The following is a 125,172-nucleotide window of genomic DNA, read 5'->3' on the forward strand; positions in this document are numbered from 1 at the left end:
TCTTTGTTCCTTGGAGACTCTTCCATGTCCTCAGAGATGGGGCTCTGGCTCAACTCTTTACCAGGTACATCATACTCAACACCATCACCTACAAAAATGTCATCCTCTTCTGCCCTAGCAACAGCTGGGCCTTGTTTATCCCTTGAATTAAGAAGATTTTTCTTTAAGGGAGGTGGAGGTGGTGGGATGAATTCTCTTTCTGTTTGATTCTTTGGACCACCGCCTTCAACCTTTTGTGGCTTATCCTCTTTGTCATATCCATTACCAACAGCCGAAGTCTTCCCTGTGTATATAAAGGAGAGTGCCCGGAACCCACTAAGCATTAATTCCCAACAAAATTATCAAAAAAAAAAATGCATATAATAAAGGATACTGAATGCTATCATTCATCTCTTCCTGGTTATTTCTTTAACATTGAGAATAAAGGGAGGAAAATTGTCCACACCATTGTCGTAGGCTCCTCAACCTCATGAAGAAACTTAAGAGTTTCGCCCTATTTTTTTTTTTTTTTTAAATAGCTCACCACAAACTGTGCTTGTGAACAGAACCATCATGATCTTTTACATAAATGCATCTAACTTACATGGCAGCATATTTTTTTTTTCACGCAAGGAAAAACAGAAGAACCCAAGGTCTTGAAAGTATACAACAGAAGACAGAAGACAAGCAGTTGGGTTAGTTGGTTAGTTACTTCAGTCCGTTAGGCAGTTAGAAGGGTTATTGAGTAAGGGGCTTGACAGTTAGACAATTCAGCCTCATTTTTGCATATAAGGGGGGTAACCCTCTATTAGGAATATCTTTGGACAGAATTTGGAGTTAGGCCGAGAGTGCTTAGTTGAAGGGGAGAGCCCCTTGTGAACAGATTTCATCTCTTGTATGTTTGTTTGCTTTCCATCAATAAAATTCATTCTTTCCTACCCTTTTCTCTATTATCTCTACTCCGTTACTAAACATTCAGCCTTCTAGATATCCATAGTTGTATCAGTTTTGGAATAAAATTGCTTGAACTCACATAAACATGCATATAGAAGATTATAACCTAAACTCCAAAATGAACTGCTCAGTGTAGTATTACCTTTTGCATCTTTTTCCTTCTTTTTCTTCTTTAGGACCTTCCCAGAAGAACCAAGACGAAGATATGACATTATTTTAGCAATTCTATCTAGAACAGATCCATCAACATTGACTGTAACCATTTCCTGTGCAAAATAAGAGCAAAGTATATCAGGCAATATATATTAGACAAGCTGTCCAATGTAAATGAGCAACTGTCAAAAAGGAATCAGCAAGATCATAAACCTCTGGCACTGGACAGTCAGCTTTACTTCGGTGTAAGGTCGTTGGAATATCATGATGGTATCCACCCTCCTACCAGATTAACAACGAGAATTACTGTCAGAAACCTGATTTCAGAGAATAAAAAAAAACTCTAAAAGGATTCGATCAACCAGTCCATTTCCATAAGCTTTAAACAAGAAGTTACCAAAATAACCACCCTATTCTCAGTATATCTATTCTATCAAGATAACTGGATAACTCTTTCTTCCCACCGTTATTTGGACTATTATTATTTTCAGGTATCACATAATTTGTGCATATCCAAATCAAAATAAAGAAGAATGCAAGATGGAGTACTAGCCACAGCCCAGACGTTGCATGACTTATGTTCAAGATGATGATTTTGCATTGGATAACCTGCAGTACTGGCAAAGCACTGGCACTTGACCATTAGATTCGTAAGAATGGTCAAGCTTAAAACATCGAGTCATATGACTCTCATATGATATTTTTAATGAACTTGCATGACTTGATGTTTTAGTTTGAGCCTTGACTGTTCATATAAATCTAACAGTTAAGATTTACTCCTCGCATGTCATCTCTCACATAAGGTAACAGATTAGTTTTATAAATACACACATAAAACAAGAGCAGATGACGACATCTGTAGATAGTGTCATAGTGGACTGCCAAAGCTTATTTCTTGGGACACAAGTATACACACACATACATGCTGGTAGACATACCAATTCTATGAAAGTATAAGAGTATAAGTAAATAATATCACAAATAAAATGAGCTTTCAAAAGAAGCTAAATGCTAAGTAAGAATTATTGAAAATGAGAAACAGCCAGGAATCTCCTACAAAACACCAGAACCTTGTCAACAAAATGTAAATTCTCACCATGTTAAAAATAAATGTCATTCGACCAGGGAGGAACATCTCATTTGTCTTAATAATGGTGTGAGGCTTGACCATCCACTGATAAACTGACTGAAACAAAGTTTAAAGGTATCATTACCAATGGGCTACAATAATTCTTTAATTAGCAGCTTCAAACTCAAAACTTAAATAGAAAAAATATTCTCCAGATCCTATTCTATAGAAATCTGTAAAAGAACCTTAGCAGTTGCTGTGCGAATCGACACTTGTTGGTCTTCCTTAGATGCTCTGTCAGAAAATCACAAGTACATATTAAAAATAAAAGCCAAACAAGAATTCATAAAATGCTTTAATCCATAGCAGTAAAACAACATAACTTCGGACTTAAAGTTACCTGGATTTTCCATCAACATCATCCGCGGCATCTGGCTTCTTATCAATCTCACTTCTTACTTTGTTCAGTAAAGCATAATCCAAACCTTTGACCAAATGCGTATGCTCCACATCACCTGACCAATATCAATAAAGTCAACATGATAAGTTATTTATTAGCACAAACAATTCAATTAAGGCTTAGATTTTTTAGCTAAAGCAAAGACCATTCAGATATAAAATGATTACACAATCATGCCTGCAATAATAAATACAAAAAGTCTATTCTAATGCAGTCAAGTTATAATATAATCAAAAACAAAATAACACATGCCAGAAAAGGAAAAGATTATTGAGTCATGTGGCACAGGGAATTCAAAATTCCAATAACCTAGCAAACCTGTTCACAAGATATTAGGGCATAAGATACATGGAAATAACAGTACAATACGAACCTCCAAGGTACTTGCTCTTCTCAATAGATAATTTGTTTGCATCAGATGACCTACAAAACATTATGACATTGTTAGATAAAAGACCACGCACTGGTACTGAGAAAGCAAACAAAAATATGAATGATACAAATATAACTAACATAAGGTGGTGGAAACCTTACCGTAGATCTACGGTTCCAGGAGGTGCAACCGCATGAAATCCAAGTTCAGTTTGTTCATAATCAGGATTTTGATCTTCTCTACGCTCTTTAGCTCGATCTCTGTATTTTGGTCCCTCCGGTTCCTCCGGTTTCTCTTCCCTGTACAACTATCTCTATCAGAAGCATGTAATTAACAACATAACAACATGCAAAAAACTTTATGTAACCCCTCCCTCCGTCTAACATATATGTAGAAAAGAACTAGGGTTGCGAAAAGAGTTGAAATTGGATAGAACTTACTTGCGGCGATTTGGCTTCTCTTTGGGATTTCTCTTGTTCGCAGTCATATTGGCAAAGCAATCGAAACTATTGCTTGTGAAATTTGAAGTGTTCTATCGAGGAACGTTGGAATGAAACATGTGATTTTCAATTGAGAACATAGAGTGAGCCTTTCTGGCTAGGGTTTTGCGCAACGAGAGCAGAGGTGGAGGGAGCCACAGCAACGGGTGAACGAACGAAGATTGGGGCGGTTATCAAATTACGAAAATGCACTTCCCCTGCGACTGCGAGGCTAGGAAATTGGGGTCCCTTAGTTACTTATAAGCATAATCAAACAAGTCATGGGAAAAACTCTCATAGCGAAAAGCTCTTTTTTTATAATAAAGAAAAAAGATGAAAATTAAAAGTTTTTAAGAGAAGCTTTTTTTTAAGATCTTATATGTTTTTTCTTGAATTGTATGCTTTTTTTTAAATGAAGAGTGATAAAGATAGAGAGAGATAATTTTCTTGAAATATATACTTTTGATTAATTTTTAAGCTAAAATTTTTATGTAATTTCCAAACAATTTTTAACTTTTTTTTTAAGCTTTTTTTTTTTTAACTTTAGCTTATAAATAGTTTTTAGTTTAAAAATAAGAGTATCGAAACAGACTCTAAATATTGGTTTCTTTCTGGGCTGGCTTTTACCAATTAGCATGTTTTTACTTGACTTGATCGTTGATTAATTACTAGAGTATTTTTATTTTATTTTTAATTTAACACGAAAGGTTATACATATCACTACTTTAGGTTTATCAGTTACTATATGATTGGTTATAGTTGGGTGAATTTGAAATTAATGGTAATTAATTTTTATTTTTATTTTTTAACCATTAATTTTAAATTAATTTAAAAATAATCAATCAAGTAACAAGTGAAATAAATCTAAAATGATGGTAAATATTTTGTAGCTAAAATCTGAGCATCTTCGTAGGGTTTGAATTTGATTTAGAATCCATTGAAATGAGATCAGTTACTGCCGCTGTTCAATCTTTTAGATTTCAACCATTACTCAAACTTCATATCATTAAATGAAGGGTTAATAGTTTGTTATGTTATTTATTTTTCCAGCAGAAATAGCAAAAGTCCCATCCGCCATTTTTCTTTTATTTTAAAAAAAAAAAATTGGTGGATCTCAGATTTGTTTATTACTGCAGAAAAGTTGAAATTTCATCATGTAATATGACAAACTTTTAACCCGTAAGGCTTAAACAAATTCTAGTTATTTAGACCAGTGTTATTAAACTCGATCTCGACTCGGTTGGAGTACTGGATTATTAGTCGGACCGGCGGGTTACTAATTGGATCGGTTGGTCCAAATATATGTAAATATATAAAAATATATATAAATATGAATATATAAATTTAATTATATTCTCTATATCTAAAATGAGTTAAATAAGGTTCATTAAATAAGCTAAAAAATTATCCAATCACACTCTTACAAGTTCATGAAACACAAATAAATGAAAATGCATGTTATTATTATGTCAATTTAAATAGCAACTCAGAATCTCCATAAGCATATCTCTAATGACATTGAACTTATTTTTTCAAATTCATCTACATTGAAATGACATATGTCACATTCTCTTAATTTATTGTTTCGCAAATTGCTTCAGTATTGAAAGCTGAAATTTGAGGTCATTGTAGAACAGTATACTTGCAAATAAAATTACAAAAAGTTTTTAAAATAAGTTCTACATTTTTTTTTGACAATATGAAACAATTTTGGTTTTTTGATTTAAAAAAAAAATACATGACTCGACCGGGTCCCCGGTTCACCAGGTTTGGCCGATTTTGTCCGAATTTGATCGGATCCGATGCATGACTAGTCCAACGTTTGATCTGAACCGGTCTGATGACCGATTTGCCGGATTCTGGCTTGATCCAGTCGGGTCGGACCGGGTTTCACAATAGTGGTTTAAACTATCCTTTAATAAAATTTATAAAAAATAAAATTCAAAAGTTATACTTACTACCTTTTTCTCTTACTACCAAATCTTAACCGTTGATTTTCGTCAATTTAATAGTTATAATTTAACGAAAATCAATTATATTCCACTCGAACCAAAGATTTTGAACTTATTAACGAAAATCTTTCGTCAGAAGGATTGGGTCATACTTATTAATTAATTATTAAATTTCAATAAAACTCGGTCCGGCCAAAATCTTCAAAGTTCAAAATCTTTCCATATGTATAACATTTAAAAAAAAAAATTCTCAGATATTTCAATCGTTCATAGTTTCGCGACTAGTTCGATTCAGGGCGGGTCTCAAGATTAAGACTTTAAACCAATATTTAAAAACCCGACCCGGCCATCGACTCGGCCGAGATCAGGGGTCACGGTTCAACCGGGGGTTCACGTACAAGGTTACTTTGTTGACCCGATTTTATACATTAAAAAAATGTAAATATATATTTTATATGAAAAATCCAAAAAAATCAAACCACCAATCATTAAAGATTCAAAATATACTTAACATAATTCAACCAATTATATCCACAAGTCAATATGCACAAGCTAATGAAAGTATCAAACTATCAAAGTATAAAACACATTCCAATGGAGTTAATGAAAAGTTATATCATCAAGTTTAGGCCTTTCATGTCCTTCTCATGCACCTACAACATTACGTGAAAGGAGATCCCTTTCACGTAAAGGAGAGACGGTGACACGATAAATTAATGGTGGGGAGAGAATAACCATTACGGTAAAGGAGATCACTGGAACAGGGAGACTGGGTCTGGGTCTGGGTCTGGGAGAGAATATCAAAAGAGAATAAGAAGAACGATTCATATTTCAGATCTAGTTCTAAATCTGGGCAGAAACGAGTTTTTGTTTTTTCTTACACATCAAACGATGTCATTTCGTATATAATTTTTTTTAAAAAAAATACAATGACCCCTCTGACCCAGGAGTCACAGGTTCAATCAAGGGATTTTGGGGGTTAGAGGGGTCAACGTGCAAGTAGGGTCTAACTACTAACCCGAACTCTCAGAGAGAGGGGGTTAGTGAACCGGAGGGGTCAACTTCGGGGTGGAGCGGGGTTTTAAAACATTGTTTTAAACCCTTCCCAAAAACGGTAGTGAGGATGATAACATTCTAATTTTTTCTTTTCCAATTTACTACATTTGATGAATAGCCATCTAATAAGTGTAACACCCCATATATATCCAGTAATTTTATCATACTATCGTATTAAGCAACACTTAATTAAAAATGCGGAATATCTTTTTCTTTCCAATTATGATGTCATTATCATTACCAACTTGCTTATTAATCAATTAATAAAACATCGCATGTATGTAATTGCAATAAAACAACTAACTGGAATACCTCATAACATAGATAAAATAAGTGTCTCTATAAATCACGGGACTACCACAAGTAGGCCGGACCAACTAGTAGATTATTCAACTCCAATCTAAAAGTACTAACATAAAGTGTCATGGACAATCCCTATGCTCACTCAAATAAGGAAACAAGCCCAACATCAGTCTCAACAACAACATAATCATAAATAGCGGAAAACATAAACAACATCCAAATCCAGTCATGGCAGCAATACAGCATAAATATCATAATCAGCTAAGCTCTGGCCTCCTGCCGCCAGAGGCATCAGTCACCAAACTACCTGAACCTGAAATAAGCATTCCCCAAACGTGGGGTGAGATCTCTAAACAAGAAATCTCAGTAAGACAAGGGGTCCTCAAGGATCTTCCACCCCAAGCTCACTTACATGTGCAATATAAGTTTAAAAGCAGTTCATCAATATCATTTCTAAAACAATGCAATGCAGCAGATAATCATGTCATGTGTGTCAATTCTATTCTACTAGCCAGAAAAGTGCAGGAATACGTCTATTACCCGCACATAGTGCAAGATGCTACCTGCATTCATCCCGGATCACCATATCGTATGACGCCACATACTCAGGCTTACCGTCAAGATGAAACAACACATGCATATTAAAAGCCATTACACATAAAGCTCAACAGCATTTCAAATATTCAAAGCATGTAACACAGCATACATATAACCACACCCCCATGGGACATGGTGGAACCACAACATGGCTAAGCCGAGGACACGAAAGCTTACCTTGAAAGCTAACACCCAAAGCCAAGAGTCCACAACTCAAAGTCCAAATACAGCAGATTCACAATCTGTTATGGACCAACAATATATCAATAATAATGCACCACAAGCATATAACTTAAAGACCACGCCTTTCCTTTACGTTTTACGTCTTAAGGCTCCATACCAAGCCGTAAGCCCTTAATCACTTGATTCTGACTTAGTTCATTAATTACAGAAGTTCAACTTCATCAATCTAGGATCCACAAACCCCCAATAGCCTACTGTACACACAGCACAGCTACTATTCTACGAAATCCCAGAATATCCAGATATTCCACGGGGCATATCCGGATATGCAAAGATATCCGGATCCCCATATCCGGATATCACATATCCGGATATTTATCGGGCAGATATCCGGATATTTCACGACAGAATGCAGAAACTACATTTCGTGAAGATATCCCTCCAAGGTACCATTTTTATCACTATCAAGCGTTAAAGCATGCATCTTTATACTGTTTAAGGGTCATACCACTGTTGGTTACTTGTTTAACTCTTTAAACATGCAAAGACACCTCTTTTATCCAACAAAACACATGATCAAGGTTGGTACAACTCACCAAAGTCGAAAACAGAGACAAAGGGATGCTCTTGGAGCTCACAACCAGCTCCCAAGGTACTGACTTGTACAAGAACGAAAATGACTTCACAAAGGTTGGTTCTTTCTCACCAAAGGTCACCACTTGGACCTCAAAATGCCATAACCAAGGCTCACAACACTCAACTCACAAACTCAGAACCTCTCCATCTCACTCACAGTGACAACAACTCAGAAAAGCCCTCACACTTCCTCACCAAGAAAGCTCTCACAAGCCCCAAGGTATTTGGAGAAGAAACCAAGGAGAAAGGAAGCTCCTTGGCTCACCACAATGGAGGAAAAGGTGGCAAAGGGTGGCTGGAGGTGTTTCAGAACATGGAGGCACGTAGGAAATCTGGTCTAGGGTTTTGTGCCCAATGATTAGAGTATGTATAACCACTTTCAATTAAAACACACAGTATTAACTTTAATTGCTACGCTTAGCATTTTAATCCCAAACTTTGGATTCTTAACCTACTCAATTTTACAAGAATTATCATATTTTTCTTATAATTTTCGGAGCACCTTTCCGGTACGCGCTTTTCATCGCCAGTATCAGATTCTCGCACCAGTTCTGATTATTTGGACTTGAAACTCGTTTTACAAGTCCTACAAATCATTCTAGTAATTATCATGCACTTACTTTAATTTTCTGGTATACTTTTTTGGTACACATTTATACCGACTAGCAGAACCGGTATCTGCACTTTTCTTCCGAAAAGCGGCTTTTGAGCATTCATAATCACTTACTATAATTATTAAAGCCTCATAATAATTATCAGGTTCATTTATGGAATTATTTCCTATTTTCTCATAATTAATTAATTAAATACCTTAATTAATGGTGCGGGTTCTTACATTCACCCCACCTTTTTAGGATTTTGACCTCAAAATCAGAAACATACCTGGTCGAAACTCGGGGTACTGCCGGAGAAGCTCGTCCTCAGCTCCCAAGTACACTCCTCAGGAGTTCTTCCAGTCCATTGCACTTTGACCATCGGAATGATCTTGCTCCTGAGCTGCTTCTCGCCACGATCGAGAATCTTTAGTGGTCCGACGGGAGTCTTTAGGTTCTCCCGAACCTCCACATCATCAGATTGCACCACGTGCGAAGGATCCGTCATGTACTTCCGAAGCTGAGACACGTGAAACACGTCGTGGATGTTAGCCAAGTTCGGAGGCAAGGCAAGCCGGTACGCAACAGGTCCTACTCTACCCAGAATCTGGTATGACCCAATAAACCGCGGGCTCAGCTTCCTCACTCCGAGTGCCCGTCCAACACCGGTGACAGGTGAAAGTCTCACAAACACGTGCTCACCCTCACTGAACTCCAGTGGACGATGCTTGACATCGTAGTAACTCTTCTGGCGATTCTACGCCTGCTTCAGCTTTTCTCTGATCATCTGGATCTGCAGGGAGGTATCTTGGACAAAGTCCAAGCCAAACAACTCACGATCCCAACCTCAAACCAGCAGGTAGGTGTACGACACCTCCTACCGTAGATTGCCTCGTAGGGTGCCATGCCCAGGCTAGCATGGAAACTGTTGTTATACGAAAACTCCACCAATGGAAGGTACCTATCCCATGCCGAGCCCTGCTCCAACGTGCAAGCCCGCAACATGTCCTCCAAGGTCTGGATAGTCTGCTCAGTCTGTCCATCAGTCTGAGGGTGATAGGTTGTACTCAGTCTCAACTGCGTACCAAAAGCTCCCTGCAGCGCCTCCTAGAACCGAGATGTGAACTTCGGGTCCCTATCACTGATGATACTCCTGGGCACCCCGTGAAGCCTCACGATCTCGCGAACATACAGTTTGGCCAACTGCTCTGTAGTGAAGCTCACCTTCACTGGAAGAAAATGGGCAGACTTCGTCAGTCTGTCCACAATGACCCATATCGAGTCACACCCAACCTGAGTTTTCGGCAAACCCACAACGAAGTCCATGGAAATGCTCTCCCATTTCCACTCTGGAATCTCAAGAGGTTGAAGCTTACCAGACGACTTCTGGTGTTCAATCTTCACCTTCTGGCAGATTAAACACTTGGACACATACACAGCTATGTCCTTCTTCATTCCTGGCCACCAGAAATTTCTCTTCAGGTCTTGGTACATCTTTGTAGCACCAGGATGAACAGTAAACTGTCCCTTATGGGCCTCCGCCATAACCTCTTCGGTCAAAGGACCTCGAGGAATCACCACACGCTTCTGAAACAACAGAAGTCCATCCTTATTCCAAGACACATTGTCTTGGTTCTTCACGTAGTCGAGACACTCTCTCTGCACTTGCGCCTCTTGGATCTTCTCCATAAGCTCATTCCTGACTCTCACAGTCTCCATCTCGAGAAGTGAACCCCCAAACAAGGTGGTCACCTTCAGATCTCGAAACTTCTCTATGAGGTCGAAGTCACCCATCGTCAAACTGGATAGACTCACGGATTTCCGACTCAAAGCATCAGCTACCACATTGACCTTGCCAGGATGGTACTTCAACTCAAAGTCGTAGTCCTTCAGAAACTCCATCCATCTCCTCTGCCTCATGTTCAGCTCTTTCTGATCAAACAGATACTTCAAGCTCTTGTGATCACTGAACACCGCAAACTGCATGCCAAACAGGTAATGCCTTTAAATCTTGAAAGCAAACACAATCGCAGCCCACTCCAAATCACGAGTCGGGTAATTCTCCTCATGAGGCTTCAACTGTCTCGAAGCAAAAGCAACAGCCCTACCAGACTGCATCAACACACAACCCAACCCCTTTCCAGAAGCATCACAGTAAAGCTCAAACTGCTCCTCAGGATCAGGAAGGATCAACACAGGTGAAGAAGTCAATCTCTCCTTCAACTCTTGAAAGCACGCCTCACACTCGTGAGTCCATACAAATGGAGTCTCCTTTCGGGTAAGGCGAGTCAAAGGGAGAACCATCGTGGAGAAACCCTTGATGAACCTCCAATAGTAACCAGCCAAACCTAAGAAGCTCCTCACCTCCGTAACTGTCTTGGGCCTCTCCTAATCCAGCACGGCCTCAATCTTGTTGGGATCCACTGCAACTCCATCAGCTGAAATCACATGCCCCAGAAACTTGACTGATTTGAGCCAAAACTCACACTTAGAAGGCTTAGCATAAAGCTTTTTCTCCTTCAGCACTTGCAGAACAATCCTCAGATGCTCCGCATGCTCCTCCTCAGTCTTGGAGTAAATCAGAATGTCATCAATGAAGACGATCACAAACTGATCCAGATACGACTGGAAAATCTTGTTCATGTAATCCATGAACACTGCCGGCGCATTGGTGAGTCCAAACGGGATCACCAAATACTCAAAGTGACCGTATCTCGAACGAAACGCGGTCTTAGGGACATCCTCTGGCTTCACCCGAATCTGATGGTATCCGGACCGGAGATCAATCTTGGAATACACACAAGCGCCCCTGAGCTGATCCAACAAACCATCAATCCGAGGAAGGGGATACTTGTTCTTGATCGTCACCTTGTTCAACTGTCGATAGTCGGTGCACAATCGCATTGTCCCGTCTTTCTTCTTCACAAAGATGACCGGTGCTCCCCAAGGAAACACACTCGGCCGGATGAAATCTTTCGCTGAAAGATCCTCAATATGCTTCTTCAGCTCAGCCAACTCCGGTTGCGACATCCGATATGGAGCTAATGAAATCGGCCCCACACCAGGCAACAAATCAATGGAGAACTTTATCTCCCGCTGTGGCGAAAACTCAGGAATCTCCTCAGGAAACACCTCGAGGAACTCCCCCACCACAGGAATGCCAGTGATATCCTCCTGTGTCCCACTCACCAAACCTCCCAACATGACATAACCAAATGCCCCTGCTCTCAAGGCCTTCCTAGCCTGCAGCAATGAAATATATGGCGAGGAACTAGTTGTGGAATCACACGGAGACATCACCACGCGCTTTGCACAACAATCAATCAGTGCACTGTTTCTAGACAACCAATCCATGCCCAGAATAATCTCCAAGTTGGCCATCGGCAATCCTATCAGATCCACCGAGAACTCACGACCGTCCCACTAAAACGCTACATCGCGATGTATAGTGGTAGAATCACAAATTTCTCCGGTGGTGGTAGTCACCCGCAACGGTGGAGAAAGCACAGACACGGGCAACTCAAGCCCCAAAGTATTCGGGGTAGCAACAAACGAATGCGTAGCCTCGGAGTCAAACAATGCTTCAACAGCAATACCACCAATAGACACAGTACCTCTAACAAGGTTCGGAGCGCGGTCCGACTGCTGCCTATCCAAGGTGTACACACGCCCTACAGAAGGTGGCACCGCAGGTGCCGAAGTAGAAGCCATCGGAACCATCTGCAAAGGAACTAACTGAACAGCTGCAGCTCTCGCCGTCGATGACGGACAGTCTCTAGAGAAGTGGCCCTCTTTGCCACACTGGAAACAAATCAGCTGACCTGAAGCACAACGACCAGCATGCTCCTTTCCGCACCCCGCACATCTCGGAGTGGAAGGAGGCCTAGCAAAACTTCCCTGCTGTGAAGCAATCCTCTTGAACTGACCAGGCGCCTGCCTATTCGCCAACTGTTTACCTTTTCCCTTCCCAGCAAACTTCCTGTCCTTCCAAGAAGTAGAAACAGGAGTGGAACTAAAAGTCCCCTTGGTCTCGTCGACCTTGGCCCTCTTGGCCTTACTCGCTATGCAGACATCCTCAATGTCCTTACACTGCTGAACCAGTGTACCAAAATCCCTCGAAGCAGCTCCAACAATATGCTCAGCAATCACCTCACTAAGTCCTCTACGGAACTTAGCAGCCAAAAACATCGGAGTAGGAGGAACCATCCGGAAGTGCGCAAACTTCACCAACTTATTGAACTTGGCCAGGTACTCGTCAACTGTCATCGAGCCCTGAACCAATCTATCAAACTCCCCCTGCTTCCTCTCCTGCGCATCATAGGGAAAGTATCTGCCCAAAAAGCATTCGTCAAAGAATGGCCACGTCAAAACACGACCCTGCATCTCATAAGCACGAGAGGTGTTCGTCCACCACTCATGGGCATCGCCCTCCAGCATGTAAGTCGAGAACATCAGCTTCTGCGGGTCTGTACACTGCATGACCCGAAATATCTTGTCCAGCGACTCCAGCCATCTCGCCGCAGCAATAGGATCCAAAGACGCTTCAAACACATGTGGCTTATACTTCCTGAAAGCATTCAGCCGGCGATCTATCACATCACGATCCTCAGCAGGCTCTACAAGAGTCTCCCTCGTCTCAGCGACATGAGCAGCACTGCCAATGTGACTCAGGCTCTCATCCTGAACACTAGGTGGAGGGGGCGGCGGCGGTGGCGGTGGTAACTGGCCTGCAGCAGGACCAGCCCTCATCTCCTCCAACATGACTCTCATCATCGTCATGTTCGCCATCCTGTTCGCCTCGAGGACATCCTCAGTGGTCCTCCGGTTCGCTTCACGAACCTCTTCTGCGGCTATCTGGTTCGCCTCGCGAACAACATCCATCATTGCCGCGTTGGCCAATCTAGTGGCCTCCTGATCGGCTAACCTAGCCGCCTGCATCTCAGCCAATGCAGTCAGGATAGGATCAGGTTTATCCTCAGAAGTCTCTCGTGTTCTCCCGGACCTTACCATGACTCTGCACAAGTTACACAAATTATGAGTTGATTAGGCCCACGCAATGCGATTACATATGCATTATCATAATAAAATTCGAATAAGTAAACACACAAGACAGACACAACCAAACATCCTAGCTATTGCAATACATACAGGCTTTTCCCTCGAACCATTGCTCTGATACCATAAATGTAACACCCCGTATATATCCGGTAATGTTATCATACTATCGTATTAAGCAGCGCTTAATTAAAAATGCGGAATATCTTTTTTTTCCAATTATGATGTCATTATCATTACCAACTTGCTTATTAATCAATTAATAAAACATCGCCTGTATGTAATTGTAATAAAACAGCTAACTGGAATACCTCATAACATAGATAAAACAAGTGTGTCTCTAGAAATCACGGGACTACCACAAGTAGGCCGGACCAACTAGCAGATTATTCAACTCCAATCTAAAAGTACTAACATAAAGTGTCATGGACAATCCCCATGCTCATTCAAATAAGGCAACAAGCCCAACATCAGTCTCAACAACAACATAATTATAAATAGCGGAAAACATAAACAGCATCCAAATCCAGTCATGGCAGCAATACAACATAAATATCATAATCAACTAAGCTCTGGCCTCCTGCTGCCAGAGGCATCAGTCACCAAACTACCTGAACCTGAAATAAGCATTCCCCAAACGTGGGGTGAGATCTCTAAACAAGAAATCTCAGTAAGACAAGGGGTCCTCAAGGATCTTCCACCCCAAGCTCACTTACATGTGCAATATAAGTTTAAAAGCAGTTCATCAATATCATTTCTAAAACAATGCAATGCAGCAGATAATCATGTCATGTGTGTCAATTCTATTCTACTGGCCAGAGAAGTGCAGGAATACGTCTATTACCCACACATAGTGCAAGATGCTACTTGCATTCACCCCGGATCACCATATCGTATGACGCCACATACTCAGGCTTACCGTCAAGATGAAACAACACATGCATATTAAAAGCCATTACACATAAAGCTCAACAACATTTCAAATATTCAAAGCATGTAACACAGCATGCATATAACCACACCCCCATGGGACATGGTGGAACCACAACATGGCTAAGCCGAGGACACGAAAGCTTACCTTGAAAGCTAACACCCAAAGCCAAGAGTCCACAGTTCAAAGTCCAAATACAGCAGATTCACAATCTGTTATGGACCAACAATATATCAATAATAATGCACCACAAGCATATAACTTAAAGACCACGCATTTCCTTTACGTTTTACGTCTTAAGGCTCCATACCAAGCCACAAGCCCTTAATCACTTGATTCTGACTTAGTTCATTAATTACAGAAGTTCAACTTCATCAATATAGGGTCCACAAACCCCCAATAGCCTACTGTACACACAACACAGCTACTGTTCTATGAAATCCCAGAATATTCGGATATTCCACGGGGCATATCCGGATATGCAATATCCGGATATCACACTGGCCATATCCGGATATCAATATCCGGATATCCAGATCCCCATATCCGGATATCACATATCCGGATATTTATCGGGCAGATATCCGGATATTTCACGACAGAATGCAGAAACTGCATTTCGTGAAGATATCCCTCCAAGGTATCATTTTTATCACTATCAAGCGTTAAAGCATGCATCTTTATACTGTTTAAGGGTCATACCACTGTTGGTTACTTGTTTAACTCTTTAAACATGCAAAGACACCTTTTTTATTCAACAAAACACATGATCAAAGTTGGTACAACTCACCAAAGTCTAAAATAGAGACAAAGGGATGCTCTTGGAGCTCACAACCAGCTCCCAAGGTACTGACTTGTACAAGAACGAAAATGACTTCACAAAGGTTGGTTCTTTCTCACCAAAGGTCACCACTTGGACCTCAAAATGCCATAACCAAGGCTCACAAAACTCAACTTACAAACTCAGAACCTCTCCACCTCACTCACAGTGACAAGAACTCAGAAAAGCCCTCACACTTCCTCACCAAGCAAGCTCTCACAAGCCCCAAGGTATTTGGAGAAGAAACCAAGGAGAAAGGAAGCTCCTTGGCTCACCACAATGGAGGAAAAGGTGGCAAAGGGTGGCTGGAGGTGTTTCAGAACATGGAGGCACGTAGGAAATCTGGTCTAGGGTTTTGTGCCCAATGATTAGAGTATATATAGCCACTTTCAATTAAAACACACAGTATTAACTTTAATTGCTACGCTTAGCATTTTAATCCCAAACTTTGGATTCTTAACCTACTCAATTTTACAAGAATTATCATATTTTTCTTATAATTTTCGGAGCACCTTTCCGGTACGCGCTTTTCATAGCCAGTATCATATTCTGGCACCAGTTCTCATTATTTGGACTTGAAACTCGTTTTACAAGTCCTATAAATCATTCTAGTAATTATCATGCACTTACTTTAATTTTCCAGGATACTTTTTCGGTACACATTTATACCGACTAGCAGAACCGGTATCTGCACTTTTCTTCCGAAAAGCGGCTTTCAACATTCATAATCACTTACTATAATTATTAAAGCCTCATAATAATTATCAGGGTCAATTATGGAATTATTTCCTATTTTCTCATAATTAATTAATTAATTACCTTAATTAATGGTGTGGGTTCTTACAATAAGCATCACTTTTCATATCTACCATCATCTTCGTAATAATAATTACATCTATTATATCTGCGGTGAATTCGAGATAACCTCTAAGAATTATACAAACCTAAATGGTACATTAGAAATGGTTGAATTATTTAGCTTAAGAATGTTGGTTTTTACTCTTTCACTAAAGCCCAATAGGGCTTAGTGTGTAAGAATAACCCTAGAAACCTAGAGCTCATTTAGCATAGGGTTAGGGTTTCTTGGAATTCATATATATTCTACACTTATAGTCATTAGCCTATCTAGTCTTCACTTGGTGATTACATAGGCTAAGATAAGATCATCTCCTTGATAGTGAGAGAGTGACCACACACCAGCCCTATTCCCCTTTGAAAGATAGTCTGAAAGATCTACCACTAGCCAAACTCAAGGAGATTGTTCGTGCAGAGGAGAGCAGTTCGTGAAGAGGAATCAAACAAGAGGAGATACTACACAACAAAAGGTAAACATAAAACAATGATGAGTCGTCGCATCCCAAACCGCAATGGTCTAACACTTCCACAGATCCAATAATTCCTACAATTGGTATCAGAGCTGGATTACGTGTTTGGATGTGGATCTAGTTTTAGGTTTACAGTTATTCATGAAATTAATTAGCTTCGTGAAATATGGAACCTAGGGTTCTATATTTGTTATTATATATTGGCATGTGTATCTTTTATAATTTTTTTATATAAAAGTTGATGCTTTTATTTGATTTTTCCATGGTAGAGATTTGGTTGTATTTTCTTAGGTTGTAACAAGGAGGCTAATCCCTTATGATTAGGTTTCCACCTTGATTTTTTTATTTCAAATTTTGTATAGTTTTTCGTTGTATTACAAAAATGTAACGAATACTACTAGAAAAATCCTGTATAGCGAGGGAATTGCTATGAAAATTCCGTCGCTAATTTCATCCTCGAAGACAAAGAAGATGCAAAATGAAGCTCGTTCGTCACTATTTTGGGTATGTTCATGTTCATTCGGTGGTTAATCTGAGAAATCAACCACATGGGGTGAAAGAAGACAGAAAATCAAACAAGAAGACGACCAGATCTGGTCGAGAGGAGCCTCCATGAGCTGTCATAAGCCACCACAAGTAGTTGCGCGTTGGCGCTACGCGCCGATGAAGATGAAGCGCATGAGACGTCTGTTCAGGGTGGTTCCGGTGGCCGTAGCTTCATATCTTCATGGAGATCCTAACTATAACACCCCGTATATATCCGGTAATGTTATCATATCATCGTATTAAGTTGCGCTTGATTAAAAATGTGAAATATCTTTTTCTTTTCGTTTATGACGTCATTATCATTACCAACTTGCTTAATCAATCATTTAAATTAAACCATGCCTGTATGTAAATTGCAAAAGACAGCTAGCTGAATACCTCATTAATTAAAATAACAAATATAAGTCTCTAGTCACGGAACTACAACACGTAGCCCGGACAAGCTACTAAGTTATACAACTCAACTCAAAGTACTAACATAAAGTGGCATGGACAAACCCCATGCTCACCCAAATAAGGAACAAGCCCAACAGAAGTCTCAACATCAACAGCATAATAAAAGCATCTAAAAACATAACATCAGCAGAATATCCAGCATCCAACATGTCAGCATAATAAACAACAATAATCATCAACTGAGCTCTGGCCTCCTGCCGCCAGAGGCATCAGCCCCCATAATACCTAAACCTGAAATAAGCGCCCCAAACGTGGGGTGGGATCTCTAAACAAGAAATCTCAGTAAGACAAGGGATCCTCGAGGATCTTCCACCCAAGCTCTCTTACATGTGCAATATAAGTTCTAAAAGCAGTAATTCAATATCAGTTCCAAAATCAGTGTAATGCAACATGTATTCATGTCATGTGTGTTATAACTATTCTACTGATCAGAGAAATGCAGGAATACGTCTATTACCCACGTAAATACCAGCCCATGTTGTACTAACCTATGCTGTCCCCGCCCACAGGAATACCCCATGGCTTCCTGTTTAGACGGAACACCACATATATATCGTATAGCATTTGCACTTAACAGTTCAATAGCATTTCAGCAAAACAATATATGAAAACACATCATGCATATCAACCATCCCCCCATGGGACATAGTGGAACAAACAATAGCTAAACCGAGGACACAAAAGCTTACCTTGCAAGCTAGCTATCCAAGCCAAGAGTCCACAATACCTCAGTGTCCATAACAGCAAGATCACAATCTGTTTGGACCAACAATATATCAATAATCATACTCTACAAGCATACAGCTTAAAGACAACGCTTTTCCTTTATGTTTTACGTCTTAAGGCTTCACACAAAGCCATAAGCCCTTAATCACTTGATTCTGACCTAGTTTAATTAATACAGAAGTCCCACTTCCTTAAGCTAGGGTCCACAAACCCCCAATAGCCTACTGTATGAACAGTGCAGCTACAATTCTTCGAAAACCCAGAATATCCGGATATATGTCGGGGACATATCCGGATATCAATATCCAGATATCGCAGAACCCCAAATCCGGATATCAATATCCGGATATCACTGATTCCCATATCCGGATATCAATATCCGGATATTTCGCGAGATATCCTTCCCAAAGGTGGTTCATTTCAAGCATACAGAAGCTAAGACATACGATTTAAGGTGTGTTTAACATTACCCAATCTCCAGTTATGACCTTAAGTTCATTACATGCATCAAGGTTCCATTTTTAAGCATAAAAACTCATGATCTTGGGTTCAACAACTTACCCAAGCTTCAAACAAAAAAAAGAGGTGCTCTTGGAGCTCACAAGTCAGCTCCAAGGTACTGACTTCGAGGGTGCACGAAAATGCACTTCAAGGTAGGTTCTTTCTTCACAAAGATCATCACTTGAAGCTCCCACAACTAAGAAAAAGCTCCAACAAAGGAAAACTCAGAACACAACCCTATGAACCCCCTTAAAACAGAAACTCCACTCAGCTACAAGGTCACAACCCACTTCCAAAGATGATTCTCACTCGCACCAAGTGTTTAGAGGAATCTTTCATGGAGAAAATGGTCTCAAAGCTCAAGAATGGAGAAGAAATGCAATGGAACAGTAGAAGGGAGAGCTTACCAGCCACCACACCCACGTAGAAGAGGTGTTATGGCCTAGTGTTTTGTGCTAAGTTAGTATATATAGCTACTTTAAAATAAAACACACAGTATTATCACTAATTGCTACGCTTAGCATTTTAATCCCAAACTCAGGATTCTTAACCTACTCAATTTTACAAGAATTAACATATTTTTTTTTTTCGCAGCACCTTTCCGGTACGCGCTTTTCATAGCCAGTATCAGTTTCTGGCACCAGTTCTCAATATTTTAACTTGAAACTCGTTTTACAAGTCATATATATTATTCTAGTAATATTCATGCACTTGTTATAATTTTCCAGGATACTTTTTCGGTACGCATTTATATCGAGTAGCAGAACCGATATCTGTATTTTTCGTCCGAAAAGCGACTTTCCGCATTATTAACCATTTTCTATATTTATTTAAGCCTCCTAATAACTATTAGGGTCAATTATGGAATTATTTCCTAATTTTACACAATTAATTAATTAACTTCCTTAATTAACGGTGCATGTTCTTACACTAACCCTAAAGTTTCATGTTGAGATGAGCTCGGGAAACAGAGCAGTGGACATGACGGTTAGAGTTCCTGAAAGTTAACTTAGAGTTTCTTGCCAAAGTTTGGTATTTTGGGCCTTTGGGCCCATGGTTACCATAAAGCGATTTGAAATATAACCTATGAACTAAAAGGAAGAAGAAAATGGACTGAAGAGATTTTTTGTTTCTTTTTGTAACTTTTCTTTATTTTTCTCTAGGAAACCATGGATTAAAGTTTAATTTATAATTGATTCATTTTTATGAATGCATGAATTATATTATTGATAACATGTTTGATCTGATATCATACCATATAGAATAGGTGGTGTCATATTGTTGCATAATTTGTTAATTACATGAGTATGGTGATTGTTATGTCTGTATGACTAGATTAATAGTCATTATGATAATTAATTCATATTTTGGAATTTTAATGTAATAATTATTATATTTGATAGGGTGGATTAAGGGTCATTATGACATTAATTCTAATTTTCGAAACATGTGCATAACAAATTTAATAATCGTTACGATAATTATGTTGATTTCAAATTATCCTCATAAATGACAATTATTATAATTCTTATAATCTAGATTTATAATTAAGTGAACTTTTAGGATAATTTAAATCTAGATAAATATTTGAAAATCTCCTAAGAGAATTATTTTTTTTGCGAGTAAATTGTGGGTCTACTAAAATGATCATGTGTAAAGCGCACACTGTCCACTATGACCAAATTTTAGGACCTTAATGATTTCACAAATTTAGTAAAGTATTGTACGATCGATCGTCGACAATGCTTGGATGCTAAGGATAATTTTTGAAATTAAACAAAGGTTACTCTCAATTAAACAATTCTTGGAAATTGAAAAAATTGTTTATATCGAATGAGAGTATATTTAAATTAAGAAATTAATTTAACCTATAAGCGAACTATAGGACTATTAATAAAATAATGACATGAAGCCCCATCAGATCAACATGATTGGAATCTATTAGATTGGACCTAAATAATCATTGGAGGAGATTTAAATTAAGAAATTAATTTAATCTCCTCGCGCATTGTGGGCCTGTCAATAAAATAATCACGTGATACCCCGATGTATAAGCATGATTGGATTTTATTGGGCATTAATAATTTCAAAATTTTAATAAAATATTGTACGACCCTACGTCGGCAATACTAAGTTATTAAAGACAATTTTGAAATTAAACAATGAATTTTACATTCAACAAAGTTTATGAAAATTCTCATTAAAAATATTGAATAGGTGAAGGTTTTAAATTAAGTAATAAATTTTAAAACCTACGGGCTCCATTGTGGGTCCACTAAAAAATGGCCATGTGAAACCCCGACAGATAAGCATGATCGAATTTTATTTGATTGGACTTAATAATTTCAAAATTTTAGTAATGTATTGTACGGCCCGACGTCGACAATACTTGGATACTAAGAAAAATTTTGAAATTAAATAATGATTAATTACATCAACTTTGGTAAAGTTATTAACCCTCCTGACGAGGCTCTAGTAATGCCACCAAATGCTCGAATAACAATTTTAGTTTTTATAAGTGCATTGCCCGACGTAAACCTTGTAAAGAAAACAGAAGGATTGTTAACAATAAACAAAAAGTAGCTATGAGAGCCTCCTTGCTCTTAGTTTGTTTATTACATTATTTGTTTGTAATTGTGTGCCTTGTATATTTTTCAGAAATTGTCTTCCTTCAATATTTTAGAAATGATTTTGAGTCAAAAAAACTCTAGGTGGTACCAGCTATGAATAAGTGGAAAGAAAAATTTGATATTGTTCTAAAACACGAAAGCTAAAATTTATCCTGACAATAACAAGGCCATAGCAACCTGCAGAGGATGCATATAAGGAAACTAAGATGCAATACTCAGATTGGAAAAAGGCAGATATGGTAGTTTATTATGATGTTCTTGTCAGTCTTTCAAAACACTTGAACAAGTAAGTATACATGGTTAAGAATGGAGTAGAGATGCTTCAGACTCTTAATAACATGTTTACAGCGTCTAGCAGCTCTGCTTGACAGAATGCAGTCAATGCAGGTTTTGCTAAAAGTCTTTTTAAATCTAAAGGAAAATCCAAGGGTGGTAACAAGAACAAAATAATTTAGTTATCAGATGTCAAACCAGTTGCTATGAAGAAGCCGCAAGGCAAGTGCTTCAAGTGTGGACTAAAGGGACACTGAAAGAAAAATTGCCCAAAGGTGATGAAAAGAACCAGACATGGGTAAGTTAAGGCTTAGTTAGTGGATGAATCAATGATTTAGGAAACACTGATTATGTTTGCTATTCCTTGTAATAGTTCAAACATGGCATGCCTGTCAGCGATGGACAAAAAAAATTTAAGCTTGAAAATGGGGAACTTGTTTCTACATTTGCAGTAAGACAAGTTATTTAAAGGACTTTAGTTTTGGGTGACTGTTTATTTGTTCTGAATTTCAAGAGGAATTCAATTATTGTTAGTTATTTGATTAAAACATGGTTTAACAACGCAATTGATTCCTCAGTTTCATTTTGAAGTTCATCTTCGTCTTGTTTGTTCTGATACAATGTTTAAACAGTCTTTATTACCTATGTCCTATAACCCCGTTAAATCTATTATGTTGAATTAAAAGGATGATGAACAATAACATTCACCAAAGAAGTAAAAGTTTCAAATGAAACATATCTTTGTCCTTTTGTGATTGAGTCAGAAAAGATTATTTGGTTTAGTTAAAAGAGGGACTGTTTCCATAGTCTTTGAACTGAAAGCTACATGTAAGTACTATTTGGAAGGTAAAATGGCCAAGTAATCTCTCAAGCTCAAAGGGATTTGTGCAACTACTGAACTAGAATTGGTACATACTAATGTATATGGACTAATTAGTGTTCAAGCCAGAAAAGGTTATGAGTATTTCATTATATGAATGGTTCCTCTGAATTTGGACAGATGAACCTGATGCGCCATAAGTCTAAAGCTTTTTGAAAATTCCAAGAGGTTTGAGTCTAAGGCACAAAAACATCTAGGTGTTCAAATCAAAACACTTTGGTCTGACGAAAGTATTGGATACATGTCTGGTAAGTTTAGGTCTTACTTGATTTAAGAGAGGATAGTTTCACAACTGTCAACTATAGGAACGTGTTAGTTGAATGAAGTTGCAATATGCAAAAATCAAATATTTCTAGACTTAGTGAAGTCCATGTTCAGTTATTCATCCTTGCCAATATTGTTCTGGGGAGATGCCTAGAAGAAGACAATGTACCTTCTTAACTTGATTCCATCCAAGTCTGTTATAGATACACCTAAAGAATTAGGAAAAGGGTGCAAGCCCTGTTCAAACCATATTCAGATTTAGGGTGCTCCGGCACATCGTACAACAGCAGTCAAATAAGATAGAAATTTGTATGAAAGAGTGCATATCTTTTGGCTACCCTAAGAGAACCGGGGATAAGATCTTATTTAGTCCTAAGGACAAGATAATCTAAGTGAGTACTCATGTGATTTTCTTAGGGGAGGACTAGATGAGAAATTATAAGCTCTTAAGTAATGTTATTCTGGATGAGATCTCAGATCAAGAATTTCCAGAATCTGTAGAAGTTCCATCATCTGTTCCCTTGATTGTTCAAAGAGGGTAAATATATACCTCTAGTTCATAAACATGGGAACCATAATTGGAAATTCAACATGATAATATATAAGTGAAACTAGTAGAAATATTAGTATCACATGTGGAAGAACAATATCAAGGAGTTGTTAAACACATAATATGTAGATCCTCGAGAAACTGAAAATCCACCATTTGACCCAATCTTGGATCTTCCTATAGATACACAAGGTCTAGTGCAGTACATTCGTAGTGGAGAGAACCTTGTTAACTCTCAAGTTGTCTTTTGTTGAGTAGCATTGATCCCACTAGTTACGAAAATGCACTAGAAGATGTTGTTGATCATGTGTGCTGTGCTCAAGCTATGAACCATGATATGAAATACTTGTATTTCAACTCTGTTCGGTACCTAGTAAAGGCACCAAGAGGGGTAAGACCAACTAGGTGCATGTGGACCTAAAAATCAAAGAGAGGTTGGACAGGAAGGTGAAAACCTTCAAAGCTAGCTTGGAGGCAATTTTTTTCGGACGCCATGCTTGAGTCTATCCAGATTCTCTTAATTGCTGCTATAAATCTCAATTATGAGATTTTATTTTGGGAGTTGGATGTCAGCATATCTACATGTAACAACCAAAAATTTTATAGCAAATGGGTAGGAACACACGATATGTAAGTTGTGAAAGTCTACTTCATGGACTTAAGCAAGCATCCAGGTCTTGGAACAATAGTTTTGATCAGGTTATGAAAATTTTGAATTTGAGTGAACTTTAATGAATGATGTGTATTTGTATGTCAAGGATCCAAAGGGAGGCAATAGCTTTTTTGGTACTTTATATAGATGATATGCTCCTCATTGGAAACAATGTGGAGTAATATTAAGCATAAGGAGTTGGCTGAGTAAGCAATTTGATATGAAAGTCCTAGGGAAGCCAATTATATTCTTGGTATAAAACTCTTATGAGACCGGAAGAATAAGTTATTGGCATCACCTTAGGCTACTTACATTGACAAAAATCTTGTCAAAATTCAACATGAGAAATTCTTATAGGGGAATTATATCTCTCAGATGTAGAATTCATCTTCCTAAGGAGTAACTTCTAAAGACTCCTAAGAATGAAGAATGCATGAGTAGAATACCTTATGCTTTGACAATAGATAGTCTCATGCATACCATGTTGGGTGTTAAACCAAATATCTGCCACACAGTGGGAGTAGTGAGATGATACTAATCTGGACTTAGAGGAACACTAGATTATTGTTAAGCATGTACCAAACTATCTTCGCAGAACGAGATGTTATTTGCTAGTATATTCTAGTAGGAGTCTTGAAAAACTAAATTTTCACATATTTAATTTTTCAAGTGAATATTGACTCAAGAATATCGACATCGAGCTATGAGTTTTATAACTAAACTAAGATAGAATTTGAGGTGGATCTTGCAGACCCAGTTACTAAGAGTTTGCCTGAACTTGTATTCAAGAGGAATATTACTTCTTTAGGTCTTAGGAGGATCATAGACTTGCAATAAGTGGGTGAGAGATATTGTGTTTATTGTGCTATTGAAGTAAGACAATGAAACAATATAATTTTTTTTTTGAATTTTACAAATGAGATTTTATTCATTGTTTAGTGCACGCAATTTACAAACATTAAGGTCTGGATCAATTGTGGAATATATGATCATTTGGATACGTTCATAGAGGACATGATCATAGGTTCTCATGATTGATGAATTGGTTCACAACTGTTAAATAATATTAGGCGCTTTAATTAGGCTGCAATATTTTATGAAATGGTTTTGTCCTAATCATTATAAAATATTGGTGCGAATTAACATTCATATTGAAAGGATCAAGGAGAGATTTGATTAAGGCTGTTTTTTCTGTCATTAGGTATCAAATCTCCAATTGACTATAGTTATATGATTGCTGTTGTGACACGGCAAGTGCACCGATCGTAAAGTAATAAAGTGTACTGGAGTACGAGATCGTTCCCACGAGGATCGGATTTTCAAGCACTAGTTCGCTAATCGTGTTTTAGTTGGACTCTCAAGAATTGGATTTGAGAGAATTGTAATTGAAGAATTGAAAATTAAAAACCAGTAATAACATGCAATTAAAGAAAATTCAGAATTAAAAAAGGAACAATTGAAAAATATGATGATTGATTAAAGAATTAAAACAAGTGTAGTTAGGGTTTCGACTTTCCCCAATCTTCTCGTTACGTTATGAATTAAACAGTCAAGAATCTGTTCTTAATATATTGCCAATCAATTCTTTCTAAGTTAATTAGGGCTCAATTCCTTGGCTGTCTGGTGCGTAGTTGGGCTCTCAAGCGCGCTGTTGGCCGCTTGAGCGTGCTGTTGTGCCTCAATTAGATGTTTTTGCTTGCCTTCACGCGCTCGAGCATCCATCTGGGCGCTCGAGCGTGCTCATCGATGGTGAACTCTTGTAATCTTGAGCGCTTGAACGTGCTGTTGGGCGCTTGAGCGTCCTGGGTTGCTCAGTTTGACTATTTTCCCTGCCAGGAATCACTCGAGCGTCCATTTTGTGCGCTTGAGCGTGATCTTCTGGCCCTTGACTTGTAAGATTTTGGCTTCCTTTGGTCCATTTTGAGCCTCAACTCTTTGTCATTAGTTCTTCATCACTTTTTAGCACCAATAAGTGTGGTTTTACCTTCAAAATGCAAAGAACTTCAAATGCTAGCTCAAATTCCTAACTTATGACTTATTTGTTGTAAAACCTTGAATTCCATGCAATCTACTACATAATTCTTGTATAATTTAGCCTAAAAACATGGTAAATCAAAGGTTTATCAAACATTCCCAGATTTGAATATTGCTGTCCTCAGCAATCAATCAGAATAAAACGAAGGGAATTGGGAGTAGGAATCTCAAAGCATGGAATTTGACAGGAAGGATTTAACAGAGACATGATAATAGAGTATTCAGACTATAAAAAATGTCGCATCAGTCACAAGATTCATGTCATCAGAAAAATTGCAACAAAATTCTTAAGATCAAGAATAAGAAAAATTTACTGAAACACTCCCTCACTAGAAATTTAATTCACTCACATTCAACTGTTTAGAGGGTTGGTGTTTCACTCGTATCCCACTGAATCAACACTACCAGAAGCTTGCTTATATTCTCGCTCTCCATAGTATTTGTGACATATCTCATGGATCAAGAGGTCTTTCTTAAGGTTATAACTTGGCCTGGCTAAAGGAAGGGAAAATTTAGAGAAAGACCTACAAGATTAAAATCCAGATTCGAAGAGGAATAAATATAATCGTTTACAATTTGTAAACAACTTTCTTTCTTCTTTTCATTCCATTCTTCTTCTTTTTCTTTTGAACTCATTTCTTGTTTGTCGTTTTCTTTTCTCAGAACAACTTTTCTTTCTTTCTTTTTACTTCTTTTCTTTTTCGCTTTCTGAGTATTTTTTTCTTTGTTTCTTTCTTTGTATCTTTCTAACCAACCTTACTTCCTTGGCTTTTGCCTTTTTGCCTGTACTTCCATACATCGTAATTTATATCATCAACAATTAACACATTTTCCTCAATTCAAATCTAAAAATTAATCTCAAAAAAGGTGAGGATTTATATGGAAAGTGGCTTATTCATCTTTATAGGTTTTCAAAGAATAAACAGGCCTAGTCTCAAAGGGGTTTAACTAAGGAATATCAGCAATGGTTGGCTATTTGGCCATCTAGTTTAAAGAAAAATTGCCTCAATCATATCCATAAAATATATTACATACCAATTCAAGCAAGAAACAAAGCAAGTTCTAGAGTCTTTCATACAGTGGGATGCACACTCAATAAAATTTTCTGTATAGGCTCAAAACCTCACGACTATGAATGCACAGTAATTTTCCTATTCTTTATCTTACAAATCTCATCTTTAAGGAAAATATTCAATAAATCATGAAAATCATACATTGATGCTTAAAAAAAATTCAAATAAAGTCATCATCATGCTCTGAATCCATTACCGATTAAAAATCCCTGCCAATTTTCCATTTAAAAACACTAAGAAAACTTTAAAAAAATTTAGAATTTTCACAAAATAGTGGCTTGGGGTTTTTATTAATTAAAACTCTAACAAAATTAAATAAATTCAAATTGCATAAAAGAAAAAGAAAAAAATTGAGATAGTTCCCTGTACTAGCCGGATGTTCTGTGTATACTCATAAAGTTTCTACGGTCAATTAGCACTCCGGCTGATGAACTACGCGTTTTTCATTCCCAGATTTAAATGTTGCTGTCCTCGGCAACTAATTTAAATCTAAATAAAATCGCGTGGATAGTTTAAGAACTAGTCGATTCCTCGTGAAACAGCATCAACAAACACTATATTTCAACAGCGCTGAAATACCATACTGCAACACAGGGTTATCTCATAAAAAACAACATAAGAATCCAAAACAAAACAAAACAGAAATAAAACATGTAAAATGGCCAAGGTGATCAGTCATCCATCGCCTCTTCCTCTGCAGCTCTCACTATGGCTGGTGGCATGACAGTATCCTCGCCATTCTCCTCATCATCGTCCTGGCCATCAGTAGTCGGAACTGTGCTAGCCCCTCTCTGTGCAGCATCATAAGCATCTTCCTCATATGATCCAGCATACGACTCTGGCTGGAGGGCTGGTAGTCCATCGGGCTGGGTAATGCTGAGGTACCGCAGAATATGTGTCTGGTACTTGTAACAACCCGTTGTACACCGGTATTGTTAACATTAATTATGATATTAAGCGCAGTTACAATCACAATAATTTATTTATAAAAATGCGAATAAACTTTTTTTATGTTTATTATGCGAGCATTTAAAACAATAAAAAGCGTAATAATTAAAAGCTGTGACCGTAACTGTAAACTCTTTGTGAAATAATTATTTAAACTACTTTTATAACATATTTTACATATCTCAAGTCACTAAGGGGTTCCCATAAACCCACTTAGCTAATTTCTCACTTTTACGTTTTCTTCCTATCCGAACATGGTTTGGTCTTTAATTTTATGCGGACAAACCGCATTCTACAAGCCTCCCATCTTTTAATATGTTATTCTAGACTCAATTACCTTTCTAGGAAGCTATCACACGAGTCATAAAGTTCGCCGTTTGAAGTTGGACAAGCAAATCTGCCAGCCAACCCCAAAATAGCTCCAAACATCCTTCACTAAAACAATTTCTGCCGAAATTCAACTTGACCAATTCCACTCAAATTTTTATACAACAAACTAGACACCTCAAGCTTAAATTTGATATATCATACACCTAATTTGGCCAAGAAACGAAGCAGGAATAAATTTCCCAATTTAGTTCAGAACTGCCCAGTGTGCAGTAGCCCACTGTACAGTCCGTGTTGTCTGCCTTCTACAGGCCGATTCCCAACCCAGATTTTTGTCAAATTTTACCACAAGATAGAGGACATCTCAAACTTCAAAACGACGTATGGTACGTCCCTATCAGACCTATGTGGAAAGAGATATGCTATCCCAAATTTTGCCTAATTTCTAGAAAATTCGCCAGAGTTTCCTTTGTTTTTCAAATAATCTCCAAATTTGTACAAGTGATCTATGACCTCAAATGGTACCAAATAATCATAGGGTAGCACACACAAGGACCAACAATGCCTTGGGGCTCTTTCAACCCATCCCAGTTTATATTAATTACTTAAATCATATCGTATTGCTTACTTTGTTAATTCTAAACACATTTCAATCATCAACGTCCATTTGCATGCATTTTCTAAACATACACATAATCATAATCCTAAAATAGGCCTATTGCCCTTTCATCATATTACATGATTTCATATTACGTGAAGTATTCATGTACAAATTACAACTTCTAAATGCAATATTACACTTTACAACTCATAATCTTTAAATACAACATAATGGATAAACCTCAAAATGACATATGTAACTAGACTTAGGCAAAATGACATGAACAAATATGGCAATAAATCTCATGCTAAATTCCATATGCAATGTTCATGCCCTAAGTCTAGCCTAGGCGCAATGGCCACCAAAATGCAAAATACATAATCCTCCAGCTAATCATCCTACGGGCTTCTTGCCTGCGGCTCCAACGCCACTGCTACCTCCTGAAATAAAGCCCCCAACGCGGGGTGAGATATACGAATATATCTCAGTAACCCAGAGGTTCAGGAGAATATTCTGCCCAATGGCTCACTTCGATGCATATAATTAACATAACATAACATCTTTAAAACGGGATAAAGCAAGGGATTTAGTGAAATGGGGGAACATAGGGATACAAAAATACGACGAAGCTGGAATGGTTGATGCCAATACCACGCAACGTCCAGCCTATTGGCTCGGCATATAAGCCTACGGGTCTCAACCAAGGCGTGTTCCCAGAACATCTAACCAAGGCACCCTTCATCCATATCCAGCCGAGACTTCCTAGTGTGCTCCTATCCGGATCACACACCATGACCCTAGGTCAACTGGAACTCCCTCTCGGAGACCTATCCAGTGGAAGTCCGTAACGTCCGAAGGCAAACTGTCTACTAGCCAGAGACACGGTACATATTATGTACCAACACACATACTAAATGCATGAACATTGTATCCTACATTACTTACATACACTTCCTACCATCACCCTCAACGGGCATGGTCGAACACACAAGGGGATCAAGCCCCAGTACCACGAGGTTACCTGTATAATCCTCTCTTGCAGCTCCACTACAATATCTTTTCCAAGCTAGGTACACAATCAGAATGCCTACACAGAGGACATTCCCAATCGACTTTCATTCACCAATTGCATGCTAATTCTCAAGCATAAATACATGATTTAAAATACTCACCATAATCCCACTTGGTTCGGGACCAAGGACAACCCACCGAGCTCACGGTTCAGGGTTCAAATCCACGTACGGCAACCTACAACGACCATATACGGATCGTCAGAACACGACAATTCTATCAAAATACACAAACGTCAAAATCCCCCCCTCCCCACACCTAGGTAGGTTTGGCCAACATAATGCAATTTTACAATTTATTTTTCTTTATTTTCTTTCTTATTTTCTTAAGCATCCTTAGGTTACCGAAACACCATTTTAGGTGCCAATTTGTATCCTACATCATTCAAACATCATTTTGCCTAATAATTTGCTCTAGGTCCAATTCCACAATTTCACACTATCTAATATTCTCCCATTGGTTCTCCAATCTTCCAACCATCACACAACCCTTCTAATTACCATACAACACACAACACATCATCCAACCAATTTTTGCAACATCAATTCCTCTTTTTTCCTCTCTAGGCCGAAATGTACATAGACACACCTTAAAAGATTTTCAATCCAATTCAACTACTCCACACCTCATACAATCATATTATAACATCATACAACCATACAACAATCCGATTACACAATCCGAACACAATTCCAAAACACAAAGTCATGGCATCATCAAAATTTTCCTAAGTTAAAATCATATTTTCACCAATAATTTTTATTGCAATTGTACTTGTATCACATCATTCTAAGACATAATCATGTAATACACATTTTCTATTTGAGCTCTCTAACAACACAAATCAACAAAAACCCCTTTAGGGTTCATGAACCAAATCCGAAAATCAACCCATCAAAAAAGGGAAGAAACTTACTCAAAAGCTTGGCACAAGACTCCTCCAAGACATACTAAACCATTGGAGCATCAATCAACACCATGAACAGAAATATACCACAAAGACCCGCGGCCTTGGGGAGGGAATTTCTCAAAATATAGAGGGATTCAAGGCTTGATACTACTACCAATGTGCTTGGAAGGTTGTTTCTAACAAATTTCAACACAAAATTCACTTGATTCGGTTAAGGATTGATGAAGTTATGGAGAAAGAAAGTTTCAAGCAAATTTGGCCATGGAGGAGGGTGGGTTCGGTTTTTGGAGAGAGAAAGGGAGGGGAAGATAATCATGAATAGTGTCTTGCCATGTGTCTTAAGTGATTTAAGTGGGGTGGGTCCCACCGCCACCTCAGGCGATTTCAAACTAATTCGAATTTCCCTCTGATTCCACTAAACGTCCATAAATTCACAACCTATTTAGAAACTCTAATTTTTAACATTAACCGTTGTCCTTTGATTACTCTTGATCAGATGAATCCGGAGTTTTCTGGTCGTTCGAAGAAAATGTTGTTTTAAGCTGTTGCGCGCGTCGTATGCAAGCTTCCCCAAACTTACTTATTTCCATCAATTTTCATCAAAAATCACATTTCCTAGTTCTATATGCCATTTATAACTTGTATTCAAAACCTAGAGCTCAAAACTCAATCGACATGCTTTACGGTGCAACTGTATCGCGGTATTTTTACCTGGTAAAAATACTATTCACTGAATTTTTTGAAACTTGCCTAACCTCTCAATTTTTCGTTCTGAATCCATTTCCAGGGTTATTTTTATCATTTGAGACCTTCTACTTAATTTTTATCTTCCTAGGGTTTTGTGTTGGCTAATTACTGTTTTACCCTTCCTTTGTATTTTGACCTAATTTCCAAGATTTTTACAAATCCTTCCCTTTAACCCAAGTTTAATATTTTAATATATAATTTAGAAATGCGAGGTGTTATAGTACTCGAGTTGTTGCCACTGCATATACCGGTTCCTGCGCCGAATGAATACTACTTGTGTCTCTAGAGCAGTCAGTCGACTCTCTACTGAACCTCCAGCAGCTAGTCTAGAAGCCTCATTTGCCTAGGTTGGTGCGCGTCTAACTCTCCTCCGCCTACCTGCCTGGGCTGCCTCTGCTATAGAACCATCTTCCTCTACTGTTTGCCTCAGCTTGTCAGAAATCCACTTAGCATTTATGGTTGGCAGTAGAGTAATTTCTCTTCTTCCAGTTGTGGGAATCTCTACCCCTGCTGCTTGACACATGTATTGTATCAGAGAGCTATGGCTAATGGATGCCTTCTTGCTGTTTGCATGCGCCATATCATAAAGGCTCTCAGCTAGGATCCTGGGCTAATCAATGGGCCTCTCTGTCATAATTGCCCAAATCAGAACTGCCCGCTTAACCACCACCTCAGTGTGGTTGCCAGATGGCATGATGTTGCTGACCAAAAAATGATACCAGACCTTGGCTGGATTATTCAAGTTCTTCGGCCATACTCTCTTAGGACGCCCGTTCTTTGTTTTGTCCCATTTTTCACCTGGATTTGTGATGCACTCCAATATAGGCTTTGCAACCTCTAATTCATCTTCATCATATTCCAGGGAATGACACTTATTCTGATATGCACAAGTGGTGACAGATGTCCTGTGATAATTGGTCGTCTTCAGCAGGTTCTGAATGGAGAGGGAGTCATATTTGATCTCTTTCCCCCTCACGAAGCTTACATTCTGCCTCTCTACTCCTTCTTGCTCCTCAATATAGGCATTAGCAAAGAACTCCCTGCAGATGTCTTCCCTTGTCACTACAGGTAAGGTGCAGATGTTTCTCCAACCCCGCCTAGTGATATTGTTGTAAAAATCAGGGTGCTGACCCATGGTGAGGTGGAGAACTCTCTCCTTGCAGATTGCCTTCCCTAAGATGTGAGCATGGTATCTCTGCTCATGGACGGGTGACTTGAACTTTTGCACCTCCACCCTTAGTGGTTGGGAACTAGATCCGACACCAATTTGCTTGGTGCCTCTTTGCCTTTTTCCTCTTCTAGACATCCTGCAATTCAGAAAGAATTCCACAATCAAGATCACTACACATTTTGGAATTCCCAGATTTAGTGTTAAGCATGGTTCTATGATAGAAGGAATTAAATCATCATAACTTCACACTTTCAATAGTTTTATGAGGAGGTGAACCATCCGTGTTGATTTTTCTCCTAATTCTAAGCATGTACCATTCAAGTGTGCATTCATATTTCGTGTGTGCTTGCATTAGCAACTTAGAATGATAATTCAAGCATGATTTCACAATGTATTCCACATGACGGAAAGATGTTTATGATCTTAAAGCTTATGCTCTTTGATGCAAGACTATCCAACTATGATCCTATTTAGGATTTTCCATCAATTGAAGCATTTCATCAAACAATTGTTATGCTCATGCTTACTGTTTCATGCATGGCTGATTTCATGGTTTCATCATGCTCCTTCCACCATATTCATTACATTCAATTAGTAGAAAGTCATGCAATTTCATAATATCAGAATTTATCACTACTATGTCATGCACACAAGTATACCTTTTAATTCAGTAATTTCATCAAACAGGTCATATGCATACTTGTTTGTGTGCAATCAATGCATGTATGCAATTGAGAGTTGGTGCTTGTGGTGAGCCATGAGTGTGTGAGTGTGTGCATGAATATGATGATGTGAATTGCAATTCCAACAATGTATATCGATCCCTAAACCCCATTAGTATGAACCACAAATTTCTCCATCACCAGATTTTATGAACCCTAATATGAAATTGTGAAGATAGAAAATCAATTGCATCAAATAATTTTTGAAAATAAAACTAAAGAGAAGATGCATACCTTGAGGTCTTCTAAAACTTTTGGGTTAATTTGCTAAGATTACCACAATATTGAGAATGTGGGGTATAGGAGATAGGGAAGATGAGAGGGAGAGAAATGCAACTGAAGTGTGGATAGAAATAATAGAGGGGGAAACGAAGAATTTAAATAAAAACTGGAACCGCTGCAGGCGCTCGAGCGTGCAATTCGTATTGTAATTTTTTCCCCTTCTAGCGCGCCTGAGCGTTCTATAGCATGCCTGAGCGTTACAGGGCAGGGAGATTCACCTGTGCATGAGGTTTTGCGCGCTCGAGCGGACAGTTGGGCGCTCGAGCATGCTAATTGTCAATTTTTTTTCTAATTTCCCTGTTTAGACGCGCTCGAGCGTCTATTAGGGCGCTCGAGCGTGCCATTCGACACCCAATTTCCTTCCATTTTGGGCGCTCGAGCGCTAAAGTGTGCGCTTGAGCGCCCACCAAGCCACTCAGATTGTTGTTTTTATTCCTCACATGTGTCCTCTTAGCTCTTTGATCATCTTAGCCTAACTATCTAATTTTTTTGTGTTTTCTTAATAATTTGAACTTAAAGAAATTGGAAAACAATAAATTCTAGGGTTGCTTCCCCATTAGCGCTTGTTTAACGTCACGAGCCTGACGTACCTGACTCATTTTACCTCTACCAGGGCAAACGTGGTTGTTCCCCTGTCGATTTTCCTCCCATGTATAAATTCAGACGTTGCCCATTGACTGTGAAGCTTCTGTCAGAATCCAGCGAACTGTTCTCCACTGCTCCATATGACTTCATGTTCTTCACGATGAATGGTCCTGACCATCTGGACTTTAACTTCCCAGGGAAGAGAAGAAGGCGAGAATTGAAGAGTAATACCTGATTCCCCACCTTGAAGTCTCGAGGTAGGATCTTTTTGTCGTGCCACTTCTTTGTTTTCTCTTTGTACAGACTTGCACTCTCGTATGCAGAGAGTCTGAATTCATCCAGTTCATCCAGTTGAAGAAGCCTCTTCTCAGCTGCGGTCTTGGAATCAAAATTGAGGTACTTGATTGCCCATAGTGCTTTGAGTTCCAACACCACTGGTAAGTGACAAGCTTTCCCGAACAATAACTGGAAAGGTGACATTCCTATTGGTGTTTTAAAGGCAGTCTGGTATGCCCACAGTGCATCATCCAACTTCTTGGACCAGTATTTCCTGGAACTTCCGACTGTTTTCTCCAAGATACGATTCAGCTCCCGATTGGATATCTCCACTTGGCCACTTGTTTGCGGATGGTATGGTGTTGCAATCTTATGTTTCACTCCGCATTTAGCTAGCACATATTCAACTTGCCTGTTGTCAAAGTGTGTCCTGTCGTCACTTATGATTGCTCGCGGTACTCCATATCAAACAAATGTATTTCTTTTTAGGAACACGATGACTACCAGAGCATCATCAGTAGGAAGAGCAATATCTTCTACCCACTTGGAGACGTAATCAACTGCAACCATGATATATTTGTGCCATAGGAAGGAGGAAAAGGTCCCATGAAGTCTATTCCCCACACATCGAAGATTTCAACCTCCAATATGTTGTTGAGGGGCATTTCATGTCTTCTGGAAATATTCCCCGTTCTTTGACATCTATCACATGATTCAACAAACTTCCTTGCATCCTTGTAGAGGGTTGGCCAATAGAAACCACTCATTAGTATCTTTGCGGGTGTTCTTTCTCGCGCAAAATGTCCACCGTAGCTTGAACCACAGCAATGCCACAAGATGTCTTTCATTTCATCTTCCGGAATGCACCGCCTTATTACTCCATCAGCACATCTGAAGAAGAGGAATGGCTCATCCCATAAATATTTTTTGACATCATGTAGAAACTTCTTTCTTTGTTACCATGTAAAGTCTACTGAAATTTCTCCTGCTGCATTGAAGTTTGCAAAATCCGCGAACCATGGAGGTGTACTTGTGGTTTTTACTTCCTTCAATTGCAATTCCGAGATAACATTGATAGCCAGTATTTGCTCATCAGGGAACTTTTCTCTGATCTTTAGCTCAGGTCCATCTTGAAGATCCTTTTCTTGGATCCTGGAGAGGTGATCAGCCACTAAGTTTTCCACTCCTTTCTTGTCACTGATCTCTACTTCAGATTCTTGAAGGAGCAGCATCCATATGAGTAATCGTGGCTTTGCATCCTGCTTTTTCAACAAATACTTTAAAGCAACATGATCAGTATAAACAATTACTTTAGACCCCAGCAAATACGGTCTAAATTTATCAAATGCATAGACAACTGCTAGTAATTCTTTTTCAGTGGTAGCATAATACATTTGTGCATCATTAAGAATTTTTCTAGCATAGTAAATTACATGCAACAGTTTATCTTTTCTTTGTCCTAAGATAACTCCTATAGCATAATCACTAGCATCACACATTAATTCAAAAGGTTGTGTGAAATAAGGTGCAGTGATTATAGGTGCAATGGTCAATCGATCTTTTAAAATATTAAATGCTAACAAACATTCATATGTGAAGTTGAATTCCTTGTCCTTAACAAACAGCTTGCATAATGGTTTTGCTATCTTGGAAAAGTCCTTGATAAAGCGCTTGTAAAAACCTGCATGACCGAGAAAACTTCGAATACTTTTAACATTAGAGGGATGGGGAAGTTTCTCAATAACAGATATTTTAGCTCTATCAACTTCTATACCATCTTTGGACACCTTGTGTCCTAAAACAATGTCATCTTTTACCATAAAGTGGCATTTCCCCAGTTTAAAACAAGATTACTCTCTTGACATCTTTGTAAAACACATTATAAATTTTCTAAACAAGTGTCAAAAGAGGGACCAAAAACAGAAAAATCATCCATAAAGAACTCAATAGATTTTTCAATCATATCAGAAAAGATAGAAAGCATACACCTTTGAAAAGTTGCCGAAGCGTTGCACAGGCCGAAGGGCATCCTCCGGTAAGCGAAGACTCTGTAAGGGCATGTGAATGTTGTTTTCTCTTGATCTTCTGGAGCTACGTCTATTTGGTTGTAACCCGAGTACCCATCCAGGAAGCAGTAGAAGGCATGGTATAACACCTTGTATTTCATAAACGTATTATTATACATGAAAATGTGGTTTAAAGGGTAGGATTAGTGAAAATCCTGAAATTAGGGTCAAATTGCATAAGAAGGGTAAAATGGTAATTTACCAAACACGTAACCCGAGACAAAAAAATTGAGTAAAAGGTCTCAAACGGTAAAAATAATGCCGGAAATGGATTCAGGACGAAAAATCGAGTGGATAGGCAAGTTTTAGAAAAATTTGATGAACAGTTATTTTTTCGGTGTAAAATACTGCGGTATAATTGTACAGATAAGCGTGAAAATAAGATCAGTATTTCTAGGAAGTAAAAATATGACGTGAACAAGAAAAATACATAGATTATGAATTTGTGGGTTATATTGGGTGATTTAATAAAATTAATTCGCATGTGGGATCCACTTAAGTGACAAATGGACAAAGTGACATGAAAAATGATATTTTCCTGACTTTTCTCTCTCCTCCTTCCTCTTCTTCCGTCGAGCTCTCTTCCATGGTAAGGGCAAGTGAGCTTTTAATTTTCTAATTTTTTTCTAGACACTTTTGAGAGAAACTTCCAACTACAAAGTTGTTCCCATTGAGATTGTGAGTGACTTTCATGTAGAGTGCATCTTGTGGGGAGCAATGTGTGAGGAGAAAACCCCCAATTTCAGCAACGAAAATTGATGAATTTTGGAGAATTTTTGGTGACTTTGGTGTTGATTCATTGGTTGGAGATCATCCCCTTGGACCCTAGGGAGCTATTGGTGGTAAGTTTTCACGCTCTCTTTGAGCTTTAATGGAGATCATAAATTGGACGAGGGTTTTGAAGTTAGTAATTTAGTTATGGTAGTTATGAGCATTAAATTGTATGTCTCCTTTCGAATTAAATGCTTAGAATGATAAATGATGATGATTGATGTAATAAAAATTATTGTGATTTGGAATTTTTAACTTAGGAAATTTTATGATGAGATTTCAATACTTTATAATGGTCATGATGATAGGATTGGATAATTGAGTTGTGGAGCATTGGTATGGGTTAATAATGAGATTGAAAGGCATGTGAAAGTGTTGAATTGAATTGAAAGCCTTGGTGTAAGCTTCCTTGAAGAATTCGAACCATAAATGGTTTGGAGGAAAAATGATGTAAAAATCGTGTAGTTGAGGTTGTATGGTTATAAATGGTGTTTAAATGGATTATAGGTTGGTATGATGTTGTGGAATTGGAAGGAAGAATGTTGGATGTATTGAGTATGTGGTAATTTGACCTATAATGATGTATAAGGAAAAATAAGTGTAAATAGCCCTTTGGCCTAAGTGAATGGGTTTGTGTATGAGTATTTTGAAAGTGAATTGACTGCCTTGTGAATGGTATTGTTGAATATTATTGTTTGATCATATAGGTTGCCTCTCATGGAACCAATAGAAGTGGAATAAGCTTGGAGCTTACGTGGAAGAAAAATAATTGCGGAGTTGAGGTAAACCTTTGGAACTTGGGTTTTAATCCCTTGTGTTCTCCACCACACCTAGTGAAAGGTTGTGGTTGGATTTTGTGCCTTTGGCATTGTGTGAATATGTATGTTCATGCATTATTGCTTGATTGCGTGACATGCTTGGAGCATGTTGTGTGTGAAATTGTGTGATCTCTGACTAGTAGATGTGTGTGGTTTGGATTTCCGCTGGAGATATCCTTTGGGGATTTAGGTCGAGTTTTGTCGTAGGTCCGACTCTGGGAGCGGCACCAGGATGATCCAAACGTGGGACTTCCGCTGGATAGGGCTTATGAGGAGTTTCAATTGGGTTTTTCCATGGGGTCGTCTCATCCATGGGAGAGGCACCAGGAAGCTTCCCGGGAGTTATATGATGGGGTCCTTGAACGAAATCCTTATGTGGATGTTCTTGGAATTTTGCCCAGTTGTGTGATTTTGTATGTTATGCATTTTACATGATGTTATTGGTTGCACATTGAGTGAGCCATGGGTGGAGTGATCCTCTAGTACCCTTGGTTTACTGAGATATATTTGTATACTCACCCCGCGTTTGGAGACACCATTTCAAGTTATGTTGAGCATGGAGGAGTTGAGCATTAGGTGCATATGGAGGGCATAGCATGTTGGAGGATTCCATTTGATACACATAGCATAGTGTTTAATATTTTGGACTTAGGTTATGAACTTGTTGCATGTTGATATTGCCATGCTTTTGTATGTTTATGACTATATGTTAAGTCCTTTAAAATTGATGTATAGTTATGCCTTTGGTTTATATTGGTATTTTGGTGAGCATGGGATTTGTCCATGGCCACACATTATGTTTAAAGGCATTTAGTGACTTGTGATGTAAAATGAGCCATATGATGTGTAAATGGCAAAACGAATGGGAAATATTGTAATTGATGCAATACATAATGAATATGCATGATGGAAGGGCCTATAGCCTACATTAGTAATGGTACATGGGTTATAGTAAGTATTAAAGTGATAGGAATGAAATCATGGATCCCTTTAGAAGTAAAAAGCTGTCAAAACTGGTTTTTCATAGTAGGGAATCGATTCCTTGCTGTTGGGAATCGATTCCTTAAAACAGGGTAGCAAAAATTGAGCTTCTGTGTGTTACTGTAGCTACTGAGAATTGATTCCTTGAGGTCGGGAATCGATTCCCACTATGTAAAATTTGAAAATGTGTCATTTTATCACCTAGAGTTAATGGTATTACTTGGAGGGGTTATAAGTAATAAGTTTTATGCTTCCGCATGTCTTACATTTACAATTAGGTGTTGTTTTTAATTGATTACGGAGATGTTTAAGGTTTAAAAATAATGCTGTAATAAAAGAAAAAGTTTACCCGTAATTTAATTCACTCAATTACTGTGATTGTAACTGCGCTTAATACCATATGTAATGATAACATTTCCGGTACGTAACGGGCTGTTACACATGACCAGCTAGCCTCTCCAACATCTAGTCCAAGAAAGGAATAGGGAATTGGTCTTTCCGAGTGGCTGCATTTAGTCTTCTATAGTCAACGCACATCCTCCATTCGGTGACTATCCTTGTTGGAATCAACTCGTTGTTTTCATTTCTTACCACGGTGACTCCTCCTTTCTTGGGTACAGTTTGTACAGGACTTACCCATGCGCTATCAGATATAGGGTAGATCATTCCCGCTTGTAACAGTTTAACTACCTCTTTCCTTACCACCTCTTTCATGGTTGGATTGAGTCTCCTTTGCGGCTGCCTCACAGGTTTAATATCATCTTCCATTAGAATTTTATGAGTACAAAAGGAAGGATTTATACCTCTTAAGTCGGAGAATGACCATCCTATGGCAGCTTTGTGTTTCTTCAGCATCTTGAGAAGTTTTTCTTCTTCTAGGGTTGATAGCTCAACATTAATGATGACTGGATAAGTGTTGTTGTCACCAAGGAAAGCATACTTCAAATTTGGAGGTAACTCCTTAAGCTCCACTTTCGGTGCTCCAAGAGGGATGCCATCTTTCTTTCTTTCAAATTCTTCCACCACTGGTTCTTTTTCTTTATCAACAAGCTCAGTTTCTTCGTTGATTTGTTCTAACTCAAGTGGGGAACTCTCCTCTTTCATCGTGTCATCAACTGCTTCTTGTATTATGTCAATCATGAAACAGTCTCCTTCATCAGTTGGATGCTTCATTGACTCGAAGACATCTATGGTGACTGTCTCTTTGTTCATCCTATGCATTAGTTTTCCTTGCTCCACATCGATCATTGCTCTTGCGGTTGCTAGGAATGGCCTTCCAAGCAGTAGGAAAATCTCGGCATCCTCTTCCATATTCAGAATTACAAAATCTGCAGGGAAGATAAATTTGTCAATTTTAACTAAAACATCCTCAATACCCCATCTGGTCGTCTGATCGATCTGTCAGCTAACTGGAGAGAAACTGTAGGTGGTTTTAGCTCTTTGATTCCAAGAGCTCTGCACTTGGATAACGACATCAGGTTTATACTCGCTCCTAAATCGCACAATGTTTTTCCCACTTCAATATTTCCTAGGGCTATAGGAATATTGAAGCTGCCCAGATCTTTCAGCTTAGGAGGAAGTTTCTTTTGTATGATTGCGCTGCATTCCTCAGTTAGGGCCACTGTTTCGCACTCCTTTAGCTTGCGCACAGTAAATTTTTCATGAATTTTGCATAGTTCGGCATGATTTCCAAGGCTTCTGCGAAAGGAATGTTCACTTGCAGCTTCTTGAAGATGTCCAGAAATTTGGTGTATTGTTGTTTTTGGATTTCTTGTTTCAACCGCTGAGGGTATGGAACTCGTGCATAGGGAGATGGATCTGCTGGCTTTATTTATCGGTCAGAGCTTTCTTTTTCTCCAATTTAAGCAGCTTCTTTTCTGAATTGCTCTTTTCAGCTTCTCCTGCATCCTCTTCTTTCTCCTTTTCAGCTTCAAGTTCAACTTCTTTCTTCTTCTTTACTGGTGGCTTTTCCACAGGTTTGATCACGATCCCACTTCTGGTAACAATTGAGTTACATTGTGCATTTGGGTTCGTATCTATTTTACTTGGGAAGGTGCCATGAGTTCTTTCAGCAAATTGTCTTGACAGCTGAGCGATTTGAGTCTCCAAGTTCCGGATAGAAGCTTCTTGATTCCGGAATGAAGCTCTTGTTTCCTCTCTGAAAGAATTTGAATTCTAAATGTAGTCCAAGGTAGTCTTGGACAGCTGTGCAAAAGCTTTTTCCCACTCTGAAGTGTTGCCTTGAGGTGGAGGTTGTTGTTGCAATGGTAAAGGAGGGTTCAGCTAATGGTTAGATTTGTAACTAAGCCTAGGGTGTTGGTTAGAATTTTTCCACTCTTGATTACCATATTGATTTCTTCCTGAATTGTTCTGGTTTTTTTTATCGTACCAGATTCCATTGACCTCCTCTTTTTCAGGTGTTCTCATATAGTCGCAATCTTCAGTTGCATGAGCCTCTGCACAAATACCACAAGTTATTTGAGTACTATTAACAGAAGAAACATGAGAATTATTAAATTGCTTTGTAAGAGCATCAAGTTGTGCTTGTTGTTTCTTGTGGAATTGCAGCATTTGTTCATTTTGGGCTAAGATTGCATCATAGACGTCGAGCTCCATAATTTCTGCTCTCCTTTGCATGACTGGGGCATTATCATACTCTTGAGAAGATAAGAATTCCAATAATTCTAGTGCTTCCTCTGGAGTTTTTGTTTTTAATGAGCCTCATGCGGCAGCAATCACCAGTGTTCTTGTGCTTGACCTCATCCCTTGGAAGGAGATTCTTCCTTTCTCCCATGCTTCAATGCCATGTTGAGGACATTTTCGGAGTAATCCTTTGAATCTTTCCCAAGCGTCGTACAGAGATTCACTTTCTTTTTGTTCGAAAGCAGTGATTTCCGATTTGAGCCTTGCCATCTTTGAAGCTGAGAAAAATCTGGCCAAGAATTTCCTTGCTAGGTCATCCCAACTGGTTATGCTTCCTTCAGGTTGTGACTGCAGTCAAGCGCTTGTGTCATCCTTCAGTGAACATGGAAATAGTCTGAGCAAGATGGCGTCATGAGAGACTCCGTTCATCTTTAATGTATCACAGTAAAGTAGGAAATCATAGAGATGACTATAGGGGTCCTCTGTACTTCCTCTAGCAAACTGATCTTTTTGAATCAATTGTAGCAGTGCTGGCTTAAGCTCGAAGTTGTTAGCATCCATGGTTGGTCTAACAATGCTCGCCATCTGTGGAACTCGGGCTGGAGTCATATAATCTCCCAAGGTCCTTGGAGGATTCTAAATTGCGTTGTTGTCAGCCATTGTTTCCTCCTTTGGTTCTGTTGAACTTGAGGTTTCCTTTCCTTCCTTTGTTTTTCTTTCTTTTGCGCCTTTCCTAAGTTTTTCGTTCCGTCTTTTCTATCTCAGGATCAAACTGCAAGATTTGCGGGTTAAGAGTTCCTCGCATAAACTAAGGTTGAAAAGATGTGCAAAAAAAATAAAAAATGCAAAAAAAAAAACAAAAAAAAAACAGAAAAGAATGAATGCAGAAAATTAATAAATGAAAAATATGCAGAAAATTGATACAGAAATGTGTTTGCAAAATGTTTAAAGTGCAGAAAATTTAAACGTCCTATCTAAAAGGTAATTAGTTACTTCTAATGTTGAAGGATTTGATCCCTGGCAACGGCGCCAAAAACTTGTTGCGACACGACAAGTGCATTGGTCGTAAAGTAATAAAGTGTACCGGAGTACGAGATCGTTCCCACGAGGATAGGTTTTTCAAGCACTAGTTCGCTAATCGCGTTTTAGTTGGACAATCAAGAATTGGATTTGAGATAATTGTAATTGAAGAATTGAAAATTAAAACCAGTAATAACATGCAATTAAAGAACAATTAGAATTAAAAAAGGAACAATTGAAAAATATGATGATTGATTAAAGAATTAAAACAAGCCTAGTCAGGGTTTCGACTTCCCTCAATCTCCTCATTATGTTATGAATTAAACAGTCAAAAATCCGTTCTTAATATATTGCCAATCAATTCTTTCTAAGTTAATTAGGGCTCAATTCCTTGTTACCCTAAATCTATGTGAGCTCAGAAGAACCCTAGTTCTCCGGTTATTCCCCAAGAAAATATGCATTAAGATCAAGAATTCCAAAATTGCACAATTACCCTATGTCTATCCCTAGATCACAAGGATTGTGATAAATTTACTAAGTCAGGGTTCATGCACCAACATCCCTATTGTCAAACAATTCCCCTAAATCATTCTATAAGGAACAAACTCATAGAAAGCATTAAAGACAGTTAAATTTATTCAATTATAAAAAGAAAAGAATTGGGAGACAATTTGATTCATAAACATAAAGATTCAATTGGGTTCCATCTACTCCTAACTACATAAAAATCTAGCCTAGCATACTGAATTCAAAAACAATAGTAAAGAAAAGAGAACCCCAAGCCTCCATTGGTGTGATGTTGACTTGGTACCTCAGTGTTCCAGCGCTCCGCAACAAGATTTCTCTTTCAGGTCTCTATGTAATTCTCTGTACTTGTGAATTCGTGTCTTGGTTCGGTCCCAAGCTCCCTATTTATAACTATTGAAGCCATATCCTTTATTGAATCTCCCAACAGGCCCTTGTCAAATTTGCAATTGATTCACTAATTGCTTCCCTTTTTATTTAAGATCTTGCACATTGAGTGCCAAATTTGAGCTTCAAATCCTTGTTATGATCCTTTCATCAAATCTTCCCATGGATCTCTATAAATCAAGATTGATATATTTTCGCTTTAATTCTAGGTATCACAATCTGGTATCCATTAGCAGATCTCATTAAATCTTATTAAATCTTGGTTGTCTGGTGCGTGTTTGGGCGCTCAAGCGTGCTCTTGGCCGCTTGAGCGTGCTGTTGTGCCTCAATTAGATGTTTCTGCCTGCCTTCACGCGCTCGAGCGTCCATTTGGGCGCTCGAGCGTGCTCCTCGATGGTGAACTCTTGTATTCTTGGGCGCTTGAGCGTCCTGGGTTGCTCAGTTTGGCTGTTTTCCCTGCCAGAAAGCACTCGAGCGTTCATTCTGTGCGCTTGAGCGTGATCTTCTGGCCCTTGACTTGTAAGATTTTGGCTTCCTTTGGTCCATTTTGAGCCTCAACTTTTTGTCATTAGTTCTTCATCACTTTTTAGCACCAATAAGTGTGGTTTTACCTTCAAAATGCAAAGAACTTCAAATGCTAGCTCAAATTCCTAACTTATGACTTATTTGTTGTAAAACCTTGAATTCCATGCAATCTACTACATAATTCTTGTATAATTTAGCCTAAAAACATGGTAAACCAAAGGTTTATCAATTGCTCTTAATCCTGAGTTTATTTTAAATAGGTAATCAAAGAGTTTTCATTCTTTGATTTACCAATGGTGAGGTTCGACCTATTGACGGCCAATAACTTGGTATTTTGGGAGTGAGATTATTTGATTATCGGTATTTATGAGATAAATGACATGGAATTTGTAGGATATATCCCCTTGATATGTTTCGGTACTTGGATATTGAAGACACTGGCCAATGCATGTAATCCATTAGAGAAACTGTCATAGTCAAGGAAATAAAGAATTGATTAAGTAACAAAAAACTTGTCAATCAATTATAGACATCCTAGAAAGAGGCAATGCATATTCATGTTATATGTGTTATTAATCTTGGAGTTCAAATTCGAGCTTTTAGTGGAGCAGTACCAAAATAGATAATCATTCGTTGATTATCAGGAGCCTTGATTAATAACAGCTGGTAGATTCCTAGACTAGCTCGAGATAAGGGATGGGGCAATTTCAGTTGATGACGACCAATAAGATACATGGACTTGGGCTTTGGGCTCAAGTTTGTATTCAAAAGCAAGTGGGAGACTGTTGGTTTTTCTCTTTCACTAAAGCCCAATAAGGCCTAGTGTGTAAGAAGAGCCCAAGAAACCTAGAGCTCATTCAACTTAGGGCAAGAGTTTCTTGGAACTCACATATATTCTACACTTATAGTCATTAGCCTCTTTAGTCTTCACTTGATGATTACAGAGGTTAAGGTAAGCTCATCTCTTTGATAGTGACAGAGTGTCCACACATTAGTCCTATTCCCCCTAGAGAGATAGTCTGGAATATCTACCACTAGCCAGCCTTAAGGAGATTGTTCGTGCAGAGGAGAACAATTTGTGAAGAGGAATACAACATGAGGAGATATTACATATATCTACGCAACAAAAGATAAAAATAAAATGTCGTCGCATCCCAAACCACACTGGTCTAAATGCTTTTGCAGATCCAATAATTCCTGGAAAAAAACTACTTATATTTGGTGTTGGAATAATATATTATAGATAGCACTATTGCGACAAGTAGAGGGATTCTTATTACATGAAACATGGATAGTAAGTGGGATGTGCGGGATGAAAATAAGGTAAGTAAATAATGGGGCAATCGACACGTAAAGCAAATATTTAGGGAAATATTTTCAATATTACAGGAGTACTGAAGACTCAGTGCATTATTTACTCAATTTGGAAAAAATAATATATATTTTTTACTATTTTACCCTTCATTGTATGGTTATTTTCCCTTAAACCTTCACCTTTTTCTACTTTTAGTAAAGGAGTACATACTTCAGTAGCACCAAAGATATGCTCAATATTTAGTGTTGTGGTGTCCTCCATGTGGAAATAGTCGGTGAGAGAGGTAGCACAAATACAAGATTACCACTAGGAGATCAATTTGTTCTAGAAAAAGGTATGCTTGTCCTATGTTCCCAGTTGAATTGACACATCTTGCACTATTTATAAACACATAGTTAGAGGGGAAAGAATAAAATAATTCTTGTGCCCATCTTCTTATTAATAAGCAAAAAACTTTAGGCGTAATACATTAAATGTGAAGCTACTTTCACAGCTAAGATTGGCGTCGTTGCTATGGATTTTCTTTACTTAACGAAGTTATGTTCTCTGTTGAATTATGTAATTTAAATTTCAAGTTATTGTTATGAGTTGTTAGGCTATTACAATTTACTTTGTATAGGAGATTAGATTAGATCAGATTTGTTGTATAGAATTAAGATTAGATCAGTTTGTTATTATTAGAGAATTGTTGAACTACTCTTGTATATATAAGAACCTCACATTGAGGGAAAATAATAGACGACAGTGATGGTATTTACCTGTAGTTACTGGTGTTTATTTTTTAACATGGTATCAACAGAGCCAGGTTCCTAAAATACCTTAACCAAGTCTTTTTTTAACCAAGTTTTTGTTATCCCCACCCAAACCCACTCTCCATATCCGCTACCCGACCCATATCCCTAGTTTTTTCCATAACACTATGGAAAGCCCAGACCTGAATTCCTTACCCTCTTCAGAAATTCCCAATTCCAGCAGCGCCCCAACCCCATCGAACCCTAACCCCATCATCATCCAAGCAGATTATTCCTTCTTCCCTGTGACAATCGTTCTGGATGAATTGAACTATCCCCTATGGTCCCAACTGATGGACATGCGAATTGGAGCTCACAACAAATCCGGATATCTCACCGGTGCGAATCCAAAACCTCCCCAAGATAATCCCACTTTCGCTACTTGGGTTACAAAGAACAAACGGGTAAAGAGTTGGCTCATCGATTCTATGAGCCCTTCTCTTATGACCCAGTTCCTGCATTTGGAGATTGCATCTGAAATCTGGGATGCTTGCAAACGAACGTATTATGACGCATCTGACGAAATATGGCTTTTCGAGTTGAATCAGAGATCTTTCTCCACCAAACAACATGGACGTCCCTTAGCAACGTATTACAATGAGCTCCTTGAAATTTTTCAAGAGATTGATCATCGCACGAAATCTCAGGCCTTTACCATTGACGGGGCTTTCCATCTCGACTCTGCCATGACCCGTCTAAAGGTCCACATATTTCTCAGTGGATTGGACTCGGTGTTTGACCATCTTCGTAGTGAGATCCTCCGAAAGGAGCCCAAACTCGATCTTAAGGGATCTTACGCGTTTCGTCGTCGTGAAATCACCCAACGGCAGACCATGCAAGCCTCTTTTCCTTCACCAGACAACTCAGCATTATTCACTCTTCCTTCTTATGGATCTTCGAAACCACGTAAGCCTCCACCATTTTCAAAATCCCCTCAGTATTCTTGTACCCATTGTGGGGAGATTGGTCACTCCAAACAAAGGTGTTTTGAAATTATTCGATACTTGGAATAGTGCAATTTCAACAAACAGCCTCGCCGCAAGATTCCTACTATTACAATTGCTTCGGTCAAGTCTGATACCATTTCCCCTTCTATTGCCTTGGTTGCTCATCAGGGTAATTTTGGTAAACCTTATGCATTTTCTACATTGTCTAGAATTCATACATGGGTAATTGACACAGTTGCATCGAATCATATGATTAGAGATTCGTCTGAGTTACATAACTGTGGACCATGTACTCAAACCTTTATCTCCACAGCGAATGGTGATACCTCCCCTATTACTGGCCAGTGATCTCTTTCTTTATCTCCTGAAATTTTCTTGGATTCTGTTTTGGTAGTTCCTTCTCTGGAATTTAATCTCTTATCTGTTTCACTAATTACCACTTCTTTGAATTGTTCTGTTTCTTTTTGGCCTGACTTCTGTATTTTTCAGGACATCTCAACATAGAAGAAGATTGGTTATGGAGTTAAACGTGGGAAGTTGTACTTCTTGGATCTACATCTGAGTTTGTCTTCTCTTTCTGTTCACTCTCTCAATACTGCTACTGTTAATAAAGCCTCTGCATTTGTTTGGTTATGGCATCATAGATTAGGGCATCCTTCCTTTATCTATTTAGAAAAATTATTTCCCAAGTTATTTTCCTTTGTGAATAAGAATGATTTTAAATGTACCACTTGTGAATTGGCCAAGAGCCATTGAGTTTCTTATTTAGCCAGTATCAATAAAAGTCATATTCCATTTCAAGTTATTCATTCGGACATTTGGGATCTTCACGGGAACCCTCCCTATCTCAAGCACTTTACTTTGTGACTTTTATTGACGAATGTACTAGGTTGACTTGGGTGAGTTTATTAAAACACAAAAATAAGGTCTTTACTGTATTTAAATGTTTTCTCTCAAATACAAAATCAATATCAGTCTCGAATTCAGATTTTACAAACGGATAATGGCACTGAATACACAAACCATATTTTTAAATCCTTCTTCACTGATAATGGTATTAAACATCAAACATCATGCACATATACACCACAACAGAATGGATTTGCTGAGAGGAAAAATAGGCACTTGTTAGAGGTTGTTAGAGCTTCTCTATTGGGCATGAATGTTCCCAAACATTTTTGGGGAGAGGCAGTACTTTCAGCTGCCTATCTAATTAATATAACCCCTTCTAGTGTTCTGAATTTTCAAACTCCTCAACAAAAAATTGAATCTCACTTTTCTATTCCCCATACTCCAAATCTGGAACCTCGAATCTTTGGCTGTTGTGCTTATGTACATATTCCCAGAGTCCTGCGACACAAACTAGATCTGTGTGCTACTAAATGTATTTTCGTAGGTTACTCTGAATCTCAAAAAGGGTATCGTTGTTTTGATCCTGTCCTTCAGAAGCTAAATATTACATTGGATGTTTGCTTTCATGAACAGGAACCTTTCTTTTCAGGGGGAGCTCTCGATTCTTCTCCTCAGGGGGAGAAATCTTCTGATCAATTTGGAGGATAATTACTTCTCGAAATTATCCCTCATCCTATCTCTAATTCTTCTGATGATGGAGCTAATTCAGATACGATTTATGATAACATAGCTTCTGAAGACATAACAATGTATGCACAAGCTGAAGACCCATAAATAACTCCAATAACTGAATCTTCTTCCAGAGATGATCTTGCACGGCAGCAACCTGTTTCTAATACTGAAGTAATTTCTGAATCAAACACACCTCCTTCTTCTTTGCACATTCCAAATGAAAACCCTAATATGTATTCTCTAAGATTAACCAAAGGAATTCCTAGAAAACTATATGAACCAGATCTGCAGGCTAAAGCTAAGTACCCCATAAATAATTATGTATCAACTCATAGATTATCTAACTCATATGCTTTATCTGTAAATCAGTTATCTACTGTATGCATTCCTAACAATGTGCAGGAAGCGCTTGGAGACCAAAAATGGAAAAATGCAATGAATGTTGAAATGGAAGCTTAAAAAAAATTCAACTTAGGAGCTTGTTCATCTACTTGAAGGAAAAAGAACTATTGGATGCAAGTGGGTATATACCGTAAAATGGAGGGTTGATGGGAGCATAGACAAGTATAAGGCGCGAGTAGTAGCTAAAGGATTCACCCAAAAATATGGTATTGACTACCAAGACACCTTCACACCTGTAGCCAAGTTGGATACTATCAGAATCCTCATTTCTCTTGCGACAAGTAGAGATTGGCCACTCAAATAGTTTGACGTCAAGAATGCATTTCTAAATGGGAATCTTAAGGAAGAAGTGTATATGGATATACCATGTGGAATCAGCATAGAGCCCAGTAATGAAACAAAGGTATGCAGACTGAAAAGGGCATTGTATGGTCTTAAACAGTCGCCTAGAGCATGGTTTGGGAGATTTTCAACAGCTATGAAGAATTTTTGGTTACAACCAAAGCAATGCTGACCATGCTTTATTTATCAAGCGGAAAAAGGAAAAGATTACTGCTCTAATAGTATATGTGGATGACACGGTGCTCACCGGAGAGGACGTATAAGAAATGGAGAAATTAGAAACATACTTGAGCATTGAGTTTGAAATGAAAAGCTTAGGAGAACTCAGATAATTTCTGGGAATTGAAATTTCAAGATCAAAACAAGGAATATCTCTTTGTCAAAGAAAATACATTCTAGACCTGTTAACAGAGACAGGGATGCTGAATTGTAAATCAACAGGAACTCTAATGGAAATGAATCACATGCTAGGCATTTATCCTAACCAAATAGCTACTGATATTGGAAGGTACCAAAGGTTAGTAGGGAGACTAATCTATTTATCTCACACTCGGCCAGACATTGCCTATGCAGTAAGTGTGGTAAGCAGATTTATGCATTCTCCTAGTGTTGATCATATGGATGCAGTGTTTTGGATCCTGAGGTATTTAAAGGGGACAATTGGAAGAGGTTTACTATTTGCAGAAACCAACACATCCTCCATCGAAGGCTATTGTGATTCGGATTGGGCAGGGGATAAAACAACTAGGCAATCAACCTCGGGATATTTTACATTTGTTGAAGGGAATTTAGTCACTTGGAAGAGTAAGAAACAAAATGTGGTTGCTAGATCAAGTGCAAAAGCCGAGTATAGAGGAATGACACAAGGAGTATGTGAGTTGCTCTGGATAAAAAAGGTCCTACAAGATTTGGGTCTGTTTCATAACCAAATTATGAATCTATATTGTGACAATAAGGCCGCCATAGAGATTGCACACAATCCTATCCAACATGACAGAACAAAACATGTTGAAGTTGACAGACATTTTATAAAGGAGAAACTAGACAAAGTTACAATCCATTTTCCATTCATTAATTCTCAGAATCAACTTGCAGATGTGCTGACAAAGGCTGGATCTATAAGAGTGTTTTAAGAAACAATAGACAAGTTAAGCATGATTGACATCTTTGCACCAACTTGAAGAGGAGTGTTGAATTATGTAATTTAAATTTCAAGTTATTGTTATGAGTTGTTAGGCTGTTACAATTTACTTTGTATAGGAGATTAGATTAGATCAGATTTGTTGTATAGAATTAAGATTAGATCAGTTTGTTATTATTAGAAAATTGTTGAACTACTCTTGTATATATAAGAACCTCACATTGAGGGAAAATAATAGTCGACCGTGATGGTATTTACATGTAGTTACTGGTGTTTATTTTCTAACATTCTCCACTAATATTTTTTTGTTATTCAACTCTGCTGATCTATTCTTAGTATTTTTTTTATTATACTCGTTAATTCTTTCTACTTTTAAGTTTTTCCCTCGACTCTTATTTTTAGTGTCCCATTTCTTTTCTCTTATTTCTCCTTTGCATTATTGCAGAACATATCACTTTAACATATTTACTTACCATTTTCATATATTTATTTATTGTTGTAAGGCTCGACTATATGAAACAAAGATAGAAAAATAAAGGCACGTGATTTTAAATTCGTCCTTCCGGCTAGCAGCATTAAGTTTATTGACTCTGTTGGAAACCGCACTATCTTCCACTACTACAAGTTGCTAGAGCAGCTAGGGCTGGCAATATGGGCCAGCCCGCCCCGGCCCTCCACTAGCCCGCCCAAAATGGGCTTGCCCGCCCCGGCCCGTTTTGACAAAATGGGTTGAATTGAGTAACCCGGCCCGTTTTATGAGTGGGCTGGCGGGCTACGGGCCAGCCCGCCTAAAATAAAAAAAATATAAAAATAAAATACAAAAAATTAAATTCTGCATAAAATCACATAAAAAAATCTGCATAAAAGCATACAAAAATCTGTATAAAATCCTAACGTGCTTATGAAACCAAGAAGATCAGTGTTTAATAATCTGCATATAAATATGCATCTTTCAATCCAAAAATAATAATAAAAAAATAAAATCATATCAGGATAAAATAGAATAACAAAACAAGTAACAAAGTGTTGTATGAGCAGTCCACAACAATTCAAAAAAGCCACTTGCAAGCAGAGAAATCTAAGATACGGAGCTACATAACAATTGGGTAACCTAAAAAAAAAAAAAAATGACTTGGCGGGCTAGCCCGCCCCGTGGCGGGCTGACCCATATGGGCTGGCGGGTTTGGCGGGGCGGGTTGGGCGGGCTGGTGGGTTGAAAGACTCAACCCAGCCCACCCCATTTAGCAGGCGGGGCGGGCCAGCCCGGCGGGCTCAGCCCATTTTGCCGGCCCTAAGAGCAGCTAAGGAAGTTGAGGTGTGTGACACAACTTGAATTTAATTTTGAAATTGGGGTGGGATGTTTGAATATATAGTTCCAGACATCAACTTCTATATATATATCGTTTTTTTTTTCTTTTGTAGATAAGCTGCTGATGTTAAATAAAACAAAAAACTACAATTTATTTTAAGGAAAAGTATTTGTCCTTTTATATATGACACAACTTATATTTTTTCACTCCCACAATGAGGTGGGACTCACACATTTATATTTTTTGTCCACTCTGTCTTCTTATTTATCTATCTCTTTCTCTCACTTAAAATGACACAATTTTACATCCTTTAAAATGATACATATTTTTTCCTTTAAAAAACAATTCGCTCAGCATTTATAGGGAAAAAAAGTAGGTAATTGGATATTAAAATAACATGAAGTGTATAGAAAATGAATAAAGAAAAAGGAATTGTGTTTAGAAAATAGAAAAGGAAAGTTTGCTTCCCTACCTCAACTTGTTTCTTCTTCCAATGCATGTGTAATAATAAAGTAGGAAAATACATATATCATGTTGTAGGAAATTAGTTGTGTCATGTTATAGACATAACCAATGTGGACCTCGTCACTTTCTTTTCTCTTCTTTTTATTTTAAAAATGGTGGAGTCCACATTAGTTGTGTCTATAACATGACTACTAATTTCCTACAACATATACATCTATTTCCCAATAAAGTAATAAAGAAAATACATTGATAGGGCATATAAAAAGCAAGAAAATAGTGGTCGGATTATTGACAATAAAAAAGTAGCGCTCCTCTTCATTTTCATATCGTGACACATCATTAAATGAACTTGACATGCATGAAGCATCTCATGTATTGTCAAATTTATTAAACAATTTGAATAATCAAAATTGATCTAATAGTAAGGGATTTGGATAATTTATATAAAGTCAAATGTTTAATTAAACATTAGTGCTCCTATTATATCCACACACAAAAATTATTAAACAATTTGACAATTTATTATTAGATAGATGACAATATAAAATTTTGGCTAAATTACATAAAACCTCCCGCTGTTTAGGTGGTGTTTCAAAAACCACTCAATACTTTAAATTGAAACAATTAACCACCTCAAATTATAAAATTATAACAATTACACTTATCTTATAATTTTATGACAAAAATATCCCTTTTTTCAACCTATCATCGGTCACTTTATTGTTAGCCACGTACTTTATTTTTGTTCTAAGATAAACCTTCTTCATTGTTGATTTTTTTTTCAAGAATGATGTACATCACATAACTTTAGCATATTACAAGTTTAATTTTTCTTATCTTTTGCTTTACATTTTTTTCTTCTTAATATTTTCTTAGAGAGTTGCAAAGGCGAAAGGGTGATTGGGGAATGGAGATAGAAGCTGTTGCTAGGAAGTGAAAGAATCGGGGAAAAGTTTAGAGAAGAGGGAGATGGTTAGCAGGTGTTCACAATAGTTGACGGTGGGTTGTAGACAAGTTTCTCTTATAAACAAAAATGAAGTATGATGGCTGAAAATAGAGTGACAAGTGTGGTAGGTTAGAGAAGAGGGGTATTTTTGTCTTAAAATTATCAAATATGTTTAATTGTTACTTATAATTTGAGATGGTTAATTGTTTTTTTTTTTTTTTGGTGAAAAGATGGTTAATTGTTTTAATTCAAAGCATAAGGTGATTTTTTGAAACAGTACCTAAATAGAGAGTGGTTTTATGTTATTTAGCCTAAATTTTTTTTACATCATGATAATGAATCTCGTACACACAGCGACACTACAGTTTTGTGACAAATTATTAATGTGCAAAATAAAATAAAATTTATTTAGGTTTTTTTCTTTATTTATAATCTAAAGTTACAATAAGAATTTAAATATTTTTTTGGTTCAAATAACATACTAATAATGTTAAAAAAAGTTAAAATTTGTTGATGGAAGTGAGTTTTAAATTACTACACTGGTGTTAAAGGTATTATTATTATTATTATTATTATTTTTTTTGGTGAACAAAGGTATTATTTTTTATTATTTAACCAAATAAAATTTATCAATAATAAGTTTTTTAAACATAATAAGCTTCACAATTGTTTTTAAATTTAAGTAAAATCTAAAAAGTTAAAATTAAAAGAAAGTACTTAAGACATTTTTTTAAAAAAATTACAAAGGAGGTTGTATAAGTAATTCAAGTAGAATTTCAAAATATAAATTAAAAGAGAAAAATATGTTAAATTATAAAAAAGATACACTCAAATAATTTAAGAAAAATTAAAATTAAAATTTAAAAAAGGAAATTAAGAATGATATTTATCATTCTTTAATGGGAAAACTTCAAAAAAAAATTCTGTAAGTTTCTGCGAAATCACTTATTTTCTCCCCGAATTTTTTAATCATTTATCTCTTACTTAATTTTTTTTTATCATTTACCCCTTACTTAAATTTTTTTTATTATTTACCCCTTTAACTTGATTTTCCATCCAAAATTATAGTTAATAGTGTTAATTTTTTTATAAAATACCAAAACAACCCTTTAATTTAAAAACAAACAACACGTTGATTTTGTTTGTTGTCAATTAGGCTTCTGTTTGTCAATCTATTTTAATTACTTTTTTATCATCTAGAAAGCTTTTGCATCATATTTTAAATCTTTGTTTACTGCAGGTGTTGTTTCATTCTACAAGAACTTTGTCATTCTAGCAAGCTATTTTTGTTACTACAATGCAAGGTAAAAAAACTTCAATATAGAAAGATCTTTTGTGCAAACTCTACAGTTGGCTTCGTCCAACCTGATAAGGGTAGGGTTGGCAAAAACGAGCCAACCCGTCGGGTTGTCTCGTAACCCGTCAAAAATGAGTCGGGTTAGGTTGGCAAAAATGAGCTGCCAACCAGACCCGAGCCAACTCGTGAAAAAACGAGCCAACTCGCGAGTTAAGTTTTTTTTTTATGTAAAAAATACAAAATATAATATATAAAAATGAACAAAACTCACACATCTGTCATCATTTTTCTTCCTTCTCTAAACCTAAGTCTCTAATCTTCTCACATCCTGCCATTTTTATATTGTTAGGTTGTGTTGGCTCTGTTTGGTTCAAATATCTTACCCACTTGATAGCAAGTGATTCTGATTATTTCTTGATGTTGATGCAAATTTGTAAGAAAATTCGAAACTAAAATATTTTGCTTTTATTTCTCATTTTGTAACCCTTTGTTTAAGCTGATGGAAGCCACATAGCTTGTACATTAATACTACAGGGTCATTTAAATAAGCTGAAAACGAGCCAACCCGTGAGCAATTTTCGAGCCCACTAGCGAGCTATTTTTTCAAGCTAACTCACGAGCCATATTTTTGAGCCAACCCTAACTCGACTCGGGTCGGGTTGGGTTTTCTGGCTCGTTTTTTTTTTCGAGTCAACCCTAACCCGGCTCGTTTTTTCGAGTTGAATGCGGGTTGGGTCGGGTCGGGCCAGGTTGGCCCTTTTTGCCAACCCTAGATAAGGGTTTGACTATGAAGGTTTTGAACTTCGACAACACTTTTTAATGAAACAGTAAGAAATTTTTATGAAAGGATTGAGAAAAAAATTAGAATAATATTATAGTGGATTGATGCTTTAAAAAATTCTTTATGCCTAATTAGAATAATATTATATACAAAATTTTCCAAACCTGAAACAAAATAAAGTTAGGGTTTCGATTGACAAACCTGAAATTGCTCAAACGCTGTGTGCACCGGTGGATAGAGATTCAGTCAAATGACTTCGTGTGTGTAGAGACAAGGATAAGCTAAACCGATGTAGGTGTGAAGCTCAAAGATTGTGGATATCTGCAACTGGTGTAACAGAGGCGTAACTGATGACAAAGAGAGGATATGACCACAGCTCTCAACACATAAACACCGACAACGCTTTTTTTTTAATAATTAAAGGGTAGTTTTGGTATTTTATAAAACAATTAACACTGTTAACTGCAATTTTGAATGGAAAATCAAGTTAGGAGGATAAATGATAAAAAAACTTTAGGTAAAGGATAAATGATTACAAATTTTGAGAAGGGAGATAAGTGATTATGAAGAAACTTGTAGGATTTTTTTTTTTAAGTTTTCCCTTCTTTAAAAGAGAGTAGAATAGGATATTAAACTAGTATTAATTAATAGAAAATATATTAATTTAATATATAAATATGGATATGAAAAAATCTTTTAATAATTAAGTAATATATTATAGAACTTGACTCTATCACGGAGTGAGAAGGTTAGGTGATGAGAAACAAAATGCAGAAGAATATGCCTTTTACATGGTAGTTTCACAGTTTATTCAGTACTGCATCAATAATGCTAACTAATATCTGCATTGTAATATTCACCTCTCATTCGTCATTCCCTTGGTTGGCAATTACGATGATTTGTCAATTTTGAAATGCTAATTGATGTTAGGCTTACATAATAAATTAGGGGTTTGCATCTATCATGTCATATGACATAAAAAAAATTTCTACACACACAATATTTTGTGAAACTCGCATTTTTTAAAGCAAAAAAAAAAAAAAAACTAAAAGTCTAAGAAACATAAAACGAATCTCTATAACATTACACAATCATTTTTTCTACCACATAACTCTTATAAAATCCAATAAATTATCAAAGAATTGTCGCATTCGATGCATGTTGCCTTGTCTCCACGCTAAAGGAAAAGATATCGACATAATTTATATGAAGTATGTGCATAATTTGTACTAATTAGAAAAATAAAAAATATCACCAATTACTTAGTCAACTGGTAAAAGATTATTTTAACTTAATTACTGATCTCGAGTTGGAGTCTATGTGAATATAATTGTATTAAAATTTAATACAGAGATGGTCCTGCCCGGCTTGAATATTAGATGAATAATTAACATTTTGCTGGACCACTACATCGATTGCATCGCCAGTGTAAGCATGATGGTTAAACATTTAAACTGCTATATAAAACCAACACTAGAAGAAGCATGAGAATGGTGAATTAATTGAAAAGTGTTCGAGATGGGAAAGTCAAATTCTCCTTTGGGTTTTTTTGTTGTTTGCATAACCTTAATTCAATTCATTGCTTCAATGAGTTTCAGCACATCCCAGAGTCTCATAAATGAGACTAGGACTACAACTAAAGCCTTTTTCATCTTTGGCGATTCCACTGTAGATTCTGGCAACAATAACTACATAGATACTATTCCCGAGAACAAAGCAGATTACAAACCATATGGACAAAATGGTTTTTTACAAGAACCCACAGGAAGATTCTCAGATGGCCGTGTCATTATAGATTTTATAGGTATGAATGGACATTCTGTCTCTTTTTTTTCAATGTTAGACTTCAAATGCAAAATTCTAATAATTCAGTGATCTTTAACTCAAAGAGACCACGCATGAAACAGGTTTAAGGCGTTTCAGAATTTACTATTCGTTACTCAAAAGTTCTGTTCTTGTTGACTTTTTTTTTTTGGGAAAAAAAATATACTTTTTTTGTAGGTAGAAAAAAAAAATTACTTTGTCCTTGGTGTGTGCTAAGCTTTTATTGCTTGCTGATACAGCTGAATATGCAAAGCTGCCACTGCTTCCTCCATTTTTAGAACCATTTGCTGATTATAGTAAAGGTGTCAACTTTGCTTCTGGGGGGGCTGGTGTTCTTGCTGAAACCAATCAGGGACTGGTAAATCCATAAATTTATTGGATACGTACGCATGTGATATTTCATATAATCAATTGTTATTACATCAACTTTTTCCTATCTGCTTATTTATCTCACTTGTTAGAATTTGCTTAAACTTCGATATTTACTCCAATCTCAGATATTAACTTCAATTATCATTACATAAACTTCAATTATTTGCTTATTTATATTAACTCGATAAGAAGTTGCTATTTTATATAGGTGATAGATCTTCAAACACAATTAAGGCACTTTGAAGAAGTGAGAAAATCACTAGCAGAAAATTTTGGAGAGAAGACTGCAAAGGAGTTGATCTCGGAAGGAATTTATTTCATTAGCATAGGAAGCAACGATTACATGGGTGGTTATCTGGGTAACCCCAAAATGCAAGAAAGCTACAACCCTGAACAATATGTTGGGATGGTGATCGGAAACTTGACACAGGCAATCCAAGTAAGTCTAATTAGCCGCAAAATTAACTTAATTAAATAAAGCCCAAGTAATCCAAAGACGATTTGGAACAGTGATACAACTGTTCCTTTTGTAATTAAAATTTGATTCATATTTGGAAATAGTCTTTTGCAAAAATTATATAAGAATAAGACTGCATATAATATAATGATTATCCTCACCCCAATTCTTATTAGTGGGGGTTTATTGAGCAACAATATAACAAGTTGATCATTCTTTTTTGTACAGACTCTATATGAAAAAGGGGCTAGAAAGTTCGGGTTTTTAAGTTTGTGTCCTTTGGGTTGCTTGCCAGCTCTTAGAGCACTAAACCCGGAAGCTAGCACGGGTGGTTGTTTTGAAGCAGCTTCTACTCTTGCCCTTGCACATAACAATGCTTTGAGGAATGTTCTCACAAGCCTCGAGCACATCCTTAAAGGGTTTATGTACTCTAACTCTGATTTCTATTATTGGCTTGAAGATAGAATAAATAAGCCCACTAATTATGGTAATGTATTGCAATCCATATTTAATTTACCTATCTGTCACTATGTATCAACCAAAATGTGTAACCAATCAAATTTTGACTTTCATTGAAGGTTTTAAGGATGGAGTTAATGCCTGCTGTGGAAGTGGACCATATGGGGGCATCTACACTTGTGGGGGCACCAAGAAAGTTAGAGAGTACAATTTATGTGACAATATTGGTGAGTATGTCTGGTGGGATTCTTTCCACCCAACTGAGAAGACCCATGAGCAATTAGCTGAGGCTTTATGGAGTGGACCACCTTCCTCAGCAGGACCATACAATTTAGAAAATCTCTTTTCCAACAATGAGATCAAACTCACTATTGCTGATGTTGTTGATGACCGGGAAATTGAGCAAGGACAATTTGGCTACTGAGTCATTTAGAAAAAAGAAACAATAATAATAATGATAAAAAATCACAATAACACCATGAATATTTGTATGATATGTACAAGTTCGAAAGAGAAAAGCCTGTGACATGGATGGACTATAGATGAATGCTTGCATGTGGTACGTGGTCCCTCCATTTTTTTATTTTATAAAATTAACACATCGGGCACTGCCCTGACTAGGAAATTTTATAAATAATTGCAGTTTTTTTTTAAGATTTTGAATTTTGATTCTATTCTTAAAAATGCGGCTTGCTACTCAACACTCAACAGGTTCGACATATGAGCAAAGTCTGAAACATAGTTGGGCTATAGTTGTATGCTTGCATGTGATGGACAGAGTTGGGCTATAGATGTTTGCTTGCATGTGATGCACGGAAAAATCTCCGGTGTATAATTTTAGTAAATCAATAATTCATTTATCTTAGAATATGTAGGTGGATGAAATAAATGAACTACCAATACATTGAACTTTAGTACATCGATTGCACTAAGGTTTTGTTCGTGATGCACAGTCTCTTCACTTTTTTTTTACTTACCCCTTCGACAAATTAAGAAAACTCTAAATAACTATATTTTTAAGGGTTTGAACTTTGGTGATGACTTTGAATATAATATCTTACTTTGAATACAAGGTCCAAATAACGTAATAATTACTTAGTTTTATGCGGCGTGGCATACTTCTTTAATATGGTGAGAAGCAAAAAAAATTTAAGGAAAAAAAAATACTTAATCACTTGCTTGTATGGAAATATGAAATGATAGAAATTAAATTCATTTAAACGATAAAGAGACATGAATTTTATGAAATTGAGATTTTGACATTTAATTTTACTTAGATGTAATAACATCACAGTTAAACTTTAGTTTCATATTATTTATTTTTTTAATATTTACAACATTGGAGACTTCATTTGAGAATAAAACAACTTTAAATCATGTTACATGATACATACATTTCCCATAAAACAAATATCAATCTTTTTTCAAAACAGAACATATATCAACCTAACTTTTCTAACGGAAGTCCAGATAAATAACGTGAAAAAAAATATAAAAGGGTTACCGGAAAAAGAGGTTAAAAAGTCATCAAGAAAATTGTTTTTGAAAATATTTTTTGACAAATCACATTAGATTATGATATTAAATGTTTAAAAGGGAGGTTATATTTACAACCTTTTGTTCTTATAATCTCTTACGACCAAATCTTAACCGTTGATTTATGCCAATCTAATGATTATAATTTATTGAGTCATATTAATTTTCAATAAATTATAACCGTTAGATTGACGGAAATATACCCGAGTTCTATCTTTGTTCACTCTTTGCCCCGATGAGGCACAAAAATAGTCCAAAATTTGTTAACAACTTAGGCTTGTTCCATAGATGCCTCGCAAAAAGAAAAGAAAAGGTCATAAGCAAAGAATAGATATGAAATCGGAGGCCCTTTTCTTTTTAAAATAATCGGCTTCCAATCTTTGCTATGCATAGCCAAACTGATAAGATGCTCTAAGTGCTCCACTTTACTCAATACCTTAAGACAAGTAGAATTTCTTGGTTGCTCTCCCATTTCAAAGTAGATTCATGCTGCATGTGTTGACACAATTCATGATCACCCCATTTAGGGTGGCTAGCAACCCTAGTTCATGAATGGTTTCTTCCAGAAAATCCCAAGATAACTTCCATGCACTTTTTCCAGATTAACCTTTATGGCTATCCACCTCTTGTTTCCTTTCTTCTGCCTTACGTAGTGGAAAATATCTTGGGCTATGATTAAAATATCTAAGCTATGCCTCCAATGGATGAAACAACACTAAGTAGGCATGACTAGAGAGTTGAGGTGGGGTTTTAACTAATTAGCCACTATCATAGTAACAACCTTATAAATTACGTTGCATAAGCTTATCGGTCTGAATTGGTTGACGGACATCGGATTCTCTATTTTCGAAATAAGAGAGATTAAGGTCTTATTTATATCCCGAATTTTTCCTAGAACTATAAACACACACCTTACCAAATTACACACTGAGTCCTTGATTGTATTCAAGTGGTTGTGGAAGAAAATTGCATGCAGTCGATATATGCCTGGAGCTTTAAAAGGGTTCATATCAAAGATCACCATTTTAATTTTCATTTCTATAGGTTGGTCTCCCAAATGATCTAGGGTACTTGAATCCAACGCTAGGAACATTCCCTAAAATGGGAATGTGGGATGCGGACGATTTTCCTCATGGTATAACTTCTCAAAGTAGATGACTTCTATATTTATTTGCTCCTTTGGTTCACCTTGCCACTCCTTTTCCTCGTCCATTATAGAGTCAATCATGTTCATCCATCGTCTAGCTACAATGCTAGCATGGAAAAATCTTGAGTTCTTATCCCTAGAAGCTAGCCAATCAAATCTTGAATGTTGGTACCAAGTTATTTTCTCAGAGAGGTAAATTATATTAAGTTGTCTCCAAAGGTTCCTTTGAAGCCTCTCCATGGAGCTTTAAAGTTGCAGCTCCAAGATCTTGGCTATACCTTTTATTCTTACATGCAGGCAGTTCATTTTATGGAGGTTCTTCTTGAAGTGTTCGTAATGCTAACTGGAAACTTCATCCTGAAACTTTGAGCGTGCCTCGTTCCAGTCTTCCTCTTGAGTCCAACAACAAGATACAATCCCATAGAAGTTTCCATCTATCATCCAAGCTGCCAAGAAATGGAATGGACAGTCACCAGTGGGCCAAGTTGGAGGTTGACCATCCCAAATAAGGATATGCCTATGGTTTGAGCCATAGAACGACAAGTGGGAAACAACTCTGTTGGGAAACATAGCATTCTAAGCATCGTTGATGCAGGCTCTATCAATGCGTTCCTATAGCCTACCCTGCCTCCAAGTAAAAAGAGGTAATTTATGACTTGAGTCCACGAGATTGCAGGTGTCCAGACAGGTCCTAAAGTTTTGGATAGACATCCAATAGGGTTCAAAAACCCCCTCTTCTCGTCGGCCATTAGGTACACATTGAAGTCACCAAGAACTACCCAGGGGTCATGCCTATCTTGTGCTAATAGTCTGAGATCCTCCCAAAGAGTAGTTTTCTCAGCCCTTCGAGGGCTTCCGTAAACAAAAGTTACCAACTCTCTCTTTCTTTCAAGCTTCCACACGAGAGTTGTATCAACAAGAACTACCCAGGGGTCATGCCTATCTTGTGCTAAAAGCCTCTTTATCGAAGAATAGAGTGAATCTGTACTCCACCCAGGGAAGAAAGATTGTCCAATGAACACGTGTCACCATACATTTTCCTGAACCTCCGCATCAATTCAACTGCATCAGGGGGTTGATCTTTAGGGTTTGTGTCAGTTTCTGCTCCTAAAGACGTTGACTGGGTGTGACCTTGATCCACTTTAGTCTATTGTTTAGCACTTCCCTTGCTCGACATTGCCTCAGGATCTTGTTAAAGAATTCGAAGTCCTTCCAAAGCTTCCCTTTGGCCAGTCGAGGAGAGTATGGTAATCATTTTACCTATGTTCGATATTGTTTGCCTTTTGATAATATTCTTTTTTGGTCAGATAGGACCCATCATAAGATTTTTTGTCTTTGTGACCTAAGTCATGTGCTGCTTGTTTATTGGGCTTAAGTGTAATTACCTTATTATCCTTGGGTGTCTTATATCCACATATGACTATAACATATGGAGATATTCTATTGGCACGAAAATCATCTTTGCCTTGATTGCTGTACACGTGCACTGATTGCATGGAGTTTGTTACTTTTTCTATTGTTACACTTGTAACTATCATCAGAGCATTTTGTATGGTGTCTATAGCTTTTCCCTCCGTCATACTAGTAACTATCATTAGAGATTCCTCCTGCATGGCATTGGTTACTTTCTCATTTATTGCACTTGAAACAGCCTATGGGGACTCTTCTTGTGGAAGGCTAGTCAGGGAATCATGACGAGACCTTTCTATTCGAAAACTAGCTGCTACCCTGTTAATTTCATCAATGGAGGTTTTAGTGTTATTCCCTTTGCCCAATGATGATTGAGTTTCCGATTGTAATTGTCATCTTCTCCACTGCTTCTGGACATGCATCCAATCTCTGAATGCATTACCACTCGAAATTTACTGAGATGTGATTTGTTCCTGCTGGCCGGCACTTAAGTAATTTTTTTGGCTGCTTATAGGTCGTCGCGGGAGGAGGTAATCACATCTGATGTTGCTCCTTATGATGGCCATACTTACCACAATCAAAACAGATGAGGCGTAGAAAACTCTATTACCAATTTTAATTTTCTCCATAAAGCTCTTCCTTAGATCCACCTCAACGCAAATATTTATATAACATGTATTGCACACATAAAAGTCAACATTTTCATTTGTTTTCCCAAGTTATTCAAGGGCGAATGATGGCCCATTTTTTAGAAAAAATATTTCTCCTGCAATATAAGATAAAATTAACTACAGTAATCCCAAAATGATATCGTTTTGGGGGGTTTGAAAAAAATGCAAGGTATTTTAATAAAAATATATGATACATAAGGAAAGTAAAATTACTAAAATACCTTGCATTTAATTTTTCTCAAACCCCCCAAAACAACATCGTTTTAGTATTATTAGAGATATCTTTATCTCATGTTATAGGAGAAATATTTTTTCACACACTCACACCTATATATTATGCTCGTACCGGTGTAAGTTACACATTTAATCTTGGTTGTTGATACTATTTATATCTAACAACACTAATTTATTATATATATAAGTCGATAGATGCAAATAAACCAATGACCAAGACTTGGGGTAACACTTTTTATTCTTACACCATATATATATATATATATATATATATATATATATATATATATATATATATATAATCCTTTGACACCGGTGTCAAATTTGAAGTTTGATACCTCATCTGAGAGCCGTTAGATCAAAAAGGATCAATAGTATCACATGCTTATAAATCAGAGTCGTTGATCTTTCTTGATCTAACAGCTATATATATATATATATATATATATATATATATATATATATATATATATATATATATATATGGGCGGGATCCTTTGACGCCAATGTCAAACAAAAAGTTTGACACTTTGTATGAGGGTCATTAGATCTAGACAGATCAACGGTATTACATGCTTACAAGTCAAAGTCGTTAGATCAAGACAAGATCAACGACTTTCAGATGAGGTGTTAAAGGATCCATATATATATATATATATATATATATATATATATATATATATATATACATATATATGGATTTTATGTTTACTATGTTACATAATATAACTCCACTTTTCTACACACACATCAAAGAAGTAGGGTCTATATAAGGTTTCTCTCTCTTTCATCATTCCACTTTCTCTCTCCTTATTGTTGTGTGTAGAAAAATAAAGATATATTATGTAACATAACAAAGATAAAATCCTATATATATATGAGAAAAAGATTTCTCAAGTTACTTGAGATATATTTATCTCTGGTCAGTCCAAAACTACGTCATTTTATTTATTTTTTTTCTTATATTAAATGATTCACTTTTGAATGGTTATGATTCCCATTTTCTCTCTCTTCTTTTATTCCCATTAATTAGTCTTTGTACGGTCATGATTTAGTAGTTGATATAAAGTTATCTCAAGTAATTTGAGAAACGATAGCACACACACACACATATATATATAGAGGGAGGATATTCTTACTACCAAAATTTTCTACCACTAACTTACTACCTATCTAATCACCATTGAATCAAAGAGAGAGAATGCTAAAAAAAATGAAAAAATATTGATCCAATGGTGATTAGATAGATAGTGAGTTAGTAGTAAAAAATTTTGATAGTAAGAATATCCCTCTTCATATATATACTAGTGAATTACCCGTGCGATGCCCGGGAGAAAAAGAACAAAATCGTTGTCGCCGTCGTTGGTGTGTCGTCTTACTGGTAAATCCACACGTTGATCTTGATATGAAACTCTTAATAATAATATCATAATAAAAAATAATTGTATTGTTATAATTTTTAACTTGAAAAGGCTGTAGCATTCAGAAAGATAAAAAAGTAAAATAGAATTTTGTAGGATGAAACGTTTAATTGTATCGAGTAACCTTCACGTCCAATTGCAAAAATGATAAATAGAATAATGTTAATGTAAAAACAATTTAAATGTCATAATGTCAAAATTGCTCACAATTAATAATTCACAAATAACATGATACAATTCGGTGTTCCAGCAAAATATCTCTGACATCAGCCTGCTAACTATAAAAGAAATAAAAACAGTATATGTTAGCATAACATATGATTTAGCGAATAAAGAACATAAGAACTGAACAGGTAATTGTCAGAAGTATTATTCAATGTGGTTTTTTGCTTTTGAATTTCAGAATCATATTTTAAAAATACAGTATAAAAATAATCAAAATCCAACGCTAATCAACATTTGAAAAAAATATAACTTAAGGAATGCAGATTTTACCTGTACCAAAGAGCAACGTTATATCCAATCGACTGAAGCAATATAAATTACAGTAATCTCTGAAATACTTCTTTGTAGACTATGTTAAAGGTATTGTTTGTTACACAACCATCATCATCAACTATCAAAATCTTCAATCCCTTTTTGCTCTTTACTCGGGATAGTGCCACATATAATTGCCCATGACTAAAGACTGGCCTGGGTAGATAAATTCCAACATGAGAAAGCGATTGTCCTTGACTCTTATTGATTGTCATGGCAAACAAAACGACGAGGGGAAATTGTCTTCTTTGGAAATTTACAGGAAAAGAATGACTTGAGGAGCTCATTGTCATTCTAGGGATTAACACATTTTCTCCTATATTGCTTTCTGTAAGAACAGTTGCCTCAACCACATGATTGCTTAATCTTGTAATAAGCAATCTTGTTCCATTGCATAAACCTCTTGATTGGTCAATATTTCTTAATAGCATGACTGGAACTTTGACCTTCAAAATTAATTTATGATCCGGAAGCCCAGAACAGGAGAAGGTATTTAAGATCTCAGGTGAGAATTCATCATCCTCAAGGGAAGAATTACCGTCTTGCTTCAAAATATTATCTGAACTTAAATATATTCTTTCGTCACCTGGAATCAAAGACATTAAGTTCTCATTTAAAATAGAAACATCTGCCAATTTTGGAGTCAGAATGACACGTTCTTTAAAGAATGTGGGTTGTAAAATATGATCCAAGATATTAGGGTACACAAAATCCATCAAATCTGAAAGTGGATTCAGTGATTTTTTAATCAATAATTCATATGGAATTGTTATAATAGATTCTCCATCCACATCATCTCCAAGAACACCATCCCCGACTTTAAGAAGCCAATTAGAAAATTCCTTTATTTCCATTAAATTGTGAATGTCACTTCCAGAACTAAGCCGCACGTTCTTGGTCAAAGTTAATAAATGACAATGAGACCAAAGGCAAGAAGAATTAATAGTTGCATGGACTATATCTTGTCTGCTTCCATGAGGAACAACAGGTAAGATTTGCCTGAAGTCACCCCCAAGAACAACAACTTTCCCACCAAATGGTTTATCAACACAACTTGAATCAGAAAATCTAAGAACATCTCTAAGTGTTTTGTCTAGAGCCTCAAAGCAAAATCTGTGTACCATTGGCGCTTCATCCCAGATGATTAACTTTGTTTTCGCCAGCAATTCAGCAATATTAGAATCCTGCCGTATATTACAGGTTGAATCCTCAGTGATCTGAATTGGAATACGAAATCTAGAGTGTGTTGTCCGTCCTCCAAGAAGCAAAAGTGATGCAATCCCGCTAGAAGCAACATTAAGTACAATTTCGCCTTTTGATCTAATGGATGCTGACAATGTATTCCAAATAAATGTTTTTCCTGTACCACCAAAGCCGTATAGAAAAAAGAATCCCCCTGTACCCACTGAAACTGCTTAAATTATCTTGTCATAGACAACTTTTTGCTCATCTGTAAGGGAACTCATTAGTCTTTTATGTTCTTCAACCAAAAACAATCTGTCATACAGTAATTCATCAAGCACTAAGCGATTGTGCATATCAAGCAAAGATGCACCAGTGATGCAGGGCATTGAAGGGTAATCAGAAAGGCATTTTCTATTACTCTGTAGCACTTTATCAATTTCAGCAAGTGTTGTTGAGATATATAGTCCCACATTGATTGGATGAGCAACTAATATGGCCTTCATAAGGCCTTGGACACTCCCACCCCTTGAGCTAGCTTTTGGGGTGGTGTATCCCAAGGTTCTTAACATGGTATCAGAGCCTCATCGTCCCCCGCTTTAAAAAAGTGGAATTAAAATAAAAAAAAGCACAAGAAGGTAAACCAAAAATGGGCCTGTGCAATTTTCACGCTTCTAAGACTAAAGGGCTCTTGCGTGAGGGGGCGTGTTGAGATATATAGTCCCACATTGATTGGATGGGCAACTAATATGGCCTTTATAAGGCCTTGGGCACTCCCACCCCTTGAGCTAGCTTTTGGGGTGGTGTATCCCAAGGTTCTTAACAATTTATGCTTTCCTTTATCTCATCCCATATCAATTTATTGTGATAACAAATCCGCGATATATCTCACACACAATCCAACATTTCACGAACGAACGAAACATGTTGAGTTGGACTGTCATGTCGTTCGCGAAAAAGTAGCTCAGAAGCTTGTTCATCTGTTGCCTGTTTCTTCTTCAGCACAAATTGCGGATGTCTTTACAAAACCATTGCATGTTACTTCGTTTCAAAGAGCTATGTCCAAGTTGGGACTCTTCAACATATATAGTCCCACTTGTGGGAGGATGTTAATATATCCTAATGAAGTAACTAACGCTGACGTGGAAAGAGATGCAGTTAAAGTTAGTTTGTAACTGTATCCAGTTTGTTACACGGTTAGGAATCTGTTGTGTATAGTTGGAGGTTTGTTATACTCATTATTGATTCTTATGCTTGACACCATGATATATAAGGTGGAATAGCTGTAATGTAAACTCAGATTTCATAGTACAATGAATTTTCAGATAATCAAGAAGTGTTGTGTTTTTTATTTGTTCTTCAGTAAGATTTGCATATGTAGAAACGTGGAAAACAATGAAAAAATGACAATTGAAAGTACAATTCTAACATGACTCATGGTACATTTTTTTTACCACAAAAAGCGGTATATTCAACAGAAAAAAATAATGATAAAAAAAATTATAATGCATACGATATGTTCATAATGAATACCTGGATGTCCTACTATTGTTCTATGTCGATAAAGAACATCGTCAGAGAGAAATTGCCAACACTTCCCCCAAATATTTTCAGGTCTATTCATTAAGTTACCAAACAACAACAGAGCAAAAAGACGTCTAAGATAAGAAGCTGACTGCCAAGAACTTGCCTCCTTAATTGCATCAATGTATTCATTGTCATCATCCAAAAGTCCAAGAGAATAGCAAGCATCTTTAAATGTTGGAAACATCACCCCATTGATAGTTCTCAGGTCCTCGTAACACTTGTGCAACCCTTTTTAATTTTATTTATTTATTTTCTTATATTAAATGATTCACTTTTGAATGGTTATGATTCCTATTTTCTCTCTCTTCTTTTATTCCCATTAATTAGTCTTTGTACGATCATGATTTAGTAGTTTATATAAAGTTATCTCAAGTAATTTGAGAAACGATAGCACGCACACATATATATATATAGAGGGAAGATATTCTTACTACCAAAATTTTCTACCACTAACTTACTACCTATCTAATCACCATTGAATCAAAGAGAGAGAATGCTAAAAAAAATGAAAATTTTTTGATCCAATGGTGATTAGATAGATAGTGAGTTGGTAGTAAAAAATTTTGATAGTAAGAATATCCCTCTTCATATATATATATATATATATATATATATATATATATAAAAGCTCCAATCAAATACTGAAAAACATACGAAGAAGAATATCCCATGGGATGGTTACGGCTTCCTGCAATTGTGAAGTAGAGTGTACGGGACAACAGATTTGCTTGGAACTTGCATCCGTAATTAGCTGGCCTTTTGATTTTGACTTTGGACGATGATGTTATGGATTATTAATCTGCATAACATTATCGAAAAATGTTAATTTAATTCCATGAGATAAGAAGTTTTGGATGATTTTACTTCCTAATGATTCATCAACTATTAAGAAGAAAATAATTGAATTTAATGAAAACATGATAAATAATTAAATAATTTTTTTTATTATATCAATTAGATAAAAAATCTTAAAAATTAATTAAAAAAAGGTGACATGAGAATTATTATTATTATTATTTTTTTGGAAACGACATGAGTATTATTTTAACTTTTACATAAGGAGACTTGTCAACTTAATATAATAAAAATTACGAAAATAGCTCAAATCAAATAATAACGTGTTGGCACTAATAATTATTTATTCAATTGATAAAGAGCTTGTTCATATTAATTATAAGTCTCGAATTTGAATATTGAGAATATAAAAATAATATTGAAAAGCCGCATCAATATGGATCCGACAATGTTTAAATTGGATTAAATCGACATGAATATTAATTATAATAATGTATGGAGAATACGACCGTAGATAGTTTCTTATCACTATACATGATGGAGGCAGAGTTAAAAAAAGAGAATGTACCAAAAAAAAAAAAAAGATGATGTGTGTGCAAAGTAAGTCAATGACAACAAGGAGGCTAGAGTTTCAGTTTTTCAAATGTGTATCTATGAGCTAATTAAATCTCTATTTTATAGATGGTTAACGTGGGCCCATAACAAATAATAATAATAATACAATTAAAATAATGAGATTTTTGTTTTGGTGCAAAAATTAATTAATTTCTTGCTTAGAAAAAATCTTCTACTTAAGTATTTAAATGTCATCTTATTATTTTTTTTAAATTTTTATCATCAAACTAATTCTTTAAAAATAATAGTGCTTCATTATATTATTTCTTTTTTCCAAATTTCTTGTAGAGATATAAAAATTTATCATATTCGTCCCTACAGAAAATTAAAGTAGTAACATGAAAAGACAAATTTATAATTATTTTTTTACCTTTGAAAGATAAATTAGATAATGAATATAGTTAGAGAATTAATGCACTGAATTTGCAGTAATTACTTTTTTTTTAAACAATTGTAATTTTTCAAAAACTCTCTTAAAAAGATGTTGATATGGAACGATATATTAGAAGATGCTTTGTTCACCACAAAGAAAATCATCCTCTAAAGAGTTTAAGTCAACAAAGGTTACCCAACTATGTATGCAATCTCTTAGCAAAACTTATCTCAAGTCACATATTCAAAAATTAATTGGAAAACCTTGTCGTCTCGCCATTTGCAGGAATTAATAAGGGATATCTTTCAAAATTAATCATCTCCCCAATATAAATGTAAGTGTGATAAATATAAAGTGCACATTTTCTTACATGAATAAACATATTTATATAAAATTTGACTTGAGTATCGAAATATCTTACACGTACACTTCTAGCTTATTTCAATAAAAACCCATAAATTAAATCTGCATCAAATAATTTGAAGAGGAAATTCACATACATATTTGGCCCATATAAAACTAATTCTGATGAGATCTAAAAGCTGTTTTTTTTTTACTTTTAAATAAGTTAATCTAACTACGCATTTACTATTTAGTCTTTTAAGATATTAATTTAATAATAAAAATCCTTAATAAACTAATATAGTGACATAATATTTAAAAGATTAAGTAAAGAATTCAATCTTAGAAATTAGCAACAAAACAATATCTAGTCACCACTATCTACAAATCCCCCTTGAAGGCTTGAACCTTAACTTATTATATAGGGAAACATGACTTACAGCTTCAAATTAAATATCAGATGTCACAGAAGAGAAAATGACAGGTTTCTAACATTAAATGAACAAAGAGCAAATTCAGTAATTAGACATTTTTAATTTGTTGTTCATTTAATAAAATAAGCAATTCATTATTGCTTTTAAAACAAAAAGTAGTCATCATTCACAACACCATTATAATTTTGCCGTCCTAGGAAATTTAAGTTGTAAACCTTTTGACTTTTTGACACACACATTAAATAATTTTGTAACTAATTATCGTATAATTTTGAATAATTTTTCTTCAAGATATATATATATATATATATTTTAAATACCTGTAAATTAAAGGACACTTGCTATTTAAAACATTATACAAATTATGTATCAAGAAAAAAAAAAACTATACAAAATATCTCTCTTCTTCCTCTTTCGAGTGGCCAAGAAAGTTCAAGATGACACGTTAGTTCACATTTACGTCGGTGGTTGAATAAAAAAAAAATCTATATTGTAAGAAAGGAAAAATCAAATATAATAACAACAAATATTACAAAACAATCTTTTAATATAATCCAACCTAATCAAATAGAATAAACACAACTTCACATCATTATTTTAGAATTTTTTATTTTTCTATACAGAATTTTCAATGTGTGGACGGTGCGGTCACCGGAGCTGTGGTTTTTGATTGTTCTATTTTGGATCTGAGTACTGAGCTGTCAGAAAATTACAATTTTTATAAAATTAAATAAAAATTACAAAAAACAGATAAATATAAAATTAAATAAATTGAAATCAATAATTAGCTGTTAGTTGTTCTTCTCGTTCGTTCCCGTGCTTTGCAACTCTTTCTTCTTGAACCTCCGAAATCTCTTCATCTTCTTCTGCTCGATCTCGTGCTATCATCTAATACGCTGCGTTTAGAGTTCCCATTTTGAAAATAACACATGCTGATTTTCTCTACATATTCCTCTTCGTTACCATAAAAATTTGCAATTCGCGATTTGTGGATCCGTGCTGTTCCGCGTCTTCACGGCGAGCTTGAGTGGTGATCGGAGGTTGAATAGCTCCGGCAGTCGCAGAGGCGGCTGCGACGGTGGCGCCGTTTCTGGTTGGAGGAGGAGGAGGAGGAGCTGGAATGGGGAGGAAAGGTCGATAGTTTGGATCGAATTTTGTGGGGAGTAGAATGCTGTATTTGAAGCAACCTAACCTTTTTCAGAGCATGGAGTTGTTCGATTTTGTTGTATCTGTTTTTATGCATTATTGTTGTGGTTCCTCGTGTTAGGTGGTGATTGTGTGTGAGAAATTTTGGTGGCCACATTTTGCATGCGATTTTGATGGTTTCCCTCTGAGCCTGAGGCTCGGGGGATCTGAATAATTGGGAGAAGGAGAAGCCATGGCGTCCTCAGAGAATGAGCCTTCCTCGCACTCTCTTCCTGCACATACCTGTATGTGCAAGTTTAGGCTATACGAGACTCTATCGGTATGCTATGCGCTTTTCTTCTTCTTTCCTATGATTAATTGCTTCTATTATATTTTTCTCTCTACTCTGATTCTACTGAGATCTCTTTGATTTTGTCATTATTGATCGTTTCGTGTGAAAGACGTTGCGTTTTTGGCTAAATTTTAATACAACATGTTTCTCTTTTTTGGTTTCATTTGGATATATTGGCTGGCTCTTTCTGTATTTTAGAAAAAAATATATGTCAATAATTTTGTTGTTGTTGCTCTTACACCTAATTGAGATGAGGGGCTATGATAATCTCCACTGCAAGTTAAAAGTAAGATCAATGCACTTGTTTCTTGGTCATGTTCATATACAGTGATGAAATGCATGTTCGAGGGATCTTAAGCATTCCGGTGAATTTATTATCCTAGTTTTATACCACTTATTATCTCAGTAGTGGTTCTTAGTTTTGAAATTGCAGTGTTACGTGTTTCTGGAAGAAAGAGGAAACTAGCTAGTCATCCAATGCATTGGATTTCTTGTACGATAGACCGCAAAATATATTTGAAAACTTTATTGGTTAACTGTTTTAGAGTATGAGGATAACTTTGGCACAGTAGATAGTAGTTAACGTTTGTAAACTCATTCCATGGTTTGATTAAGCTCTAATTCTTTTCCTACTTTAATATTCTTATGTATGTCTTTTACATTTCCAAAATGAATCTTGATGTAATTTTTATGCCTTAGCATATGAGCATCTGTGCAGATGCTTACTATTTCCATTGCACTTGAAAGTGGGTTTGCCTTAACTTTGAATTTTTTTCTCTTCCGGGCCTCTATGCTTTAGATGCTTGGTTTGAAAATTTGGCAGTAGAATTATCATGCCTTTATAATCCAATGTGTGTATTATTAAGCTTTGGATGTCCCATTTGAGAAATATTGAGTTACAGGGTTGGATACTCTGTTGAAGTTCCCGTGTTTATCCTGCTTTTTTTTTTTTTTTTTTTAATATAAATTTTTACCTTGTTCATTTTATTTTATGTCTATGCCTCAGAACTTTTACATGATAGGAAGGGACAATAGCAGGACATATTGGAGGGTGTTAAAGATTGACCGGCTAGATCCTTCCGTGCTAAATGTGCGTGAAGATTCGACCATATATACAGAAAGTGAATGTTCTGACCTGTTGAGGCGTATACATGAGGGGAACAAGTCCACCGGTGGACTGAAATTTGTTACAACTTGTTATGGAATTGTTGGTATGTAGATCCAATGTGTATTGTCCAGTTGACTCTTGACAAATTATCTGTCCTTATCTTGATAAGTTATTCTGCATTTAGGGTTCATAAAATTTTTGGGGCCTTACTACATGCTACTTATCACAAAAAGAAGGAAAATTGGTGCAATCTGTGGTCATACAGTATATGCTGTCTCGAAGAGTGAGATGATTCCACTACGAAATTCTTCGGTTCAGTCCAACATCACCAATTATAAAAATGAAAACAGGTCTTTACAATCGTGCTTGTTATGTTGATTTTGCATTTGTACTTCAGAAGAAAAACTGAATGTTAGCCCAAGGGTTGCTAATCATATATTTGCATTTATATATTTTCTGAATGCTGACATCTTTCTGCTGTTTCCTTTAATCATTTGAAACAGTTGCTTCAGATTTCTTATTTGCTTGCATTTATAATGATCTTTCAGTTTCTCTTTCTATCTAATTTCTAAAGTATGTTAAGTCTTATATTCATAGATGTTTTGTTAATATAAAAGTTTGTGGAAACCTTGCACCCCTTCTTTTTGGCTTGAATAAAAATAAATTAAAAACTACACAGATTTTGTTTTAATTTATTTTTAAAAAAAGAATACATTGATTATTGAAAACTCAATCTTAATTAGATTTTATTTCTGATGGAAATGTGGCATAATAGAGTTGCTAGGTGGTTCTTATTCTTAATGTTTGCTACCATCTTTTGACGTAAACACAATATTGTGGTCTAATGTCAAATTTTATTGTTCTTAATGTTGTCAGGTTTTGTATTAATTTTTTTTTCATTAACTTTTTAGATACAAGAAGCTCCTATGCATGGTCGACCTTACAAAGGACTTCTTTTTCAGCTACTCATACCACATAATGCGTAGTCTTCAAAGGAACTTGTGTGATAATGAGACAGGCCATGTGCTTTATGAGACCATGTTTGTCTGGAATGAATATTTGACTCGAGGAATTAGGAATCACCTCCAGAACACTCTTTGGACAGTTGCACTGGTGTACGGCTTTTTTAAACAGGTAAATATTAATGGCTCTTAAAACCACCGTAAGTGAATAATGGGATAATTTTTTCTCATTATATTTCATGTTATCTATTTATTTTCTCCTTCAGCTTTGTGATGGTTGCAAGAGTGCTTGCACTTAAAGAATCAATTAGAAAGATATCAGGCTGTGTTTCTTTAATATATTTGCAATGGATGGTATTCTGATATATCTTGTTCAAGTGACAATTTAAATATGATCTGTTTGTTATTAATGCAACACAACTAGATGATATTTTTTGTGACTTTATCATTTTTGGACTAGATATTGCATACATTGATTGGATAATCTTGTTACGTATCTGGCTGGTGTACTATTATTTCCTGTTCTGTTGAAGTAGTTGTTTTTTCATCCCATACTTGAATATCTGATGTTGATCTGGTTGCTTCATCAGGACACACTTACAATATCTGGGCGGGAGGTCATCCTCACGCTCATCGCAAGACGGTCACGTCACTATGCTGGCACTAGGTGTGTAAATTTCACTGTATTTTCTTCCCAAACACATTGAATGGAGTTTGTAAGCATTTGCCAAGGTGACTATGTGGTGCATATACTTCAGTTGATCATATGTATACATCTGTCTTAATACATAATTTGACTTTCTTTCTCTGCAAACTTGGCAGTCACTTAAGTAGCTCCTCTGATGATTAAATATATTTTGTGCTGTGTATGTGTCCCTTGTGCAATGTTATTTTTTTTTTAATTTTTTTTTTGTATTTTCTAGTTGTTTTGCATTGTCCAATTGATTTGATTATAATATATGGAAATGACCCATTGAATCCTTGGCTTTGGACTTTTGGTGGCATTTTCTATTTGAAGAGCAATTTTTCCGATTAAGTTTTGACAAACAAGTGAATATTGGCATAATTTATTGCATTGTATTTGGTGTAATGTAAGAGGATGGTGAAGACTACGGTTGACGTCAGGGATAAGGAGGTTCAGGAATGTAATAGAAAAGATTCTGTATTTCATGTTCTGATGGAGGGATCAAGCATCTCTATTTTCCATTTAGGTGCTGATGGAAAGAGCTGAGATAGCTAGACTAAACATAAGCTATATTGTTAGCTTCACTATGTTTACCATCAATGAAACTTTGAAATTAAGCAATTTTTGGGGAAGACATATAGCATAACAAGGAAATGCCAAAAGCAAAGGATTGTTAGCTGATGCTTATTCCCCGGATACCGTCACTGCTTCTTCTCTGGGAAAAGAAGTTCACAATCCGTAGGCCTTCTACCTCCACACGACATTGCTCTGTCAGGCTTTTGCCAATTGTGGAAAATTCCCCACTGCTGTCTCCCGTAGGAGTCTAGGCGTGTCTCGTCTCAGTCCCAGTGTGGCTGATCATCCTCTCGGACCAGCTACGGACCCAAACCATTGTTTGGAACTTTCCAAACGGGGAACCAAACATACACTTTGATGTTTGAAACTGATTTAAGAAGTCTGGAGTTAAATTGTACTCCTTAAGAAAAATAGGAGATGAAAGAAGAAAAATAGGAGATGAAAGAATGACAAGGACATCTAAAGCAAGGCTAAAGGAGATTGTCTTGTGGTTAGAAACCAGGGAAAATAGAAGAAAAAGATCCTGTTATTGATGAAATCTGAACCAACCCTATTACTGCCAATAAAATCCATTATATAATATAAATGTACACTTTCAACAAAACCTACCTATAAACTACCAAAGGTATGTTGAATAAAAAAACAAAACTGAAAGACTTAAAATAAATAAAAATAAGGTTGCTACAATGCTGTTCTACGGTAGCGTTAATAGTACACCCCCCATTGTAAACTTCACAGGCATGGGGTGTAGAACATTTGTGCCAATGCTGTCCCCTTGAATAATTCGTAGTGTTTGATTTGTTGTTCCACATTTATTCCAAAAGACAAACCTCACCAGAGTTACTGTTGGATTGAAAGGGAAAGATTTTCTGTGAAATGCAGTCTTACTGTTTGCCGCCATGGAGATTCCATAGGTATATAGCAAAATATTTCAATAAATCTTCTTTAATTTATTTAAAAATAATTAGCTAAGCACAACCAAAAATAATTAAAACTTGTGTGGGATGCCACCTCATTTAGGTGAGCTGCCAGCTCCATATTTCTGGAAAACTTGATTCGGGCTATTTACTCTGACTGGGGAGTGCAATGTTTTACATTGCCATTCCAGTCCAATGGTGTCTCTGCCCTTTGCTCTGGTGTATGTGATGGGGCTCAGATCTGCTACTTTTGGTAGTTATTGTGGATTCCATAATATGCTAATAGTTTTCATTAAAAAGGACAAACCTCAGTGCACCAGGCTCCCCAATTTGCGAGAGTAGGGGTGAGGGTTGATTGTACGCTCTGCTGAATTTGTCATGGTTGTCCTTATTAAAAATTCAGTGAAAAGTTTCTCAATTTTATCTTATATGCTAACTTTATTTGAGGTTTTCATTTCACTAAACACTACTCAAGTATACATCTTTGCAATAATGTGTGCAATTCACAGCTTCATCTATTTGGTTATTACATGCAGGTATTTGAGACGAGGTGTTAATGAGAAGGGCAGAGTAGCTAATGATGTTGAGACGGAACAAATTGTATTTGAGGATGTTCCTGATGGTCTCCCGGTCCAGATAAGCTCTGTTGTTCAGAACCGGGGATCGATCCCTCTTTTCTGGTCACAGGAAACTTCACGTCTAAATCTTAAGCCAGATATTATATGTATGTCTTCTCATTTCCTAAACATTGTAAAACTTGCAGAGTTTTTTATATTCTCTCCCTTATTACATGAGTCACCATGTTTTGCTTATTTAAACACTTGTTCTTTCCCAGTGTCAAAGAAGGATCCAAACTATCAAGCCACCAGACTTCACTTTGAAAATCTTGTCAAAAGATATGGGAATCCTATAATAATTTTGAATTTGATAAAGGTAATTTTCTATTTTTATTCTTTTAAAGGAAATGAACTTATTTTGCCTCATTTACTAAACATATCTAATTTCCTCAATATACAATTTTCTTGAATCTTCACCGTGTTATTTACAAAAGGGTTTTGATTTTTTTATTATTATAATAATAATTATTTTGTAAGACTCTTAAGTGACTGATATTGCATTTTTTACCAACAGACACATGAGAGGAAGCCTCGTGAGTCCATACTTCGTTCAGAGTTTGGTAATGCCATTGATTTCATTAACAAAGATTTATCAGAGGAGAACAGACTTAGATTCCTTCACTGGGATCTGCACAAACATTTTCGGAGGTTGGTGTCTTTTATTATATGATTTTGTCCTTCTTAGTAATTAAATTATGAGTGTGCTCTGAATAAGCTGATTTAAATTTGTGCTTTTTTCTTTTCTACTTCCAGCAAATCTACAAATGTTTTGCTCCTTCTGGGCAAAGTGGCGGCATATGCCTTGACATTAACAGGTTTTTTCTACTGCCAAATGACACCGACTTTTAGACCAGAAGACTGTATACAATGGCCATCTACTGAGTAAGTTTTGCATTTTCTTTCAATGGCCTTTCGCCATTTCTTTGATTGATTGTGTATTCTTGTGAATTGTGATCAGTTTGAGAAAATATAATGATCATGATATAAAATTTGCTATTGAATAACATGAAAAAATGTTAATAAAGAAACGTTAATGCACGTGCCCCAAAAAAAAAAGGTGTTAATGCTTGATGGAGGCATGGAATACATAAACTTCATCCACTGACACCTCTTGTTTACTGATGTTAAGTTTTGCAAACGGCAATGTTGATAATGGAAGCTTTCAACCTACAAGACATGTTGGTATTGACAATGAGGATGCTAATAATTTAGAGAGGAAACCTAGTGGAGGAAAGAATGTTGCTAATGGAAACCATTCGGTTAGGCCACCCATGTTGCAGAAGGGGGTGCTCAGGACCAATTGCATTGACTGCTTAGATCGTACAAATGTTGCACAATATGCATATGGGTTGGCTGCTCTTGGTCGCCAACTCCATGCTCTAGGAATTATTGACGACCCAAAAATTGATGTTGACGATCCTCTAGGTGATGATTTGATGGGATTTTATGAGCGGATGGGTGACACACTCGCACATCAGTATGGTGGTTCTGCTGCACACAACAAGGTGATTAGTTGTGTTGTTCTCTGCAATTACTTCATTTAGTAGTTATAATTTAGCTTGGGAACTTGTTCTTTCTTGATTACCTTTGAAGTTTTTCAAATAAAACTTCATTAATTTTGTAATTGGATTTAAACTTTGTAATGGATAAGATAATCATTAATCTTATTATATGAATTTTTTTTAATAAAGAAATTTTAACAGAAGAAAAGAAATAGATAAAAGAAAGTAAACCTCTTTATCATTCACCCCGTGAAAATTATTTTGTGGTTTGCTGCAGTTCATGTCTGTCTAATTATGTTCCTTGAGTTGAATGGTATACAATAGTCTTGTTAGCTTGCTTATTGTTAATGTGATTATGAGAATGGACTTATCTCTTGTATTACATACATGTAGCACTCTTAGAGAACATTGACAAACTTCCTCCAATGACTAATATGATCAATGAAAACTGCATGACCATTATCTGAATTAATTTTGCTTTCAGGAGAATGGTATTACTCCATTGATAGATTGGTCAATGTTTTGAATTTTCTTTTTTCCTTGGGTGTTATATTCCACTTCTTTGTTAAATGGGTATAGACACGGTGTTTTAATGTTGAAAATTTTTAATTGATTTGCGATTGGTATAACATAAGCTTTTCAGATGATTTTTTTCTTTAACTGCTGTTGCTACTTGCCATGTAGATATTCTCTGAGAGGAGGGGACAATGGAGAGCTGCAACAGAGTCTCAGGAGTTTTTTAGGACTCTTCAACGATATTACAACAATGCTTATATGGATGCTGAGAAGCAAAATGCAATTAACGTGTATGTGCCGCAGTCATGCATTTCTTTTCTATTGCCTCCAAGTTATTATTTCCGTGATTGGATGTATCGCATGTCTGTCATCTAGTTCTCTCTAAAGGGTCTTTCATTGGGAAGTTGAATAACACAGTTATGCATTTCTTAGTTTTCTTTTGCCTCCAAGTTATATTATTTCCAGTGATTGGAAGTATAGCATGTCTGTCTTCTAGTTCTCGCTAAAGGGTCTTTCATTGGGATATTCAAGAAATTTATTGTAGGAAAAGATGGATTGCACAGTAGGATAAGAAACCTTCCTCTGATTACACTTATACACAAAATAAAGAAGAGAAAAAAGTAACTTTATCACAAGAGATTCTCTAATCCCTCTGCCTGTTTACTAAGAAACACTGTAAAAGCTGTCTGCTGAGCACCAAAGGGAAACCATGAAAATAGTCTCAAAGCACTTCATCCTGTAAAGAACCAATTCAACCCAAAAGCTTAAACTATTGGATGAGGCTACATTAATGGTTTTTATATATTTCAACACGCTCTCTCACACGAGAGCCCACTGGGCTTGAAGGGTGGACAATGCACAAGTCCACCTACCTGTGCGAAGAAAGAAATTCCACTAGAAAGAAAGTGGGGGGTGGTGAGGATCGAACCTGGTACACCGAGGCTTTGGTACCATGTAAAGAACCAATTCAACCCAAAAGCTTAAGCTATTGGGTGAGGCTACATTAATGGTTTTTATATATCTCAACACATCCAAACTCCAGAGACAGCATAGGGCAGCATAAGTTGCACACTTCAATTTCCTCTTTGCTTCTGCCAAAACCTTTAAAACTAATAAAAGAAATGTTGAAACTGCACAACTTTAAAATCTTATTGTAATGGGGAAATGATGCAGATAAGAAGGACGGCCGATGTTAGGAAAGGTCTCTGTATTGTTTGCACATCAATGTATACCGGATAAGTGAATTTCCAATGACTGAAGTGCGTTGCTGAGATTTTTGTATTGGCATCCTATGTATTTTTCTTTTTATGATCTGGCGCCATATGATGTCTCTGCTGGGATATATTTTTAGGATTTTAGAGTGGCATTGGTTATAAAATTGGTTTCTAGAGAAAATTCATTAGAAAAGAATGGAGGGAGAATATATGTATGAGGAAGCTATCCTCCTAAACAGAAAAAGCAAAAAACTTTGGCCCTATACCTATGTACATTAAAATTGAAACTCCCTCGAAACAGCCATGATTAGAACACCAAAGAGAGGGATACATAATCCCATTCTGTAGCAGGTTGAGGGGTAAAGAGACACCCTAAATTATGTGAGTATTCTTTGATTCTAAAATTTGTATGATTTCATATCTTAAAAGTTGATCGCTAAATAGGAATTGACATTAGAAGTTAGAACTACTCAAAACCAAATTTCAAGCAAAATGATTTGATCTAATATGTAAATTTAGTAATTTTTTTTTTTTTATCATATACAGTTCTTAGCTTGTTTTTGAATCTGCAGAAAGTCCCCCCCTTTTCACTTGATTTATGACATTATCATGTTTCAATTTAACTTCTCTTTTTCAGCTTTGTCCTAGTTAAAATTTCAATCTTGCACTTTTAATATATATATATATATATATATATATATATATATATATATCCTCTTTGCGAAGATTGTCTTTGTGTTGTTATTAACTTATTATTATGTTCTACTAATCATAAGATAGTCTTTTACAGCTTCCTTGGGCATTTTCAGCCACAACAAGGTAAGCCTGCTCTATGGGAGTTGGGTTCAGATCAACATTATGATGTAGGAAGGCATGGGGATGACGATGCAAGGTATCTAAATTTAGTTTATTGGAAGTATAATACCTTTTTTTTAATCCTTATATAAATTGGTCCCTTGATTAAAGACTTGAGAGTTTTGTTAGGGGCTTGTCCATCTAGAACTTCCAGTCTACCTTTCCCTTCTAAATTTCCTATATCATAATATATCATGATCTATGCAGCATAGACATCGACATGGATGCTTCAATATAAAGAATCTAAAATACAATGTGATGTAGGATAAATAGGGCATAGAGTGTTCAATTGTTGCATTCGAGAAAGTGGGACATAAATGTGAGTTTCCATGTTATTACATATTGTAGAGATCATGTGTTAGGTCTATGAATCCATTGTATACAAGCCTCTTCACTATTAAAAAATTTATCATAAATGCTAACTTACTATGTGTTTTCATCTGAGTGCAAACCTGTATGCTAATAAGGTGTGAGATTTTGAGTTGTGGTATAACAGTCATCAAGGAGCTGCTAGAATTTATTATGAGGATTCTGATGTGGTAATTTTTGGGGATAGCTTTTTTTTTTTTTTTTTTTTTGTATATATTGGGGATAGCTTTTAAATTCCAATTGTGTCTAATAAGATGGAGGGCTGCTGACTCTTTTGATTTGAAGAGTTTAATTGTTCAAACTTGCATTGGATGTTGCTGAATATTAGTACAGTGGCATGGTCTTCTATTTTCTGTTAACTGAAAACAGCATAAATTTTATAATTACAGATACTACAAAATCATTATGGACTTGCTGTGAATATCATTATAATATGATGCATATAGTTTGGAAGTTCCTGTTGATGCAGCTTATGTGGTAACTTTGGAATGTGGTTTTTAGGTCAATTGTCAAAAGATGTTTCTCGGATGGAAACATTCTTCGTGACAGTTCTACATCTATGTCAACCCCAAATCCCAGGATGGAAAAATTCTCAAAGCTAGGTTTGCTGGACCAATCAGATGAAAGAAGCAAGGCTTTTTGCGAGTCATCACCTGAAATAACAACTTCTGAGAGTGGCATGTCATTTTCAAGGTCTTTACTCTTTATTAATTCGAATATAAATATTTAATCTATTTCACGGTAAATAGGAAGAGATAAAACACACACACAGAGCACAAATACTCCAAAGGCTTCCATAAGATGAAGTTCTATTTCAAATATCCACCCCCAGTACCCCAGCCAGGTAACCTAGCTTTGATTACCTATGCTTAAAAATAGATTCACTTTATTAGTCCATTTTATGGACAAAAGATAGATTGTTAATATTCCATTTTATAGGTTTGCTTTACTATATTTATTAGTCATCTTATTCTCGAATTTTTGTGTCTTCTCATAGTAGGCCTTTTTGTATGAGAACTTAAGTATAGTAACAGTTAAATGTAAAAGAATACGTTGTGTATTAATCTGTGTCAGGGAGTTACAATATATAGAGACCCTAATGGGCTTAAGTGTAAGGCCCAAACCTAATCCAAACCTAATCCTAATACAGTCAGAATACAGTCAGACTATTTACGGATAAGACAGAATCCAATCATATCTAATCAAATCTAATCATATCATATCTAATATTCTAACACTCCCCCTCAAGCTGGTGCGTATATATTATGAGCACCAAGCTTGTTACAAATGTATTCAACCCGAGGACCTCTAAGAGCTTTAGTGAAAACATCTGCTAGTTGATTAGACGAGTTGACAAAAGCTGTCTTGATTTCTCCTGACTGAATCTTTTCCCGAATGAAGTGACAATCAATCTCTATATGTTTGGTCCTCTCATGAAAAACAGGATTAGAGGATATATGTAGCGCAGCTTGATTATCACAGACGAGTGTCATGGGTTGTTTCTGTTCACAAAGATGAAGCTCCTGAATCAACTGCTTTAACCAGATCAACTCACAGGTAGTATTTGCCATTGCACGATACTCAGCTTCTGCACTAGATCGGGAAACAACAGGTTGCTTCTTGCTTTTCCATGAGATTAAGTTTCCTCCGAAGAAGACACAATAACCAGAAGTAGAGCGTCTGTCCGAGGGTGATCCTGCCCAATCGGCATCTGAGTAACCACAAATTTCTGTATTTCCCTGATCCGAATACAACAAACCTTTTCCTGGTGCTCCTTTGATGTATCGGAGGATCCTCACAGCAGCATCCCAATGTGAATCACAAGGGGAATCAAGGAACTGACTGGCCGTACTGACAGCGAAAGAAATATCTGGCCTAGACACAGTAAGATAATTGAGCTTCCCAATCAGCCTTCGATAACGTCCAGGATCAGATAATGGCTCCCCCTGTATGGGCAATAACTTAACATTAGGATCCATGGGTGTATCAACTGGTTTACACCCCAACATACCAGTCTCCTCTAGGATATCCAAGGCATACTTCCTTTGACAGATAGAAATGCCCTGTCTAGATTGCGCCACCTCAATTCCCAAGAAGTAACGCAGCTTCCCAAGGTCTTTTGTTTGAAATGCACTGAATAAATGTTGTTTTAACTGATGGATTCCGTCTTGATCACTTCCGGTGAGGATGATGTCATCAACATAGACTAACAAACAGATGCACTTGTTAGGAGATGTAATCCTATAGAATACAGAATGGTCAACTTTACTGCGAATTAGGCCAAACGCCTGTACAGCAGAACTGAAGCGACTGAACCATGCTCGAGGAGACTGCTTGAGACCATATAAGGATTTTCGAAGACGACATACCTTCCCAGACTCCCCCTGAGCAACAAAACCAGGTGGTTGCTCCATGTAAACTTCTTCTTGTAAATCACCATGAAGAAAGGCATTTTTGATGTTAAGTTGAAGGAGTGGCCAGTGATGAACAGCAGCAAGGGCAAGAAATAGGCGGACGGAAGCCATCTTAGCGACTGGAGAGAATGTATCGCTATAATCAAGGCCAAAGATTTGAGTAAAACCCTTGGCAACTAGGCGTGCCTTGAGACGATCAACATGGCCATCAGGTCCAACTTTCACAGTAAACACCCAGCGACAACCAACTATAGACTTCTCTGGAGGAGCAGAAACAAGGTCCCAAGTGCCATTGGTATGAAGTGCGGTCATCTCATCAAGCATCGCTTGGCGCCATCCTGGATGGGAAAGTGCTTCACCTGTGGTCTTAGGAATAGGAACAGAAGAAAGACTAGAAACAAAGGTGAAATGAGGAGGAGAAATGCGATCATAGCTCAAGAAGGTATAAAGAGGATAAGGGTTACGAGTAGTACGTGTACCTTTTCTTTGAGCAATGGGAAGAGCCTCTGGTGAAGGATCTGGAGGGGAAGAATCAACTGCAGAGGGCAATGAGTCAGCAGGGGTCGAGTCGACTGGAGGTACTGTCTTACGATGCTGATAAGTGAGAAGTGGACGGTCCTTAGGTACTGGAGCAATAGATGATTGCTTATCTGGAGTAGAAGCACCTGCATCTGGCAAAGACAAGTCAAGAAAAGGAACAGGAAGAACATGATCAACCTGTGACAATGGAGATGGGATAGAATTAAAGGGTTGTTGATCAAAAAAGGTGACATCCGCGGAAACTAAGTAACGCTTGAGGTCAGGAGAGTAACACCGATAACCCTTTTGAAGACGAGAATAACCAAGAAAAATGCATTTAAAGGCTTTGGATGTTAACTTATCCTTACCAGGAGTGAGATCATGAACAAAACAGGTACAACCAAAAACATGTGGGGATAGAGGAAAGAGAGGAACATCTGGAAACAATAAGTTATGAGGAATATCATTATTAAGCACAGATGAAGGCATGCGGTTGATGAGAAAGCAAGAAGCAAGGACTGCATCAGCCCAGAAGTGAAGAGGAACATGCATGTGAATAAGAAGAGTCCTGGCAATCTCAATGAGATGTCTATTCTTACGTTCAGCTACTCCATTTTGTTGTGGAGTGTGAGGACAAGTGGTTTGGTGTAAAGTACCCTGTGTGGCTAAGAAGTGAGAAAAGTCAACAGAAACATACTCCTTAGCATTATCACTACGTAAAATACGAATAGAAGCACCAAATTGAGTATGAATTTCAGCAGAAAACTTTTGATAAATAGAAAACAACTCAGAACGGTTTTTCATTAAATAAATCCAAGTACAACGGGAGAAATCATCAATAAAGGTGACAAAATACCGAAAACCTAAAATAGACACTCTACGACTAGGACCCCAAACATCTGAATGAATAATTGAAAAGGGAGCATCAGCTCGTTTATTGACTCGATTAGCAAAGGAGGAGCGTATGTTCTTTCCTTGCTGACATGACTGACAATCTAAAGTTTGAAGACCGGATAAAAGAGGAACCATCTTCTGCAATTTCGCAAGACTAGGATGCCCGAGACGACTGTGGATGAGCTGTGGAGATTCTGTGAGAGAACAAGCAACTGAAGGACTCGGCACATCAAGGTAGAACAGACCTCGTGACTCACGGCCCACTCCAATCATCTTCCCCGTACCCGGGTCCTGCACAGAAACATAATGGTTTGAGAATGTGACAATACAATTAAGAGAATTGATCAATTTACTAACCGATATTAAATTATAAGGGATGTGAGGAATGTAATAGACAGATGTCAAGGTCAATGAGGAGGTTGGACAGATTTGTCCAATCCCATGAACGGGGGCCTTAGTTCCATCAGCAAGAGTAAAAAAGGGTAAATTATTAGAATATGTAAGGGAAGAAAAGAGTTCCTTATTACCACAGAGGTGATCAGTAGCACCTGAGTCAAATATCCAAGGACCAAGTGATGCAGAATGAGAAACACAAGCAACAAGATTACCAGTTTCTGAAGCAGAGGCCTGAGATTGAGGAGAGGACTTCCTGAGAAGGGCCTGGAATGCTGCATATTCTTCAGAGGAGAGAGAGACTGAACCATTTGAAGCAGTATCCGATTGAGCTACATTAGCAGCAAAAGAAGGTCGCATGTGAGGATACTTGGTGTAGCAGCGTTCCTCATAATGACCAAGTTGCTGACAGTAATGACAACGAGGTCGCTGACCACGTCCGACTGGACCTCCTGGGCCTCCTGGGCCACGACCTCCTGGGCTACGTCCTCCTGGGCCTCCTGGGCCTCTACCACGACCACGTCCACCTCCAATATGCCCGCGAAAATCAGTTCGGGAAACTAGAGCAGTAGAATCAACAGCAGAAGACGATGCAGGAGCAAATTTCTTATTCAAATTCAGAAGACGCTGATACGTCATGGATAGATCAGGCTCCCCACTAGTCAAGATAGTATCACGAACATTATCATATTCTTCGGGAAGGCCAGAAAGTGTGGCAACCATAAAGAGACGTTCCACCTGTTTCCGATATGCAGTAGCATCAGTAGGGTAAGGCAGCATATCCAAATATGCCTGCATCAAGCGACTCTTGCCAATATATGTCTCCATCTGAATGTCGGATGATTTGCTCAATTCCATAAACTGAGAGATAATGAAATAGAGCTGCTGAACATCATTAGTGTAGAGGTTTTTTGCTTCCTCCCACACTTCAATGTAAGTTTGAAATGAATAAAAGATATCCAAGACAATCGGATCAATGGATTGCCAGAGGATACTCAGAAGCTGGTTGTCAATCTTTTCCCAATCAGACTTGTCCTCCTTAGGGACATCAGTAGACTTAGTTGTGAGATGGTTCCCATATCCTTGTCCAAAGAACCAAACTCGAACAGAGGTGGCCCAGTTCTTGTAATTAACAGATCCCTTCAATTTTGAAGAGGTAATGGACCCAATATTGGTAGAGATGATATTGGGACAATTTCTCAAAGGAGGAGATGGAGACTTGACCTCCGAATGAATTGGAGGGTTTGCTGCCATAGTATCAAATCACAAAGATACAAACCGAATAAAGAGAAACGAACCTGATCACCAATCAAGAAGAGGTGCGCACAAAAAGTCAGACCCACAAAGAACCAACCACAGATCCAGAAAGAGGAGGAGAAGACGAGCTTCTCTGTCCAAGACCGGCCGGAAAAAGCCGCCAGAATAGTGCTCACGCGCCGGCAGAAGGTGGCGCGTGAAGCCCACGCGCAGAGAAGACTGGAGGCGCGTGAGAGCGCGTGACAACTCCGATGGTGGCCGGACTTCCACAGAGCAGGTCGCCGGGAGGAGAGGGTTCTGTTCGCGTTCGTTCCAGACTGAAAACTCGTCGGAAAAGTACTCCGGCAGCCTGAACAGTGGCTGACGGTGGCTGATGGTGCTCCGGTGACTGTTTGGGGATGTGGACACGTGCAGAAGATGCCTGGAGAGGACTTACAGCCCTTGATGTCTTACCGGAAGGACGCACGGCAAAGAAAAGATGACTCCTAAGCAGTGGGCTTAGGTTTTAAAGCGAAGAACAAGATTTCTAAGCGGAAGCGAGGGTTCCCAGAACGAAATAGCTCTGATACCAAGTTAAATGTAAAAGAATACGTTGTGTATTAATCTGTGTCAGGGAGTTACAATATATAGAGACCCTAATGGGCTTAAGTGTAAGGCCCAAACCTAATCCAAACCTAATCCTAATACAGTTAGAATACAGTCAGACTATTTACGGATAAGACAGAATCCAATCATATCTAATCAAATCTAATCATATCATATCTAATATTCTAACAGTAACTAAAGTAGTTAATATTCTCAACTTTTATTTTCTGGAATATGGTAAAATATTATTCTATTTGAGAGAGTCTTCTCTTTTCCTTATTTTCTGCTGTGTTTGTGTCGAAAGCACCAAATTACTGTGTGCAATTTGTAATCTATATTGTGCACTCGACCTCATACTGTGATGGTACAAGTTGCCAACTTTGGGGTGTTTTTGTTTTCAGTTTGTAAGTTTTCATTAATAATTACAAAAATGTTACTTTGTTTCATTCTGTTTTCTGTTTACAAAATTTGTGAAGGAAATGGTAAAAACAACATTTTGGTCTTTTTACTATTTCCTTTACAAATCTTTGAAAACGTGAAACAAAATAAAAACAAGATATGGTACCATTTGTAATTATAAATGAAAACATATAAACGGAAAATAAAAATATAAAACAAACTAAACACCACCTTATGTCTCTTGCTAGCATGATGACATATTCAGTTATTTTCTGCTTCGTTATTTCTATCTAGTCTGCATGTGAATGGTTTTCAATTCTTTTTGTTTGTATAGGTACACTCCCTCAATGCCTAGGAGACAGCTGTTTGGAGACATGCAAAGAGAGCGCTTCCTTGAAAGTGATCATATTCTCTATTCTGAGCATGGGGATTCATTCAGCTGCTCCAACTTTGTTGACCTGGATTGGCTATCTTCTTCAGGAAATTCATGTGAAGAAGACCCATGCGAGAGGTAATACTGCATTGTCTTCCAGTGAAGCAATTACAGTGCCTGTCAAGATTCTTTACTGGCAAGAATATTTTATAGGGAGAGTTACATAAGCAACAAGACAGGGTAGGGATGAGAAAATGAGGAATATAAGAATTACAAATTTGGGGTGTGAATATTGTTTTCTGAGATGTATGATGTACTTATGACAGCACATCTTTGATGGTCTCCGAAGTGGCCTTACCTCCTTTCCTTATTCCTAGTAATACATTCTAGAATATCTCCAAAAAATATTTTTTAAAGGCGTATTTATACTGAATGCAGGTCATCTATAACCAACTCTCCGATTGCTTGGCTTTCTTCAGAAAATGTTGTTGATGGAGTTATGGGAGGAGATGCAACTCCCTCCACTAGTGATTTGGGCTCCAAACTTAAGGTAGCACCCCCTTTGACACAGTATCTGTAAAGGACATGTCATTTTGGTTGTGTGTCCAATTCATTTATTTTTTTGATTTCGAAATGGAGGGACACAACTCCGACATAGCCATTTAAAATTTGAATCTCTTTTTTGTTGTTCTTATACATGGCTAGACTTAAAAGTAAGAAGGTATATTGTATTCAATTGTGTATTAATCTAATACAAAGAGCTACAATATATAGAGACCCTAATGGGCTTCAGTGAGAAGCCCAAAATATTTACAGATAGGAAGTAATCTATTCAAATCAAATCTAATCATATCTAATATTTATAACACTCCCCCTCAAGCTGGTGCATATATATCATAAGCTCCCAGCTTGTTACATATATGATCTATTCGGGGACCTCTAAGAGCCTTGGTGAAAACATCTGCAAGTTGATCACTGGAATTGACAAATGCTGTCTCAATCTCTCCTGACTGAATCTTCTCTCTAATAAAGTGACAGTCAATTTCTATATGTTTGATCCTCTCATGAAAGACTGGGTTAGAGGATATATGCAATGTTGCTTGATTGTCACAAATGAGCTTCATGGGCTGCTGTTGACAGAGATGTAGTTCCATAAGCAATTGTTTTAGGCAGATGAGCTCACAGGTTGCATTTTTCATTGCCCGATATTCTGCCTCTGCACTTGACCTTGCGACCACAGTTTGTTTCTTACTCTTCCAAGATATCAAGTTTCCTCCAAGAAGAACACAATACCCTGAGGTGGATCGTCTGTCTGAAGGATAACCTGCCCAGTTAGCATCTGAATAGCTAGATACATTTGCATTCCCTTTATTTGTGTATAATAAATCTCTTCCTGGTGCTCTTTTGATATACCGAAGAATCCTGATAACTGCATCCCAATGGGAGTCACAAGGAGAGTCAAGGAATTGACTTGTCACACTAACTGCAAAAGAGATGTCTGGTCTTGTCACTGTAAGATAGTTCAACTTTCCAACTAATCGGCGATAACGACCAGGGTCTGCTAATGGCTCCCCCTGTCCGGGTAACAGCTTAACATTAGGATCCATAGGTGTATCAATAGGTTTACATCCCAACATACCAGTCTCATCTAGGATATCTAGTGCATACTTCCTCTGACAAATGGAAATACCCTGCCTAGACTGTGCCACTTCGATCCCTAAGAAAAATATCGAAGTCTGTCAAGATCTTTGGTCTGAAACTGATTGAATAAGTATTTCTTTAATTGATCAATCCCAACTTGATCGTTGCCAGTAATAATGATGTCATCAACATAGACTAGGAGATAGATGCACTGGCCAGAAGAGCTATGCCTATAGAAGACAGAATGGTCAACTTTACTTCTGGTTAAGCCAAAGGATTCAACAGCAGAACTGAAGCGACTAAACCAAGCCCAAGGAGACTGCTTCAGACCGTATAAAGATTTACGAAGCTTACATACCATTCCAGAATTCTCCCCCTGAGCAACAAAACCTGGTGGTTGCTCCATATATACTTCCTCTTGCAAGTCACCATGTAAGAAAGCATTTTTGATATCAAGCTGTAGAAGGGGCCATTGATGAATGGCAGCAAGTGCAAGAAATAGGCGAACAGTTGCCATCTTGGCGACTGGGAAAAAAATATCCCCATAGTCAAGACCAAATATTTGAGTGTAGCACTGACCAGGAATAGGCGAACAGATGCACTGGCCAGAAATAGGCGAACGCTTGAGATCAAGAGAGTAGCAACGATACCCCTTTTGAAAACGAGTGTATCCAAAGAAAACACACTTGAAGGCTTTGGATGTTAACTTATCTTTTCCTAGAGTAAGATCATGAACAAAGCAGGTACATCCAAATACATGTGGAGGTAGAGGATAGGAAGGTGCTCCTGGAAATAAAACACTGTGGAACTTCATTATTGAGTACGGAAGAGGGCATACGATTGATACGATTGATGAGAAAGCAAGAAGTGATTATAGCATCTGCCCAAAAACGGAATGGAACATTCATATGAATTAGTAGGTGTAGAATATTCTAGAGTTTCTTTTTAGAGTCTAGTCTCTTTGATTAGTGTGATGCCTCTTCGTTTGTTGTGTACTTTTATTTATTTTTATTTATTTCTTCAACTCCTTAACTACCTTGTAATCTGTATATATAGAACCCTTTGGGTGTCAATCAATATATGAAAAACATTTCTGGCTTATATTTCATCATGGTATATAGAGCAGGTTATCCTGTGGAGTTTATAAGGCCTTGTAGCTAGCTTTTGCCAGGTTCGTATCAGGTTATCCTGTGGTTTTTAAACCTCCACGTTTTTTCTTTTTTTCTTTTCACTGTTCGTCTTCTATAACCCAGATCTCATATCTGGACCGCTCCAATCACGAAACCAAGGCCACCACTGGACTCAGAAGCCATTTCCGAGTCGACCCACGTCAGCCCCGTCGCCAGAAAGTCAGCCACGCGCCGCCACAGCAGAGCAGCCTCTCCGGCGCGTGTGAGCCACGCACCGCCCTGCCGGTCTCCGTTTGACACGCGGCTTTCACAGAACAGCTCGCCTGGCCTCCCTCTTCCTGTTCTGAGGGTTTAAATCACGATTGGAGCACTTTTTTTTTGCTGGGTCTTGTTGTTTCCTCTTCGTCAAGCTCGTGAAGCTTTGTTCTGAACGTTTTTTTTACAATGGAAGATGAAAGTAATGAGGCTGAGAATAAGCATTATGACAAATCACCCGGTGGAGTTTCCGGTGTCTCTCCTCCTCCCTATTTTTCGTCTTCCGGAGACAACCCAGCTATACAGATTACAAACCACCGTTTAAACGGTAAGAATTATGTGCAATGGCATCAATCTGTCAAGTTGTTTATCCAAGCAAAAGGGAAAATGGGGTATCTTGATGGAAAAAAGGAAAAACCCGAAGCTGATGAACCTGATTATGATAAATGGATGACTGAAAATGCCTTGGTCATGACCTGGTTAACTAACTCCATGGATCCTGATATCAGTCAAACTTATTTGTTTCTTGATACGGCTCAGGAAATTTGGGATGCCGTTAAAGAATATTATTCTGACCTGGGCAATGCTTCTCAGGCTTTTGAACTCAACACCAAGGTAAGAGAGTTACATCAAGAGGGGATGTCTGTCACTGAATACTTTCTTGCTTTAAAAACTCTGTGGCAGGAGTTGGATCTTTATGATGCAGCAGATCTTCAAGGTTTAGAAGCTAATGCAAGGTTTAAGAGTTACTTAGAGAAAAGACGTCTCTATGATTTTCTTGCTGGCCTTAATCGTGATCTTGATGATGTTCGTGGTAGGATATTGGGTCAGAACCCATTACCTTCCATTGCAGCTGCTTTTTCTATGGTACGACGGGAGGAACTTCGCCGAAAGGTAATGTTGGGAGACAAGAACTCTAAATCCTCCGATGTATCTGCCTTAGTAGCAAAACATAATCCTCGTCCCCCTGGTGATACAAAACGTTCTGACCGTTTTGATCGATGGTGTTCTCATTGCAATAAGAGTGGTCACACTCGCGAAAAATGTTGGGAAATTCATGGAAAACCACCAAACTGGAAAACAAAGGGGCTGAACAAGAGTCGTGCTTATCAAATCTCTTCTGATGATAAGGGTGAGGAGTCTCGTGCCTCTCCAAATTCCGATGGTGTATTCATCCCTAAAGCTCAGTATGAGCAATTTCAGAAGGTGATGTCTCAATCTGCTGAGGCAACTAGCCATGTTGCTCAACAAGGTATGGCATTCCATGTTGATCGTAGTAGTCGTTGGATTCTTGATTCTGGAGCTTCTGATCATATGACAGGTAATGCAACCTTGTTCTGTTCTTATACCCCTTATTATCACCAGTCACGGATAAGGACTGCTGATGGTAGTTTCTCTAATATTGCGGGAAAGGGATCCATTAAGCTCTCTGAACATATTACTCTGAATTCTGTCCTTCATGTCCCTTCTCTTACTTGTAACCTTATTTCTATTAGTAAACTTTCCTCTGAATTGCATTGTGTTGCTAAATTCTCTGCCAAAACCTGTGTTTTTCAGGAACAGGATTCGGGGCTGATGATTGGCAGTGCTAGAGAGGAAGAAGGGCTTTACTATTTTGAAGAAGATTCTCATGAAAAGAGATTTTTTGCAAATCACTCTTTATGTTTATCAGATGATTGTAATGATGTTTTGTTGTGGCATCGTCGTTTAGGACACCCAAATTTCTTTTATCTTCAAAAGTTGTTTCCAAACTTATTTATCAATAAAAAACGAAGTTCTTTTTGTTGTGATGATTGTCAATTTGCAAAACACTTTCGTGTTTCTTATTCCCCCAGAGATTATCATGTTTCGTCTCCATTTACATTGATTCATAGTGATATTTGGGGAGCAGCTCGTGAAAAAAATATATCTGGAGCTCGTTGGTTTATTACCTTCATTGATGATCATTCCAGAGTATGCTGGGTATATCTTCTAAAGGATAAGTCTGAATCTGCAGCCACTTTTAAAAACTTTCATGCTATGGTACAAACTCAATTCCAGACTTCTATCCAAATCCTGCGAACTGACAACGGTACTGAATATTTCAATTCTGTTCTTGGTGATTACCTAACCAAGCAAGGTATTATCCATCAAAGTTCTTGTCCTAACACCCCTCAACAAAATGGGGTGGCTGAAAGAAAAAATAGACATCTCATTGAAGTTGCTAGAGCCCTCTTGTTTACAATGCATGTCCCTAAATACCTATGGGGGGATGCTGTCTTGACTGCCTCATATCTCATCAATCGAATGCCCTCTCGTGTCCTGAATTTTCATTCTCCCATATCTTGCCTTACCCGCTCTTTTCCCTCCTTTTGGGCTCTATCTTACCTTCCTCCAAAATTGTTTGGCTGTGTGGTTTTTGTTCATATTCCTCCACATCAAAGGTCCAAACTTGATCCTAAGTCTGTTAAATGTGTCTTCATAGGATATCCTCCTAATCAAAAAGGTTACAAGTGCTACTCACCTTCTCTTCGAAAGGTCTTTGTTTCTATGGATGTTACTTTTTATGAAACACAATCATTTTTTCCCTCGACTTCTCTTCAGGGGGAGTCTATTGGTGTAAATGAAGATATGTCTTGGATTCCAAATAATTCTACTGTCTTACCTTTACCCTTGGAAACATCTGTTGTTCCTCTACCTTTGGAGACAGGGGGAGTTAATGTACAGGAGACAAGGACAGCAACTGTACCAGAGACTGGAGATCCTCCCGGTAAATGGGGAAAATTCTACAGCAGGCGTAAATCTCCTCAAGATCCTCTAGACTGCCAGGATTATGACCCGAGTCCTTGTTCCAGCAATCCACTTGAGAACACTGGTACAACTAAGCTAGATATGCCTATTGCCCTTCGAAAAGGTACTAGATCTTGCACTGCTCATCCTATTTCTCATCACATTTCATATGAAAAGCTATCTCCAGGTTTTCGTGCTTTCAACACTATTTTAGACGGTACAAAAATACCAAAGAATATCCAAGAGGCACTTAATGACCCTAAATGGAGGGATGCAGTCTTTGAAGAAATGGATGCACTCAGAAAAAATGGAACTTGGGAGTCCGTGGCACTTCCCAGAGGAAAGAAAACTGTAGGTTGCAAATGGGTGTTCACTATAAAATTTAATGCAGATAACAACATCAACAAATATAAGGCCAGATCGGTTGCCAAAGGATTTACTCAGACTTATGGGATAGACTATTAGGAGACGTTTGCTCCCGTTGCCAAACTTAACTCTATTCGAGTCCTACTGTCACTTGCTGCCAACCTTGATTGGCCCTTGCATCAATTGGACGTAAAGAATGCCTTCTTAAATGGGGACTTACATGAGGAAGTTTACATGGATCCACCACCTGATTTTGAGGAGGGAGATGGTTCTGTATGCATGTTGAAGAAGTCTCTTTATGGACTTAAACAATCCCCTAGAGAGTGGTTTGACAAGTTTACTCGTGCTGTTTAAGGAAGAGGATTTATCCAAGCTCAGACTGATCACATTTTATTTTTTAAACACTCCGATAGTGGTAAAATTGCTATCCTCATTGTTTATGTTGATGACATAATTGTCACAGGTGATGACTGGGAGGAAATAAAATCTTTAAAGAGGGGTTTAGCTAATCAGTTTGAACTGAAGGACCTTGGATCACTCAAATATTTCCTTGGAATGGAAGTTGCTCGTAGCAAGGCAGGAATCTTCTTATCTCAGAAGAAATATATCCTAGACCTGCTACAAGAAACAGGTATGCTTGGGTGCAAGCCTGCAGAAACTCCAGTTGAACCCAATATTAAATTGGGAATTGAAGATGGAGAAGATGTTGACAGGGAGCTGTACCAAAGGTTGGTAGGAAAGCTGATCTACTTATCTCACACTCGGCCTGATATTGCATTTGCAGTTAGCATGGTTAGCCAATTCATGCATTCTCCTAAGGAAAAACACCTTAGTGCGGTTTATAGAATCCTCAAGTACCTCAAAAACACCCCTGGTCGGGGAATGCTCTTTAAAAGAGGACACAAGAGGATGATAGAAATCTATACAGATGCTGATTGGACTGGCTCTACAATGGACCGAAGATCCACTTCAGGATATTGTACCTATGTCTGGGGAAATCTTGTGACCTGGAGAAGTAAGAAACAAACTGTTGTTGCCAGAAGCAGTGCAGAAGCAGAATTTCGGGCATTAGCCCATGGCATTTGTGAAGGAATCTGGTTAAGAAGACTCCTTGAAGAATTAAAGATATCTTATTCTCTACCTGTCAGACTCTATTGTGATAATAAGGCTGCTGTCAGTATTGCTCAAAATCCTGTTCATCATGATAGAACCAAACATGTGGAGGTTGATCGTCACTTTATCAAAGAAAAATTGGAGGAGGGTAGTGTATGTTTGTCATATATACCTACCAAGGAGCAAACAGCCGACATTCTCACCAAAGGGTTACACAAACCCATCTTTGAGGATTTAATTTACAAGTTGGGGATGATCAATATATATCTCCCAACTTGAGGGGGAGTGTAGAATATTCTAGAGTTTCTTTTTAGAGTCTAGTCTCTTTGATTAGTGTGATGCCTCTTCGTTTGTTGTGTACTTTTATTTATTTTTATTTATTTCTTCAACTCCTTAACTACCTTGTAATCTGTATATATAGAACCCTTTGGGTGTCAATCAATATATGAAAAACATTTATGTCTTATATTTCATAAGTAGGATACGTGTACTTTCAACCAGATGTCTATTTTTACGTTTAGCCACTCCATTTTGTTGTGGTGTGTGTGGGCAAGTGGTCTGGTGTAACGTCCCACGTTTCTCCAAAAAATTAGAAAATTCAAGAGACATGTATTCTTTTGCATTATCACTACACAAAATTTGAATAGAAGCACCAAATTGAGTATTTATTTCAGCACAATTTTTGATAAATTGAAAATAATTCAGAACGATTTTTCATTAAATAAACCTAAGTACAACGAGAGAAATCATCAATAAAGGTAACAAAATATTGAAAACTCAAAACAGACATTGTTCGACTCGGACCCCAAATGTCAGAATGAACCATAGAAAATGGAGCATCAGCTCTTTTATTGACTCGATTAGCAAAGGAAGAGCGTTTGTGCTTTCCTTGCTGACAAGACTGACAATTTAAAGACTTAAGACTGGATACAAAAGGAACCATATGCTGAAGCTTGGATGACCCAGACGACTGTGAATTAGCTCAGGAGACTCTGTGAGAGAACATGCTACTGGAGAAGGTGGTGCAATCAGATAGTAGAGATCTCGTGACTCAATGCCCGCTCCAATCGTCTTCCCCGTACCCGGATCCTGCATAGAAAAGGATTGTTTAGAGAAGGTAACGGTACATGAAAGAGAATGAATCAACTGACTAACAAAGATTAAATTAAAAGGAATGCCAGGTATATAATAAACAGAGGTCAAAGTTAAAAAATGAGTTGGGTTGGCTTCCCCAATTCCACGAGCAGGAGCCTTAGTGCCATCAACAAGAGTAACAGAGGGTAAGTTGTTAGAATAAGAAAGTGAATTGAAAAGATCCTTATTACCACAAAGGTGATGAGTAGCACCTGAGTCTATTATCCAGGGCCCAAGAGATGATTGAGAAAGGCAAGCAACATGATTACCAGTGTCTGGAGTAGGATGCTGAGAAGAAACCTTCTTGAGAAGTGCCTCATATTCGGCACTTGAAAGAGTTACTGATCCAGTAGAAGGTGGCGTAACATCAGTCTGAGCAAAGTTGGCAGTTGCTGGTTTCAAGTGAGGGTACTTCCTGTAGCAGCGTTCTTCAAAATGTCCAAGATTCTGGAAATAATTGCAACGAGGCCTCTGTCCGCGGCCAACCTGTCCACGGCCACGTCTGCGACCGCGTCCACTGTTCCAATTAGAATCATTGGAACGAGAATATAGTGCAGTGGAATCGGTAGCTGGCACATGTGTGGAAGTTGTTGATTTATCTTTAAGATTCAGAAGGCGCTGGAAAGTGTGTGATAGGCTAGGAGTCTCAGCACTGGTTAGAATATTTTCACGAACACTTTCTAAGTCCTCGGAAAGACCAGAGAGGGTTACGACCATAAAGAAGCGCTCCACATGCTTCTTGTACGCAGAGGCATCTGTAGCATGAGGTAACATAACTAAGAATTCTTGCATCAAAGAACGAATCTTACCAATATAAGTTTCCATTCGAGACTCTGGAGATTTGCGCAATTCCATTATCTGAGACACAATTGAATAAAGCTACTGAATGTCATTGGTATAAAGGTTTTTAGCTTCCTCCCATACGTCATAACAGGTCTCAAAGGAGATGAAAATGTCTATAAGTGTCAGATCAATGGACTACCAAAGGATACTTAGGAGTTGAGCATCAATCTTTTCCCATTCAAATGTCTGATCCTTGGCAGACTTAGTTGTGAGATGTTGACCGTATCCCTGACCAGTAAACCAGATTTTAACTGAGGTAGACCAGGTCTTATAGGTAGCAGATCCGGTCAGTTTCATCGTTGTAAACGATGGGGTAGTACTAGTAATATTTTTGGATGCACTACCTAAACCCTCCATCACAAAAAATAAGCAAGGATGACCAGAATACACAACTGCTACAAATCAGAAGACGAACGTAATACGAATGGAAAGCACAACAACGTAGAATCACTAATGTATCTTGAACGGACGAGACCCAAGATCTCAAAAGAGAGGAGGAAGGCGAGTTTTTCTGTCCTGGAATGGCCGGAAAAGGTGACCGGAACAGTGCTCACGCGCCGGTGAAAGGAGGCGCGTGAGCACAACGCGCAGGGAGGTCAGCCGTGCGTGTGGGAGCGTGAGATGGCCGCCGGTGATGGGCCTTCCACAGAGACGGTCGCCGGAGGAAGGGGAGCCTGATTGAAGGTGTTCTGGTTGCTACCGTCCCCGGAAAAGTTTTCCGGTGACCGTGAACAGTAGCAAACGGCGGTTCCGGCGGCAAACGAAGGCTGATCTCTTCCTATTCAAGGTTGAGGAGGCTAGTTTCTGACTATTTAAGGCTGAGGATAAATATTTTGTGACAATTGAATCTGAAATATATTGTATATTCAAGTATATATGTCTGTACAAGGAGGCTCTCTATTTATAGAGACTAAATGACCTAATGGGATGATCTAATGGGCCAAGCCCACAATCTAGACTATTCTAGACTATAACAAATTAATATTATTTCTAACACTCCCCCTCAAGCTGGTGCGTATATATCAAAAGCTCCCAGCTTGTTACAAATATGATCTATTCGGGGACCTCTAAGAGCTTTAGTGAATACATCCGCAAGTTGATCATTGGAATTGACAAATGCTGTCTCGATCTCCCTTGACTGGATCTTTTCTCTAACAAAATGACAATCAATTTCTATATGCTTGGTCCTCTCATGAATGACTGGGTTAGAGGATATATGCAAAGCGGCTTGGTTGTCACAAATGAGCTTCATAGGCCTTTGTTCACATAGATGGAGTTCCTTCAGTAATTGTCTCAGCCAGATGAGCTCACAGGTTGCATTTGCCATTGCCCGATATTCTGCCTCCGCACTGGATCTGGCGACCACAATTTGCTTCTTACTCTTCCAAGAGATCAAATTTCCTCCGAAAAGAACACAATACCCTGAAGTGGATCGTCTATCTGAAGGAGAACCTGCCCAGTCAGCATCTGAATAACTAGAGATCTCTGAACTCCCTTTATTTGTATATAATAAACCTCTTCCTGGCGCCTTTTTAATATATCGCAGAATTCTAATAACCGCATCCCAATGGGAGTCACAGGGAGAATCAAGAAATTGACTTGCAACACTCACTGCGAAGGAGATATCTGGCCTTGTCACAGTAAGATAATTCAATTTTCCAACTAGTCGACGGTAGCGACTAGGATCTGGCAGTGGCTCCCCCTGTCCTGGTAATAACTTAACATTGGGGTCCATAGGTGTATCAATGGGTTTACAGCCTAACATGCCAGTCTCATCTAGGATATCCAGTGCATACTTCCTCTGACAGATGGAAATGCCCCGCCTAAACTGTGCAACTTCGATCCCCAAGAAATATCGAAGTGTGCCAAGATCTTTGGTCTGAAATTGATTGAATAAATGCTCTTTCAACTGATCAATCCCGGTCTGATCACTGCCTGTAATGATAATGTCATCAACATAGACCAGGAGATAAACGCACTGGCCAGAAGAGCTATGCCGGTAAAAGACAGAATGATCGGCTTTCCTTCTGATTAAGCCAAAGGATTCAACAACTGAACTAAAGCGGCTAAACCAGGCCCGAGGAGATTGCTTCAGGCCATATAAAGATTTCCGAAGTTTACATATCATTCCAGAACACTCCCCCTGAGCAACAAAACCTGGTGGTTGCTCCATATAAACTTCCTCCTGCAAGTCACCATGTAGAAAAGCATTCTTAATATCAAGTTGGAGAAGAAGCCAGTGATGAATGGCGGCAAGGGCAAGAAACAGGCGAACAGAAGCCATCTTAGCAACAGGAGAAAAAGGTATCCCCATAATCAAGACCAAAGATCTGTGTGTATCCCTTGGCCACTAAGCGAGCTTTAAGGCGATCAACAGTGCCATCAGGACCAACTTTAACTGTGAACACCCATCAACAACCAACAACAGACTTCCCGGGAGGAGCACGAACAAGATCCCAAGTGCCATTGGAGTGAAGTGCCTGCATTTCATCAAGCATCGCCTGGCGCCACCCTGGATGAGATAGTGCTTCACCTGTGGTTTTAGGGATGGAAACAGAAGAGAGACTAGAAACAAAAGTAAAATGTTGTGAAGAAAGTCTGTCATAACTCAAGAAAGAATAAAGGGGATGAGGATTTCGAGTGGATCGAATACCTTTCCGAAGGGCAATGGGAGGAGTCTCTGATGGAGGATCCGGAGGAGAAGAGCCGACGGGAAAGGGCGATGAGTCATCAAGAGGCAAAGTCAGAGGAGGTGCAGGCTGACGACGCTGGTATGTGAGGAGAGGACGATCTCCTGTCCATACGACATCGTCTGTCCGTGCCCGCCTGGGCCATGTGATGTCATGGGCCCGCGACCGCCTTGTCCGCGGCCACGACCACGACCGCGTCCACCATTGTTCCAATTACCACGAGAGACTAAAGCAGCAAAATCAGACAAGAGAGCAGTAGAGTCAGTAGCTGGCACGTGTGCGGGGGCCACCTTATCTTGAAGATTCAGAAGGCGCTGAAAGGTCTGGGATATGTTGGGAATCGCAGTACTGGTTAGAATGTTCTCACGAACACTTTCTAATCCGTCAGGGAGACCAGAGAGAGTCACAACCGTAAAGAGACGCTCCACTTGCGTCCTGTACACTGTAGCATCCGCAGCATGAGGTAACATAGCCAAAAATTCCTGCATCAAAGAACGAATCTTACCAACATAAACTTCCATACGAGCTTCGGGTGATTTGCGCAAATCCATCATCTGGGAGACAACGGAATAAAGTTGCTGAATATCATTGGTGTAGAGGTTTTTGGCTTCCGTCCACACATCATAGCAGGTCTCAAAGGGAATGAAAATATTGAGGAGAGATGAATCAATGGATTGCCAAAGAATACTGAGGAGCTGAGCATCAACTTTCTCCCATTCAGTCATCTGATCTTTGGAAATATCAGTCTTCTTAGTGGTGAGATGTTTGTCATGGCCTTGACCGGTAAACCAGATCTTAACGGAGGTAGACCAGGTCTTGTGAGTGGCAGATCCGGTCAATTTCAGAGTTGTGATAGATGGAATAGCAGTTGAAATGATGCCGGAAGAATGTTTACTGGTTCCTTCCATCAGGAACAGCGATCAGACAACCAAAAAACTGTAAAAATCACGCGAAAAAGGAACAAAGTAGTGACTTTTGCACTGGAAACCCTCGAACGGAAGAGACCCACAACGATCGGGCACTGGATCTGGAAGGAGGAGGCAGAGGCGAGCCTGTCTGCCTTGGTTTGGCCGGAAAAGGTGGCCGGAACAGTGCACACGCGCCGGAGAGAGGTGGCGCGTGAAGCCCACGCGCAGACGGCTGTGGTGGCGCGTGGAGGCGCGTGCGGCGGCCGTTTGGGACGGGTCTTGGACAGAAATGGTCGCCGGCGTGAGGGGATCCTGATCGCGTGGTTTCTCGCCGGAAAGGTGGCCGGAACAGTGATGAACAGTGACGGAACAGTGTTTCTTGCGATGTGAATAGTGTTTTCCGGTCAAATAATGAAGGAAGATGACGATCTGAGATAGAAAAAGGGTCTAACAATGTTCGGAGGGTTGAAAAAGGTTGCCGGTATAATGCACGGCGGTAAAAAGGTTTGCCGGTATGATGCACGGCAGCAAAAAGAAGGAAAAGATATATATGCGGAAGCAGAGCCCTCAGATCGAGAGCTCTGATACCAAATTGAATCTGAAATATATTGTATATTCAAGTATATATGTCTGTACAAGGAGGCTCTCTATTTATAGAGACTAAATGACCTAATGGGATGACCTAATGGGCCAAGCCCACAATCTAGACTATTCTAGACTATAACAAATTAATATTATTTCTAACAGTGACTAATTAAGGGTTAGGGCTAAAAAAGGGTTGCCGGTATGATGCACGGCGAGATAGGGTTTTATGCGGAAGCGAGGTTTCCCAGAATATTAGCTCTGGTACCAACTTAAAAGTAAGAAGGTATATTGTATTCAATTGTGTATTAATCTAATACAAAGAGCTATAATATATAGAGACTTTAATGGGCTTAAGTGAGAAGCCCATAATATTTACAGATAGGAAGTAATCTATTCAAATCTAATCAAATCTAATCTAATCATATCTAATATTTCTAACAGCTAGTTCTACTATACCAAAATTTGTTTAGGAAGTTTTTCTTGAAAAATGCGAATAGAAAACTTACTTCATGTTTTTTGGGTGGGGCTAACAAAATACTAGGTGTTGGCAAATTAAGATATTGTAAATCTTTAAAATTATATCTATTATAGAAAACTATACATACATGCATAACGTGTGTATATATATATATATATATATATATATATATATATATATATATATATTGTATTTTGTATGTGCCATGTCTTTTTTTTACAACTTTTAGATTTTGGGGTGTTCTCGTGTCTGTCCTTGTAGTGTTGCGAGCCTGTGTCAGTGTTTGTGCTTCATAACACAGTATAATATCACGTTTAATATTTGTTTTACCCATAAATTTATTGGACCTTTGATGTAATATCTTGAATCCTCTAATTATCCATACTGGTCAACAGAAAGGCCCATATCACATGTTTATTCTAGGAGAAAGAGGAATAGTGTGCCGAATGAAAATGGGCCAAATGGGAGAAGGACTGCTGGTAAAGAAACTGACAAAATAGGAGTCTGTTAATGGGTGGGACAGCTGCCATTATGCCACGGGTGAGGGAAATTTTTGTATCAGGCAACACGGGGGACATGGCTAGTAAAGGCGAAAGGAGGAGAGAGAGGGCGAGGTGGGCCTTCATGATTATCAAGGTTGGGACAAGGAGAGGAAGAAATAGGTCATTTCTGTTAGGAACCCCCTACTTAGGAAATTAGGTTAGAAGAATTAATGGTGGACCCAAAGCACAATGTAGGCCAGCTTCTATTAGCTAGGCCTAGTTAATTCCCAAATAGGCGTAGTTAGGGAAATAACAGCATAGTTAGTTAGTTAGTTAAGTCATTGGGATTATAAATAAGGTTGAGGGAATACATGTAGAGGAGTTAGACAGATTGTAAGTAGAGAGGCAAGGCCAAAGACTAGGATTTCTCTAGAGGTTAGGAGAGTTGTAAGAGAGTCATAGTAATTTTCTATCTCACTCATCAGGATTCTCATTTGTTCTGAGGGGAGGAATTTATCAATAATGATTCAATATTCGATTCCCAATTCCAATTCCCAATTTATCAATAAAGATTCAATATTCGATTCTTAATTCCAATTCCCAATGTTTGAGCCAGTTTCTATCAGCTGGTATCAGAGCTCTTGAATCTAGGGAGTTCGTTCATGGTTTGTATGTGGATGGAGCAGGATTCAGTGAATAGAAGGTTTGAACGATACATGAAATTTATGGAGAACGCACTGCTAGAGTCATTGGAGAGAAGATTTGGATGATTCGTGAAATGGATACTGCTCAACAGTGAGCAGAACACAACAAAGAGTTGCACGAAGGAGAAAAGGACCAAGAATCTTGCTTCTTATTGATGGAGAATGTTCTTTAAGGCCTAGTGGGGGACAGCAACAAATTCCTCTTATAGCCGTGTGATAGACAAAACTGCAAAAACAAAGGAGAGAAGAATGAGGGTGGAAATGGGAGATTCCTTTGTTTACCGGAAATATTTTGTCGATACGAGAGAAGAAGCAGAGTTGGATAAAGATGGGATTGAAAACAAGGAGAAGAGAACAACTCAAAGGAGAAGAAGAGTCATTGATGAATGACCCAAACCCAAAAAGGAGGCTCTTGCGAAGGTTATGCAGGTGCTAGTGACACCTTCGCCGTTGGCTAAGTTGCCAAGCTATCATTATTCCCGAGCCATTAGACTCAAGCCTTCGGAAGAAGGAGCAGGGTCTTCGCAATGGCTCTACGAGCGAAAACTGCAGCGAGGAACGCATGCAGCGAACATGTCAGAAAGGTATGGCATCCGGATGCTTGTGAGCTTTGAGCTACAACAAATGACGCCATTGTCCAGGTCCTCAATTAGAGGGACTACTTAGAGGTTTCACACATTGCGTGACATTAACTATGGTGCAGCTGTTGCACTCTGGGCTCCTGTACTTACGGTTTATTTCATGGACACTCAAATTTGACATGCAATGATTCCTTCTGATGAGAAGCGAAAAGGGAGATTCTCTTTCGCAAAGCAATTCACTGAGATTTGTGAGCAGAAGGGGTGAAGCTGTCAAATTTGCCCAACTATGGAATGAAATCATCTGCAGTTTTCATCAGGAAGAAGTTGCCAAATTTGCCCAACTATAAAATGAATTTATTTGCACTGGATATGGCAACTTAGTTTCGAGTGAGAAACTCTGATCTTTGGAAGCGAACATGTGCAGATGGATATATGGAGTGTGCTGTGGTGGAATGCTATAAATCTTTAAAACATGTTCTACATGATCTAGTGATAGGAGAAACTGAAAAACATATAATTTCCACCATCATTAAGGAAGTCGAGTGCAACATCTCAAAGAATGTGCTATTACAAATTTCCGAATGGGCTTTTTACACTCCTTTTGTAATAAGTTTCCGGAGCTTGTTGAAATCTTGAAAGATGCTTATCCATCCAAGCAAGGTACAGTGACGGTTTTGCAGCAAGATATGTTAGAAGTGGTTACTGATATGATGGTGAAAGAGATCAGTGAATCGGCAGAACTTAACCAAAGTAGTAAGAATACTGGACATCAAATTTTTGCTGGTACTGAGGCAAAACCTGCTGTTATTATTCCCTTCTGTGGTTACCACACAATGGGAGGAACAGCTAAGATCTTTACTACCCTTGACAGTGAGGGAATCTATCATTCTAGTAACAACAAATGGGGAAGTACGCAGAAGGATTGCATTCTTTACCAATTCATTATTTACGGATATGCCATGTGCTCCCCAAGTCCGTAAAATGCTGAGTGTCCTAACTCCGTTTTACATTGAAGAGACTGTATATTCTAAGAATGACATGAGGTTGAAAACGAAGATGGCGTGTCAATCATATATTACCTGTTGAAGATCTTCCTGATGAATGAATAACTTCATTCACTTGATTGTAAGAAAGATAGTAAGATATGGGAGTTAAGAACAATTCTTCCTGATCCCCTGGTGGGGGAGGTATTTGACTGTCCATGATTTAGAACAAGATGAAACTTTTTTGGGAGAAGTGTTGAACCCCTAGTTATGGAAGTAGGTTAGAAGAAATAATGGTGGATACAAAGAATTAGTTACGTGTGTGTGTTTTGTTTTGTTTTTTTTTTTTTTGAGAGGGGGGGGGGGGGGGGGGGGGGGGGGGTTTAACATGGGTAGTTAGGGAACTCCCAACAGAATTAGTTAGTTTGGTCATTGGGATTGAAAATAGGGTTGAGGGAATAAATTATGGGAGTTAGACAGTTAGTAAGCAGAGAGGCAAGGCCAGAGACTAGGATTTCTGTGGAGGTTAGGAGAGTTGTGAGATTGAGTCATTGTAATTTTCTACCTCACTCATTAGGAAAATCATCATTTCTCTGAGGGTAGATATTTATCAATAAAGATTCAATATTCAATTTCCAATTCACAATTCTTCAACCAGTTTCTATGAGGTTCATCTCTTGGGTTATCTCAATCATTTGTGTATTCTTTTTTTCTGCTACTTTTTGTTAGTGTGTTCATAGGGCTTCCTCTGAAATCAAGGAGCTAGACTGTATTTTCGCTATAGTGAAGTTTCAGTCCTTAATATGTAATTCCCTTGATGCCTTTTCTATAGTTTTGTAGCATGTTTTTTAAGCTGTGTTTTTGTAGAGAAAAAGTAAAACGGTTTAGGCTGTGTTCTTGGACTAGTAAGTGGTGCTGCTACTTTCTGTGATCTGATAGTAGATACGTATTTTATGCGCATTATTATTCATTCAGGATCAGCACGAGTTTGATGTCGCTACAAATTAGTCCTCCAATAGTTTGTGTTTAACTTTCTAAATGCCTTGTTGGTCTTTATGTCATATTTCACTTACTAACCCTATGATGTAATATTCTCAGGGTAGAGAGCGAACTGGGTCAGAGTTATCCGACCGTGATGCACAGTCCAAAGTTCTAGAGGAATTTCCTGATACTTTTGTACACTGGGTGACTCATGGACAGACACTTTGCCATTGAAGTTTTACACAATGATCCTTTGCTTTAATATATTATGTAAATTTATTTAATTGAGTTTGCTTGCCCTAAAGATGCTGATTAGAGGAGAATGGGGAGAGCTTATGATAGAGAAGCGGGTTCAAGTGGGCTTCTCTGTACAATTATGATACAAGAAGAAAATGAAGGCTTTCTTGGTATTGAGTTGCAGCAGTAATTCTGTCATGAAAATCTCAATCAAACCTTAAGGTATAGTAGGAAAGAAGTAAATAGCAAACGATTGTAAAATTATTATTTTTTTCACCTTTGGAGCTCATCGTCTTCATTTTTCTTTCATCAGTTCATGATCATTGTAGGTGCGTTTCTTGTAAATATTGTTACACTGCTTGTCTGGGCTCCACTTTTGGAATTTCAAATAATTGATTCTTTTAAACAATTTTGCTTCTTGTAATGTGTAATTCTTTTTTTTTTTTTGAGACTTGTAATGTGTAATTCTGGTCAGCTATATCGTACTAACACTGCTATCCGACTTTACCTATAGCGGTGATTCGAGTTTTCTTGTTTTGAAGTTCCCAAGATCAAGTTCATTGTTTAGTTGGGTGCATTCTTGGAACCTCTTATCATCCTGAAAATTTGTTAATTATTGACGTTTATATTCATATTTTAGTCCAACAATCAAAACATGTCTTCGCACTAATTTCCTATGTTTATATTCATATTTAAAATAGTTGATAAAAAGTAAACAATTAAAGCATGTATTAGTTTATAAAAATTTCATAAACAAAATGCTATTTAAACTTGTATGAAGTGTGCAGTGGTTTGTTGAAAAAAAGAAAAAAAAAAAAAAAATTCTTTGGGGTTTATACTTCTTGTATAATATAAGAAGAGTTTGATCATGCTGCATTTATACCATTTTGCGTAGAGGTGGCAAAGTGGGCGGCCTACCCCGCCATCAGCCCGCCAAAAACTGAGCCAGTCTGTCCCGCCCCGCTATTGAAAGTGGGCTGAAAAACTTAGCCCGTCCCGCCTCGTTTAGAGGGTTGGGCGGGTTGGCCCGCCAGCCCGAGCCTATATTATACTGACCTGCCTCGGCCCACCTGTGCTCGCCATCAACTCGCCAAAAAATGAGCCCGTCCCGCCCAGCCCCGTTTTTTTGCTGGGTTGAAAAACTCAGCTCGCCCCGCCCCCTTTTTTTGCTGGTGGGGCGGGTTGGCCCGCCGAGTTGAGCCCGTATCAATGTTTTTAATTTTTTTATTTGCTTTTTTTTAATGGGATTCACTTAAAAGAAGTACAAACTTCATATTCTTTATATGGAGAGTCTAAACTCTAAAAGATATTTTAAGAAATATTTATTAAGAAATGATCCATGAGTTCAGTTATATATATATATATATATATATATGGCAAAATGATTTCTGCAGCTGCTGCACCTAAGGGTGTAAATAGGCCATGGTAGGCAAGGCTTTGGCCTTCTTGGCCTAAGCCTACATAATAAAATGGTCAGCCTATATGGCCTACGAGCCTATCAAAGACTTAGTTTAAAGGTCAAGCCTACCCTGTTATTTAAAAAGAAAAAGCCTACATGGCCTATGAGGCCTTTTAGGCCTACCATGTTACAAATTAAATAAAAATAAAATATCTCATTCATTAAACAATATTTTCAGCATGGGTCCAAATTATAAAAATTCTACAACAGATTTTTTTAACAAGAATACAGATTATAAAAATTCATGACAACAAAGATTGAATTTTTCTTGGCACATCACAATCTTCAAGTGAGCCTTGTTATCTTTCTCCTACTTTGATATACTTTCTCACTTTTTGAATCTGTGAAACATCATTGTCCTGTAAAATCAAGTTATTAGAGTGAGCCACTTAATATCATTATCTAATATCAATATCTTTTTGAACAAGGATGAGCCACTTAAAATGAAGTTACACCGAAAACACAGAACACAAATGATAAAGAGAAGAGGCATACAAGGATGGTCCAAATTTTAAGGAAAAAATAGGCATCTCACCCATAAAAAGTAATCAGCTTGATTATTCTCACTATCTTTTCGAACCTGCAAGTTAAAAATCAGAAAATCAAATTAGTTATGCATTTCACTATGTTTACATTATGAATTGCAATATATAAACATTTTCAAATGAGTTGTTAAAGAAGTAATTTATACTTTTTGTTTTTTTCTTCAAATCATATTTATTTCGTAACCAATCTTCTCCACAAATTAATGCTTCGACAGTCTCTTCGGCTAAACTAGCACGATAAGCATCAATTACTCTTCCACCAGCACTAAATGTGGACTCGGATGCTACTGTAGAAATTGGAACAACTAGTATATCTCTTGCCATCTTTGATAAAATTCTATATTTCAAGCTGTTTGTCTTCCACCAGTCCAAGGCATTAAAGGAAATCTGAAATTTTTCATCACATATGTAAACCCCTTCTTTAAGATAACTTTTTAACTCTGATTTTACTGGGGAAATAATTTCCTTTTTGCGCACAATGCTCATGATTTTAGAAAATCCTGATAGAGGAGCTCGAGGTGGAAGAGTGGAAGAGAGGGATGATTGGTTCACACTAGTTTCTAGCTCACTATTTGGGACTGAATCTTGCAAACTTATAGCACAATACTCATTGTACAAATCTTCTAAAGCTGCCTTCACTTTTTCAACATTTTCTGTTGCCTCAAATTCTGATTTGTATATAATTGGAAAGCAAATATTTACCACATGCAATTTACACCTTGGGTCTAGAACACTAGCAATGGCCATCAGCTAATTGCATTCCCCCCAGTATATAGTAATTTAGAAAGCACTTTCTCCAACTCAGTATACATAATGCCATAATACAGTAATTTTAATTTTAATAATCTGCATTTTCGCCTAACTATGAAGCCTATTTCTTCCTTTTTACTTTTAATTTTCTGCACTTTCTCCAACTCAGTATACATAATACAATGCTTCGGTGGTTCTTAGATTAAAAAGAAAATGTTTCTTATACTTCTTTTACAACTTTTGAACTTGTGACAGTGCTTTTCATCTCAGATAATGGAACAGAAAACCATACATAGCAAGCAAATTTCAAAAAAAGACAAAACTTATGGCATTCGACATTCTCCAAATGGCATGGATTCATCCCAATGTTAAAGAAACTTTGTGCAGCATTTTATTCCACTATAAAGGATACAGTAATATTTCGATATAAAAAGACTAAGGAGTTTTGGCCCTATTTTCTTTTATTTAAGAATTTTGTTCAGAGTAATCTCGCGGATTCTACATGGTCTAGTGAGGTTGCTCTTGGCGAGCATCATTGTGAGGTGTTTTTGAAGATTTTAGTGTAGCCTTCATGGGATTAAAATAACAAACCCAAAGAAAACACATTGGGATATCACAGCAAAGAAAAAAAGAGAGTACCTTGATATATGAGTGACCGGCGGCAGCGGCGAGAATAGATGAGTGACTGGCGGACGGCAGTGAGGGACTTCGGTGAGGTGAGGTGAGACTGAGGTGAGACTGGTGACTGGTGACTGGTGAGACTGAGAGAGGTGAGACTGAGAGCGGCGCACACAAAAGAAAAGAAACTAGGTTTAGACGTTTAGTAATTTTTAGAATATAAATAATATTATATAATAAATAATTTTTTTATTTAAAAATTGAAACAGGCCAGCCTATAGGCCAATAGGCCGGGCTTTTTTTATTTGGCCTATGGCCTTGTTTTTAAATAGGCTCACTTACAAGCCTTTACCTGTTCTAAGTACTTCGAAGGCCGGGCCGGGCTAGGCTTTTCATAGGCTAGGCCGTAGGCCCCTGTAGGCCGGCCTGAACCATTTACACCCCTAGCTGCACCTACAGCAAGTCATGATACGGCACCGGATCCTAGGATACGGAACCTAATCTTAGTTTTTTTTTTTTTTTAAGAAAAGATGTGGGGTCCACTTTTCTGTGTCAGCTGCAGATAACACTGTCTGCGGCGGCTGCAGAAATGATAAGCCCTATATATATATATGGGAAAAATGCTTCTACAGTTACCACAGATAGGTTATCTGCATTTATTCTCAAAACAACGTCATTTTGGTATTGAAATCTTAAAAAATTATAAATATAAAGACTATGATAACCCTAAAATAAATTAAAATTACAAAAACTCCATGATTTCTGTCCCAAAATGACGTCGTATTGGGCTTACTGCATATAACTTATCTACAGTAACTGCATAAATATATAGGGTTTGGTGTTTGTCATTTTAAATGACATAAGTTATGTCATTTTAGGAGAGAGATAGACACAGAAAAACGGAAATCATGGGAGAGAGAAAGTGGGTGGTTTTTTTAATTTACAATTCAAATTTTCTGTGTTTGTATCTATCTTAAAATGACAAACACTTTTCCCATATGTATATGGGGTTTACATTTCTGCATGCAGCTGCTGTACGTGCAGCAATTAAATACTTGCCATATATATATTTCAAAGCATTAAATGCAGAGAATCGTAACTATACAAAGGATAAAAACATTAAATGTGGAGAATCATAAATTATATCATGTTATAGAAACAAATTTGTGGGCTACATCTGAAAAAAAAAAAAAAAAAGATGACACAGCTATTATCGAAGGGTGTATAGGATGAAAAACTTATCTCATTTGGAATGAAATAGATTTTTCCACACACACACACACACACACACACATATATATATATATATGGGTTTAGTGAGTATACAGTGACCGGATGTAAAAATCGGTGCACTGCACTATGTTCTCCCGCGAGAACACAATTATAGTAAAAATTATAACTATGTTCTCCCGGGAGAACACCATTGTAATATTTTTTACACTATGTTCTCGCGGAAGAACTTAGTGCACTGGACTGTCCAGTAGGGGTGTTCAACATCCGATCCAAACCGATTCAACCGCGGTGGCCGAACCAAAAAACTGATAACCGAATAAACCGAAAATCGAAAACCGAACAAAAATCGTAAATTTTAATTGGATTGGATCGGTTTTCGGATTGGTAGATGAAAACCGATCCAATCCAAACCAATATATTAATTTTTCTCTACCTAATTGAGTCTTTCCCCAATCATAAACCAAAAATTTCTAAACTCAAAACCCATCAACTAAACCCAAGAAAAAATCTAGTCACATCTCATCAATAAAATTTCATCTATATAGAGCTTCATATCTCATTGTCCAAAAAAACAACTAAATTTTTGTTTATTGATATTTTTGTATTTAAAAAAAATAAAATTACAAAGTCAATATATACAAAAGGTGTTATTTGCACAATAATCATAAAACAAATTTTAGGATTTTTAAAAAACCGAAAACCGATCCAATCCAAACCGAAAAAAATTGGATTGGATCGGATCGAATTTAAAAAAAATTCCAAACCGGGTGGATGATTACATGATCAAACCGAAGGGATTGGATCGGATAATTTTTCCTTTCAAAACCGATCCAATGCAGACCGCGAACACCCCTTATTTTCATTTTTTCATATATATATATATATATATATATATATATATATATTATATATATATATTTGAAAATAAAAAACAGTTGAACTCCGCTCCTCCCTCGTCTACAAAACAAGATTCCAAGAAGAAAAAAGAAGAAAGAAAGAAGAAGAAGATGCTGAAAGCGATGGCCCCACTGTTCAGCCGTCACAAGCACTCGCGCCCTTTCAAGGAGTACTACGCGGAGTGGTTCAGCGCACTTAAGAACAACCTCCTCCCACTTCTCCGGCGATCCATCGCCGGCGACTCCCCCACCATCCTTTCAACCCACGTGGAGATGATCCACCAGCACTTCCAATCCTTCTACCACGCCCTCGACGCCGCCGCAAACTCCGACCCTTCACAACTCCTCTCCCAAGAATGGCGCAACTCCATCGAGAAGCCCCTCCTCTGGCTCGGCGACCTCCACCCTTTCCTCTTCATCAACCTCGCTCGCTCCTTCCTCGACGAAACCGCCACCGACGACGAAAACGACACCGACCACCACTTGCCCAACAACGCCGTTCTTGAAAAGGGTCTCGATAACCGCCCCTGGCAAGTGGCGATGGCGTGGCGCCACGCGTCAGAGGCGTTAACAACTCGCATGGATCAGATAGAGTGCGGTTTGAGGGTGATAGTGCCAACCTTAACGGACAGAATGAAACATGCTGAGGCTGCGTTTATTGATCGTGTTGTTGGGGATTGGTTTCGATGCAGAGATAGGAAAGGTGAATCGAAGGTGGCTGTGTGTGCTGATGTTAAGGGTCACATGGAAGAGTTGGTGAGTGTGTTTCTTTATGCTAATAGGTTGAGGAGAAGCGTTCTTGTTGATATTATCAGTGCTGCCACTGTTTACCAAGCTGCCTTGTTTCTTGAAGGGTTGGCCCAATTCCTTATTGGGTTCAGGGATCATCAGTTGGTTAATGCTGTTGAACATTTTAAGACTTTGTCTCTCGGTCACAGCACTAGCAAAGAATCTCGACCCCGCTGTCACTGATGATCAATCAATCAATCAATTCATCTATTTATTTATTTATTTATTTATTTTTTCCTTTGTTCCTCTAGTTTCTTTGTTCTTCTTGTACGATGATCGTGTTAATCAGTGTCGGAGCCAGATTGGTGCCAGCAGGTACTTTGGCACTGGCTATATAACAGTAGCTATTTTGACATCAGCTGAATTTTTTGGCACCGGCTTAAATGTCTTGCTAGCTTCGCCACTGGTGTTAATTGAAGATCAAGTGAACTCTTGGGTTTTCATATCTGGAGATGAGGAACAGCATGAATGGATTATTGAGATGGCCTAGTTAGTTTGTGTGCTTTAATGGGGATCATGATACTTTTACTGGGTAGAGGTTGGAATTTGGGGTTAATGTGTTTACATGGAGCAATATTCTTTGTATTTGTTGGCTTGCTTGTTGAAGTTGCTAGCTATAGATTTTGGTTTCTGAGGAGAAATTGATACATACTGAGTTCTGATGTCAATGGATTTTTCTTTTTTCTTTTTGAAGAAAATATTAGTGTACGGTTTCTTCCTTTATAAAAGTTTCTGTTTTTAGCAATCTGTATTAATGAATTCAAATAGTCGCTGTCCATTAACTTTTAGATTGTCGCTAACAAGGCATTTCCTTTTTGTTAATCCATATATCTTAAGAAAGTTACGGATTTGTTGTGAAAAAGGTTCAAATTGAAATGTATTTTACATCCCTTATTAATGGCATTCGTTTCAATTTATCCTATATAGAACCTTCATGTTTTTTTTTAGGCCTGATTTATGAAGAGCTTTTCAATTTTGCTTTATACATTGAATATATGTGAATGCTCTTTTTAAAATACTGCAATGTTTCTTCGAATTGATTCGATAGAGTACAAGAGAGGATTCCTGGCCGCGAACATCCAACCCAAGCCATATATAAGCAAACACAACTACTTTGATTCATACCTATTGAACTAACATCTTTTAACAAGAATTATTGTTTTTACTTTGACAATGGTAATTGCTCGTTTACAACTTTACATGGTCTCGTTTGACGTTAACCGGCAAAAAATCTTGTAACCACCTGAATAAAAAATAAAAAAAGTAGAAGATTTGTTTTTCTTCAAAAATTATCTAACACTATTTTAAGTAACATAAAGTTATACCCAAATAGAACTCATGAGTCATGACTGGTCGGTGAGTGATAACAACCGTGGGTCATAACATGCAAAGAGGATGGCATCTCATTGTGAGAAATAGACATCCTGGTTTTCAGATTTGGGTTAGAGTTAGACAATAAATGTGGGAAATGCGGTAGCTGCAGGGTCACTTGAGTATTAAAAAATGAAAAGAACTAATTAAGTTGCTTTAATATTTGCTCAAATAAGGAAAAAAACGGTTGGTTGAGTCCATCACATTTACCCATCAAATAATTACGAGAGCAATATTGAACATTAATTCCATATATACATGCATTCGCTGACGGGTGTTGGAGCATTGACTTGACTGCTGCACAAGTTTGCAACTTTCCATAGCTCCCCATAGAGCACATTATATATCTTCACTTATCAATTTATTGAAAAAGGTTATAGTTACTATTTTATTTTCTTATTATTTGTTATTATCAAATCTTAACCGTTGATTTCTGTCAATTTAAGGGTTATAATTTATTGAGTCACATTTATTAATTAATTATTGATTCTAATATAATGTAAACGTTAGATTGACGGAAATCAACGGTTAAAATTTGATAGTAACAAGTAGTAAGAAAAAAAGATAGTAACTATAACCTCTCCTCAATTTATTACCTAATTTATGATTATAAAAAAATTAGAAATATCATTTTCAAAAGAATTACTAGATATTGTGGCGCAAGTGCAGAAAAAATAAATTAAAGATTAAATTAATTTATATATTTTTTTTGTGAAATTAAGCTCTATGTATTTTATTGTATCATCTTCATAATTATTATCATCGCTAGCGTATTCACTGATAAATTGTGTGCCTGCCAATTTGGATTTTTTATTGTTAATATAAAAATGAATAATAATAAAAAGTTGGTGAAATAAATTATAATCAGACAATGAGATGATGACAAGCGTTTAGAAATAGTTGTTATTGAAAAATAAGAAGAAATTATTTTGTCATATTTATCTTTATATCTTTAAATGAGTAATTTTTAATAATAATAATTTTGAAAAGAAAATTTTAAATATTTAAGTTGAAAATTTTCTTTATACAATATCATAGATTATTGATATTTAATTAAAGGTGTGGGCATTTGATATTTCAGATACTCAAAAGTTTAATGTCAAAGGAGAATCTACTTTGGTATAATCTGGTGATTGGATCGAATAAAGACTGATATAGAAGTTATAAATTTAAATTATAATAATAATAATTGATTGTCATATGGAATATATTAAAAAAAGGTACGGATACTAAGATTTTAACATTTGATCGCCATCTATACACTTGCATTTGGGGGAATATCAGTCTCAATGTGAGCCCATCATTGCTCCAATATGCACGATGCCTGTGAGACATTCAACTTTTCTCTGTTTTCCTTTTAACTTTTCAAATTGCAAATGATTTGGCTAGGCAAAAAGAAATAAAATTCACCAAAGTCAAATATTCCTTTTCGATAAATGACAACGATTCAAGTTTTATTGGTCTACGTAGCTCTAAACCAAGTTAACCGGTTGGACTTTCTCCTCCTTTAATGTTAAGTCCAAGTCTATTGAGTAGTTTTTTAAAAATCTTAAATCTTAGATTTCTCTTCCTTTATATATTCAATAATTGTGGGTGAATGTTAGATTAGAATATTAAATGATTTGTGAGACTCTTGAGTGACACTTGAGAGATAAGAGATTTGTAAGTAAAACTTTGAACTTTGCATTTGAGAGCACCTCTAAAGAGAATTTGACTTAAATATCTTTAGGGAAGTTTTATTATCACCATTGTTGGAAAGGTTGAGTGAACCACCACTCTGGTGAACGTTTGAACTGGACTAAGTCCCGTGAGTTTTTACTTTTTCATTGCAGAAGGTTTTCTCATGTTAAGATCTACTTCTTTTTCTCTCTCTACTTTGTATTTTTGTTTTTCCGCCGCGCCGTCCGACCTGGTGAAGTTCAGGCCGAGTTAAAATTGTCGAGATTCAAAATCCAGAATCTTATTAATTGACTTTCGCGAAAAGACTTTTGAACCAAGTCGAGGAACCGAGTTCCCAACACCAATTTGGTATAATTCAATCTCAAATTCAATAGATGATGGAACAAATTGAGGATACCAAAAGGGTCAAACAAACCTTTATTTCCATAGATCATGGCCTCTCATCCCGTATCTTTATTTTCTTTCACAGATACAAAATACAAAACAAAACACTTTCTAAGCCTCCATATCATCATTGAGCGAGAGTTATCCAAACATTAAAAGGACATGCTAGGGGTAGCTTTCTAAGAGTAACATCAACGTGGGAACTTATCGAAATTGAAATTCTGATGGGAATTACTCAAATGACAACCTCCTAGGGACCCATCATGAGCACAAATTATTCCATTTTAGAGCATATGCTGCTTTGGTTGCTATGCTGGGCCTAAGCTAAGCTGACTCAACAATACTATTCTAGGTTTTCTCACAAATATAGGCACCTTAATATGTGGCCTTTGCTACATCATGTTCACGTTTAGAGAAGTAAATCGATTGAATTAGGTTAGACTTTGATATAATAGATTAAGTTTATATAAAATATTTTGAGTCTCTCTGTCGGATGACCGATTAATATGTTGGAGTCTATAAATTTTAAAGCTTTCAATACTTATCAAGAATTAAAAATAAATAAATAAAATAAGATTTTTATTAATATTTTGTTAATGAAAATTGTTCAAATAATTATTTTATTTATTTTTGATATAGGTCCATATGTAAACTTACAGGTCATACCTTGTAAAAATAAATCTATGTCCTATCTTTGAAAAGGGTTATTCTAAAGTATGAACCTATTTTTTTTTCCGGAATATATTAGGCATGATTTGACCTAACGTAGGTCGACCTGTAGCCCCTAATAGGTTGCTTGCGCATTCACATCCATATATTATTATGAATATTTTTTGTGTGGGATATTTTGGTAATTGTGAATTTCACAAATTTATGTTTTAAATTTTAAGGAATATGATAATTAATTTTTTTTGGGTATAAAACTAGATGTATCCTTATTCAACTTCCTTCGGTCATCTTATTATCAGAGTATGACCCCAAAGACTACCTCTTCATTGGAACAAAATTCAGTGCATTAGGCAATGTCACTGGAGAAAAGATGAGACTAATCTCTCTTAAAGAAGAATTACACATCCTCTGTCTCGCAAAATTTTTCAAGAAGTTGCATGATCCAGTATTGAACCAACCATACAACCCCTTGGAACTCAGTTGCCAACCTGGCTACCTTGTGGGTCTTTTTGGGAGGGGGGTGATAATTAATTTCAAGCTTACCTTAAAAAAATTAAGCTTACCTTAAAATGATAAAAAAAACATAATCAACTATTGTATTTCCATCATGAATATTAAAAAAAAATTATGAATCTTTATAAGGAACTTTATGTTTTTTAAATTAATGATATTAATAACTATACGCTTTCATAAAAATATAATCAAATTCCTGAGTTAAGTATAATTAAAGCGCTTTGTACAATTCAATTTAAGCATTCAAACTAAAGAGTTTATGAAAAATGTTATTCAGACACACACAAGCTCACATCCTCTCATTAGTTTACATATTTAAAATTCGATGTTAATTAGAAGTTGAACGAGCGTGGGCTACAAGATATCAAGATCCAAAACGGAAAAGAAGAAACCTGATTGATAGTTATGTGTGAACTAATTACTAACTTAACTAAAAAAAGAAACAGCTACCATTCTGGGTAGAGCTTTCAGAAAAGAAAAAAATAAAATAAAGAAAGAGCAGCTTTTGTGTTGAAAATTATGAGTCCACCCTCCCTTAAACTCCACCTGATTTATGTTAGAAACTCATGAATAATCATGCGCTATAACAAAGTTGTTTAATTCACAAGTAAATTAGGAGTAGGTTGAGATGAGCCATCCAACTCCTAACATAAAGGAAACTATAATATTGCTACGCTATTCAGAATAATAGAGACGCTTTGAGTGTAAGAAAAGTCATTTTGCATCACCAGCAAATGAAAACCCTTTATTTGAGATATCTGTCCCCACAAACCCATTTATGTAAATTGTAACCCACTAATTCTCTTTTGGAAAACCATCGTATACTCGGTGGTCAACGACCCCAGATGTTCCGTAATCTAATTGTCATAGAATTTGTCTGAGAAATTAAGTTCGGAATGTTTTGCACATAATTTTTCAAAATTCCTCTTGCTTAAAATGCACGCAGAGATCGACATGTGCCCTTCTTTCCAGCACTTATATATCCCCACTTTGTTCTCACATTTTATTTTGTTTTGTATTTTTTTTAAAGCAACAACTTTCATTGAAAAGTTGTTGAAGTTGAAACCTTTTTTATAATGTTAAGCTCTCTTAGAAATCAAAGAACTTTGTAGCATAGTAATTCATTTGTATTTCTTTTATCTCAATAGAGATCATTATATACAAAGTCCTAAAGTTACAAATCAGACATAAATCAAGCTACAAATCAGACATAAATCAAGAAAGAAAATTACAAATAATCAGGAAATTAAAACTCTTAAAATCTCTCCACATAATTCCTACAATCACTCCATGTAACGGATTCCCTTTAATTACTACATAAATTGGTCAATCAAATCAGAAATTAAATCTTTCCAATTATAAAAAATATACAACTAACACTCCCCCTCAAGTTGGAGCATAGATGTCAATCATGTTCAACTTGTCAATTGGACCTTGAAAAACTCTTCCGGAAACAGCTTTAGTAAGAATATCAGCTAATTGATCTTCAGATTTAACAAATCGGAACTGTATAATTTTCTGATCTAGCTTCTCCTTGATAAAATGTCGGTAAATCTTCACATGTTTGGTTCGGTCATGTTGCACAGGATTATTTGATATTTCAATGGCAGCCTTGTTATCGCAGTTGAGATTCATTGGTTTGTCATAACAAATTCCCAAGTCTTTTAATATGTTGTTGACCCACAATAGCTCACATACTCCTTGACCCATGCCTCAAAATTCAGCTTCTGCACTTGATCTTGCTACTACTTTCTGTTTCTTGCTTTTCCAAGTAACTAAATTACCTTCCACGAATGTGAAATAGCCTGATGTGGAATGCCTTGTTGTTTTATCTCCAGCCCAATCAGAGTTAGTGTAACCTTCAACACGTGTGACATTGTTTTTTGAGAACAACAATCTTGGGCCAAGGGCACCATTTAAGTACCTCAGAACTCGGTACACTGCATTCATGTGATCTACAATTGGTTTGTGCACAAAGCGACTTACAACACTTACGACATTGATGCTATCCGGCAAGTATACCGTTTCGCATAAGTAGTAAAGTAGTAAGAAAGATCGTCTCCTCAGGGATTGAAAACCAAGTACTAAAATAATCAGTCACTTTAAGTTGAAAAACTTGATCTCTTGTTGGGAAAATTAAATTGAATCTTAGTAACCATAAAAGTAAAGACTTATTTTTGAGTTTTTGTATTTTCAAGAATGAAAAGAAGAATAATAATGGAGTTGGTTTTGAAAATATGAGAAAGAATTGCAGTTAGGGAACACTCTCCCTATGTTCCCCACTTATTACTTTGGATTGATACAAAATACTTGTTTATATAATTTCTCAGATAATTATGATCTCAATATATTAATAGTTAAATCCCAATCCCTTGGTAACTTAACCCTTTAACCTCACTTAGAATCCTAATCCCTTAGTAACCCCTCATGAGAATTAAGCAATGAACACAATAATTCCAACATCTGCAATTAAATAGACATCTATCCCTAGTATGCATACCAATAGTTATCTTATCTCCTTCCGAGATCAGAAACCCCAATATCCCTATTTAAGGTTCTAACCCTCAAACTATTTTCAACTATCAAATTGATCAGGTTTAATAAAGAAAATATCAAATACGCACAAGATAAGATAAAGAAATTTATGTAAACGAGTACAATAATTTAAATCAATCCGTCATAACAAGGGTTCACATAGGGTTGTGACCCTAACTACAATAAAAGAACTTAGCCAGACATATTCATATCTGACATAAACAAATATTCAAAAGAAAGCATAAAAACTATAATTACTAGAAAGAATGGAGAAGAATTCTTGATCTTCAGTCCTCTACTGCTTGCTCTGAGTTGTGAATTGGTTCCTTGGTTGTGCTCCCAATCTCCTTATTTATAACCACCGGCATTGAGCCCATCCAAGAGTTTGTATTTGATTTAAACTTTGTTTCCTTTTTTCATGTAACAACCTTGGAGATTTGATTGATAAATTAGAATTTCAAATCTTGATTCAATCTTACCACAAATCATCTAATCTTATCTCTAATTTGGATAGAGATCTCATTGCTGAATCAAAAACTTGATTTTTAAATCTTTTTCTTTTCCAAAATTGCCCCGTTGCAAAACACGGGGTCTGAGAATTCGCAAACTGACGCTCTCAGCGTCAACTTCACGCTTCAAGCGTGAACGCTTCTGTCTGAAAAATTTCTTCCACGCTGCCAGCGTGAGATCCACGCTTTGAGCGTGGATTTTGATTTTGCAAAATCCTCGTTTTGCTCCAGTTTGTTTGCTTTTTCCTACAAAATTAGCATAAAATCAGTATTCAATCCTTGATTAAGATTCTGACAAATTAACAGTGATTCTTGCTCTTTTTCTCAAGATTTCATCAACATTCTTTCTCTTTTTGGTTCAGATTTCCTTATATGCTAGGCGCATATCAAACAATTCCCAGATTAGAACTTTGCTGTCCTCAGCAATGTAATATATTCAAGTTATCAGCAAAGAATAATTCAGTGAAAACATGGAACACAACATCTTAAGAATTCAGACTGCTATGCATGTATAACTCTTTGTTAAAAACTCCCAACAATGCTTTTCAGTTATGTCAAGAATTAAAACTCCAGCATGAATATTCCTCATCAGTTATAAATATACTCTCATCACGCTCAGTGTTTGAGGGTTTCACACTTATTTCATCAGTGTAGCAGTAATTCCATAGGCTTGAACTTATTCTCAATTCCTAAGAATGAGGAATCCATTTGTCATGCACAGACTGATCAAAAGGTCTTTGATAGGTTGTAACTTGGCCTGGTTTGGGGGTGAGAATCATTTGGTCGGAAGCTTTATTGGAAAGATTGAAATACTGATTTTAACAATACTTCCTTCTCTTCTTCATTATGCCTCATTTTACAAACTTGGGATTCTTTTCCTTTATTTGCTACCTTTTCCTTTCCTTGTTTAACTACTTAACTTTTCCTTTTGAGAAGTACTTTGATTTTTCTTCTTTTGTTCAGCATTCAATCTCTCAAGGTGTGTCAAGAGGAACAAGATTAAGTAATTTTTTTATCAGGTTGAAATGAACTGGTTTAAGGCTCAAAGGGGCTTAACAATGGAAATTCTTATGGGTAGGCTATTTGGCTCTAAGTTAATAAGAATAAAAATGCCCTTATCATTTTAGTTATGCATGACAAGCCAAAGAAACAGTTCAAGTTCTAGAATCTACTACAGTGAGGCCTCTCTGAAATAAAATTCTGTTTAGGCTCAAATCCTCACAGTTAAAATCCAAACTAGAATCTCGATTCATTGTTTCACATCAAGCATTATCAAACATTTTAGCAAAACAGTTATAAAAACGAGTAGTCATCATTCTCAGATTAAAACAAGTAATTGCTCACAGTTATAATGCTTCATCCAACTCAATCTAATTACTTACTGAGTAAGCTCAGAGCATTCTGGAACTGCTTGTTTAGGAATAATCTAAATTTTTTTTTTTTTTTTTTTGAAAATAAAGATTGAATCTAACTCAAAACAGCAAATAAAAATAACAATTGAAGGTTAAAATATCTCCCCTTTTTAGAAAATTTTCTGTTTAGACCGTTCTTTCCGTGGTGTAGTTCTTAACAGGTCTCGCATACAACATGCCATGCGACAATTCCCAGATTAGAATGTTGCTGTCCTCAGCAACAACTATACTAGTCGGAAAGTAATGAAGTGCATAATCATCAGTAGTCCTCCATAGCAGCGTCATCATCCTCATCATCAGCAACAACATCATCCGGAACGGCCTGTGATGCTGCCGCTGCTGGAGATGGAGGTGGTTGAAACTGTGGTCTGAAACTCGCAGTGTCAATCCCGCGATCACTGCATAGCCTCTCCATCATCTCCCTCAGGTACCTCTGCTCGATCCTCATCTCTTGTATCTGAACCATAAGGGAATCTGCAGGAGGTGCAGCTACGGGCTCTGCATCATGCTCAGGTGCAGGTGGTGATGCTGGAGGTGCTCCACCTGCTGCACGGGCTGCCTTCCAAAGAGCATTCCGACTAGATTCTGCGCTCATAGTAGCAAAATTTGTCTGTGTGAGGTCTGTTTTAACCTGCACATCATAGGGCTCATCATCAGGAATCTCCACTCCAGCCGCTTGACAGAGCTTCTGTATCAAAGAACTGTGAGCAAGGTGGATCTCAGCCTTCTTCTGAGTTATGATGTATACTATTCTGTCAGACAAAGTATCAGCAATATGGAGATTTTCTGTACCCATAAGGGTATATAACAGCACTGCTCTCTCAACATTGACATCACTTAAATTAGTAGATGCAATGATTGTGGAATTTATGAAAGTGTGCCAAAACATTGCTTCTGGATTTAGATCCTCCCTTTTTAACTTTTCTGGCACGTGTGGCTGCCCACCCTTTGATTTCCACGTAGAATGAGGATGAGTGATAGCAGCTCGGACTCTCTCTGCAATTTCAGGCATGTCTTCCCAGTACAAATCTTTTTCAGCCGTAGGTTGCAATCTATTAAATGTCCGTATAGAGTGGCATGGCTTGCTACGGTCATATGTGGTCCCCAGGAATTGCTCTATTGCGTCAGAGGAGAAAGAGATCTCATGTCCTCTCACCCAGCTCTTCCTAGTTTCATCTACTGTCTCTTGGTCAGCATTGGCACAAAATTCTTTCAGAATTGTGCTGGAGCTTGGTGCAGCAAATCCCACTAACTTCCCCCATTTTCTCCTCTTCACTGTTCGTTTGACTGGGCAATCATCATTTAGGAAGGAACTGATTCGCCTTTCTGGTATGATTTTCTTGGGGCCAAACCATTTGTAAAACCTGTCTTGAGCCTCATGTGATAAGAACCTGGTACTATCAAAAACAGATGAAGAAGAGGTCCGAGCCCTTTTTGTGCCAGCAGCACGACTTGCTCCAGTTTTCTTGCCAGAACTAGTTCCTTTTGTGGTGATCTGCTTGCCTTTCTTTCCCTGCACTCAGAAAAGTAACACAAAAACAGGGAAACTCATGCATGTCAAGATTTAACAATGAAAACCAGTCATGAAATTCCCAGAATTATTTTTCACAATGGTACTTTTGGTATCTTTGATCATCAGAATACTTATCCAAAATCGAAGTGCACTGGATCAATAGAGTATGCTAAAAAATATTACATGCTTACACAGAATATCATAAGCATGGCCTGTAATTTGAACATTTGAATTCCAATGATCATCAATCAGACTTAAAGCATTGCTGACATGAATATTTTCAAACTACTGAAGTAATCTAATAAAACCCAATTTAGCATTTAGTGCACTCATGATCAGGCCAACTCAGATACAAAATGTGATGCTCCCAATTTTTAGATCTGTCTTGGCAATGAAAACAACACAAGTAATATGTAATATGCTCAATATGAGAGGCATACACGGATAGTAAGAAACTGTAACAATCCCTTAATCGAATGCATGGCAGACATTTGTTTAAGAAAATTTTTCACACAAAAATCACCATGACAATCGATTACCGGTTGCACAATTTTTAGCTTGATAAGCACAGTGCTTGCTGTGTTTGTGGTGTGGTGAGGGAAGAGGAGAAGAATGTTGGTCAGAGGTAGGAGATTTGAGAGAGAGAGAGAGAGCGGTGCCACAGGCAAATGACAAGCTTTGCCATACACAATTGATACGGTGACATGCCTATGGGGGTTTTGAATGAAGTTCTGTATTCCCACAGTGCATCGTCAAGCTTCTTAGACCAATCCTTCCGAGAGTTTCCAAATGTCTTTTCTAAGATTCTCTTTATTTCTCTGTTTGAAACTACGAACTTGTCCACTGGTTTGTGGATGGTATGGTGTAGTAACTCTGTGTTTGACTCCATATTTAGCAAGTAAGCTCTCAAAGTGCTGTTACAGAAGTGAGTACCTCCGTCACTGATAATGGCTCGGGGTACTCCAAACCTTGTGAAAATGTTCTTCCTCAAGAAATTTACCACTGATATAGCATCATTAGTAGGAAGGGCAATTGCCTCAACCCACTTGGATACATAGTCAACGGCCACCAGTATGTACAGGTTGGAATAAGACGAGGGAAATGGGCCCATCGAAATCAATGCCCAATACGTCGGAACAAACTCTACCTCCAATATACTATTCAGAGGCATCTCGTCTTTAAGCAATG

The 125,172-nt window shown here is 37.2% G+C and overlaps 5 protein-coding genes and 1 non-coding gene across 6 annotated transcripts in view; 4 read left to right on the top strand and 2 right to left on the bottom strand.

The window, feature by feature from the left end:
- Positions 1-3,682, bottom strand: part of LOC133308042 (suppressor of mec-8 and unc-52 protein homolog 2) — a 5,101-nt gene extending 1,419 nt beyond the window's left edge. Inside the window, exons 1-9 of the mRNA XM_061508628.1 lie at positions 3,429-3,682; positions 3,150-3,287; positions 2,989-3,038; positions 2,556-2,670; positions 2,401-2,449; positions 2,183-2,272; positions 1,300-1,368; positions 1,076-1,199; positions 1-283 (exon numbers count right to left, since the gene is read on the bottom strand). The exon at positions 1-283 is cut by the window's left edge and continues 76 nt beyond it. Of these exons, the coding sequence (XP_061364612.1) occupies positions 1-283; positions 1,076-1,199; positions 1,300-1,368; positions 2,183-2,272; positions 2,401-2,449; positions 2,556-2,670; positions 2,989-3,038; positions 3,150-3,287; positions 3,429-3,475 (965 nt within the window). The 5' untranslated portion in view covers positions 3,476-3,682. The remainder of the gene's footprint in view (positions 284-1,075; positions 1,200-1,299; positions 1,369-2,182; positions 2,273-2,400; positions 2,450-2,555; positions 2,671-2,988; positions 3,039-3,149; positions 3,288-3,428) is intronic.
- Positions 3,683-42,579: 38,897 nt separating this feature from the next.
- On the top strand, positions 42,580-42,686 carry LOC133308085 (small nucleolar RNA R71). Its single transcript, XR_009751126.1, has one exon. It is a non-coding gene; the product is annotated as a small nucleolar RNA R71 (small nucleolar RNA).
- Positions 42,687-57,718: 15,032 nt separating this feature from the next.
- LOC133308033 (GDSL esterase/lipase 5-like) lies at positions 57,719-59,736 on the top strand. Its single transcript, XM_061508618.1, has 5 exons — positions 57,719-58,004; positions 58,264-58,382; positions 58,605-58,835; positions 59,082-59,340; positions 59,432-59,736. Exons 1-5 carry the CDS (start codon positions 57,719-57,721, stop codon positions 59,734-59,736), a joined length of 1,200 nt encoding a protein of 399 aa, XP_061364602.1.
- Positions 59,737-66,273: 6,537 nt separating this feature from the next.
- Positions 66,274-69,221, bottom strand: LOC133308070 (uncharacterized). The gene is made up of 2 exons (XM_061508662.1): positions 68,984-69,221; positions 66,274-67,628 (listed from the first exon to the last, which is right to left on the bottom strand). The coding sequence occupies exons 1-2, from the start codon at positions 69,219-69,221 to the stop codon at positions 66,274-66,276; spliced, it is 1,593 nt and encodes a 530-aa protein (XP_061364646.1).
- Positions 69,222-72,418: 3,197 nt separating this feature from the next.
- LOC133308026 (phosphoinositide phosphatase SAC3-like) lies at positions 72,419-107,649 on the top strand. Its single transcript, XM_061508612.1, has 16 exons — positions 72,419-73,061; positions 74,080-74,284; positions 74,366-74,531; positions 75,093-75,315; positions 75,734-75,810; positions 77,858-78,045; positions 78,157-78,254; positions 78,453-78,586; positions 78,692-78,820; positions 79,068-79,443; positions 80,125-80,246; positions 81,961-82,062; positions 82,896-83,087; positions 89,190-89,366; positions 89,667-89,778; positions 106,989-107,649. The coding sequence occupies exons 1-16, from the start codon at positions 72,975-72,977 to the stop codon at positions 107,103-107,105; spliced, it is 2,505 nt and encodes an 834-aa protein (XP_061364596.1). The 5' UTR covers positions 72,419-72,974; the 3' UTR covers positions 107,106-107,649.
- Positions 107,650-112,720: 5,071 nt separating this feature from the next.
- Positions 112,721-113,888, top strand: LOC133308079 (protein INAPERTURATE POLLEN1). The gene is made up of 2 exons (XM_061508670.1): positions 112,721-113,540; positions 113,650-113,888. Exons 1-2 carry the CDS (start codon positions 112,721-112,723, stop codon positions 113,886-113,888), a joined length of 1,059 nt encoding a protein of 352 aa, XP_061364654.1.
- The last annotated feature ends 11,284 nt before the right edge of the window (positions 113,889-125,172 follow it).

This window comes from Gastrolobium bilobum, unplaced genomic scaffold (genome assembly GCF_033153095.1).
Source record: "Gastrolobium bilobum isolate Gb01-03AN ecotype WA unplaced genomic scaffold, APGP_CSIRO_Gbil_v1 utg22574, whole genome shotgun sequence".
In the NCBI taxonomy this organism is placed as follows: Eukaryota; Viridiplantae; Streptophyta; class Magnoliopsida; order Fabales; family Fabaceae; genus Gastrolobium; species Gastrolobium bilobum.

What these genes read in the sequence shown, in the direction of transcription:
- LOC133308033 (XM_061508618.1), top strand. Translation starts at nt 57,719, where the DNA reads ATGGGAAAGTCAAATTCTCCTTTGGGTTTTTTTGTTGTTTGCATAACC. An exon ending in TGTCATTATAGATTTTATAG is followed by an intron (nt 58,005 to 58,263) that starts GTATGAATGGAC and finishes TTGCTGATACAG; the next exon opens with CTGAATATGCAAAGCTGCCA. An exon ending in AAATAAGCCCACTAATTATG is followed by an intron (nt 59,341 to 59,431) that starts GTAATGTATTGC and finishes CTTTCATTGAAG; the next exon opens with GTTTTAAGGATGGAGTTAAT.
- LOC133308070 (XM_061508662.1), bottom strand. Translation starts at nt 69,221, where the DNA reads ATGTTTCCAACATTTAAAGATGCTTGCTATTCTCTTGGACTTTTGGAT. An exon ending in AACAATAGTAGGACATCCAG is followed by an intron (nt 67,629 to 68,983) that starts GTATTCATTATG and finishes TTGGTGGTACAG; the next exon opens with GAAAAACATTTATTTGGAAT.
- LOC133308026 (XM_061508612.1), top strand. Translation starts at nt 72,975, where the DNA reads ATGGCGTCCTCAGAGAATGAGCCTTCCTCGCACTCTCTTCCTGCACAT. An exon ending in TGTACGGCTTTTTTAAACAG is followed by an intron (nt 75,316 to 75,733) that starts GTAAATATTAAT and finishes TTGCTTCATCAG; the next exon opens with GACACACTTACAATATCTGG. An exon ending in AAGCAAAATGCAATTAACGT is followed by an intron (nt 80,247 to 81,960) that starts GTATGTGCCGCA and finishes AGTCTTTTACAG; the next exon opens with CTTCCTTGGGCATTTTCAGC.
- LOC133308079 (XM_061508670.1), top strand. Translation starts at nt 112,721, where the DNA reads ATGCTGAAAGCGATGGCCCCACTGTTCAGCCGTCACAAGCACTCGCGC. An exon ending in TTTTAAGACTTTGTCTCTCG is followed by an intron (nt 113,541 to 113,649) that starts GTCACAGCACTA and finishes TTGTTCCTCTAG; the next exon opens with TTTCTTTGTTCTTCTTGTAC.